At 42.0% G+C, this 112598-nt stretch overlaps 1 protein-coding gene across 4 annotated transcripts; it reads right to left on the bottom strand.

Annotated features, from left to right (window-relative positions):
* Positions 1-16078: 16078 nt before the first annotated feature.
* Positions 16079-85439, bottom strand: ROBO4 (roundabout guidance receptor 4). 4 transcript variants are annotated; one of them, XM_058194588.1, is made up of 19 exons: positions 85175-85439; positions 80568-80891; positions 66933-67090; positions 64491-64611; positions 64174-64312; positions 62915-63042; positions 61809-61939; positions 60522-60741; positions 59714-59838; positions 57976-58147; positions 56123-56317; positions 55689-55731; positions 54636-54775; positions 53270-53605; positions 51666-51779; positions 42699-42837; positions 29907-30146; positions 21581-21987; positions 16079-16687 (listed from the first exon to the last, which is right to left on the bottom strand). In XM_058194588.1, exons 1-19 carry the CDS (start codon positions 85239-85241, stop codon positions 16374-16376), a joined length of 3513 nt encoding a protein of 1170 aa, XP_058050571.1. In that variant the 5' UTR covers positions 85242-85439; the 3' UTR covers positions 16079-16373. The 4 variants fall into 4 exon arrangements, with proteins under 4 accessions (XP_058050571.1, XP_058050568.1, XP_058050569.1 ...); XM_058194585.1 differs by lacking the exon at positions 66933-67090 and adding an exon at positions 66253-66410; XM_058194586.1 differs by lacking the exon at positions 66933-67090 and adding an exon at positions 66253-66410 and having other exon boundaries at positions 53270-53602.
* Positions 85440-112598: the final 27159 nt, after the last annotated feature.

Below are 112598 nucleotides of genomic sequence, written 5' to 3'. Positions count from 1 at the left end.
TTTGATGAGAGAGAGGGGGGGATGGAATTCTGAAAACTTGGTAGGCAAATCTACAGAAAACTAAAACTTTACTCTTCATTATTCATCATATAATTAGTTAGATATTTAGAATGGGTTTGACATTTTTGACAAATGTTGTTTCCTGGTATTAAAGGTATTGTGTCAAGATGTAAACTATTCCAAGTAAAGCTGCCTTTTGTACTTGACGGTCAATGTTGATGGTGGTCAATACTGATGATGGCCAAGGTCAATGGCATTGCTCCAGATATTTTCGAATCGCACCCAAAGCACCTGTCGCTATTGGAATTATCTTTGATTTCTTTTGCCACAGTCATTCTATTTTTATTTGCTGGTCTTTGAATCTCAACACAGCATCCATTTTCTGCATTCAGATTCAAAAGAGGTTTGGCCTCCTGGCCTCCCGTGTCCCTGATATCAGGAATTTTCTTCCCCAGGCACCCTATAGCGTTGATTTTTAAAAACAGCAACCAGCACCATTTTTAAGCATGAAATTCCACCCTGACTTGTGTCCAATAATCCGTTTTTGCATTCTGGTTGAAAAAAAGTTTGGCCTCCCGGCTTCCTGTATCCCTGATCCCGGCACCAAAATTTTCTTGCACATGTGGACAAGGTCCATAAACAGAAACCAGCACCATTTTAAAGCATTAAGTTCCACTCTGAATCTTGTCCTGGCATCTGTCCTTGTGTTCACAATTCAGTGGTGGGATTCAAAATTTTTTACTGCCGGTTCTGTGGTTGTGGCTTGGGGGGGGGCGTGGCTTGGTGGGCATGGCAGGGGAAGGATACTGTAAAATCTCCCTTCCCTCCCCACTCCAGAGGAAGGTTACTGCCAAATCCCCATTTTCTACTGATCAGCTGGGACTCGGGAGGCAGAGAATAGATGGGGGCCAGTCAGAGGTGCTACCGGTTTTCTAGAACTGGTCAGAACCTGCTGAATACCACCTCTGGTTCACATGAAAAAGTTCTGCTACTCCCATCTCAAACCCTGGCATCAGGAATTTTCTTCTCGGGGCATCCAGTATGGCCAATTTTTAAAAACAGCAACCAGCACCATTTTTAAGTATGAAATTCCTCCTGGCCACCTACAGTTGTGACTCGTCCTCCCTCCTCTCCTCAGCCGGGCCCCTCCCGTCTCCAACCGGGCCTGTTATCAGACTCCGAGTCTGATAATGAAGATGAACGGCCTGTCATGCCTCCAGCCCCCGGCCCTGGCCCCATGCCCGGAGACAATTCCAGGAGTGAAAGGAGTAGCCCAATAAATCTCATTCATACAGTGTGTGTTTCTTTGGCTCAGCCATCAGAGCAGGAAGCCAGCCAGGTATTGGAATTGCTCAGGCCTACTCCTTCTGACCCCTCCCTTTCCCAGACAGCAGATCCAGCTGAAGACAATTCAAAGTGGGAGGATCCTCGCTTCCGGAGATCTGAGAGGCAATGCCAGCAGAAGGAAGGGAGGGGCAGGCCTGGATAAATGCTGAGTCATGGAGCCACACCCCACAGCCTATATAAAGGACCTGCTTTTGGCATTCCAACCTTGAGTCAAGCAAAGTCTTATAGAGTTTGCTGATATCGGACCCTATCGCTGAAGTCACAACTTGGACTCCTGCCTGCCCTGATAAACCTTAAAGGGACTTGGCAAGCTGCAAAGGCTTCGTTGCCATGTTTGTCACGGACTTCCTTGACTCGTTCGTCAGAGTGGGGGGTGGGACACAACACTTACATCCCTGACCCCAGCATCTTCCATTCTGCTGTCTCCAGGCACTAACATATCTATTATCTAGACTTTTGTCTTATCAACAATTGTTCAGTCTGGGGTGTTATCTGGAAGCACTTTAATTTCTTCATTTTCTATTACTTTGTCTATTTTTGTGATCCCATCAGTTCTTGCTTGCAGCCAAATGGATATTTCTTGCAGCTCTTCCAATATAACGTTTACTATTTTTTTCATGTTCTGGTTTGTGGTCAATCTGTGACATCTATTATTATTTTTATTAGACATTGTGCAGTGATTTGAGCCCATGGAATATATTACAAGCAATAGCAATAGCACTTAGACTTACGCCCTTCTCCGAAGACTCAGGGCGGCTTACACTATGTCAAGCAATAGTCTTCATCCATTTGTATACTATATACAAAGTCAACTTATTGCCCCCCAACAATCTGGGTCCTCATTTTACCTACCTTATAAAGGATGGAAGGCTGAGTCAACCTTGGGCCTGGTGGGACTTGAACCTGCAATATTGCAAGCAGTTGCTGTTAATAATAGGCTGCATTAATCCAAAATGCTTTAACTTTTTTACAAGTCCACCATATATGGTAATAAGTAGCATCTTCACAATCACATCTCCAACATTTAGCAAGATCTAATATGTGTTTCTTGTAAACAGGTAATGTCATTTTTAAATTGTTTCAAATAATGAAATACTTTCCTTCTCTTCTGCGGTGAATTCAGGCCATTAACATTCCAAGATAATAGTTTAATTGCCATTATCGGCCGAAGGAAACTTTTGGAACACCAACCGCAGATCACATTTTACTTTAGGCCTTGCTCCTCCCACTGTTTCCGTTGTAGTAGTTGCCAGTTGTTGTTGTGCCTTCATCTCTTGTTCCTTGCGTTTAGCAGCAGCTCTTGTCAGCCTTTGTTCTTTTGAATCTAAACCCGTCGTAGGTATTTCCAACACTTGTAATAAATCTTCTTCCATCACAATCTGTTCTTGTACCTGCTTCACTTCTCTTTCCTTCACTTCAGCCTCCCTTCTTCTAGCTTCCAATGGGGGAAGACTTCCAACTTTTAATACCTCAACATAAAATTCTCTTGCTTTTCCAACTGTATTGAAACGATGTACTTTCCCTGCATAATATACTATTATACCAGTTGGAATATCCCATCTATATTCAATCTGATGTTTTTTAAGTTCATTCACCAGGGAGGCAAAATCCTTCCTAGCCCTTAACATTTTGGTGGAATTTCCTTTAATATCAAAATATCTTGACCAGCAATCTGAATCTTCTCCCCTTATATGAAGCTTGCAAAATCTGATTTCTCACTATTCTGTTTGTAAAATAAATAACAACATCCCTTGGCAACTTTTTTGCCTTGCTATCCAAGAATTCACGATATATTTTATCAATTTGATAAGCCACATCTGCTGGACGAGCTGCTAATATCTCAGCAAATACTTCAGAAAAAATTTCCCTTAAATTCTCTTCCTTATTTTCTTTCAAACCTCGAATTCTAAGAGCAAATTCCATATTTCTATATTGTATCAAAACTATTTCATCCTCTGTTTTTCCATTTTACTTTGAAATTCATCCATTTTATTTTCTAATTTTAAATTATGTTGCTTAATTTCTTCAACCTCCTCTTCCAATAAAATCACATTCGTTGCCAAACTTCGTACTGCCATTACAAATCCTTCTTTAACTTCTTTATTTCCCACTTGAATTTCTGATATCTGCTCTTTCATTTCAGACATCTCATCAGTTATTACTTTAAATTTTTCTTCTATAAAGCCTTTTAAGTTCTCTTGTAACGCCTCTAAATTCAATGTTCTAGTCTCTGCTGTATGAGCTGGAGAGGCACCAGCTGATAAAGTTCCAGAGCTCTTTGTTACAGTAGACTTTAATTGTTTGGCTGCCATCTTCTATAAAATTATTTATTTATTTATTTCCAACTTAATATTCACTTTAAATCTTCTTAACCTCTAAGAAACACAGTCTTTTAAAGCAGTATTTAAAAATCTCCCCTAGATTCTATCAGCAGGCAGCAAAGAGTTAAAGAGTAAAAGCAGCAAGTAACATGCAAATTACCAACTGCAGACGGCAAGCTGAAAATATCGCTTTCGCTTTCCACTCGTTAACTTGTTAACAATTCACCTCCATTTTTTTACTGTTTTCAAGCTTGTTACAAAGTAACGGGGAATCGGCTTGGCTACTTGCATAAAGTTCTCCCACTTTCGTTCTGTCCGGTATAATCCTTTATTGTCCAAAATAAATCTCGGCGTTTGGTCGTGGTGATTGGTTCCGCCAAAGCAGAAGAATCCTCGGATCTGGAGCACTTCGGGTTACTGGAGGAACTTAACCCTTCAAACCCCTTTTTCTCAGGGCTTTAGGGAAATTCAACCTCTGCCCTCAGCTCACCACCTTCTCCTTCTCCCGAAGAGGGGGTTTTCCGAACCGCTGGACAGCAGATTTAAGCTGTCCTAGCGATTCCACATAATCCAGAGGTTGGTGATCGTAAAGATCACCGCTATCACCTACGGTGCCAAACCGGAAGTCCGGTTTGGATTAAAGTATGGTGGATCATGCAGAATATTTTGAAAAAGAAGATTAAGTTTACTCCGCAGTTCTTTCTACTAGGAATAATTATGGACTATACAGCTATAGAGACTAAATTGATTTTGAACTTAATAACAGTCGCAAGACTTTTGATTGCTCAGTATTGGAAGAAAGAAGAATTACCTACAATCGAAGAATGGACACTCAAAGTATCAAATCTGGCAGAGATGACAAAAATCTCCGCTTATTTGAAAGACTATACACTAGAAAAATATATTTTAGAATGGAAAATGTGGATTGATTATATTTAAAATAAGTATCAGATAAAAAAAAAAAATATCGAATAGCATATGAGTAAATTTAGGAAATATTTTGTATTAGATATATTTTTGAAGGAGAGGGGAATTGAGAGTGTGACTAAGTGTGGTGTGACTAGAGATTATAATTTAGGAATTATTTTGGATTATGATTGTTAGTTTTGATACCCTGCATTTTGTTCTGGGAAGTCGGGTGGGGTGGGGGGTAACGGGAGGGAATTGGGGGGTTTGGTAGAGATGGAGTGATGGTTAATGTACAGGGATTATTGAAGAAATATAATTAATGTAGGTCGGGTCTGCATAGTTACCATTTTAGAACGGTAAGGAGGGAGAAAAGAGAGTAGGAGGTAGGAAAGAGGAGAAGAGGAAGGAAGAGGGATAGTAGAGGAGAAGGAAGGTGTAGGGTGGAGGGAGGAGCGGATGTAGATAAGAGAAGGAGAGGAAGGTTTGGAAAGTAAAAGAAGGTAGAAGAGGGAAGAGTGTTAAAAGGGTGGTGGTGACATCCTGTGTGGACCTCGTGAGTGTGGGTCTGGTGTCATTCCTCGTGTTAGGGACACGTTTGTCAATAAGGGCAGGTTTCCAAATGGCTGGTAGGCGGAGGTATCATCTCGTTTGTTCATGCTGTGTGGGCGTTTTCTATCTCGATGGCTTCTCTGATTATTCTGTTGTTAAAGTGTTCAGTTTTGGCGATAGTTCTGGTCTTTTAAAGTCAATATCGTGTCCTGTGACTTTAAAGTGTTGGACCAGGGAAGAAGTTGGTTCCTCTTTTTGAATGAGTTCTTGTGTTCTTCAATGCGCACTTATTCTTCTGTTGGTTTGTCCAATGTATGTGGTGGGGCAGGCGGTGCATGGGATTTCATATACTCCTTGATTTTCTAACTCAATTTTGTCTTTGGGGTTTCTTAGGATGGTGGATATTTTTGGTTTGTGCAGAATGCTGTCTTGATGTTATGTTTGTGGAGGATCTTGCTGATTCTGTCTGTGGTGCCTTTTATATATGGGAGGAGGGCTGTGCCATTTCTTGTTCTCTGTCTTGGGTTTTAGTGGGGGTTCTTTTGGATTAGTTTGGTAATCTTATTTCTCTGGAATCCATTGGATGTTAGTACGTTAGTGAGAGTGTCTAGTTCGGTTTTAGGTGTTGTTCATCAGCTAAGCATTTTGTTCTAGAGATGAGTGTCTTGGCTACGGAGTTGATCTGTGCTGGGTGGTGGTGTGAGAGTGCATGCAGATAGCGGTTTGTGTGTGTTTTCTTCTGGTAGATGGTGTGTCCTAGGGAGCCATTGGGTTTCTGTAGACTAAGACATCTAGGAAGGAAGTTGGTTATTAACTTCTGTTTCCATGGTGAACTGTATTTTGGGGTGTAGGCTATTGAGGTGTGTGAGGAAGTTGTCAAGTTTTTCTTTCCGTGTGGCCAGATTATGAAGGTGTCGCCTACATATCTGAGCCAGAGTTTGGGTTTGTGATCAGATTTTTCTAGTGCTTGGGTTTCAAAGTGTTCCATGTAGAGGTTGGCAATGACAGGTGAGAGGGTGATCCCATGGGTGCTCCTTCTATTTGTTTGTATTTTTGTCCGTTATAGATGAAGTATGTGTTGGATAGGCAGTGGTTGGTCAGATCTAGGATGTGCTTGGGGGTTATATTTGTTTTGGATAGCTGTCAAGGCTTCTTTGATTGGCACTTGGGTGAAGAGGATATGACATCAAAGCTCACGAGTAGGTCGCTGGGCTGTAAGTTTTGTTTCTTTATGATCTCTATGAACTGGAATGAGTTTTTACGTGTGAGGTGATGGATTCTGCATAGGGCTGTAGTTGTTTGGCGAGAAATTTGGCTAGGTTTTGTAGAGGTGAGCCTATGGAGCTGACTATGGGTCTGAGTGGGGTTCCTTCTTTGTGTATCTTGGGAGGCCATAGAGCTTAGGGCATCTGGATGATTTCTCTCTGGGAATGATTCTTTGTTGGATTTCTTCGCTGATGGGGAGGCTTTTATTTTGGATCTAGTGGTTTTTCTAGGTAGGTGGTGGGGTCTGTTTTAGGGCTTGTATGCAGGGTCTTGGTGTAGGTTGGTTAATTTGGTTTGGTAGTCAGATGTGTTCATAACCACCGTGGCGTTGCCCTTGTCTGCTGGTAGGATTATTATGCTGGTATCTTTTTTCAGGTTAAGTAGTGCTATCTGTTCCTCTTTGGGTAAGTTGCTTTTGGGTGGCTTGCTGCTGCAGAGGATGTTGGAGATCTTGAGTCTGATTTTGTTAGCGTCATCGGGGTTGATTTTGGTCAGGCTGGTTTCAACTCCGCATATAATGGTTTCAGTGGGGATGTATTTGGGAGTGAGTGCAAAGTTGAATCCTTTGGAAAGGACATCGGTTTCAGCTTTGGTGAGGATCCTATCTGAGATGTTATGCACTGTTTGTTTCATGTGTTGCTGTGAGGGTGGAGGGTTTGTTTTCTGGCGTTCTTGTAGTCTTCGGAGTTTGTTGGTGTGCGTGTCTGTCTTGAGGGTGGTCTGTGTTTCGCCTCCAGACGGCAAGTTGTTTGGATTTGTCCCAAAGTGCAGGGTGCATCTTGTTGCTGAGTTTGAGGTGAAGTGTGAGGAGATCTTTGTTGATTTGATCTAGGAGGAATCTTTTTGTGTGAAGTTCATTTCTGATTAAGGCCAATTCTGTTCTTTTTAGGATGCGTTTGGTGGCTGCAGAGTTAGAGTGGAATTTCAATTGGAAGCATTTGGGGATTAAATTTTGATCGCGGCAGTTTCGTAGGAATGCGAGGTCACATAAAATGGAAGCTCTTTGGACTTCTAGTTTTTCATAGGTCCTGGTCAGATGGTGGATTTCCTCCCCGTAGAGGTGAAATATTTGTTTTCTGAGGTTTTCACGGGTATATAGGTCTTTGGTTGTTCGGGTTTTCTCCCGTGTAAAATTGGAAGTGTCTTGGCGACGTTTCGACGAAGTCTCATTCGTCATCTTCAGGCTTCAGCTTCGTGCTTCTGGGAGCAATGTGTGATCGCAGCTGTTTCTTCCTTTTAACTGCTAGTGGGGATTTGAACTGATTGGGTGGGAGCTTGGCTGTGCTCTGATTGGATGGGGGGGGTTTTGTGCTCTGATTGGCTGGGGGTGTGCAGCTCACCAGCTCAAATCCCCCTGCAACACAGACTAAACTGAGCACAAACAAGCCCCCACTAACACAGGACACTATATACTGTATACACTATACACTATATATACTGCTTCACAGTGCTTTACAGCCCTCTCTAGCGGAGTTTATAGAGTCAGCATATTGCTCCCAACAATCTGGGTCCTCATTTTACCGACCTTGGAAGGATGGATGGCTGAGTCAACCTTGAGCCGGTAAGAATCGAACTGCTAAATTGCTGGCAAATGGCAGTCAGCAGATGTATCCTGCAATACTGCAGTCTAACCACTGCGCCACCACAGTAGTTACATGAATTCAAATAACGCCTTTCTCAGTAAGAGCCCATGTTATTTGGATGGTATGGTGGCTCAAAATGGTTAAGATGCTGGGTTTGTTGGTTGGTAAGCCAACAACCCAGGTTCGAGCACCACGTGACAGGGTGAGCTTCCAGCCTCACCCTGGCTCCTGCCAACCTATCAGTTTGAAAGAATACGAGTAGATAAACTTTGGTGGGAAGTTAACAGTGCTCCATGACATTGTGCTGGCCACCTAACCACGGCAATATCTTCTGACAGTGCTAGCTCAATGGCCTTGAAACAGAGATGAGCACCACTGCCTAGAGTCAGCAGTGACCAGCAGAATAAAATCCACAGGGACTCCTTTACCTTTTTTAACTTTTACTATATTATTTATGAGACCATCTTCTTTAGGTTGACTGCACCTGACTTGTCCATTCTGCTTGGGAAGAGATGCTTCCGTTTCCTTCAGGTTAGGCAGTGAAAGGAACCAATACCCATAAGCCCCGTTTCTCGGTTAATATCCACATTAGTTCACTCCTACTTTAGCCTTCTTAAGGTTAAAGCATGGCATTTCTGACAGACTTGAACATTTTCCTTCCCATCCAAATGGCAGAGGACAGGAAGCAAATTTTACTGATGTTTTGTGAGATTGATGTCATTTATTACTTCTATCATTTGATTTGTGGACCATCTAAAGAGTAATTGTGGCAGTGCAGAAAATACTGGAAATAAACAAGCAATGAACTCTAATTTCCATGCTTTAGCAATCTGCTCCCTGATAATAATGTATGTGTGTGTGTGTGTGTGTAATACTTGTGTAGCTTAACTTACACACAGATCTTCTGTTTTATGGAATGATGTCATTTTTAACTTATAGTGGTGGCTGACTCCTGAGAATGGAGTTATCATGTTTTCTACAAGTATTTTTTTAATAATATTATTCCAACTAGAGCTTTAGCCTGAGTAGTTTGGTAGTATCATGATGAATAAAATGGATGAATGCACAAACCTTCGGAAAGCCAATGAGATGCTGCAGGAGAGGACTGAATGCTAAGCAAATCGTGCTGTCACTCCCAAAGATAAAATACATTCACCAAACTTTATGCCCTGTTTTGCCAGTGCTCTGCTGACGTTCCGAAATACCAATTCTAATTAGTTCATCTTAAGAAGCAAAAGCTCATAAAATTATTGCCACAGCCATAAAATTATCCATCCTTTTAAAACTATCCACAGGCACTTAACTCTCTGACCCCATCTGGCTCACTGCGTGCAGCGGGGCTGACTGGAATACCAAACTCCCGAGGCCAACTTTCACTCTGACTTAACTTCAAGCCTGGGGAAAGATGAAGGAACAAAGATATGAAGGAACAAAGTTGAAGGAACAAAGAAAGGCGGTATAGAAATTTAATAAACTAAACTAAACTAAACTAAACTAAAGATGTGAAGTTCATCTCAAGATGCTACGAGTGACAAACCAGGGCAAAAACAGTGAACACACTACCACTGCCATTGTTAAGGTTTAAGGTAAAGGTTCCCCTCACACATAAGTGCTAGTCATTCCTGACTCTAGGGGGCAGTGCTCATCTCCGTTTCAAAGCCGAAGAGCCAGCGCCATCCGAAGACATCTCCATGGTCATGTGGCCGGAATGACTCAATGCCAAAGACACACGGAATGCTGTTACCTTCCTACCAAAGTGGCCCCTATTTTTCTATTTTCATTTTTTATGTGCTTTCGAACTGCTAGGTTGGCAGAAGCTGGGACAAGTAACGGGAGCTCACCCCGTTACGTGGAACTAGGGATTTGAACCATTGAACTGCCGACCTTTTGATTGACAAGCTCAGCGTCTTAGCCACTAAGCCACCACATCCCTTATTTGTTAAGGTTAATAAAAATTAATATGAGAAAAACTATTTACTGTGAATAAATGATATTTACTGTGATTATGGCACTATTCAAGCAATATTTTAGGCAAAGAAGATGTTGAGACTCTAGAAAGGGTGCAGAGAAGAGCAACCAAAATGATTAGGTGACTGGAGGCTAAAAACATACGATGAACAGTTGCAGGAACTGGGCATGGCTAGTCTAGTGAAGAGAAGAACCAGGGGAGACATGATAGCAGTCTTCGAATATTTGAGGGGCTGCCACAGAGAGGAAGGGGTCAAGCTATTTTCCAAGGCATCTGAAGGCAGACAAGGAATAATGGATGGAAGCTGATCAAGGAGAGATTCAATCTAGAAATAAGGAGAAATTTTCTGACAGTGAGAACAATCAACCAATGGAACAGCTTGCCTTCGGAAGTTGTGCGAGTTTCATCACTGGAGGCTTTCAAGGGAAGACTGGACTGCTATTTATCAGAAGTGATGCAGGGTCTCCTGCTTGGGTGAGGGGTTGGATTAGATGTCCTACAGGGTCCCTTCCAACTCTGTTAATCTTGCAACTATCTATCTTTTACTGCAAGGGTCCCTACCTCCTGGGCCATGGACTGGTACTGATCTATAGCCTGTTAGGGACTGGGCTGCACAGCTAGAGGTAAGCAGCAGGCAAGCGAGCATAGGTGTGCAAGTTATCTAGGTTGAGCGCACGCCTCCTGCACTCCCCCAAATGGAAAAATTGTCTTCTACTAAACTGGAGCCTGGTTCCAAAAAAGTTGGGGGCCGCCATTTAACAGTCTCCCCTAGGATCAACATGCCCACAGAATGACTAACCGCTCAAAAATATCCCTGCCATCAATGTGGCCCGGGATCAGGATAAAACTATCTAAACTTATGATTTTATTAAAGTTTTTAAACTTTTAAAACTTAAATTAATAATTTCCCCCTTTTAATTCCTACATTTCTGAGACAAGATGTGAAAAACTCTGCTCCTCAAACCAAATCAGTGCTCCTCCAGTCACTAATTTCTCTGTTAAACCAATCAAATGCTCCAGAAATCTTCAGGTAGGGGGAAAATTGAATAATCTGGAGCGGGAAAGAGCTGACCAAAATCCTGAACAGGCTAACTACATAGGGCAATTCTGCAACTGTCAACAATATTTGCCGGTTTAGCTCACGCTGGTAAAGCCTGTTATTAAGAACACAGTAGCCTGCAATTACTGCAGGTTCGAGCCCGGCCCAAGGTTGACTCAGCCTTCCATCCTTTATAAGGTAGGTAAAATGAGGACCCAGATTGTTGGGGGGGCAATAAGTTGACTTTGTAAAAAATATACAAAATAGAATGAGACTATTGCCTTATACACTGTAAGCCGCCCTGAGTCTTCGGCGAAGGGCGGGGTATAAATGTAAACAAAAAAAACAAAAAAAAATTATCTTTATATCTCAACTTCCAATACCATGAATTGAAACTAGCAGGCTAAGAACTATGACATGTATTTTACAGTGTATCTGGAGGTAATCAACTGACAAAATGAATTCTAGCTTTAAAGTGAATTTAAAATGCAGATGGCAGGATTGGGCAGAGCTAAATGAGATCTCTTGGAGAACACAGTTCAACCAAGCTATGGCTCAAATGTTGGCAAACCTAGGCCTCTGCCAGCAAAAGATAAGGAGACATGTGAGAGAATGGCCTATAGGCACTCTAGTCTCATCATAGCTTCCTGCAGGGTAAATGTTCCTGTGAGGATGTGTCATCATTCCAGCTAATCACAAACATGCAAACCAGATGTGATGTGGGCTGATTATATCTTCTGTTCACCCTATAAATAATAATATACTAGAAGTGTTGGGAGGAGGCTAGTGAAAAGGTTGCAAAACACTCCATTACCATGCAAGGCCTTTGATGTGGAGTCAGTGAGCACCATACATGGAAGAGGTTGACCCAAAATGTATACTTCAATATTTGAAATTATCAGAGTGGGGAATATTTAACACCCAGAACTGGAAAACTAGTTTATTAAAAATAGCCAAATCATCATTTCTCCCATGTCAATTTTGATTTCCTAGAGTCTAAACCAGTAGTGAGTTTCAAATCCTGGCGCTACCGGTTCACTATCGGCGATGCACAGCACTTCTGCGCATGCGCAGAACATTTTTGATGACATCTGGGCAGGTGGGCGGAGCCTCCCACTGCCGCCGCTACCTGTTCGCCCAAACCGGGGTGAACCGGGAGCAACCCACCACTGGTCTAGACCAGGGGACTCCAACCTTGGCAACTTTAAGCCTGGCGGACTTCAACTCCCAGAATCCCCCAGCCAGCAAAGCTGGGGAATTCTGGGAGTTGAAGTCCGCCAGGCTTAAAGTTGCCAAGGTTGGAGACCCCTGGTCTAGACCATTGGCTTCAATGGAGAAGAATGGAACACTGACCTAAGGTATAGCAAGAAGCAGAGGCTCAAATCAGCCTTCTCCTCTTAGAGGTCTCTGAAGTTGGCATAAACAGTGTAAGGGAATAAGCTCAATAACTGAGAAGAAAGGAGGACACTTGTCAAGCCATGTCTAGGTTGACGAAACTTAATAGACCAGCAAGAGAATGCATTTACAGGACTATGATTCCAATAAGGAAAGTCAAGGGTGCCAACGTAACATCTTCAATGAACATCTTTCCCACCATCAGTCATGCCCTCTTATTACCGCTCTCCCTCTTTTGTGGTGCGAAGTCAATGTGTCCACAGCCACTTCCTCTTTTCCTTTAAAATAGTAAAGGTTTCTGACCCAGGGTCCAGAGGACTAACCAAAGCAGACTGGATAACACTGATCATCCAGTCTTTGCAATTGATAGAGTTGGACACTTGGATCCTGGAAATCATTATCAACAACAACAACAACCAAGTATCTCCTTAAAATGTACGATATTCTGAATAGCGCAGTTTTTTGCAGTTCCGCTGGTGTTATTGCAGGAAACTGCAATTTCTTGATGTATTTTGTAAAATTCTTGGACATGGTACCAAGATAACAATGGGTATCATTCAGTGATGAAATCTTGCCCATTTGCCACGGGTTCGCTACCCGCACATGCTCAGTGTGTGCCAAATGTGCGCTGCATGCGAGTGTTTTTTAAAACGCACTGCGCATGTGCGCACGGATTTGCAGTGCATGCCAAATGCACACTGCGTGTGCGCATCTACAATAATCACCAAATGTGTGGTGTGTGTGGAAAAAGGAGGCTTGGGAAGGTAAGTAGAACAGTGAGGGTGGGAAACAGCTGGGCTGCACAATTTAGATTCACTAGAAAGCAGGATTTCTAAATTTTTTGCAGATTTTAAATTGCACAACACAGATGATCATAAGAAATACTGGTTCAAACCAGCTGGTAGCTTTTTTTTTTACTAATGGTTTGCCTGAACAGGTGCAAAACACTGGTATAACTGTTACATGTTTCATCCATAATTGCGTAGTTTCAATGGCCATGTATGAAACATGTAACAGTGATACCCAATGTCATCGGGGTACTTGGTACCATGTCCAAGAATTTTACAAAATACATCAATAAATTGCAGCTTCCTGCAAGAACACCAGCAGAACTGCAAAAAACTGTGCTACTCAGAATTTCGTACTTCTTAAGAAGATACTTAGTTGATACCTAGGATGCTGGGAGCAACCCATATCAACCATCAGCACCAGTCAATGATATTTTTGATATATGTTTAAATGTTCAGTTGACTGAGTTTCATGTTTAATTAATAAAAGAGATAATAACAAGAACTTTCACTATTAATGGATTTGGAGATGGGACGGGACAAATCTGAAAAGCTAGAAAACTTTTTTATTATTATTATTCTAGCTCCCTGATATACCAATGGAAGAAAGAGTCCTATAACAATCCAAATAATGGATCTCGGAACTTGGCTGAAATGCAGACAAAATCTATTTATCTCCAGTAGGGTTATTATAGATTGATCTGGCATCTGTTGATCAATAGGATCTACTGCTTCGAAATGCATCATTTCTCAGCTAAGCAAGAATAAAACTACATAACCTTGAACATTGAAATTGTTCAGATCAAGGGAGGTGACAATCCTTTTGATTGTCATAAAAAGGGCCAATCTTTAAAAGTTGACAGCATTTTAATTGGTCGATGCTCTTCTGCTCTCGGTAACGCTATAGCTTTTCCAGCAGCAGCAGCAGCAGCATGTCAGGAATAGATGGATCAGACCTTTGAATCATTCTACCTGGGACATCAGAAGATGCATGTTCAAAATTTACAACAGAGCTAATGAAAAGAGTGGTTGCTTTAGTATAGAAATGGGAACATACACTTTTCAATTTCTGTATTTTTTTTTTTTACTGGTGGTATCCAACATACAGGTCAAGACCAAAATCCAGGATTCACACAAAAATAATTTGGGCAAAAAGAAAGTATTGACATCATTATTACCAAATCTTAGAGAGTTGTACTCTCAATACATTTGGAGAGGATTCAAAATCCTGGTTTATAATAATTGGAAGCAGGTCACCAAAGCTTCAATAGGACTCTTCCTCAATTCTACACGAACACCTGAACTCTGGATCATTGACACACAGAGTATATGCTTTATCACTGAGCTACCACCCTTCTTATGCTGATAATAGTATTATTAGAAATGTTCTTTACTAATAACCCAGTCATTTCATTGCATGAACAAACAAGGTTGTCTAATGCCTCCTTTGTGAGAGATATTGGGCCTCACAAAGTTGCTTCTGAAATCATGTCTACATTCAAAACAAGATTGAATTACAAAATTCATCACCATGAGCTGCAGTGATGGCCATTGCCAAGTTCATTTCATTGAAGGGCTACCAAAAGTTATTGGACTTAATTGATGCTTACTAACTCAAAAGAAGCAGATCTTAAACACCATCTATTGGGGATGTAGAAGTGAGCAATTTTCCTCTTGTTGATGCTTGCTAAGCTCTTGAATTGATCTGGCTGGCCAATGTGGGACCCAAAATGTTGGACCAAATGGTCTTTGGCTCTATCCAGGCGGGCTCTTCAGTGCCTATGGATGAGTCATTTGCGCTGGTCTATAAAGCATCCTTCAACTCTATTTTACGGAATGCTAGAATGCAGCTGAAAAGCAGCCATCCTTCTTCTGCCAAATGAAGCTCTGATCCAAAGTGAGTATGGCAGAGAGCAAAGGCCGGGCTAGATATTTCCATCAGACAAGGCATTCAACTAATTGAATCTCTCTTGCCTGCTCACTGAGGCGCAAAGGTGTGGGAGGTTGAAAGGCCCCCATCAGTCAGTCGCAGCATTGGAAATCAATAGGTCTTTCCTCCCTCCTCCCCCTCCGTTCATTATAAACTTGAAGCAGCCTAGGGCTGCTGGTTCGGGATGACATTCATTGAGTCTTTGGTTATTTGGACTCACAGAGACTCACACAAGCAGAAGGGACAGGAAAAGTGAAGTTCCCTCCTTCAAAATCAGATGACTTTGAGCAAAACTACCCAAAACAAAACAAAAACAAAACAAAACCCCTGGGAATAACAATGAATAAAACATTGTTCAGAGTAACCTATTTCAGTGGGTCCCAAGTGCAACATGGCAGAAATGGGTCAGGTAAGATGAACCTGTTGCACCTGACCAACCAAGCTCACGTGCCTTTTGCAACAGACGAAAAGTGGCGGGTGGGGGGAGGTTGACAGGTACAGCAGCTTGCTAAGTCACAGCTTGGCATGAGTTTGAAACTTCAACAGCCATCATCCTTTTATCTAAAAAGGTTTTCAAAAGCTTCAAAACCTTCCATGTCCCACTGACCACTTGCAGAACATTTGCTAGGTGCCCCATCCTATAAATATAGTAGCAATAAAGTAAAAAAAAAATGCAATTTCTGCTATTTGTTATCTAGACCTTAGGTTAGAGACCTAAGCACACCCTACTTTTTCTGGATTTAGAATCTCCTTTTCCTGGGCCTTGAGCTCCAACTGACCAGAAATCTTGGCCTTAAAGTAATATTTGCCTGGTCAATCTGACTGATATTTCCCTATCTGCATTCTGACCTGGACACCATGTCTTTAGCCCCAGTCAGAATGCAAAAGAAAACATGTACCATTTTAAAGTCCTGGTCCAAATCCAAGTGACTTCAGCTCCAAATCAGAGTTGCTTTCTGACCAGTTTCTCAATTTTGAGAGCAGAAGGACACAACTTACACTTTTCCACACCAAGAAATGCTACCTGAGCCTATTGGATTTGCCCAGGGAAGATGGGTGAAAATTGAGTCTGGTTTCTTCTAAAAATCAAATCAAAAATAGGATGGAAGGAACATAAGCATTTTCCTTTTCTAAAAAGATGAGAGTAGGCGAGTTGTCCATGTCTACAGATGATTGGCAGGGACCACGGATTTCCTGAATTAGACTCCTAGCACTGAAAAAGAATTCAAAATTCATCAAATTCCAAACACCAAACTCCAACCAAAGCAGAACAGCTACTACTTTAGCATTCCTGGTAGGTGGCCCTCCACCTTGGAGCAACAACACTTGTCCTTTGTTCCCTGTTGGATAGAAGTAGGGACCAGCTGGGCTTCTTCTGGTGCAGCTATCCTGCCTTTCCCTGGCTTAACAGCAGCCTCCCAGTCCTCAGCTGGTTGCATATAGTTGGCTTCCATCTCCTCCACCCAATCAGTGCTCCATTCCCACACAGGAAGGGGCTGCGATCCAAGCCTCCGTTGCACTTCTTCTGAGCTCTTCATGAGAGCCTGAGGATGCAGGAGGCCATCCAGAGGAGATACAGGAGGCAAAAAATCTGCAGGGGAGAAGAGAACAGGCATATGTTCACCAGCTTTGCACCAGAAGATAAGAAGTGGAGCTTCCAAGAACCCCCAACGTATTGTCAGAACTGTGATGTCATGCCATGTCATTTGGATTAGGACTGAGAGAGCCAAATCCTCTCTCCGCCATGAAGCTTATGGATTGATTGAGAACATGCTGCTATCTCTCAGCTCAGGCAGCTTCCCTGGGTTATTGGAAGTGCAAAATTAGTATGTCCACCACCTTGAGCTTCTGGAGGACATAAAAGCAACAAATAACTATAATGGCCCATTATAGCTCAGGCGAAGCTTCAACTGTCTGCATAAGTGCGCCCAGGGGAAACACATGGTCTGTACAGAAATGGGCACTATTTTGTTTAGCCTCCAACAATCCAGGACTTCAAATCCCAACATTCCCAGGCAGAGATGCTTTAGAACCCTCTAACTAATTTACAAGGTTGACTAGGCTTCTTGGAATAATTCCTGGAATGGCTAAATATATGTAATATTTTGGGTGACCAGGAATAGTTCCTCTGTTTCTAAGAAGCGTTTCATGCAGAACATAAATTTATGCCGGCAAAAAGGCAGAAGAGAAAAAAACAACAACCACAACTGCAAAGTACCTTGAGTATCTGTAATGGATTCCAAATGGCTATATGTGTGCATTTCACGGAAATGATCAACAAGGTAAAATTCAAGTCACAATTAATTTATAGCTAGCAAATTACAGACGCCCGAGGCTTTCAGTTCATGTTTCCATTCCACTGATGGCTGCAGCTGAACGCGAATTGGATGCCATCATGTATTATTATTATTTTTTCATTTTCCTTTGTTTGCGCTGTGTGTAAATATGTGAACCAATCTTATTTTTAATATATAGATGGGAATATAATGGTGCACTTTTCTGCTATTTGCAGTTACAGTTCTTGGCCCAGTAGGGAAAAAAAGCATGCACATTTGTGTTTTCAGGAAAAGGTGATTTTCGAGAAAGTTAACTTAATATTTGCCCAGTTATTTCTCGAGTTACATATGGAGGCAACAAGGCAACAAGAGACTAAAACGGAACCCCTGCAATTGTAATGAATTGAGGCATAGAGTGATCTAATGCAGCCATTTCAGGCGATCCAGTCCATATAAAGCGGTCCTGGATAAAGAAGAGACATTCAAAGGCTGAAACCCCTCATTTCCCCCCTGGAAATTTCAAGATGCTCTAATCCTAAATCCCTTTGTGTTTTGCACTGCAGGGACAGGAACACAAAATACAGGAATCTGGTTGTGAGGTAGAGGGCTGTAAGGATCAAGAAGCTTACGTCTGGGTGACAAAGAGGGATCTGGCTGAGTAACTGACAGAGCTTGGGAAAGCTTCAAAGGAATCAATTAAAGAAGGTGGAAATCTTGCCTTTGCCTTTGAGGGAAGGAGCAGAGGAGCAGCCATCTGGCTGTTTTGTTCCAAGACTGCATAGTTGTGTTGGGAAGCCCTTTTTTTTGCTCCTTCTGCTTCTCCTTCTCTTGAATTTGCCCCCACAATTTTTATTTTATTTTATTTTATTTTGCTTCCTTGCTTGTGCCATCAATTTTGGCATGTTCAGCTCTCTCAAAATGTGTAGAAGGAAAAGAAAAAAAAAAACAACCACAACTGCAAAGTACCTTGAGTATCTGTAATGGATTCCAAATGGCTATATGTGTGCATTTCACGGAAATGATCAACAAGGTAAAATTCAAGTCACAATTAATTTATAGCTAGCAAATTACAGACGCCCGAGGCTTTCAGTTCATGTTTCCATTCCACTGATGGCTGCAGCTGAACGCAAATTGGATGCCATCATGTTTTTTTTTTTTTCCATTTTCCTTTGTTTGCGCTGTGTGTAAATATGTTGAACCAATCTATTGTTAATATATAGATGGGAAGATAATGGTGCACTTTTCTGCAATTTGCAGTTACAGTTCTTGGCCCAGTAGGGAAAAAAAGCATGCACGTTTGTGTTTTCAGGAAAAGGTGATTTTCGGGAAAGTTAACTTAATATTTGCCCAGTTATTTCTCGAGTTACATATGGAGGCAACAAGGCAACAAGAGACTAAAACGGAACCCCTGCAATTGTAATGGATTGAGGCATAGAGTGATCTAATGCAGCCATTTCAGGCGATCCAGTCCATATAAAGCGGTCCTGGATAAAGAAGAGACATTCAAAGGCTGAAACCCCTCATTTCCCCCCTGGAAATTTCAAGATGCTCTAATCCTAAATCCCTTTGTGTTTTGCACTGCAGGGACAGGAACACAAAATACAGGAATCTGGTTGTGAGGTAGAGGGCTGTAAGGATCAAGAAGCTTACGTCTGGGTGACAAAGAGGGATCTGGCTGAGTAACTGACAGAGCTTGGGAAAGCTTCAAAGGAATCAATTAAAGAAGGTGGAAATCTTGCCTTTGCCTTTGAGGGAAGGAGCAGAGGAGCAGCCATCTGGCTGTTTTGTTCCAAGACTGCATAGTTGTGTTGGGAAGCCCTTTTTTTTGCTCCTTCTGCTTCTCCTTCTCTTGAATTTGCCCCCACAATTTTTATTTTATTTTATTTTATTTTGCTTCCTTGCTTGTGCCATCAATTTTGGCATGTTCAGCTCTCTCAAAATGTGTAGAAGGAAAAGAAAAAAAACAACAACCCCAAAGCAAAATCCTTATTCTAACATGAACAGGGAATTACTGCAGTGATAAATCAAGTTCTGCTTTCCTGGCTGCCTACATTATTATCAGGAACAGAGATTGAATGGAAGGGCTCAAACCTGAACAGAAGATACCATATAAATCAAATATTCTGGTTTTTTTTCTAGAGCAGACACATACACACCCAAAACCCCACTCTGGCTGAATTTCACTGCCCCAGAGACAGCGAAATTCAGGAAGTCAAGGGAGCATGCTGATTCTGCTCCTACACTTGTAGGGTTTTTCAACTCTGAGCCTCTGTGGCTCAGACTGCTAATGCAGTCTGTTATTAACAGCAGCTGCCTGCAATTACTGCAGGTTCTAGTCCCACCAGGCCCAAGGTTGACTCAGCCTTCCATCCTTTATAAGGTAGGTAAAATGAGGACCCAGATTGTTGGGGGCAATAAGTTGACTTTGTATATAAATATACAAATAGAATGAAGACTATTGCTAACATAGTGTAAGCCGCCCTGAGTCTTCGGAGAAGGGCGGGATATAAATGCAAATTAAAAAAAAAACTGACTGGGGGCGGGGGGAGAAAGGCCCTGGTTTCACCTGCCAACAACTTGGCCACCAAGTTAACTAACAATGAATGATGTTGCAACAACTGGTAAGGATGTCGATGTTATTGAACTGAAGTGAACTAAAGTGCATTGGAATGTTTTACTTCTCCACAAGTTGCAAATCTTCAGCTTTTATAGCACAAGAGAAATCATTTGCCTTGCTATATCTGTTCATAATCCAGCCTCAATGATTCATGCTGGGCAGTAAGACAGAAAACTTGTTTTCTACTGGGTTCCTTTATCCTAATATTGTTGTGCCTGACAGATAATGTTTCCTCAGAGTTTCAGGCAGGAGATTTTTCTCAGATCCTCTGGATGCAAAGTAAGTGCCCTCCTATCAAGCTTTTCTCCGATTCTTCATTCTGCTCTTGTTTTCTAGTACTTTTAACTTCTTTTTTTTGGGGGGGGGGGATAAATGAATGCCATGCAGAAAACTTCTGAAAATGTTTTCTACTGGTTCTCATCCATTAGATGAAAGTGAGCTTGCTTTTGACATTTCTTTCAAAGGAAAAGAAAATGTCAGTGAATTTCTTATGACTAGAATTGGTTATTCTCACATTTAGCAATGAAATGGACTAGAAATGAAACGTTCTGTTTTTCAATGGTCAATTTACCACCCTGGTTTTCCATACCTTCATTTTAAAAAATGGAGAAAAAACCATTATCATTAATGATCTCTTCCTAGAGGTTTTTTTTTTTTTTGCAGATTTTTTCCTTTGTTTTAGATATAGGGAAGCTCAGAGAGTTGGAGGATGGGTAATAGCAAACCACCCTAAAGAAGCATCCTCCCCCATCTTCAACAATAATGTCATTTTAAGAATATCACCAAGAGAAATAGAAAAGTAATTCTTAAACCTACTGGGATTAAAATCTCAGGCACACAATTAGTACAGTGTAAAATTAAAAGCTAAATTAGCCCGGGTTCGAATCCCAGAAGGGTATGGCTAGCTGATGAGAACTAAATAGCTTGAAACAGATCTATACCAGGGGTGAAATGTAAAATTTGCTACTACCGGTTCTGTGGGCGTGGCTTGGTGGGTGGGGTTAATGTGACTGGGTGGGCATGGCCAACTTTTTTTTTTTACTTTTAAAAGCTTTTTTTTTACAGCCTCTTTGGCCAAAGAGCTTGTAGAAAAAATGCTTTGAAAGGGTTCTGATGATCCCAGCTGAGTTGCCTGATCGCCAGAACCCTTTAAAAGCTTTTTTTTTTACAGTCTCTTCGGCTGAAGTGCTTGTAGAAAAAATGTTTTGAAAGGGTTCTGACAATCCCAGCTGAGCCACGCGATCATCAGAGGCTTTTTTTTTTCTTTTAAAAGCATTTTTTCGGCCGAAGAAAAAATGCTTTTAAAAGTAAAAAAAACCTCTGATGATCGCACAGCTCAGCTGGGCATGCAGGGGGGAAAGGGGGGAGCAGGGATTTTTGCTACCGGTTCTCCGAACCACCTGCCCTGATAGACCGGAACTGGAACTGTGCTAGAATCCCAGATGACCAAGGAGGCCTTCTCCATAGACTCACTGTCTTTGCAACAAAGGAAAAATATATTTCTCTTGTCCTATAATGACCCACAGGTAACATCCAAACATAGTTTGGGGCTCCATCCAATGTGATGAATGGAAGGGCCACGTGCCATTACCTGTCAAAGGCCTGTCAACTTCCTTCTTTGTCAGCCCAAAGCAGAAACTGTCCACTGCCACTGCCAGGGCTTGAGCAAAGTTGGCATCCAACAAGAAGGAACCATCTGAAGAGCTGACCAGGCTGCAGCGAGTGCTGGTGCCATTGTCCTCTGAAACAGATCCCCAGCCATTCACCAAGGAGCCTCCTAGGGAGGCCTCGTCTTCACTCAGGCTGGATGATGGAGTTTGGCAGGAACTGCGGAAGAATTTGGTGGAGGAACAGGGACCTTCCACCATGTTGGGATCCTCATCTTCATCCAACACATCGTTTTCCAGCAGCTCAATGGCCAGAGGACCACAGATATAGCCATAGCTATGGGATGGAAAGCGGATGTGGGAAGTGGTTGAGTCACTGTCATCTGGCTCCCTTGAAAGAGAAAGAGGACCATGCTGGTGTTAGAACCTGAATAATAATGATAATAGAAGCAACAGCAGCAATAGCAATAGCACTTAGACTTATATACTGCTTCACAGTTTTACAGCCCTTTCTAAGTGGTTTACAGAGTCAGCCTATTGCCCCCAACAATCTGGGTCCTCATTTTACTGACCTCAGAAGAATGGAAGGCTGAATCAACCTTGAACTGGTCAGGAACAAACTCCTGGCAGTGAGCGGTAAGTTAGCCTGCAATACTGCATTCCAACCACTGTGCTACCATGGCAGCTGCAACAACTGCTGCAGCAAACAAACAAAACAAAACCCCAAAATAATTGGAGAGCCTCTTGAACACCATCAGTGACATTGACAAAATCATCATCAGTCAATTACAAATGACAGCTTTACTTAGAACAGCTTACATCCTGCTGCAATACCTTTGAACACCAATATCAAACAGCAACATTTCCCTATTGTGGCTCCTCGGGGAGGACTCGACAGGTAGATAAAAATGCCAAATCCAGTCTAAACATCTGGTTGACTGTGCGACCAACTGTAATAGCAACAGCTATAACAGCTGCAGTAGCGAATGAACAAAATTAGGACAAAGAGTTCAGCATCCGATGAGCAAAGGCACTAAATGTGTTTTGGCATTGATGACAGTTTCTAAAAATGGCAAATGGATGGTGATTGGGCCTGCAGCGAATGGTGAGAGGGGAATTGCTAATTTTCATCCTTGGAACAACCTGAGCTCAAGCATCAATCATTCAGCTTTTAATCCAGTCATAAACCAGCAAATAAAACAAAAAAAAATGCAATTAATTAGGGTCAAAAGAAAAAAAAACACGCACTGTATTGTAATATCATTGCATCAAGATATAACATAATATCATGACATGACATGACATAACATAACATAACATAGCATAACATAATATGACATGACATGACATGACAACATAACATGACATAAAACAAAATAAATAAAAATGCATCTTGTGAATGCATCAGAAAAACAAAAGTTTCCCTCTATTCAGTCAGAACTGAAGAAGCTTCTTGGATGAGAAGCGAAACGTTTTCAAGGAAAAACCAAGAAAGCACCTTTGGGACAACCATGACCTGGATGATTGAGACTCTCCATAGACATTTTCAAAGGAGGGAGCCAAATCAGAGGACAGATTTCACCCTGGAAATATTATAGTAGTGTCCATCCATGGTGGTCATCCCCAGAGAAAGAGGAGTTCTCTATTGTTCCTCTTTCTTGCAGCTTTTCCAACACCAATTCTGATGCTGTCAATCAAAAGGATATCTCTCTCTCTCTCTCTCTCTCTCTCTCTCTCTCTCTCTCTCTCTCACACACACACACACACACACACACACACACACACACACACACACACAACCAGTTTCAGAAAGGGTAAGGGGTGTAGTAGTGAAGGGAAGCAGATGGAGCTATCTCTTCCTTCCCACTTCATTGCTGGAGGTCTTCCGTCAGTGGTGAATAAGGAACACATATCACTCCATGTGATGAGTTGTTTGGATTCATTCTGTCATAACTCCAGGGATTAAACAGCAGAAAATAAAAGAAAATCAGCTGTGTGTCTGTCTCCCATCAAACTGCCCAGTCACTTTCTCCCATGCAAACCCAGATGAACTGAATGGATGAGAGATGTGTGCGTGTGTTGCTTATCTACAAAAATGGAATGAAACAGGCAACAGCATATTACAGTGCTGACAAACAGCCTTAAGGGTTACCTGCTATCTCTATTCCTATTATTTATTCTATCCATACCAAGACTTTCCACCAACATACACTGCTTAAAACTCATGCCATTAAAAAACTATTTTCCTGTCAAAACACTTCATGGATAAAATCTTTTTTTTCCCCTTAAAAACTGTACCCTTTTTGCTATGGATCCTGGGAGCAAACCCTCCCGAGTAATGCTGTCCTTAAAAGCCTTATTGGAAAAATAATAAATAGCAATAGCACTTAGACTTATATACTGCTTCACAGTGCTTTATAGCCCTCCCTAAGCGGTTTACAGAGTCAGCATATTTCCCCCGACAATTTGGGTCCTCATTTAACCCACCTTGGAAGGAAAGAAGGCTGAGTCAACCTTCAGCCTGGTGACATTCGAACTGCCAAATTGCAGGCATCTGGCAGTCAGCAGAAATAGCTGCAGTACTGCACTCTAACCACTGTGCTACCATGGCTCATAATGGTTTTTATTATATCGTCTGCTTAACTACCTTCATTTTTTTGTTGGTTTCTTTAGTCAATACTGGCCAAAAAATAACTGGTAGGCTGAGAAGAAATTGAACCTTTCTACTAAGCATGCATGACCTCATAAGCCAGTGTTTCTTAACTAGAAAATATGTGGACTTCAACTCCCAGAATTCCCCAGCCAGCTGACTGGGGATTTCTGGGAATTGAAGTCCATGTATCTTCTAACTGACAAGATTGGAAAACACTCTCTTAAGCAAATGCAAATAGTCCCGCGGTAGAGACTGGCCACAGACCTCAATAGAAATAACATTGCTGTTTTCTGAAGAAAGGAGAAATGTAGGTGAAACTGCTGGCTCAGCTACAGAGACCCAGAAAGGAAAACCAATATTATAGAGGGCTGTTTTGGCTAGCAACTGTGTGAGTCTTCACGTCTGGATTCCTCATCAGCTCAATTAAAATACAAGGTCACTGAAGATGTTAAATTAACAAGATGGATGCCACTTAAACAAGGACATGTTGTTCTTCATTTCTTTATTTAGAAAATGTACGGGATGCCCTTCTTAAATAAATAACTCTGGGAGGCTGGCCATCAAGACAGAAGAAGAAAAACCGGTATGATAAAACACTATAGAACAAAACAAAAATGCAATTAAAAGGATGAGCAACAACAAAGGCCTCGCATAACTAATTAAAAAGATAAGAACATACATATTGTGTTCCACTAACATTCTGACCCTAATTCCTGGGATAGTCCATAGTTGAATACTTCTCAATATTTCTCACATTGGAAGCAGTTGTCATAGGGGCCCCAAAGCCCCAGCTTTGTCCGGGGCCCATAATGCTGTTAAGATGGCCCTGACGCCAGATCTAACAAAAATCCCTCAAAATCCAAGTTAAAAGTTTCAAACATTGTTGGATGTTTCAGTTATCCAGGGTGGCATTTGCATGGCAACCAAATCCACTCCTCCCCCTGCCTTACCAATCTATATGTATAAAGCACAATATATGTATGAATAACCATCTGCTGTTTTGTTTTTTTTTACCACTCCATAACCACAGCTCAGATCTAAGGGATGAGAAACATTTTGCCACCAGCCCTGAATGCCGCGGCCTCCAGATCAAACACTGCATTCAACCCACATCCTGCCCAAAAGTTTTCAGAAATAGCAGTCTAGCATTAAAAGAAAGTGTGGCAAATGCTCCAGAAAGCCCACCTCCAAGGTGAGAAGAACCGCAAGGGCTTCTAAGACTGAGCCTATCCTTGTGAACACAAAGGGGCAAACAAGACGGTGCAGACCAGTGGTGAAATCCTACCGGTTTGCACCGGTTCGGGTGACCCGGTAGTGATAAAAGCTACCAGTTGGTCTGAACCTGTATTTCTGATGATCAGCTGTGCCATGCGATTTATATTTGCTAGAAAGCAGAAAATCCTGCTTTCTAGCAAATCTGTTCCCCGACACAGCTGTTCCCCGACCTCGCTGTTTCACTTACCTTATTAAGTGTTCTTTTTCTCCGTGAAGCACACATTTTGCATGCACTGTGCATGTGCACACACACAGCATGCGTTTGACACACACTATACATGCGTGTGCATGCAGCATGCATTTGGCGCACATCGCGCATGCGCGGGCAGTGAACTGGTGGCAAACCATGGAGGATTTCACCAGTGCTGCAGACTTGTTTAATTTGCATGTGTTGTGTCTCAGTGCTTGGCCATGCGGAATTCTTCAAGACTTTGGGGTGAGAGACCAAGCCACAGTTTTTTGCAACTCATTCAAAAAAATGTTTGGAATAAGAAGAATGTGTTAAAATAAAATATTAGCTTTCTTATCCAGCAGTTGTATTTTGGAGACTCTAGATTGTAATGTAGTACGGTAATTTAATGTAAAAAGAGCTCTGAGCATGGTTGATCAAGTACCCCTCTTTTTCGTGGGTGCTCTGGAACTTCTATTCCAAATGGATTGCACACATCCAGCGTAGAAAGAACTCTTAGCACAAGAACTCTAACCAACTCTGGCTTCATAATTACTTGGATTTCAGAACTGTGTTCTTCTAAATCCAATTCTGCCTACTTACATGGATGCTTTTGGATGGTGGTATCTGCTGCACTGTGTACATTCATAAGCAGGCAGATGAGTCCAAAAGATTATCTCTGAAGTTTCCATCATCCATGACAAATTCATTAAAGCAGCCCATTTCTTACAACTGTGTAGAAGGAATGTAAAACTGTATGGCAGTATTTCTTAACCATGTCAACTTGAAGAGGTGTGGACTTCAAGTCCCAGAATTCCCTAGCCAGCATGCTTTGGCTGGGGAATTCTGGGAGTTGAAGTCCATACCTCTTAACACTGCCAAGATTGAAAAAGACTGTTCTATGGATACAATAACTAATGGTAAGTCTTCTAGTAACTGTAATTCTATTAACTAAAATGTGTGTTTTGCAATAAAGCTAAGTTAGGCATCTGCATAGCTTTTCAATGCTTAGGCTACAAATACTTTTGTCTCTCACACAGAAATCATTTAGTTTCTCCCTGCCGAAGGCAGAGTTTTACATTTGTCAAAACTAAAATAACCCTGCCACTTCAGTCACAAAGGAAGTATATACGAATACATTTTTCCATGCCTCAAGAGGAGATGTGGCTTGGAATTGGAAGGCGATGTCAATGGCACCCAGAACCAGCGGAAGATTCGTTGAGTTGGCTGCCGGTTAGCCCGACTAGGCTTTTAAAAGAGCTGTAATTATCTCAGTGGAGTCACTGTGCTTCCCATAAAATCTGCTACTTCGCGTCCCAGCCCCAGTTACCAAAGTGTAAGGAGTCAGCCATATGGGGACAAGCTGTCCTCAAACCACCAAAGCAGTAGTTATGGGACATTTGTTTTAGCAGTTGGCAGGCTGAAGCTGGAGCTATACGTGCAGCTTCCTTAAGTCCAGGTCTTTGTATCTCTGTGGAGTGTCTACACGACAAAACCCCAAAAGTGGTTTTTGAAAAGGCAATTGGACTTTGTTTTTGCTTGAAAACATTTCACTTCTCATCCAAGAAGCTTCTTCCGTTCTGATCGAATAGTGGAGAATGGAAGGATTTATATTCCTTGCAGTCCTCTGGTCATTAGCACTCTTTCCGAGAGTCCTTGAAGGTTTACTTGTGCCCTCAGGGGCACCTGAATAGTGCAAATGGGCGTGGAACCTTCTTGGAACTGCTGAAAGGACCGTGTTGTAGACACTCATATTTATAGCCATGATCTGGATGACTGAGAATCTCCATAGACATACAAGGCAGAGAGAAAGAGGCATAGAATCAGACTGAGATGTGGCCAATATTCATAAATAATCCTGAAGCCACAAGGCCAGATGCATCAGTGACTACCTCTGCACTCCTTCATTATGAATATTGAAATGGGAGCGAAAGTGTTTTCTGCTATACAGCTCCATTCTTTTTTACCATAACTAGTCCAAGGAAACCTCCTTAATTTGGACATGGGCAATGTATATATACTAAGGGTTAGTGCACCTACTGTAGATCTTGAGTCAGTTCATGCTCATTCCTAGGATGACTCTGGACTATTAATTTCTCTTTCAGTTTATTTGTATTTTGCAAGATTGCTGCATGAACGTTATGCTGAGCTGGATTACTGATTACAGAGTTGGAAGGGGCCTTATAGGTCATCTAGTCCAACCCCCCCGCCCAAGCAGTCCTACACCATTTCTGACAGATGGCAGTCCAGTCTCTTCTTGAAAGCTTCCAGTGCTGAGGCTCCCAAAACTTCAATGGAAGGCAAGCTGTTCCACTGGTTGATTGTTCTCACTGTCCAAGATCCAAGATCCTCTCACAATTACTGCTGTTAAGCCTGCTTTCACTCAGTCTATATGTGTCGTGTCCCACTCCTCCGCTGACGGCCGGGTCAGGGAAATCCGAATCAGGCGTGCCTCTGCAGCTCTGCCAAAGTCCTAGCAAAGTCCTCAAGGCAGGCAGGAGACCAGAAAGTGACTTCAGCAAGATATGTTCGACTTTGCCTGACTCAGAGACTGCCAGAAAGCAGATCCTTTATATAGGCCATGGGGTGTGGCTCCATGACTCAGCACTTATCCAGGCCTGCCCCTCCCTTCCTTCTGACGCCGCCACCTATCAATCCTTCTGAAGCGAGGGTCACTCCAATCGGCAGCTGTTGGTAATAGACCTTCCTCAGACTCACATGCTGTGGAGGAGGGGGAGGGGTCTAGTTGCTCCGTTTGCCTGGGCATGGAGCCAGAGCTGGGGGCTGGAGATACTTGCTCTTCTTCAGCCTGTCTGGGCATGGAGCCAGGGTTGGGGCCGGGAGATGCCCCCTCCTCAGCCTGTCTGGGCATGGAGCCAGGACTGGGGCCGGGAGGCATACTAGGACATTCTTCAGCGTTCGGAAGCAGATAAGCAGACCCCGGCTGTGGTGGTGAGATCGGACGAGACACAACAATATGTGTACTTTTGGTTGACAGCATATCATTGATGTAGGCCAGGGGTGGGTTCTATATACCTGTACTACCGGTTCGCAACAGGACCACATGCGCGGTCTCAGAGTGGACCTGATCTCAGAGTGGACCTGACCTGATGTACATAGATGAGAGATCAACAAGAAATCTCAGTGTTGTAGCCTAGAATTTGCCCATAAAACCACCAGGCTAGTTCTCACATGGTCAAAAGTAAACAACATGATAACCAAATCTGGTAGCTATCTGGCTATTCACAAAAGAAAGAATAGATGAAATCTGACTGTCCTAAAGTTGGTTTTAATCATGAGCAGGAGAAATGTTCATCATAGCTTCTTCATTTTTCTACAATAAATCCTTTTATTTCTTCCCATCCAGCTTGCCAGGGAGAGCTTGACTCAACTGCAACTTTGTGTTGGGAATTTTAAAGAATAACCAAGTTTCAGTTTTAACATTCTCATTGTTTCCAATGCATGCTCTCCATTTTTTCTGACTATAAATACACATATTGGATGGAATCTGCATGTAGGCATGTAACTGGGAATTAAAAATAACCTTAAAATGTATAGCATGCAAAAAAAGAGAACATATTGGACAAAATAATACATTAAAATAAATTTGCCATATGCCATCTTATGTGCACTGGTTTAAAAATGAAGCTCTTAAAGCAAAAATAGAATGATTCAAAGTTAGGATTAGATGAAGAGGACATGAAGGGAATACTAAATCTGAAAGATGCGTTAAACTCTATGTTCCTCAACGTAATAAGGGATATATCCAAGGGGCAAACTGTTCAGGGTGGAGGACAATTTACCATGGCCAACTCGCCGTAGCCAACTCAGTGTGGCCAACTTGCCATGGCCAACTCACTGCAGCCACGTCATTGTGGTACAAGTCACCATGGCCAACTCAACATAGGATAGCTGGCCACAGGACAAGGACAGGACACTAATATCAAAGAAATGGTGGAATAGAATAATTAAAGGATACACAAGGAGGGTCAAAATAAAGTGTAAATGAGAAAAATTAAAATATTTTTTAAATTATTTTAAATATTTAAATTGAATTGTTGAATTGGCCAGCCACAAATTGTCCTGATGTGAGTTGGCCATGGAGAGTTGGCCACACTGAGTTGGCTGCACCAAGTTGCCCCATTCTGGGCTATTTATGCCTGTCCTCACGTAAACTCTTCTTAATGAACTTTGATGTTTGGTAGATGTTTACCTTTGACAGTCAGTTTCTGTGCTGAGTTCTAGGTATTCTGCCACCTCTTCTGGGGTGAGAACTGTCTCCTGGTCATCGCTGAGAGATACAGGGACTGAAGCTGCAGAAAGCTGGTTATAAGGCAAGGTGGGGAAGGACTGGTTTTCATCCAGAGACTCTTTGACTGTCTTCAGAGAATCCTTATCCAGCTGCTGGTTCATGAAGTCCTCTGGGGGATCTAGATAGCATGTACAGGAGCACCTGAGAAACAAGCAACAAGTACAGATAGTAAATGACTAGCAAATAATCTCCCTCTTTCAAAAAAGAGGGACAAAAGACAAAAGAACAACTCAAAATATGAGAAAAGAGGCCATTTCCCTATGCTTTTAGCTAATTTTGTTTTGAGGAGTGTACCAGTAGTGGATTCCTCTTATGTTTGCTACCGATTCACAAGCAGGAGCGCTCGCATGCGGCCTTCTACACATGCACAGAGCATCCGTCATGACGTCTGGACAGGTGGGTTTGCCCCTGAACTGGGGCAAACCAGTAGAAACCCACCACTGGAGTGTACATACATGTTTTGGTGCATGTGAGTGGGAATCATAGGATTTGTGGTCTTGATTACAAAACTGGAGAGTACTACAGAAGGCTGATCTAGCATCTTAGAGTTCAGACTCCTTCAAGTCCTCTCACTTATGAGCATCTGAGTCTTTGGGGGAAACGAAAAGGGTATTGCTGGCTTTGATTTTCTAATCACAATCCTCTGGTTTCAGTACCTAAAAAAACCTTTGAAGATCAATTCCCTTCCTCAGCAATTGCTATTTGGTGGCCAGAACTGGAATGTCAGCTGCAGATTGTTAAGCACTCTCACAAAATGGCTACCAAGTGGGGAGTTGGTACACATGAGCTCTGGTGGCACAGTGGTTAAAGTGCAGTATTGCAGGTAAACTCTGCTCATAGCCTGGAGTTTGATCCCGCTGGGACTCAAGGTTACTCAGAAGGATGCTTCTGAGGTCATTAAAATGTGGATCCAGATTATTGGAGGCAATATGCAAATAGTGCTTTGACATTATAAACCACCCAGAGAGTGCTATAAAGCTCTATAGAGCAGTTATATAAGCCTTAATGCTATTGCTATGGTGAATATGGCCTATTAGGAAAGACCCATGTACCATATATGCCTGTTGCCCCATAAACCCTTATTACTGAACTTTGAACGTTGTACCAGGAGGTAGACTGGTTAGGATGTGCCTAATGCTTCTTTCCAGAAAGAAAAATCTTCCTGCCTCACTACATAACTTAATCTTCTCTTTTTTGTTAGACAAGTAGAGAGATTTGCAGATAAATCCCTGGGTAGACTATCATTTCCACCATGTTTGCTTTCTCTACATCCAGCAAGGGGACCAAAAACATTTTTGGAAATGAGGGCAATGTTTCAGGCTAGAGGTAAGGAACCTGGAAGGCCCAAGAGAGATGCTGCTGGCACCCAAGAGTTCCATTTGCCTCTCCTGATTCCCTGCCATCAGAACCTAGAAATGTGTGTGTGGGGGGAATTCCACTCCTTTTCTCCTCCTAAGGGGCAGCACGAGGGCTCAGTGGTTAAGATGCTGGTTTTGTCAGCTGGAAAGTCAACTGACCAGGTTTGAGACCTGAGCACCACATGACCAGAGGTGGTATTCAGCTGGTTTGCACCTGTTCGCACAAACCGTTGGCAGAAATTTGGCCAAGGTTGCCAAACTGGTAGCGATGACCAGCTGGCCATGCTCCCAAACCAGTCCCCTGGTCACCTCTCGCTGACCCCACTTGCCATGTTCATTGCCACCATGTTCTTTGTTCATGCACATCCCATTGCATTGCAAGTCCAATGGGGCGTGCATGTGCAAAGAACATGGTGGTAATGGCAGCAGCTTTTTCCATAACCTCTGGTACTTTTTGGTGGCCTGTGGCCAGCCGCCACAGCCACAAAGCAGCTCTCAAAGGGGCAGCAGCTGGGAGGCTTCTTTGCCAGCCACTTTCCAGCAGTGGTGGCTGGCTGGGGGCCTCCAAAAACTCCGGTCAGCTTGCCTTCTGGACTCTGGACCAACTGCCATGGAAGATAAGCAGCCCGAACAAAGAGGATGTGGTGGTGGAAGAAGTGGGGCTAGGGCCAGGGCCGCTAAAGGAGGGGAAATGGGGGTGACTGGTAAAGGGAGGGCGGGGGTACATATGTGGAAATTCCAAACTTTGTCCTACCTTTTCCTGTGGGCATGGCTAGGTGGGGGGGTCTTATGACTGAGTGGGCATGGGCATGAGTGATGTCAAGTTGGACACGCCCACTTAGTCACATGTCTCCACCACCTAGCCACACCCATTGAACCAGTAGCGAAAAATTTTGAAACCCACCACTGCACATGATGGGATGAGCTCCTGTTACTTGCCCCAGATTCTGCCAACCTAGAAGTTCAAAAGCATACAAATGTGAGTAGATAAATAGGTACCACTTTGATGGGAAGGTAACAGAGCTCCGTGATGTCATGCTGGCCACATGACTGCCGAAATGTCTTTGGACAGTGCTGGCTCAATGGCCATGAAACAGAGATGAGCTCTGCCCCCTAGAGTCAGCAATGACTAGTGGAGTAAAATGCCCAGGGACTCCTTTATCTTTTCTCCTCCCCAGCAGATCAAGCTAGGTAGCAAGCTTCTGATAGTGAACCCAGCCTACCATTCTCACCTCCTTGGCCCAATTACATGTTTCTAACAGATTTCCTGAACTGAAGAGCTCCCTTTTACAAGTCTCCAGAAGCTGCGAGTGATTTCAGAACCGGAAGCATGCCCATTTCCATGTCAGGAGCTGCACCATCACTTGCGAAGCTGTCCCTCAGCCCTTCTCTGTATCTCTCCCTATCCCCAAAGAGCAGGCAAAGTTAGCAACAACCATTGCCCCTTGCGTGTCAGTATATTGTGCCTGTCACCTTACACAAACCTGAAACAAGCACCTTAAACATAGCATACTTGTGTGAACTTCAGTTCAGTGTCCGATAAAAGCTTCCAAGGTGTTGCTCCTGTTATGCTCAAAGAACTGAAAATGATACTGATTCATGTATGTGTTTCATTTATATTGTTAGGAATAGATCTCAGAAGAATAGAATAGAATAGAATAGAATAGAATAGAATAGAATAGAATAGAATAGAATAGAATAGAATAGAATAGAATAGAATAGAATAGAATAGAATAGAATAGAATAGAATAGAATAGAATAGATCTTGGAGATCTTTTAGTCTAGCCAGTAAACCCTATACTATTTCAAATGGTTGTCCAATCTTTCTTAAAAACTTCCAATGTTGGAGCATTCACAACTTCTGGAGGCAAGTTGTTCCACTGATTAATTGCTCTATTTGTCAGAAAATTTCTCCTTAGTTCTAGGTTGGTTCTCACCTTGATTAGTTTTAAAGTCAACATCTTGCTAGCTCCCATAATAATGGGCAGAGAAAGTGAAGATCATTCAGGCAGCATAGACACTACCAGGCTGCTGATATTATCTAGAAGTCATGCACTTGTTCTAACAAAACAAAACAAACACACCACTTAGTTGAGCAAGCACGCTAGACAGAACAACACCCACTCAAATTTCAGCTACAGCTGCCAAGTTACATTCCAAGGGACATCACACAGATATCCACTCAACAAGACAATTCTTGGAGGAAATTAAAATGAGTCTGCTTTATCCTTAAGACATCTCTCTCTGCTCAAGCCCATCCCTGGATATCTGTTGCTTGTCTTGAGTTTAGAAACATTATATGGATGCTTCTATTGGATTTTATGTAATGGCTTAACATGCCTTATATTTTTACTTGGTACATCAGAAAGGATTTATTCTAACCATAAGTGACTTAGAAAGATTTTTAAATCAATAAATAAAATTAAATAACTGCATTTCCTCTCTGCTAAAATGAACGCTGCAGTGTCAGAAGACCAAAGGGAGATAGGGCAGAGTCACTAAGAGGCAGCCGTATGTTCCCTTCTAAACATCTTCTAGACAGTTTTAGAGAGAGAAGCAATCAAAATGGGGGGTGATACGTCTGTCCATGTACCATTTCTTTATATTAGAAGCTTAGTTTTTAGGTTCTTCTATCCAATGTTACCCAAATTCCTAAGATTATGTGTTAGTGAGTAGAAAAAAAGTAAAAAAAAAAAGAAAGAAAATCCCATCATTCAATCTATCTTATAACAGAATAACAGAGTTGGAAGGTCTTTTAGTGACCTTTAGTGAGGTCTTTTAGTCCATCCACCTTAATAATATCTATTAGGGTAGAAAGTCATAACTTTAGTTTGGCAAGATTCTGCCATTAGAAGGAGACTAATAAAAGATTGAAGGTGATAGGATTTCACTGTTGTCTTCGGGTTTGGGCCTGATGACTTTATTTTAAAGTTATGTTAACAGAATTTTGCAAGTCTGAAAGTACAAATCTTCTACTGTCTCCTTTAAATACTGATAAACAAAGGAGGAGGGCCCCTTCTGAACCTCCCATTCCACCCACCAGGCAGCTGCTGTGGGTTTATATGCCTATGTGTTGCAGTAATAGTACAGTAGATGAAGCTTCCTATGAATTGAGCTGGACTCTTGGTAATTATATGAATATGTCTAAGTGATGAAAATAAATTATGTAGAGGTTCAGGTCCATTTCTCCATCTGTTTATCCGCACAATAACTTGCATGATTAATTAGAGTGGGCCCAAATCTTGCAGGGGGAGAAAAATTGAGTTCAAGAACGAATGAACGAAGCTATCCACCCCAACGAAGCTATCGAAGTACTGTCCCGGTGTCTGGAAGTCGTACGGGTCTGGATGGGGAGAAACAGGCTCAAGCTCAATCCCTCCAAGACGGAGTGGCTGTGGATGCCGGCACCCCAGTACAGTCAGCTGCAGCCGCGGCTGACTGTTGGGGACGAATCACTGGCCCCGATGGAAAGGGTGCGCAACTTGGGCGTTCTCCTGGATGGGCGGCTGTCTTTTGAAGATCACCTGACGGCCGTCTCCAGGAGAGCTTTCTATCAGGTCCGGCTGATTTGCCAGTTGCGCCCCTTCCTTGACCAGGATGCCCTATGCACGGTCACTCATGCTCTTGTTACCTCTCGCTTAGATTTGTTGTGTCTCGTCCGATCTCACCACAGCCGGGGCCTTCTTATCTGCTTCCGAACACGGAGGAATGTCCTAGTATGCCTAGTATGTAGACAGCATTCGGCACCCGGTACGGACACTACGAGTACACGGTCATGCTGTTCGGGCTGACCAACGCCCCCGCCGTCTTCCAACATTTTATGAACGATGTGTTCCGGGACATGTTGGATCGGTTCGTGGTGATCTACCTGAACGACATCCTGGTCTACTCCCGGTCCAGGGAAAGTCACCTCCAGCACCTCCGCCTGGTCCTGCAGCACCTGCGGGAGCACCAGCTCTACGCCAATCTGGAGAAGTGCTTTTTCCTCCAGACATCCATCGAGTTCCTCGGGCACATCCCCTCACCCGAGGGGATCGCCATGGACCCGCGCAAGGTGGAGGCCTTGAGCAGCTGGAAAGCCCCGCGTTGGGTGAAGGATGTCCAGCGGCTGCTGGGCTTCGCCAATTACTATCGGACCTTCATCCCAGGCTTCGCCACGCTGATGGCTCCGCTCACCCAGCTCCTCCAGAAGAAGGTCCCGTTCCGGTGGGGTCCCCCATAGGAGGAAGCCTTCACGGCTCTCAAAAAGGCTTTCGTCACAGAGCCCATCCTGCGACATCCTGACCCGCACCGGCCTTTCGTGGTGAAGACGGACGCCTCCAACGTCGCCCTTGGAGTGGTGCTGCTACAGGCTCCGGCGGATGGCGGCACTCTTTTTCCCTGTGCGTACTACTCGTGGAAGCTCAACCCTTCCGAGCGCAACTATACTATCTGGGAAAAGGAGTTGCTGGCTATCAAGGCCGCGTTTGAGGCATGGCGGCACCACCTAGAGGGGGCCTGGCATCAGGTGGAGGTCCGAACGGACCATCGGAACCTCGAACATCTCACCACGGCTCGGAAGTTGAACCAGCGGCAGATCCGGTGGTCGCTGTTCTTTGCCCGGTTCAACTTCCGCGTCACCTATATCCCCAGCGGCCACAACCGGAGGGCGGACGCCCTGTCCCGTAAGCCGGAGTACCTGAGCACCCAAGACCCTCTTCCTCCACGGACAGTACTGCCGGCGGAAGCCTTGGCCGCCGCCCGGGAACTGGTGGACTTACGGGCCCGGGTGCGAGAGGCGCAGCGCCAAGATGCCTGGTCTCAGCAGCGGCGAGCGGAGGCGGGCCCCACGTCTCCGTTGACATTGGAAGACGACGTACTCAAGTTCCAGGGGCGGTTGGATGTGCTCACGGGACCGCTCCGGTCCCTCGTCCTGGCCCAGTGCCACGACAACCCTGCCGCGGGCCATTTCGGGTTTTTCAAGACTCTCAACCTGGTGACACGGACCTTGTGGTGGCCCCGGGTGCGGCATGACGTCCATGCCTACGTGAAGTCCTGCGTGCCGTGCCAGCAAGCCAAGGCCGCCACGGGGGCCCCTCCCGGTCTCCTCCAGCCCTTGCCGACTCCTGACAGACCCTGGGGGGCGATTTCCATGGACTTCCTGACGGACCTGCCGCCGTCCTCGGGGTTCACCACGGTGCTGGTGGTGGTGGACATTCTCACCAAGATGGCACACTTCATCCCGTGCCGCGGGCTGCCCACCGCCATCAAGACGGTCCGTCTCTTCTTGCAGCACATCTTCCGCCTCCACGGTCTGCCGGACAGGGTGGTGTCGGACCGTGGGGCGCAGTTCACGCCTCGCTTTTGGAAGAGCCTGATGGCCGCATTGGAGGTGCAGGTGTGCCTGTCGTCGGCGCACCATCCGGAGACCAACGGCGGGACGGATAAGGTCATCGGCGTCCTGGAGCAATACCTCCGGTGCTTCATGAACCAACAGCAGGACAACTGGGCCGATTACCTGTCCCTGGCGAAGTTCGCCTTCAACAACTCTCAACACACCTCCACCCAGACCACCCCATTCCTGGCCAACTTGGGGTACCATCCGCAGCTCTTCCCTCTGGTGCACCCGGACTCCCCGGTTCCCGAGACACAGACCTTTCTCTCCGAGTTGCACGCGGTCCAGCAGATGGTGCGTCGGCAGCTGAATCAGGCGAAGGAGGACTACAAGCGGGTCGCCGATCGTTCCCGACGGGCAACACCCCCACTGGTGGTCGGAGACCGCATGTGGCTCTCCACAAAGCATCTCCCGGCCGACCAGCTGGCGAAGAAACTGGACCACCGGTTCATTAGTCCATTCCCCGTCGAGGCGGTCATCAATCCGGTGGCCTACTGGCTGAACCTGCCGCGTTCCATGCAGATCCATCCCGTCTTCCACCGGTCCTTGCTGGTCCCTAAGGCCCCGCCGTCTCCCCTCCGGCGCCCGGCGTTGTCGACAAGGACGGGGCGGAGGAGTACGAGGTGCACAGCATACACGACTCCCGCTGGCTGAAGGGGCGCTTCCAATACCTGGTTGTGTGGCAAGGATACGGGACCGAGTTCACCTGGGTCGACGCCTCCGACATCCATGCCCCGGACCTGGTGCGGGCCTTCCACGAGCAGAACCCGGCCCGACCGCATCCCGATCGTCAGCCCCAGGGGAAGGGCCCTGCGGTGAGGGATAGTGTTGTGTCTCGTCTGATCTCACCACAGCCGGGGCCTTCTTATCTGCTTCCGAACACGGAGGAATGTCCTAGTATGCCTCCTGGCCCCAGCCCTGGCTCCATGCCCAGACAGGCTGAAGAGGAGGAAGTATCTCCAGCCCCCAGCTCTGGCTCCATGCCCAGGCAAACGGAGCAACTAGACCCCTCCCCCTCCTCCACAGCATGTGAGTCTGAGGAAGGTCTATTACCAACAGCTGCCGATTGGAGTGACCCTCGCTTCAGAAGGATTGATAGGTGGCGGCGTCAGAAGGAAGGGAGGGGCAGGCCTGGATAAGTGCTGAGTCATGGAGCCACACCCCATGGCCTATATAAAGGATCTGCTTTCTGGCATTCTCTGAGTCAGGCAAAGTCTAAACATATCTTGCTGAAGTCACTTTCTGGTCTCCTGCCTGCCCTGATGACTTTGCTAGGACTTTGGCAGAGCTGCAGAGGCACGCCTGATTCGGATTTCCCTGACCCGGCCATCAGCGGAGGAGTGGGACACAACAGGATTACTGCAATGCTCTCTACATGGGGCTCCCCTTGAAGAGCACCCGGAGGCTCCAGTTGGTCCAGAATGCAGCTGCGCGGGTTATAGAGGGAGCCGCTCGTGGCTCCCATGAGACACCACTCCTGCACAGGCTGCACTGGCTACCTGTGGTCTTTCGGTGCGCTTCAAGGTGCTGGTTACTACCTTTAAAGCGCTCCATGGCATAGGGCCGGGCTATTTACGGCACCGCCTGCTGCCACCCACTGCCTCCCACTGACCCGTGCGTTCTCACAGAGAGGGACTCCTTGGGGTGCCATCCGCCAGGCAATGTCGGCTGGCGACCACCAGGGAAAGGGCTTTCTCTGTGGGGGCTCTCACCCTCTGGAATGAACTTCCCCCAGGACTCTGCCAACTTCCTGACCTTCGAACCTTTCGCCGCGAGCTTAAGACATATCTATTTATTTGTGCAGGACTGGCGTAGGATTTTAGTTTTTAAATTGGGGTTTTACTGTTTTAATGATATTTTAATTTGGGCCAATTTAATAAGTTTTTTAAATATGATTTTATCTTGTATTTATTCTTGTTCTATTTTATCTGGCTGTAAACCGCCCTGAGTCCTTCGGGAGAAGGGCGGTATAAAAATCCAATTAAAGAAAGAAAGAAAGAAAGAAGGAAGGAAAGAAAGAAAGAAAGAAAGAAAGAAAGAAAGAAAGAAAGAAAGAAAGAAAGAAAGAAAGAAAGAAAGAAAGAAAGAGGAAATGGAGATGATGAAGGCGGAGGGGGAGGGGGAGGAGGAGAAGGAAGGAAGGAAGGAAGGAAGGAAGGAAGGAAGGAAGGAAGGAAGGAAGGAAGGAAGGAAGAAAGAAAGAAAGAAAGAAAGAAAGAAAGAAAGAAAGAAAGAAAGAAAGAAAGAAAGAAATGGCCATCACAGAATTTACACATTTAAGACAGATGTAAGACATGTAAGACAAGATGTAGAATCTTGTAAACTTACTCTGTTTAACCTATCTAATCCTAATCAGAAGTAGACATTGAGATTCATCCATGAGCTCAGAGTTTAGCTCCATGCTCAAGCAGCCCTTTGGGCAAACAAACATATTTTGCCTGCTGAACAAAAGGAGCAAATGTTTTGTGTGAAATGCGATCAGCTCCTTTTCCTCTTATTTGAGTGTATCTGTAATCTTGGGATCATCTGAAGTGGGTGGACATGCCAACCTTTTCTTCTCCAGGACCAGAAAGAAAAGTTTGGGACATGCACAGGAGCCTGTTGTCAAAGAAAGGAGAAACCCCCGGGGAAATGTACTTCAGCCACTCCTGTTACACAAACTCTAGTCTCCTTTGCAACCAAATGAATTTTCAATAGAGCAGTCAATTATTGTGTAATTGCCCATAAATTCAGAATGACACCAAAATTATTTCATGCAAGATCCAAGGACAACGTTTTTCTCTACATAAATGTGGGATTCAAAGGGGCAGCAAAAAAGGATGGAGTCAGCTGATATTTCACTAATGGATTGATTTACTTGCCTGGAATGATAATTGCCCATTTACTTAAATAGCCGGGCACTTGTACAGAGGCCTGCCCCGTTCAATGAGAAATGCTCCCTTCTAGCCAGGCACAGAATCATCCCATGATTTGTAGCTTTTTAAGTGCAAAATAGGGAGACAGGATAGTTGGGATTCATTTCCCAGCCACATTTGTTCCTGCCACCCTGATGATCCATCATAAGGGGGCCTCTGAATAATATGCAAAGTATGTAGATTTCCCTACTTGGTGCTAGAGGAAGGAGCAGGCAATTTATTCTACTATCTGGCACAACCAGAAGATGAGTCAGCATAGGATGAACTCTGAGTTTTCTGCAAGGTGGCTCTCTATCAAAAGTTAGAGGAGAAGCGGAAGAAATCCTGTTCTGCAGGGGGTTGCAAGTATGCCACCATCTTGTTAATTATCATATGGGCTTTCTTCAAGTATCATGAGCCAAAACAATTGAAGATTGGGTCATCAGTTGTTAGCCTAACTGACTGGGAGGGAAAGTATTTTTAAAATGATGTCTTCTTAAGGTAAAGGTAAACTTTCCCCTTGCACATATGTGCTAATCGTTCCCAACTCTAAGGGGCAGTGCTCATCTCCATTTCAAAGCCGAAGAGCCAGCGCTGTCCAAAGACATCTCTGTGGTCATGTGGCTGGCATGACCCAACACCAGAGGCACACGGAACCCTGTTACTTTCCCACCAAAGGTGGTCCCTATTTTTCTACTTGCAATTTTACCTAATTTCGAACTGCTAGGTTGGCAGCAGCTGGGACAAGTAACAGGAGCTCACCCCATTACGCGGCACTAGGGATTCAAACTGCTGAACTGCCAACCTTTCAATCGACAAGCTCAGCATCTTAGCCATTAAGCCACTGTGTCCCCTTGATGTCTTTTTAGTGCCTTTAACAGAGTTATTAACAAAATAATAGAGTTGGAGTTCTTCTAGTCGGGTCTAGGACTTTTCGGCTCCAACCCTTGGCCACGCCTGTTTCTCTGCCAGGGTTCTGCCTTCACGCATTCACCTCTAGCTTTTCTGCTTGGCTGGCATCCCCCTAGTGTTCGCCCTGGCCACTGGGCCCTGGGCCTTCTGTCCCACGCACTTCAGCGCGGCCATTCAATGACACAGTGTTCATTTTGGGTTTTTGGCCGCCGGGGTCAATTAGCCACCAGCCAATCAGCTAGTTGCCAATGCTGGCAGCTAGAAGCCACGGTGCAATCAATCACAGGGGTGAGGGGGTTGGGGGGAGGTGCTGCAGCCAAATGGCTTGTTAGGAGAAGGAAGGGAGGGGGGAAGTTCTATGTTCTTGATTGTCCCTTCCTGAAAGTGTTATTAACGAAATAACAGAGTTGGAGTTCTTCTAATCCATCCCCCTCCTCAGAGCTTGGTTGTTTGCATGTAGATATTTCATTATCAAACTAGGGAACATCATCAGTGTGGGGTTTGCTCCCTGTATGTACAGTAGCTTGCATTGCCAATGTAGGTGGGGATGTGGGTTTCTCCTTGGTTAGCTCCTCCTCCTTACCAAGGAGAAAACCACTCCCTCAACAACACTGGCAGGGCAAGCCACTGTATATGCAAGGGGTTAACTCAGGGGTGAAATCTAAAAATTTTCCCTACTGGTTCTGTGGGCGTGGCTTAATTGGTGGGCGTGGCTTGGTGGTCAGATGACCGGGTGGGTGTGGCCAATAATAATAAATAAAAATAATAAACAAAGTATGCAAAACAATAAGAGGTACCAAAAACCAACTTTCACACTTTACACACACACAACACAACACAACTGACTCACACACAATGTAAAAGCAGCTGCACTTCACCCAAAATGGCCCCTGCAACAAGCAGGAAACTCACATAGCCACAAAAAGCTCAAAAACCAACTTTCACATTTTACACACACACACACCACAACTGACTCACGCTCACACACACACACACACACACACACACAAAATGCCACATACAGCTTTGTGAGATTTTGTGTGTTTGTGTAGTTAGAGTGAAACACTACAGAAACACACCAAATCTCAGAAAGCTGCACAAATATTTTATTTTATTATTTTATTTTATTTATATTTTTTAGATCAGGGGTCTCCAACCGTAGTAACTTTAAGGTTTGTGGACTTCAGTTCCCAGAGTTCCTCAGCCAGCAAAGTAGGCAGATTCAGTTGCTGACTGCGGAGATGGATTTCAGGCAGGCAGATTCAGTTGCTAGCTGATCCAACTGGAGTAAAGCATGGCTTTCCCAGCTGGAAAGGAGCAGTTAATTAGGTAAGTGCCTTATCACAGCCCAGAACCTCTTAAAAGGAGGTTTTCTATAAGCTCTTTGGCTGAAGAGCTTGTAGAAAACATGGTTTTTAAGGTTCTGGTGATGAGGAACTCAGCTGGGATCGCCAGAGGAGCCTTTTAAAACTTTTTTTTACAACCTCTTCGGCTGAAGAGGTTGTTTAAAAAAAAACTTTTAAAGGGTTCTGACGACCTCAGGTGAGCCGCGGGATCCTCAAAAGCTTTTTTTTTTACTTTTAAAGGTATGTTTTCGGCTGAAGAAAAACTGCTTTTAAAAGTGGAAAAAAAAAACCTCTGATGATGGCATGGCTCAGCAGGGGCAGGGGGCGGGGGCAGGGATTTTTGCTACCAGTTCTCCGAACCACCCACCGCCATCGCTACCAGATCGGGCTAGCCGGTCTGAACCGGGAGTATTTCATCCGTGAGCTAACCCCAAACACACTAGCACTGATGATGTTTCCTAGTCTGATAATGAAACATCTGCAAGCAAACCATCAACTTCAGAGACCACCAAATATTCCATAATTTAATCCTGATCTACATATATTCATTTCTATTGATATCTTAATTGCATTCAAGGTGGTTTTTTTAATATTAATGTTGGTACTTGGTTTAAAAATGCAATCAATATTTAGGATCCTGTCTCAAAGTATTTATTCATTGCTATGAGTTCTACACTGCTTCAGTCTCAAATAATCCACCATCTCTGAGGTTTACATCCTATTAATCTTATGTACCAGGTAGAAGGAGGGTTGCAGAAAGAGGCTCTGAGATTAAGATAAACAACCAAAATATTCAGATCCCATCTTACTCTCGCTTGGTGCTGGAATCTTGGAGAGCTTGAAAACCGGGTGGAATAGGAGGAGGTGGTGGCAGTGAAGGGCCGTTTTGTGAACTGCACAATGAGAACTTCGAGGAGCTGTAAGTTTTTAGCACCTTTTTCGTCCTCCCTAAAAAGGAACATAAAGAGAAAGAAAAGGTCAACAAATGGCAACTTTTCCACCATCCTCCCTTCAACTGGCTCAAACAATTAGCTCCCTTGCTGATATCCAAATCAAAATAAATCCTTCCATTTTAGTCCCTTTAAATTATTATTATTACTATTATATCTATGCATAATGCAAAATGATCAAAATCATTGAGCAGCGGCAAAATGGCTTAAAAGAGTTTTGAAAAGGAGTAACAATGCAGGACCAAATACAAAAACAACAGATTGGGAAATACACAAACATGCACACAAAATCATTGGATAAGCACATGAATTGGTTTGCTTCCTTCCCATCTCCAGCAAACGAGAGATGAGCCAACTTGCAGAAAACTGCAAGCATCTTTCCCCTGAAAATCTCATTAAATAGCCATCCAAAGCCTCTCTGGGAGGGTGGATCCAATCCAGATTAGCATACACTTTATGAGTCCATCAAAGAAAGGAGAGGAGAGGTCCAAATAAATACCAACTGTTGTGTCTTCAGCCCCCGATTTGGGCCTCCTGGCAGAGAGTGACTCAGAGAGTGAGGGGGAAGAGCCGACAGGGCTTCCCTCTGCAGGACCTTCCTCTCTGGCTCTGCTCCAGGTCCCAGAGGCAGGCCAGGTGGAAGAGATGATGAGACCTCTTTCTCCTGCACCTTTCCCCTCCCAGGAAATGCCTCAAGAATCAGCTGTTGACAATCAGTCCTGGTTAAATCCCAGGCATCGCAGAAAGGAGAGGCGGGAACAACAAAAGAAGGGGTGGGGCAGGCCTAGAGAGTGCTGAGTCATGGAGCCACACCCCACAGGGTATAAAAGCAGGAGGAGCTGCTCTATAGCTTCTTGTGACGGACAAAAACTGACTCTTGGAAACTTTGGCTGCAATATTTTGAGACTAAGACTTTGGCTTCTGTTTATTTCTGAACTGCAATTATGCTGGTCTGAGGAGATAAGAGAACTTGGCAGACAATCGCAGGTTCATTGCCAGAACTGATATCTGTTGTCGGAGTAAATTGCTGGCAGATATAGTCAGCTCGCGTGTCTGCTTGGTTGTGGGTGGTGGGGACAGAAAACCAACTAGTCTTGGACAAACTGATTGTCCCCATTTCTGCAGTAATGGGGAAAAGATTAAAGCCATAACACTTTACAGCATTTATCACAAACTGGTTTCTACAATTAGGTGTCTTCTGTAGATCACAGTTCTAGAGAAGATGCCCACAGAGGCTCAAGAAATAGAGTCTGTAACAGGCTATAACCTATCTGTCAAAGCTTGCTTGTTTGCTAAGGCAGATACAGTACCTTCCTCATTTTTTTTTAAGCCAGAGGACTCTCCCCTCAGACCAGACCTGTCAGAAATCAGGTCTGTGCATTATGTGCTCAGCTCTGGACTTCAGCAAGTAACTGGTGCCAAACGAGTTTTAAATCGAAGGAAGCATAAAGGAAAGAATGTGAGTCGTGCCTTGGGAAGATTTTCTTTGCTTGTGCCATTTAGGATGAAATCACACATGCATTTTTAAACTGCTTTAATTAGCACTCCTACACGTCAATTAAGGTGTGTTGCCACCATTTCCAAGTTCTGTTATCCCTGTTTTAGAAGGCACCAGGAGGAGATATTCCCTTGGCTATTCTACACCAGATGCTGACCCCAGATGCTTCATTACCTGCCCAGCCCACGTGCAACACCCTGATGCAGTCCCCTGAGTAAGTCTCAGATTGCTGCTGTCTTCTCTGCCTATCTTTCTATTGGTCACTTAAACAGACAAGGTCTTGGGAAAGCCCTGTCAGTTTTGCTGGACAAGAAAAAAGCAGATTAACAATAGAAGTCTGCACCAATGACAATGTCTGACTATGTTCTCCATCCATGTCTGGAGAGTTTGGAGCATACTTTAAGAATTGGAGACCCTCTAGGCCAGTGGTCACCAACTGGTGGTCCATGGACCACTGGTGGTCCACGAGAAAATTTTGATGGTCCGCAGAAAAATTATTTGCATTTTTTTATATTGCACTAAATACTACTTATCTTTTTAAAAAATTCATATTAGTGGTCCGCAGGATTTAAAATTATGAATTTAGTGGTCCCTGAGGTCTGAAAGGTTGGTGATCCCTGCTCTAGGCTCAACACTTGTTCACACAGTTAGCTGTCCTCCAAAAATTCAGACTGGAGCTTTTTCAATAGTTCCTAAAGAAGCAGACTGAATTTGGGACTTCTCTTGGGTTCTCTAGCAGTGATTTGCCCCAGGCAATATTTTTTGCCCCATGCAAAAAAAAAAGAAAAAGAAAAAAGGAGCAATAACAACAACAACACAACCTGGACAACTGGAATCATAAAGAACAAAAATTAAACAGATCAAAATGAAAGAGAAATTTACTCATGGAGTAAATAAACTAAACAGTACAGGGAGGTTGAAATGACGCTGGAAACTGATCTTCTGCCATTATGATGGCAACAGATGCTTTTGAGAGTGAGATGGGTAGTTTCCAGATTTAATAAAGAAATATATAACATGTTCTCCCTTTGAAAAATGTCAGGGATTTCAAATGATGAAAGTCATAGCAGCTAGGCTACTAGCAAGAGCAAGATATGGAAGATATGGGATCCTGCATGGCACAATGAAAGATTTCCACAACTTTATCAGTTCTTCCAAAGCATTATTCAATCCAGTATTAAACTTTGAAGTCTAAACGACTCGATAGCCAACTGTCTAAGGGATTGCCTCTCTTATTATGAACCTGACTGGCCATTTAGATATGCAGAGGTCTCTCCGATGGTGTCCTCCTGGTCACAAGCTAATTTGTATCATCTGCAGAAGATAATGAGAAGAAGATCTTCTCCAGTGGCCTTCCCAAACGATGGATTCTATCCTCTTGTCCTCTTGAGTGTTCTTTCCCAAGAAAAAATAGTCTTATAGACCTTCTAAGAAAATACATTCGTGAATACATGCCTGGGACATTTTCTTAGCTTGCTTCTCAGCAGAAGGAAATAAAATTTAAAATATGTTAAATGGCGTATGTGAAGCCAATCTTTCAGGAGAGCAACTTGTAGTAAAATAGTGATTTGGTTCATTCTGCTGCTTCTGGCTGAGCTTTTGATCTGGCACCAGATTACTCAAAGAAGCAATTTCCTCTTTTGCTGGCTGCCCTTGGAACTCATCAACAGAGACCTTTTTAATCTGCTCATTGCAGTAAAAGAGTGGCTCACCCTTTTTGTAATGGCTCTAAGCAGTGGTGGGAGTCAAGGAATTTAACAACCGGTTCTCTGCTCTAATGAATTCTTCCAAAAACCAGTTTGCCAAACTGCTCAGAAAGTTAACAACCGGTTCTCCCGAAGTGGTGCGAACTGGCTGAATCCCACCACTGGCTCTAAGGTGCATCTGGGGTGGGTTCACCAACTTTGTTTTAGCTTTTCAACACAATTCTGCAGATTCTATAATTCTTCTTGATTTATGAACCACTCATTTTATGACATAATTATCCTGATGGACTCTTTGGATATTACCCTTAAATGCATTTCAAACATAAATTGGATTTGTCATTGTCTTCTTCATGGACGGATGGACAGAGGGTTGGATGAATGGACAAACAGATATATACACTTTCCAGTCTGTGGCTAAGAGAGAGTGACTAGCCCAAAGTCACCCAGCCAAAGGTGGGACAAGAACTGGGTCTCTCCGCTCCCACTCCAGTATCTTAACCATTAAACCACATTGCCTGCAATCTGAAATAGTAAATTTCAAGGAAAGCTCTATTGATTGATTGTCCTGGAAATATAAACTGGCCATTCATCAGGGCATTTGAGTGCTCTAAGAGCACGCAAAATACAAACCAGCATCACAACCATTTGTAAAGCCCTTTTGTGAGTCACACTGTTAAATCTTTTCTCCCAGAAGGACCAACTTGGCCAGGTTGGCTATTCATTGCAGCCACTACTTCATGAATAACTGAGAAGGATCTATGGACACAGGATGCTTGGGAAAAGTGTGGTGGAGGCCTTGTACATAGATTACAAGGAAAATCCTCATCAGCAGTAATGCTGGTGCCTCATTAAGCATTTGAAAGGGCTTCCGAGTGGCCTCTTGGTTGGAGAGTCAGCTTGTCGGCTCAAGGCTCATCTGGCAGTGAGAATCCCATAATAAAGTAATAGCAGCAAAGCACAGAAGTACACAAGGAGTTGCATATATTTAGCATCAGAGCAGACTATATAAACACACTGTTCAAACAGTATCTAATAGTCTTACCTTCAGTTTTAGAGCTCTTCAAAGCTGAACTATTGAGAATCAGGCCAGTATTTAAACAACAGAGTTCAACAAACATTAAAGTGGGAGAGACCTTGATTCTTTGCAAGCATACAGGCTTTGCATTTAGATCTATTCAACAATTACATGGAATGTTTCTTTCCTGATCTTTTTATTTTGCCATAGATAGAAAAGGAAATCCTTCCTTCCTTCCTTCCTTCCTTCCTTCCTTCCTTCCTTCCTTCCTTCCTTCCCATCTGGAGAACTGATTCTCATGGATGACCTCCAAAACATTGGCACTTATTTATGAACTTCTTGAGGGATATAGGTAGATGTCATATACAATTAACTACCTATTATTCTTCAGTCATCTTGACTTTGTACAATTCCATTCGATGAGCATTATTCTTGGAGACTTTTTCCAATCTGCCAACAGAAGGCAGAAAGGGAGGCAATAGGTGGATCAGATGGATGGATGGATGGAAGGAAGGAAGGAAGGAAGGAAGGAAGGAAGGAAGGAAGGAAGGAAGGAAATAAGTCCTTGATCATCTTGCAACAATAAAAGAAGCACAGAAACAATCTGAGAATGAGGTTAAAAAAAATAAAAACTGCTTTCATATTGTCTTGCATATGCTGTCAAAGACTCAGAGGAAAAACAAGTTGCCTGTGGCAGTCCAGAATTAGCCATTAAGTAAAATAAACATAAGCTTATGGCACTAGGAAGGAAGGCACCACAGAGATTAGCTCTCCTCTCCTTATTTTTTTTCCCACTGCCAAGCTCAACTTTTCAGCATTTATTGAGGGATGATAAATCACAATAGAAAAAGCAGCTTCTCTGCAGGCAAAATCATATGGTGATATGGTAATAAAGCACCCAGGGTACCAGAATAAATAAAAGCATTTGATGAGCCTGAGTTTAAAATGATTTCTCCCTCCTTCCCCCACACCTCCAAAAGAAGAATTAAAGAGTGGGGGGATCCTATCATCTCTTTCTATTGAAATATTTCCAACTGAATCTAAGATGACCCTCCTATTTAAAAAAGAATTTGGGGAAAATCTGAGGTTTCACTGGATATCCAGTGATACTCTGCTGCTCTCTACTGGAATAGAGAGAGAGATGGAATCAGTTTAGACATGAACCCAGTAAGAAGAACAAGAAATGAGATGGCATTATTTTAAAAGTCTACCCAACCAATCCCACCACCATATCTTTACCTGGACTAGTCAACAGCTTTGCATATTTTCAGAATTTTAAATCAGATTGCAAAGCATTAAAACCAGGGATGACAGTAGGAAAAATAGAATATGACTTTTCTAATATGCCAAATATAACTTTTCTTTCAATTTTTTATTTTTCCCCACGTAAATTCGTCACATCTGTGAAAGTTTTTTAAACTTTGTTTTAAAATAGCCGTTTATTTTTTATGTCCTGCCTTTATTATTTTTTAAAATAAACAATTTAAGATGTAGAATATAACACTCTCTCTTTCTCCTTTCCCCACAACAATATGCCTATGAGGTGAGTTGGCCTGAGAGAGTGACCCAGCCAGCCTTCTTTTGGCTAAGACAAGACTAGAACTCATAGTCTCCTGGTGATTGGGTCAGAATCACCCAGCTGGCTTTCATGCCTAAGGCAGACTAGAACTCACAGTCTCCTGGTAATTGGCCCATGATTGTCCAGTTGGCTTTCATGGCTAAGGTGGAACTAGAACTCATGTTTTCCCAGTTTTTAGCCTGATGTCTTAATCACTAGACCAAGCTATCATGGATATATGCATATTATTACTCCATAATCATGCACACACATACATTACACATCCCAAATTTCTAGAAAAAAAACATCATTCAATGTTGTTAAAACTAACATCAGTTACTGGGTAACTTAGAAATAAAGTTAATTGCTGTAACATATAGATCGTGGTACATCATCTTGCAATATCAAGGGATTTTTTTTAAAAAACCCTCTTCTTTTAAGCTGGAAAACCGCACTGCCAGATTTGGGGAAAATATTTGGAAAGACAATTGGGCTTCAGTTTTCATTTTGGTTCTTTAACTAAAACTAGGTTAGTGGCTCTGTTGCACCAGTCAGAAATGGGGCTCATTGCACTGGCCTTCTTTTTGAGTAGCTTCTCTCTGACAAGATGTAAAACGTAGTCTTTCCACCAGTAACCATCTTGCATCTGGAATACAAATTTCCTTCCATTTTTTTCAATATAAATATTGAAGACAATATTAAGGGCATGTCAAACTTTCTCTTCGAGCAGATTGGTTTCTAAAATACTAACTGCTTCTCCTCTCTCCTATTTATTTATTTTATTTATTTATTTATTTTGTCACAACATCATATAAAAAGATTATATAGTATATAAACATATATATGAGTAAATATTAAGAGGTATAAGCATATATATATAGATTGCTCCCAGAAGCACGAAGCTGAAGCCTGAAGATGACGAATGAGACTTCGTCGAAACGTCGCCAAGACACTTCCAATTTTACGCGGGAGAAAACCCGAATAACCAAAGACCTACATATATATGCTTATATAAAGACCTACATATATATATATAAGCATAGGTATAAGCATATATATATAGATATATATGCTATATATAAAGACCTACATATATATGCATATATACATACATATATATATATGCTATATATAAAGACCTACAAAAAAAAAAAAAAAAAAAAAAGGAAGAAACAGCTGCGATCACACATTGCTCCCAGAAGCACGAAGCTGAAGCCTGAAGATGACGAATGAGACTTTGTCGAAACGTCGCCAAGACACTTCCAATTTTACACGGGAGAAAACCAACAACTAAAGACATATATATATATATATATATATATATATATATATATATATATATATATATATATATATATATATATATATATATATGAAGAAGAAAAGACAAACAATAGGACAGGAACGGTAGGTACGTTTGTGCGCTTATGCACGCCCCTTATGGTCCTCTTAGGAATGGGGTGAGGTCAATAGTAGAAAGTTTTTGGTTAAAGCTTTTAGGGTTATGGGAAGAGACCACAGAGTCAGGTAAAGTATTCCAAGCACTGATGATTCTGTTACAGAAATCATATTTTCTGCAATCTAGATTAAAGCTGTTAACATTAAGTTTAAATTTATTGGTTGCTCTAGTATTATTGTAATTAAAGCTGAAGTAGTCTTTAACAGGAAGGACATTACAATAGATGATTTTATGAGTTAAACTTAGGTCTTGTCGAAGGCGACGGAGTTCTAAGTTTTCTAAGCCTAGGATTTCAAGTCTGGTGGGATAAGGTATTTTGTTGTTTTCAGAGGAATGGAGAACTCTTCTTGTAAAATATTTCTGGACTCGTTCAATTGTATTGATGTCCTATTTGTCTCCACAGCCAGGCTTGTGATATTAAAAAGGATACCATTCTTTCAGCAGATGGAAAGAGGGAAATAGGGGACAGAAAGGGGATAAGTAATTGCCTGTGAACACAAAGATGACAATCTCGGCATGGCCAGCCAAGATTACATCTGCTGGGATCTAAGTGTTTAAAGAGATCTCACCTGGAAGAACTAAGTGCCTTTTATACCTGATCATAGTGCCAAAGCCTACTGTAACAACATCGCCAAAAAGGCATTGTAAACCTAATCTTGCGTAGCTTCTTCTCCAGTAAGATTACACTACTAACTAAAGCATACAAAACATTTGCTAGACCAATTCTCGAATACAGCTCATCTGTCTGGAACCCACATAGCATATTGGACATTAATACAAATGAGCACATGCAGAAATATTTCACAAGAAGAGTCCTCCACTCCTCTGATCACAACAAAATACCTTATGCCACCAGACTTGAAATCCTGGGTTTAGAAAAATTAGAACTATGCTGCCTTCGGTATGACCTGAGCATAGCTCATAAAATCATCTGCTACAATGTCCTACCTGTCAATGACTACTTCAGCTTCAACCACAACAATATACGAGCACACAATAGATACAAACTCAATGTAAACCGCTCCAAACTCAATTGCAGAAAATACGACTTCAGCAACAGAGTGGTCAATGCCTGGAATGCTCTCCCTGGCTCTGGTGTTACATCCTCAAACCCCCACAGCTTCATCCTTCAACTGTCTACTGTTGACCGCACCCCATTCCTAAGAGGTCTGTAAGGGGCGTGCATAAGAGCACCAGCGTGCCTACCGTCCCTGTCCTAATGTTCCCTTTAGTTGTATTCATTTTATATATTCAATTCATGCTTATACTTAAATATCTTATTTAATATGTATTTGACAAAATAAATGAATAAATAAATAAAATAAATCATGCCCCTAAGCAGCAGAGGACAATCGCATGAGCCAAGGACCACATTAAATGCATTGTTCTCAGTCCCCATCATATTCATGTTACTTCTTCCCATAAATCATGCTTGAAGAGGACTCTGCCTAGCCTTCTATCCCACTGAGATCAGTTCAGATAAGTCATAACTATGTCTTAGAAATCCGATGATGGATTCCAGTCTAACAAAATGTCTACAACTGATTGGGTCTTTGCCCCAAATTGGGAGGCAAAACTTTCTTCTCCTACCATGGACTCTTTGATGCTTTCCAGAACTGACAACACTCCTTGGGCTACTATGGTTGCTCCAATCTGCTGAGAATCCAGATGGGGTCATGGGTGTGCTGTGCACCTGTTGTAGCTCTGAAAGAGAAAGAGATTTTTATGATAGTATGTGCCTGTCAGATCAATCTGAATTCATGCTGTTACAATGATCAACCATTGGTCAAGCTAGGATGATCCAGATACTGAAGTTATTACTTGTCCAGAAAGATACTCCAAGTCATAAATCTGATGGATCAGATGAAGCCAATGCCCATGAAAGATTTGGGGTCCACACCAGGTGACAATCAGCACTTTCCAATAAGAGGAGCAAGAGCTACTTCAGTCAAATTGCATATGGTCCACAATGAGGTGAAAAAGCCTTCAATGAAATGTAATAGATGGGTAGCCTAGCCAGCTCTTACCAACACATTCCTTCCAAATGTCAGATGGCATGCATTTCAAGATCCCACCAAAGGACTATGCATCACTCTGAGCATAAGAAGTGAGAAATCATATCTATACAACCATGTAAGTAAATGCATGTTTCTGAGTAGGTATTTACACTTATGAGTCCTAGAGGTACACAAATCTTACTTCCCTCGATTCATAAAACCACAGCTGGTGGCTAAAGGCTCTGACATGGTAAAGGTGACTATGAAGGCCAAAGCTGTAACAGGCTCTCCAGATAGGGATGCTCTTTGAGCTGCCAAGTTAATTTCCAAGTAACTCAGCCCTTGCTATGTCCTTAACCGAGTGGATGCGTCGCTCTGCATCGCTCCTGGCAATTAGCAGCTGCAGCAAGCAAATGAGGCTTTCTATTACATTCCACAAAAGCCATGGCATTAAATCTGTAACTGAACTTTGCAGATAATTCAATTAAGTCCCCTTGCAAAGAGGATGGGGGGAAGAGATGCTACAACCAAGGAGAACTTAGTTTTTTCCATTTCCTGGCTACCTGCAGGAATTCTCTTGACATTTAGATCGATGCCCTTATTCATTTTCATGATCTTGTGGGTGAAGGCAACAATCAGTGAAGGCACCCCTGACTTTTTGAGATGGACAAGACTTCTCGCAGACACAGAACTGGTTCAAGAAGTGAAAGGACAGGATGCAGGTAATAAGGACTTAATAAGGACTCCATTTCCACAATGGAGGGGTGTATGGTGTATGGGTATCCCTCCCACAAAGATCTGCATTGGCACTAAAGCTTTTTCCCTTGTTTGGAACTGGGCAACTCAAATAATTAAGTTGCAGATGATATTAACTTATTTGGGGCAGTAAAAGATAAGAGAAAGAGTGCAGAGAGCTCCCAAAGGGATTGAAAATAGCTGATTAGTACAATGTAATGCAAAGTCATGCACATTTGAGAGACAAAAAACTCAATTTCAGATGCATACTAATGGAATCTAAGATGACAACAGTTTTTTCATTTGTGGAATTTGTATATTGCTTCCATCATTATAGTTTATAGAGGTAGTGATGGACATCAATTTTGGTTTCTTTCAAGGAAGCTTTTGACAAAGATTTATCAATAGTCAGAGACCGTTTTAGATACGGGTCAGTTATTTGGGGAATGGGCTTTGCCTTACCCTTTTTGTCATATTTGGCCCAAGATCCTCTCATGGTACGATTTGGGGAGAGGGAACCAGCTGCCTTCCATGGCCCTTGTTGTGTTCTTCCTTGGCCACTAGCACGATCAGTCCTCAGGTTCTGGCTGCCATGAGACATGAGCTCACTAGCTTGTGTTAATTCCATTCTTTGTAGGTTAGGATTGGAAAGATATGGCAAAGAACTGTAGAAGGTCTTGAGATCTTTTGCTGGAAGGTTCATGTGGAAAGCTCCATACGGGCTACTATTGCTGCTATCAGGCACCAAAGGAACAGTCTGGATTCGTGACCCTTGACTCTGCTTATCAAAGGACACTGCTGTGGGGATGAAGACACAAAAGGCAAAAAGAGATGCATGTGACTTTCTGACTTTACAGTCAAATCCCTACAGTAGTGAATGACTAATTGGCAAGATTGGTAAGGCCCAATTCATACTGTACAAGGCATATACAAAAGGAGAAGAGGGGCAAAGAACACAGGGCAGGCCCAGAAGAAGATGGAGAGACAACATGAAAGAAACACTAAAACAACTTCAATTAACAATTATTGAGGCGGCCAGAAAAACAAGAACCAGAACTTTGTATCTCCCTTTATACCAGGAGGAGGAGGAGGACGACGAGGAAGAGGAAGAGGAAGAGGAAGAGGAAGGAGAAGGAGAAGGAGAAGGAGAAGGAGAAGGAGAAGGAGAAGGAGAAGGAGAAGGAGACGGAGGAGGAGACGGAGACGGAGACGGAGAAGGAGGAGAAGGAGAAGGAGAAGGAGACGGAGGAGGAGGAGGAGGAGGAGGAGGAGGACATTAAAATATATTTGCTTCATGTAAATACTGTTTACTTTCTTGAAAACCATATATCAATTTATTTATTTTTATAGGAAGGTGCTGCTGCAATAGGAGTCACAGAATGTGCATGCCCCACCGCTTCCATCTCCTTTTTGGAGAAAGGATCTCCTTCCTCCACTTTGAGGGATTATGCAAGAAAAAACAGAGGGAAATACTTTTCCTTTACCTGGACAGCATCTAGCCCATAGGGGTAGCATGCTGGAAAGAAGCCCAGAGGTTCTGCAAGGTTTAGCTCCCCAGCCCTGATCTAGAGTCAGTGTCAACAGAACATCTTTTGCCTGGGGTGTTGTACAGAAGAATTACCTAAGTAACATAAAAGGTAATTGCCTTGCACACTAAATCTATTAGTGGCTTTATGTTGCTTTTCTTGAATTTTGTATACACGTTCTTTGATTTTATCTGGATCATCATAAACTACCCCACAAGGTTAATTAAAAGATAGTGCAATGTAATAAAGATAGAAACAAGACTTTCAACTTGGCCATGAATGAAGAAGAAGAAAATGAATACTAGATTTGTGGAATTCTTGGCTGTCTTTGGATTCCATCCACAGAAGTTGGCTACTGAGGCTGCTGCTGGTACTGTAATTCTTGGAGCCAGATGTGGATTTCCATGTATTTGAAAGCCAAGGAGAATCACTGGAGTCTACCCTGTAGAAAACACATATGACTTCATGTACATGGTTCAGGATGATCGCTTTGAGAGTTATTTCTTGCCCAGCCAAAGGAAAACAACCTAACATCAGATCATCCTGTTACCAAAATAAGAGACAGATGTAAACCAGGCTTCCTATCCCAAAGAGACAACTGTCCAGCAGGTTGAATAGCAGGGAGAAGAAACATACACAAAAATTCAACAATAGTTTTATTGTAATCAGGACAGGCATTGATAAACATTTTTTCTTTCCTTTTCATCCTCTTGTCAAACTTTTCCCTGGCAGGCTAGATTAAAAAAAAAACAGATAAACAAATGCACAATAATCCAGAAACTTCTAAAAATAGTTTTACTACAGAAAAGCTAAGAAACCATTAGGACAGAATTCCAGCAATTACTGTTTATCAGTAGTTGCTGGAATTCTATCATAATGACTTCTTAGCTTTTCTTCAGTAAAATTACTTTAGTAAAACTACTTTCTAGAAGTTTTTGAATTCTTGTGCATTGGTTTAACTGTTTCTTATTTGGCCTGCCAGAGAAAAACTTGACAAGAGGATGAGTCACGAAATGAAATACCGTATCTTCATCAGTAGTTTGGCCATAAATGTCTGCAATATTTCTTTATTTATGCCCAGGAGACTGCGAAATTATAAAAGTGCATGACATCTGTTTTAACTCTCAGGTTACATTGGTTAATGGCAAAGGTTTTCTAGTTATATTATTTGGGTGAATTCTCATAATTTTATACTGACTTCACTTTACAAAAACAGAAACAAAACAGGGTCAGCCATAACTCATTCCAGCCCTCCCTCTTAATAGCATCATACATTCTTTGACATTTAACCCCAGGAATAAATATTCAGAAAGAAACAAGCATCCTGAATCCTTACAATTCCAGCTATCTCTCACCTATGTTTGATGATGGTGTCGTCACTTGCATTCCGATACAGTCCTGAAAGGAAGAAAGTGTAGAGTAAGAAGCTGTGGCTCCCTGTTCCTATTAAGAGTCTGTTTACAATGTGTGTGTCATGGCTGACAACAGCACTCTCTGCTATTCTGAATAAACCCTCTTTTTCAGGAATAAGCAATTTTTTTTTTATCTGCAGGCCAACCATACATTTCCTCCAGTGGCACCATTTAGAGGTAATTAAATTATTCAAGGAATTTGAGAAAACAACAGGCGTTGGGGCCTTTAAGCCTTTCTTTGTGCTTCCCACCGCAGATAATCCTCCATCACTTTTAAGTGGCATTTTTCCCTTCTATGGTTCCAAAGACATCTATGGTAATGCTAAATCTTTGACTGACCTTTGTGAGCCCTGACTGTGTAAGGCAGCCTCCCTTACCTTCTCCAAGGGCGTACCGTCTGCCACCACCAAACTGCCGGGCTTGTTGCTGGCAGACATAAACCGCCAGCACCATCAACATGATCCAGAGTGCCGAACCTATGCTGGCAATGAAGACAGGCTGACGCACTACTTCCAGCATGTAGTTAGCTGACAGAAAGTCTGGGCTCTTTGCCATCTTCTCCACCATGGGGTCTGGAATGAAATAAGTTCAGGTGACGGAATGGTGTGACACTGAATGCACATCCTGAAGAAAGTGTAGGCTTCCCAAATGCCATCACTCTGCTAAACAAATAATTCCCTCAACACTGTCAAACTATTACTAACTCTGCACTACTATTAATCTTCTCATCGTTCCCATTACCCAGCTCCTCCCACTTATGACTGTATGACTGTAACTTTGTTGCTTGTATCCTTACAATTTATATTGATATTGTTTCCTGATTGTTTAATTGTAGCCTATGACTATCATTAAGTGTTGTATCTTAGAATTCTTGATGAATGTATCTTTTCTTTTATGTACACTGAGAGCATATGCACCAAGACAAATTCCTTTTGTGTCCAATCATACTTGGCCAATAAAAATTCTATTCTATTCTACTCTACTCTACTCTACTCTACTCTATTCTACTCTACTCTACTCTACTCTATTCTATTCTATAACCCTCAACATCCATGCACGAAGACTCCAGTTGAAAGCAGTTGACATGGATGGAGGAATGCTATTGACACTGAAGAACTAATGGCGGTGTATGGATTAGAGGAGCTTAATATCAGTTTTTGTAAAAAAATAAAATAAAACATTTTCACAAGTTCAGAGAAATAAAAATCCTCACCTAAAGCACAAGATACATGTAAGCACATATAAGTCCTCTACTTACAACCAAAATTGGGACCAGACTTTCCATTGGTAAACAAAGCAGTTGTTAAGTGAGTCATGCCCAATTTTACAACATTTTTGCTATGATTTTTAAGCGAATCACTGCAGTTGTTAAGTGAATCATGCAGTTATCACATAAATCTGGCTTCCTCCTTTGACTTTGCTTGTCAAAAGCTGGTGGGAAGGTTGCAATGGAAATCGCAGATCCTACTGTCAACTCGGAAGCAAACCTGGCTGGGGCCATTTTTGCTGCTTCAGGGTTGCCACCGGATGGGAGGGGGAGGGTAATAGTTAGCTGGGGCTTTGTAGTCAAAATAAAAAGTGTTCCTGTGGGAACCAAGGTCATACCAACAGGTGGCTGGGAGAGGAGGAGTAAAGTAACCAAGCAACTGGCCAGCACCTTGATTGGACCATGTGACTGATGACTTGGGGAAAGGGGAAAAACTTTCTCTTTTAATTAGATGAAAACCACAGGAACTTTTAGAATCAGTTTTCACCAGTTGTGCCAATATAATATGTCCAATAAAATTGTTCTTTGAGGAATCTACCTGCCTCGGAGTTCTGCTTTCTATGGGTACATAACTTGGAACACTGGCACCTGAGATGCTGCAACCATCATAAATAAATGTCAGTTGCCAAGTGCCTGAAATTTGACAGCGTGACCAGGTGGATGCTGAGATGGTTGCGTAAGTATGAGGACAGGTTGTAAGTCACTTTTTCATGGCTGTAACTTTGCACAGTTGCTGAATGAATGGTTGTAAGTCAAGGGCTACCTGTAGCTGGCACATGTCATATTAACTTCACATCTGCCATTGTACTAAGATATTAAAATGTAGCCTCTGCAACGCAAAGGATGCCCTCAAAGGGTGCCCCACTATAAGGACACTACTGTAAAATAAGAAAAGTGCAAAGAGACAATTTCCAAAATACAGTTATCTACGTCTCAAGGAATGATAAAATAACCACTTCTGACCTGCAGTGCCACATACAGGCTTGCTAGCTACTCCAACACCTGCTCCATTGATTGCGGCTACCTTCACACAGTATTTATGCCCACTTGGGAGTCCTATTGCTTCCAGACTATATGTGTCTCCATCTACTGTCCTGTTAAATCCTGAATGAGTTTCATTGCCAAGGAACCAGACCTGGGGGGAAAAAAGTAAGAGACAAAAGTAGCTCTCCCGGATCACATAAAGCAAGTTATTGTCTGCAGAACTGAAGGACGATGGTCCTTAAATCTCTGGGAGGCCAAAAGTTGCTGAAACAAAGTGTCCAGCAGCTCCATTCAGCCTTATAAATAGTGAGGAAATTGTTGTAGCTCACTTGTTTTTGGAGTACCGTCAGATCCTTCCTGCTTAGCAAATAGAAGCCAAGCTAAAATAACAAGCAAATTTAACACTTGAAAGGGAATGATATTATCAGAATGGGACAACTTGCCACAGCCAACTGACCATGGGACAACTCACCATAGGACAATTTAACTATTCGATTTAATGATTTAAAATAAATAAAAAATATTTTAATTTTTGTCATTCATGTTTAATGATTCTATTTCACCATTTCTTTGATAACAGTGTAACTCTTGTCCTGCAGTGAATTGTCCCACAGTGAGTTGGCTGTGGCCAGTTGCCCCATGATGAGTTGTCCATGGCAAGTTGGCTGTGGTGAGTTGTTCATGGTGAATTGCCGTAATCCATATGGTCTGCTTTACATGTATAACTACACAGAGCAAAGCAAAAAAGAAACAAACCAACACAATCAGTCTTGCTTTCCTTCCTATAAAGACATTCATGGTCAAGATTCCAGACCCTCCACTCCTTAACAACTTTTGCATCATCCATCTCTGAGGTTGCTTCCATTCTTCCAACATTTCTTCAGTAAAAGGTAAATGTAAAGGTTCCCCTCGTACTATGTGCTAGTCCTTTCTGACTCTAGGGGGCGGTGCTCATCTCAGTTTCAAAGCCGAAAAGCCAGCACTGTCCAAAGACGTCTCCGTGGTCATGTGGCCGGCATGACTCAACGTCAAAGGCATATGCCAATACCTTCCCACTAAAGGTGATCCTGTTGTGATCCAGACCCGAGCAGGTAGCAACAAACGCAGTCCTTAGTAAAAATACACTTTAGTCAAACAGCTGGGAATTACTGTAATTCATTCCCAGCGCCGGGTAACTCAAAATGAAACCAAGGCTTCACAAACAATCAATCTTTGGTTATCTCAAACCTGGTTCAATCCGCATAACTGCCAATGTCTTTTCTGATAAACGTCCAGAGCAGAGAACAGAGCAAAGAGCGCAGCTGCAACATTGCTTTCCGGCAAACTGAGACACCGGTGCTGGTCTCCTTTTAAACCTTATGGGAAGGGCCAATCATCTCTTGGTCCTACTCCTGAGGTGACCTCTCTGCTTGAGCTGCTCCTGCCTTCTGGCAGCTCACCTCATGCGGGCATTAGGAACAGGCTCATCGCAGTCCGATTCCGCCGACAGCTCCCCAGGCTGCTGACGGATCACAACAGATCCCTATTTTTCTACTTGCATTTTTTACATGCTTTTGAACTGCTAGGTTGGCAGAAGCTGGGACAAGTAATGGGAGCTCACTCATCCCTAGCACTAGGGATTCAAACTGCTAAACTGCCAACCTTTCAATGAACAAGCTCAGCATCTTAGCCACTGAACCACCACCTCTCCTCAGTAGCCAATAACTAAACACCATACCTGATAAGCCTTAATGATGCCATTGTGGGTATCTGGTGGAGGGGGCTCCCACTGAAGGATCACGGTGCTATTATTCCCACCTCTGGACACGGTGATACTGATGATTTGTGGAGCAGCACTTGGCACTGAGGAAAAGAGACAGCACTGGTTGGAAAGGGTATGGAGATTCTCAATCATCCAGGTCATGGTTGTCCCGAAGGTGCTTTTCCAAAATGCAGCTGGACTTTCTTGCTTGTTTTTTTTTCCCCTTGAATCCATTTCGCTTCTCATCTAAGAAGCATCTTGAATGAGAAGTGAAACATTTTCAAGGAAAAACAGAAACAAGTAAGTCCCATTGCCTTTTGGGGGGGGGAAACCCTTTGGAACACTAGTTGAAACTATTTAGCAGAAGGAAGACCACCCACCCCTTAAGCTTTTTGGGAACACAGGACCCATCCATCCATTATTTCATGTCTATTGTGACACTCCTTGTCTCTTCACCCAGTGCTTCTCCAATAGATCCAGAGGGAAAGGTGAAGAAATTTCAGATCATTTTTCCCTATAAGAATAATAAACTCCTACTCACCCACCCACCCCAAAACAATCTATCTCTTCTACATCCCACTTAAAGCTTCCTGAAGAAAAACACAACAAAATAAAAGCAGGAGAAAAGAAAATGAGAAGAAAAAGAAAGCGGGTGGACCCACAGCTTTGAAGCGTGGGCTCTGATTTCTTTCCAAACTTTAGTACAGTTTTTAAACTAAAAAGGTTTCCCTGCAAGCTATTAAATTAACAATATCGGTCAAAACATGGTGATAGGTTTTTGCACCTTCCTCTGGGATGTACAGTTGCCTCACGTTGCTGTCTGTGCCATGGATCTTCCCCAAATACGGTCGCACCTTGAATTCATACTTGTAACCTCTTTCAAGTCCAGGAATAATAGTCTGCTGGTCTCTTGGGACGTCCCATTCAGCCCAGTGTACTTTTGTGGGCAGCAGAGAATGATAGAATACCTTGTAAGCTTCTATGGGCTGGGAAGTTGGAGTGACCTTCAAGCAATACAGTAATTGGAAATGTGCTTTAGTGTATTCCTTCTGGATAAAAAGAACATTTGTTTAATGCTCTAAGCCACTTAGAGTCACCATGTCCAGGGAGGGAGGGAGGGAAGGGGAGGGGGAAGGGGAGGGGAAGGGAAGGGAAGGGAAGGGAGCTTGTACAGGCAAAGCAAGAAATGAAAGCAAAATGGGAGCTAACCCTAGTTTTGAATTATGAAACATTTGGAATGTTAGCCCAAAGTTCTGAATTTCAAATTTGATTTGGGGCCAATACTGTTGACGCAGAACCTGGCTGGAAAAAAAATGCAATAAGTGAAATGGAATGATTCAAAACCCTTTGAAATAAAAAGTGGAGATGAAGAACATTTTAAAAAAAGAAAGTAAAATGGAGAATATAAAGTGAATTATTGCAAGGAAGAGCTATGAGGATTTGCACAATTAGGATTACAATTATTATTGCAGTTTTGAATCTAACTGGTCTCTGAAGTGGATGAATAATATATTTGTTTGGGGAGACTCCTATCTTGCCAAGCTGAATTTCAATCTTTTTGAAACTTGATTCCTGTGGATCCAAGACCATCTCTCAATCTCTCTCCCTCCCCCTCTCTTTTGCATCCTGACTTTTAGATCTTGCTTTAAAATTATTTGTTTATTATATTTCCCTGCTTTGGGCTACATCACTCTTCTTAGGAACTATTGCTCAGCTTCTCATTTCTAACCCTCTGACCACACCTGGTTCCTGCCGTTACTTTGTTGTTTACAAATGAACCCAGCAACCTAAAAAAGTTGGATTCCATTTTATTTATAGAAACAGGTATGTTAATTAAAGTCATTTTAGATCAGGGGTCTCCAACCTTGGCAACTTTAAGTCTGGAGGACTTCAACTCCCAGAATCCCCCAACCAGCAAAGCTGGCTGGGGAATTCTGGAAGTTGAAGTCCACCAGGCTTAAAGTTGCCAAGGTTGGAGATCCCTGTTTTAGATCATAACTCCTCGTCATCGGAATATCTAGATTTTGATCTATATTACTTCTCATATCACCCTTTGGTATTTCTAACTCACCTTCCAATGCAGATGGGCAGCTGGAGCAGAGGGGACAATAGACACATTTACTAGGCAAATTCTGACATCCATCAGTTCCTTTGTAACATCTTTTGGCCTGTTCCATTCCTTCTGCCTGGTATCTAGTGGATCTAAAGGCCAGAAAAGAAACCCAAAATATATATGTGTGAACCTCAACTTTAAAGTACTTGAAAGACATCCCAAAGTGGTTTTTCAAAAGGCAACTGGACCTTCTTTGTTTTTTTCCTTGAAGAAAAAAAAAACAATTCTGAGAATTATTGAAAGAGTACTAACAACCAGATGACTACAAGGAATATAAATCCTTCCATTCTCCACCATTCAGTCAAAACTGAAGAAGCTTCTTGGATGAGAAGCGAAACGTCTTCAAGAAAAAAACAAAGAAAGTCCAGTTGCCTTTTGAAAAATCACCTTTGGGACAACCATAACTTGGATGACTGAGAATCTCTATAGATACCTAATGGAGAATGATACCAATGGTTTCCTTGTGTTTGGATGTGACCTGGCCTTATTTCAGTGGTCAGGAGTCAGCCTAGGCCAGGGGTCTGCAAACTTGGCTCTTTTAAGACTTGTGGACTTCAATTTCCATAGTTCCTCAGCCAGCTTTCCTGGCGGAGGAACTCTGGGAGTTGAAGTCCACAAGTCTTAAAAGAGCCAAGTTTGCAGACCCCTGGCCTAGAACAACACGAAGCCTTTAATCTAATTTCATATGGTCCATTACCTAGTTTTAAAAACCTCAAACCCCCCTCATCCTACCCCTGACTCTTATAAAAGCTCTTTGTCCTCTTCTTCCCCAATGCTTTTTATGCAGCTTTTAACAGATCACCCTTAAATAATCTATATATCCCTGCTCTAGAGGAATTAATTGGGGAGTTAAGTCATCATTTAGTGGTTCATCTGGGGAAAAAAACAATGTTAGCTTTTTTATCATAGCTGAAAAATAACCTTCTTGTGGGATAGGGGGTTGTTATTCTAAGAACAAAACAGTGGATTTTGGTAAGTGCTCGTGAAGAATAACTCTGGCATTTAGTCAACAAAAGGACTTCTTTTTTCTTTCTCTTGATGGACTTATAGAGAAAGCTGCTCACCTTCCACAGTTAAAGTTGCCTTGGCAAAGATGGTCCCTCCATGGCTGTAAGCAGCACAGATATATTTCCCAGCATCACACATTGTAAGATGGCGAATTTGAAGGACATTTTCTTGGTCTACTTCATACCTGTGAGGAAAGGTCCAGAATTCTCAGCTGGCCACAGTGACCTTATTTACACAACAAAAAATAAGCCAGAATTGGTTTTTCTCTCCTTCCTAGGAATACTTTCAGAAACACAATAATACATTCTGTGATAGTCCCCCATTCCCAGGAATACTTTAAAAAAAAATTACCATTGAATGGCAATATTATTTGGTCCACCATGAATCTGCCATCTATCAAACTTCACTGGACATCTCCTCAGATATATTAATACATGATGTAGAATTTAGCGATAGCATTTAGGCTAATATATCACCCCATGGAACTTAACAGCACTCTTTGGGTGGTTTACAATGTAGAAGCATTATTTCCATATTGCCCACAACAATCTGGGTCCACATTTTATTGACCTCAAAAGGATGGAAGGCTGAGTCAACCTTGAACCAATCAGGATCGAACTCCAGACTGTGGGCAAAGTTAGCCTTTAACCACTGCCCACCAGGGCTTTAAAGATATAAAGTGGGGGTGGGAACCCTCCAATTCTTTATTCATGCTTGCATAAATTGATGAAGATTTCTATCAAGGAGATCGGTTTCTTTAGAAGATATCTGAAGAGCCATACTACACCCTACTGCTTGCATTTAGTTTAAAACGTCCCTGGACGCTCTTATGTTGGCTGCTGTGAATTTTGGTTTGTTCGTTTGTTTGTTCTTTATTGTAATAGCCATTTTGTCTGATCTTCTTAAGCATTTCTGATCTTCTTACGAAGAAATAGCAGGGACACATGAAATGAAAATGACAATAATACTCAGCACTCTTCTCTCCAGTGAAGTTTGTTTGAGGATGTATCGCACCTCCCAATTCATCTTTCAGAATTTTTGGGAGAATGAAATGGCAAAGGAAAAATCCCTAAACTTCTTGAGGGGTGATGATAATTTGCAGTAAGGAACTAAATGGGACCAGTCCTGCCTGAGACCACCTTTTACCCCGTGAATTTATTGGACAAAGTTAGATACCCCAAGGGCAAAGCCTGAGAAATAAATCCAGCCGTGCTGGTAGATTCTGAAGAATGATTATAGAACCATTGTCTCACCTGGAACTCTAAAGATGAATAGAATTGGAACTTATTTTCAGAATCTAGAAAGTTATACTTGCCTCCCTGCAGGGAGCTCTCCATCTTCTTTATACCACTGCACAACAAGTTTTGGGTCTCCACGGATTCCACAAATGAACTGAACACTACTGCCAATACTGGCCACAACATCACTGGGTCTCCGAATGAATGTTGGCCTCTCTACAATGGAAGAAGCAAAATGTTCCCTCAATCCCAATTTGGCAGGCTGATAGCTACCGATCTTAATAAGTGCCATCTTAAGGAGAAGCTCGTGCATTTTTCTGAATTATCTTAAATAATGGCCCTTCAAATGCAAAACAAAACCTAGATGAACTCTAATGGTTGTGGACTTTCTTACCAAAGACAGTGACCACGGCTGCTCTGCTCACTTGCTCTCCTACTTGATTGACAGCCAGACAGGTGTATGCTCCTGCATCACTCTTCTGAGCATGGGCTACCAGAAGTTTTTCTTTCGAGAACTGCAGAAATACAGGGGGCGGGGGAGGGGCAGGAGAATTTGGAATATCAGAGGAGATAATGACCTTACCGGACAGTTGAAGAAAAGAATCTCCTGGGTTTTTTATGTCTTGGAAAAGGAAAGTTTATTCTTCAAACAGGGTTTAGCAATCTTTATTTTCACAATTAGAAGAAAGCAATTTATAAGTTAAGGATGCACAATCTCCAAAGTTACCTCAGGAGCCTCTCTCAAAATTGCCTTTGACAGGGGTGTCAAACTCGCAGCATCAGATTGTTGTCACATGACGTATTGCGACTTTTCCCCCCTTTGCTAAAATGGGGGTGGGCGTGGCCAGCATGTGAGGCATCCAGCCCATGGGCTGCAAGTTTGACACCTTTGTCTTAACATGTTGTGTGAAACAGGCTATTGCCTTAAACCATCATTATGGTTGTGAGGGTATTGTTTATTACGTTAAAAAAGCCATGGGAGTTTATTAACCTGTGTTTATAGTACTTATAGATGGTGGTAATGCAGATGGTAGTAATGCAGCCACTAAAATACCATTGATTTCTATACATTTACTGTAATTGAGACTGTTAGTCATTACCAATTTGTCCCACTGATTTCAGGAGGTCAGAACAATTAATTAATTAATTGTTAGAACAATGTCGGTCAAACAATGTCGGCTGGCGACCCCCAGGGGGAGGGCCTTCTCGGTGGGGGCTCCTGCCCTCTGGAATGGGCTGCCTCCGGGGCTTCATCAACTCCCCGACCTCCGGACCTTTCACCGCGAGCTGAAGACGCTTTTGTTCCATTGCGCAGGGCTAGCTTAAATGCAGTTTTTAAATGGGGCTTTTATTCTTATTTTAGTTTTTTAGGCCATAAATTGAATCAGTTTTTTATATTGTTTTTAATCTTGTATTATATGTAATTTTATCGGCTGTGAACCGCCCTGAGTCCTTCGGGAGAAGGGCGGTATACAAATCGAATTAATTAATTAATCAGTGGAATGACTTGCCTCCAGAAGTTATAGATGCTCCGACACTGGACGTTTTTAAGAAGAAATTGGGCAAGCATTTATCTGAAATGGTACAGGGATTCCTGCTTGAGCAGGGGGTTGGACTAGTTAATCTCCAAGATCCCTTCCAACTATGTATTCTGTTACTTAAACTACTTAAATCTAAATGCTGACTACAATAAGAGGTAGAGTAGAGCAACAAAGATGATTAGGGAACTGGAGGCTAAAACATATGAAGAACCATTGCAGGAGCTGGCTATGTCTAGTTTAATGAAAAGAAGGACTAGGGGAGACATGATAGCAGTCTTCCAATATCTCAGGGGCTGCCACAAAGAAGAGGGAGTCAAGTTATTCTCCAAGGCACCTGAAGGCAGGACAAGAAGCAATGGGTGGAAACTAATCAAGGAGAGAAGCAACTTAGAACTAAGGAGAAATTTCCTGACAGTTAGAACAATTAATCAGTGGAACGACTTGCCTCCAGAAGTTGTAAATGCTCCAACACTGGAAGTTTTTAAGATGTTGGATAACCATTTGTCTGAAGTGGAGTAGGGTTTCCTGCCTAAGCAGGGAGTTGGACTAGAAGACCTCCAAGGTCCCTTCCAACTCTGTTATTCTAAATTCTAAAGGTAGGTACTATTTGGCTACCTCATAATGGCCATTTTCTGCACTTATGGGCACTCCATTCTTCTTCCATGAGATGGTAGGCTCAGGATGTCCCAGTGGAGGCACACACTCCAACAACCACGATTCCCCAACTGTTACCTTCAAGTCACTAGGATGAAGTCGGAATTCCTCTTCTAGGACTACAAAGAAACAAAAGCATTCAAAAATAATCTTTGATAGTTGGGTTTCATCCTCTCACCCCATTTTTAGTTCATTCTCAGTAACTTGTAGAAAAATAATAATTTTGACATCAGTGGCCAAGTTACTGGAATAAGGAAATAGCCTTCCAAGACTTTTTGATGCCAGAATTGTTTCTTATCAGTAGGCAACAATCTTATAGGCAATGAGAGCATCTAGTGAGCTTCATTTTTTTTAACTTTGAAAAAAAAATGGCAAAAATATAACAACATCATCAACTATCCCAAGATTAGTTGGTACCCAAAACTGACTCCACAGCACAGCACCATCCTGATTTAATTCTAAGGAGATCCAGTTCCTACCTGTCTCTTGATAATAGATCTTGAAGTTTTAAGATGTTGGATAGCCATTTGTCTGAAGTGGTGTAGGGTTTCCTGCCTAAGCAGGGGGTTGGACTAGAAGACCTCCAAGGTCCCTTCCAACTCTGTTATTCTAAATTTTAAAGGTAGGTACTATTTGGCTACCTCATAATGGCCATTTTCTGCACTTATGGGCACTCCATTCTTCTTCCATGAGATGGTAGGCTCAGGATGTCCCAGTGGAGGCACACACTCCAACAACCACGATTCCCCAACTGTCACCTTCAAGTCACTAGGATGAAGTCGGAATTCCTCTTCTAGGACTACAAAGAAACAAAAGCATTCAAAAATAATCTTTGATAGTTGGATTTCATCCTCTCACCCCATTTTTAGTTCATTCTCAGTAACTTGTAGAAAAATAATAATTTTGACATCAGTGGCCAAGTTACTGGAATAAGGAAATAGCCTTCCAAGACTATTTGATGCCAGAATTGTTTCTTATCAGTAGGCAACAATCTTATAGGCAACGAGAGCATCTAGTGAGCTTCATTTTTTTAACTTTGAAAAAAAAATGGCAAAAATATAACAACATCATCAACTATCCCAAGATTAGTTGGTACCCAAAACTGACTCCACAGCACAGCACCATCCTGATTTAATTCTAAGGAGATCCAGTTCCTACCTGTCTCTTGATAATAGATCTTGAAGTTTTTAAACATTTGACAGATGTGTGGTATATATTTATATATAATAATTAATCAGGGTTTGTACTAACATTTCTTATTGAGTAAGGTCCAATGAATTATGTTAACCCAGACATTTTGGAAAACCATAATTCATGGCTTGAAATTGTGTACACTAGGCTGTTGTGGATTGCTTAGCAAACCATGGCTTTGCTAATTTTAGAATAGAATAGAATAGAATAGAATAGAATAGAATAGAATAGAATAGAATAGAATAGAATAGAATAGAATAGAATAGAATAGAATAGAATAGAATAGAATAGAATTTTTATTGGCCAAGTGTGTTTGGACACACAAGGAATTTGTCTTGGTGCATATGCTCTCAGTGTACATAAAAGAAAAGAAAAGATACGCTCATCAAGGTACAACATTTACAACCCAATTGATGGTCAATATATCAATATAAATCATAAGGATTGCCAGCAACAAAGTTACAGTCATACAGTCATAAGTGGAAAGAGATTGATGATGGGAACGATGAGAAGATTAATAGTAGTGCAGATTTAGTAAATAGTCTGACAGTGTTGAGGGAATTATTTGTTTAGCAGAGTGATGGCGTTCGGGAAAAAACTGTTCTTGTGTCTAGTTGCTCTGGTGTGCAGTGCTCTATAGCGTCGTTTTGAGGGTAGGAGTTGAAACAGTTTATGTCCTGGATGTGAGGGATCAGTAAATATTTTCACGGCCCTCTTCTTGATTCGTGCAGTATACAGGTCCTCAATGGAAGGCAGGTTGGTAGTATTATTTTTTCTGCATTTCTAATTATCCTCTGAAGTCTGTGTCTTTTTTGTTGGGTTGCAGAACTGAACCAGACAGTTATAGAGGTGCAAATGACAGACTCAATAATTCCTCTGTTGAACTGAATCAGCAGCTCCATGGGCAGTTTGAGCTTACTGAGTTGGCGCAGAAAGAACAGTCTTTGTTGTCCTTTTTTTTATATATATATATTGAAAGAGTTTTTAAAAAAACAAAGACATTTTTCCCCCTTTTTTCCCCCCTCCCTCCCAAAAAACCCCCTTCAAAAACCCCTTCAAAACCCCTTCAAAACTTGATCTGAACCAAGTCTTGAGGATATATTGAAAGTACAATTAAAACTTTCTGAAGATAGGCAAAAAGAGATGATGGAGAATTTTAATGCAAAAATAAGAGAAGATATTCTCATGGCAGTTCAAGGATTGAGTAAAAAAATTGAGGGATTGAAAGAGGAAATGCAACAGATCTCTCAGTCAAATAAGCATTTAGAAGACAAAATGAAAGGTGTTCAGAAAAAAGTGGATCAAAATGAAGATCAGGTTGTGATATTACAATATAAACTTATGGAAGGAGCTCTTAGAATCCGTGGTATGCAAGAACAGCAAGGAGAAGACTTAAGAAAAATTATATCAGAAGCATTGGCTGAATTTATTGAAGTGGAACCCCAAGAGGTAGCTTACCAAATTGATAAAATATATAGAGTTAATTCCTGGATTGCAAGACAGAGAAAGCTTCCTCGGGACATTGTGGTTTATTTTGTGAAAAGGACTATGAGAAATCAGATTCTGCAAGTTTCATATCAGACAACTTTAAAAATTGGAGAACAGGAGTTGAAGGTGTTGAAAGAGATTCCTTCAAAGATGTTAAGAGATAGGAAGGAATTTGCTTTTTTTACACAAGAACTTAAAAAACATCAGATTCAATTCAGATGGGAGGTGCCAGTTGGACTGACAGTATTCTATCAAGGAAGGAGATATAGAATTGACACTGTTTTAAAGGCAAAGGATTTTCTTTCTACAGTTTTGAAAGTCGAAATAGAAGTGATAGAAAAACTTCAAGAGATTCAAGAAGGCGTGGTGATCCAAGAGCCTTCATTGCTGCCAGTATTAGAGGAACCACAAGAGCAAAGGGTGACAAGAGGAGCTCTTAAGCGTAAAGAAGAGCAACAGTCTCAAAGTAAAAGCCAGGATCCCAGTATGGAAGCTGTGGGAGGAGCTAGACGGAAGATACCGGAGGAGGAGCTTCCGTTGTCTGCTTCAAAGCTTCAGGAGGCCAGTAATGGCAAATAGAATTTTGTCATGGAATGTTAATGGCTTGAATTCAGCTCAGAAAAGAAGGAAAATATTTCACTACTTGAAACAATTTAAAAATGATGTGATTTGTTTGCAAGAGACACATATAAAATTATCAGACCAAAAATATTTAATTAATTCAAAATTGGGTAACCATTTTGTTGCATCAGCTTTGGAAAAGAAGCATGGAATTGTTGTATATATCAGGAAGGATATACCAGCTAAGTTAATTGAGGCAGATATTCAAGGAAGATTTATTGCTATTGAACTGGTGATAGATGCAAAAAAGACTTTGCTGATAGGTATTTATGCACCTAATCAGCAACAAGAAAAGTTTTATAAAATGTTACATGAGAGGTTGACCCTCTGGGATTATAGTTCGTTTATTTTATTAGGAGACTGGAATGGAGTAATTGATACAAGAAGGGATAAGAGAACCTCCCCCAAGAAGATACCTATACATGCAAAATTACCAAAATCCTTTTTTGAAATGATGGAAGACTTTGAGTTTAGAGATATATGGAGGTTACGGAATCCAGATGAGAGAGATTTTACTTTTTTTTCTGATAGGCATCAATCTTTCTCACGTATTGATTTTATTTTAATTTCTAATGACTTGCTTTCTAGGGTGAAGAAAATGAAGATATTTCCGAGGTGTTTAACTGACCATAGCCCAGTATGGATGGAATTATTACAAGGGAAAAAAGGTGGTAGAACATGGAAGTTGAATGAAAATCTGTTTAGATATGAGGATAATGTAAATCATTGTAAGAAACAGTTAAAGAATTTTTTGATTTTAATATGTACAAAGGGACACCTATAGGAACTGTGTGGGAGGCGAGCAAAGCGTTTATTAGAGGGATATTGATTTATTTGGATAATAGGCAAAGGAATAATAAACAAAGGCAGCGTAGGTACTTGGAAGAAGAAATTCAAAGGAAGCAACAGTTATTAATTCAAAACCCACAAGATCACAAACTTAAAGAGGCTATAAAATATTACAGAGTCAATTTAATATGTTAATGGCAGACCAGGTGGCAACGAATATACAATATGCTAAACATAATACCTTTTGTAATGCAAATAAACCTGGGAGATGGTTGGCATATAACTTAAGGAAAAACAGAAAGCACGTGTCATACAAAAATAGAATATAAAGGTAAAGAGATATATCAACAGGATAAAATTAAAAGGCATTCTCAGAATTTTATACTGCACTATATGCAAAAGACAAAATATTGAATAGGGACATTTATGATTATTTGAAAGATTATAAGGTTAATATTCTAACATTAGAACAGAGGAGGAGCTGAATCGGCCGATAGCTACTGGAGAAATAGTGGAGGCAATTAAACAATTAAAATGGGAAAACCCTGGTACAGATGGTCTTACAGCAACTTATTATAAAAAATACAGGATGAAATATTAGGCCCACTTAAAGAATTATTTAATCAGATACAATTAGGGTGGAATACCCCGTCATGGAAAACATCTTTTATTTCACTGATACCAAAAGAGGAGCAAGATTGCTCTAAACCCGGTAACTACAGGCCGATTTCACTTTTAAATAATGATTATAAGATTTTGTAAAATAATAGCAAATAGATTAATGTTAGTTTTACAACAAAGAATTCATACTGATCAATCTGGTTTTATAAAAGGGAGGCAGATGAGGAATAATGTTAGACAGATTATTAATATATTGGAATATTTGGAAAAGAAGAATACTTCAGCAGCACTTATTTTTTTGGATGCAGAGAAAGCCTTTGATCGATTGCATTGGGATTTTTTATTTAAATTAATAGAGAAAATGCAATTTGGAGATTGTTTTGTTAGAATAATCAAAGCGATTTATGGAGAGCAAACAGCACAGATTATAATAAATGGTAGTTTGACAGAAGTTATTAAGATTGCGAAAGGAACGAGACAGGGATGTCCCTTATCACCATTATTGTTTGTTTTGACTCTGGAACCATTATTAGATAAAATACGAGAATTAACGAAAATAGAGGAATTAAGATTAGACAATATGAGTACAAAGTTAGAGCTTTTGCAGATGATGTAGTGGTTACTTTAACAAATCCTATAAATTCAAGTAGATTTTTGTTGGAAGTAATTGATAAATATGGAAAGGTATCAGGATTTAAAATAAATCAGAATAAAACAAAAGTGACAATTAAAAATATGTCTATACAACAGAAACAAAAACTAGAGGAAATGACAGGATTTGAGGTGGTAAAAAAGGTTAGATACTTAGGGGTTTATATTAGCTCATCGAACAAGAAACTTTATAAGAATAATTATGACTTGCTATGGCAAAAAGTTCAGAATGATATGAGTGTCTGGAAAAAATTGCAGTTATCGCTATTGGGAAGGATTGCGGCTATTAAAATGAATGTGTTACCTAGATTTTTGTTTCTGTTCCAGATGATACCAATAATTAAAAAGGATAAAAATTTGGAAGATTGGCAGATTGGGATTAATAAATTTATATGGCAGGGTAAAAAGGCGAGGGTTAAAATGAAAATAATACAGGACTCACGGGAAAGAGGTGGCTTAAAAATGCCTAATTTTAAACTATATTATGAAGCAGTAGCCCTTTCAGTAATAAGTGACTGGTTTAAGTTAACGGAGGAAAGAATTTTGAATATAGAAGGTTATGACTTGTTTTATTTTATTTATTTATTTATTTTATTCAATTTCTATACCGCCCTTCTCCCGAAGGACTCAGGGCGGTGTACAGCCAAGTAAAAAATCACAATATCAATATTAAAAGAAATTAAAACAAGCATATTATAAAATGGCCAAATTTAAAACGAATTAAAATATTAAAATATAAATAACCCAATAAAATTTTAACCCAATAAAATTTTAAGCCAGTCCCGCTTGAATAAATAAGTGCCAGCTCACGGCGAAGGTCCCAAGATCAGGTACTTGACGTAAACCAGGGGAAGCTCATTCAGAGAGTTCCCAGAGAAGGCCCATTCCTGGGGCCGCCAGCCGACATTGTTTGGCGGACGGCACCCTGAGAAGGCCCTCTGTGAGAGCGCAGGTCGGTGGAGGCAAACGGTAACAGCAGGCGGTCCCGTAAGTACCCGGGTCCTAAGCCATGGAGCGCTTTAAAGATGGTGACCAAAATCTTAAAGCGCACCCGGAAGACCACAGGAAGCCAGTGCAGACTTGTTATATGGATGGCATGCGTATTTATGAAAAAAAAGTGGATAGGGCTTTTAAGAATCATGTGTTGAGAAGTGCTCTTTTGCGGGTCTGGAAAAAATATTCTTATAAATTAGATTACAAGAGTCCTATATGGGCGAGCCCCAGACATGCAATAGAGAATATAAATATAGAACAGAAACAGGAAATGATTACTTATAAAGAACTTTTGTATGCTGAAGGAGGTAGATTGCAATTAAAATCATTACAGGTATTAAATGAAGAAGGGAGGAATTATACTTGGTTTCAATATGGGCAAATAAGTGCTAGATGGAAAGAAGATCAAAAAATTGGTATAATGCAAAGGGAGGAAAATTTAATAAAGCAAATTAGAAATCAGACCCAGGAGCATATAAAGAGATTGTATAATGTGTTGCTTGAAATAGATTCGGAAAAGGATTTGGTAAAGGACTGTATGATAAAATGGGCACAGAATATTCAGGAACCAATAATGTTGGAAACATGGGAGAAAATCTGGGTTAGAAATGTTAAGTTTACACAAGCACAGAATTTAAGGGAAAATTTTTATAAGATGTTTTATAGATGGCACTTAGATCCCAAAAAATTATTACGTATGTATCCTAATATCCAAGCGAAATGTTGGAGGTGTGATTGTGATGACGCTACATATTTTCATATTTGTTGGACTTGCAAGAAAATTAAGGTCTTTTGGATAAGAATTTGGTGGATTATTCAAAATGTACTGAAGAAGAAGATAAAGTTCCTGCCACAATTTTTCCTTTTGGGAATTATAATGGATTGTACAGGGATTGAGACTAAACTGATTCTGAATTTAATAACAGCAGCAAGACTGTTGATTGGACAATACTGGAAGAAAGAAGAGGTACCTGCAATAGAAGAATGGATACTGAAAGTCATTAATTTGGCTGAGATGGCTAAAATCTCAGCTTTTTTAAAAGACAATACGTAGGAAAGATATTTAATTGAATGGAAAAAATGGATTGATTATCTACAAAATAGATATCAGATTAAGAAATATCAGATTGCCTTTGAATAATTAGAAAGTTATTTTATGTAATGGGGAGGGGGTTGGGAGATGAAAAGCTTTGGATGTGGTTAATTGGATTAGAAGGGAAAATTTTATTCTATGTTTGGTTTATGTATAACAATACCTTGTGATTGACCCGGGAAGCCGGGGGGGGGGGGGTGGAAGGGAGGGGGGAAGGGGGTTTTTTGTTGTCCTTTTTTGATGATGTTTTTGATGTTAGCTGTCCATTTTAGATCTTGCGATATGATAGAACCTAGAAATGTAAAAGTTTCTACTGTTGATACTGTGTTGTCTAGTATTGTGAGAGGTGGAAGTATGGAAGGGTTTCTCCTAAAGTCTACCATCATTTCTATGGTTTTGAGTGTGTTCAGTTCCAGATTGTTTTGGTTGCACCACAAGGCTAGTCATTCGACCTCTCGCCTATATGCGGATTCGTCATTGTCTCGAATGAGACCAATCACTGTTGTGTTAGATGCCATCAATTGACTTTGTCCTTAACATTGGGGGTGAACCTTTCTGGAGAGATAAATTCCTTTCAATGAACCCTTTAAAAAGACTGAAGGCCATCCCCACAACATCCTGTAGCAATGAAACAAGAGCTGGAGTAGCTGTTGATAAGGAAATGCTTTAGCTGGTTTGTCTCCCTTAAAGATAATAATTGCCTTGACAGCCTGAACTGGGAAGGCAATCTGAAAGCAAAACCCTGCAGAGAGGAAAAACAGGGAATTCTTTATCCTTTGCCATTCAGCCTTTTTTAATGTTGCCTGTTTCCTGCATTTGTTCCCTGTGGAGGATGTGAATCTTTTGTGATACAATCAAAACTCCAGGAGATGAGTCAAATGCTTACATGCAGGGTTCCTACCTTAGGATATTATTCTTCCTAGATATTTTTAGATCGCTCTGGCAGGAAGTTTCTAAAATCATGTTAATTAAAAAGTTAAATGCGAGCAAGTATACCGAAAATTAAAACAGGACTGTCCAGCATGATCTTTATGTTCAAGAATGCCTTTGGCCTTCACATAGATCTCATAGGTATTTTTAAAAAGTAACTGACTGCTTCAGTCTATGTTTTGTTTGGAAGAGCACTTAGAAAAAGAGAGAAAAATGGCTTTCTAGAGGAGTGGTCCCCAGTCTTTCCAGCTTTGCAGACCGGCAATTGGGGGAGGGGGAAAGGAAATGGTCCCATGCAAGCAGCAGGCATGCTCACTCGCCTATCGCTTGTGCGGCCTGAATGGTACCAAACTTCAGTCCAGGGCAGGGGTCTCCAACCTTGGCAACTTTAAGCCAACTTTAAGCTAAGCTGGCTAGGGAATTCTGGAAGTTGGAGACCCCTGGTCTAGGGGTTGGGGATCCCTGTTCTAGAGAACATTCTGGAAAGCTGAAGGATCTTAGGAACAGCTCTTCAACTTGTCAAGCATAAGTCTTTGCAATGCTCAGCTACTGATTACTCTAACATAGGAGTGTCAAACTCAATTTCATTGAGGTTGCATCAGGGTTGTGTTTGACCTCGGAGGCCCGGGCGGGGAGAGGGCATGGCTGGGGTGGGCATGGCCAGCTCGACTTTACTCATCCAAGCTCCATTCTCCTGGAGCTCTCTGCCAGTGAAAATGGAGCCCTGGGAGGCCGTGCACTGGCAGAGGGTTCCAGGAAGCCATTGCAGTTGGAAACGGAGCCTGAGTGGGCTGCGTGCAGCCTCCCTGAGCTCCATTTTCACTGGCAGAAGGTTGCAGGAGACCATCACAGCTAAAAATGGTGCCCAGGAGGTCCGTGCATGGCCCTCATGAGCTCCGTTGTTGCTGGCAGAGGCACCGTGGCCCAGTCCTTCATTGTTTCCAGGGCAGGCCCACGGCCAGATCTAAGCACTCCACGGGCTGGATCTGGCCCGCGGGCCTTGAGTTTTACACCCCTACTCTAACACATTATTTCTCAGTCTTGGCAACTTTAAGATATGTGAGTTTCAATTCCCAGATTTCCCCAGCTGGCTTGGAGTTTGCTGGCTAGGGTTTAGGGTTCTGGGTATGGAAGTCCACACATCTTAAGATTGTCAATGTTGAGAGACATTTAGGGGCACAGTTGTAAACTTCTAGGAACAAAGGAAAAGCTCTGCATCTGAGTAACCATTGCACAAAAAAGTTAGCATTCCAAAATTTGTCAAAGATTTGACTAGGGGTCTCCAAACTTGGCAACTTTAAGACCCATGGACTTCAACTCCCAGAATTACCCAGCCAGCATGATTTAACCAAATAAAATGTTTGATACAGCTAAAAAGTGGCACTTAAAAAAAAAAAGTCTGGATACATGAAACAGTGTTCTCATATCTGCTCTCTGAAATGTTCCAGGTTAGGATCCTCCCATCCCAGTTTTCACACATTTGTAGCCAATTTGCTCAGAGGGAGATTCACACTTCTAGCAAAATGCCAAAACAACATCTACTTCCCTGCTGATTTTGTTTGGAAGGGATGCATCGAGAAGGAAGCTGGAAAAAAAGGAAAATGAGACCTTTGCTGGCTCCTGGAGCACCTGTTTGGCCTCTTTTCCTGGCTTGGGCTGACAGCCAGCCAGAGCCGGCAGTTCTCTGCAAGAAATGTACTGAAAAGGCAGCCTCTTCTGGCACACTTGACTGAGCCTGGCTAGCGGAAGCATCTCCCAAGCCATCGTTACTTGTATGAATATTTATAGCTGACAAACACCACCGTGAGCCTTCCTGACGGACCACGGGAGCTGAAGGGAATCTGATCAGTAATGGAGTGTTAATTGGAGAGATTCCAGGCCTGCTTATTAAAGAAGAATTCTAATTGCATTAATAATTTGAGCTGCACAACTCTACAGGGGATGCCAAGGTGGAGAAAATGTGGACTGAGGGTAGCAGACATGGGCTATGTGGCATCCAGCCTGTATCGCAAATATGGTTGTGTGTCAGTTGCAAGGAAGCAAAAATGTAGCTTAGCGCACAGAGACCCACAAACATATACACACAAAAACACAAACACAGAGGGAGGGCAGAGAGAGAGAGAGAGAGAATACCTTGTGTTCCAATTATTCTTTTAATTGTTATTTTCTGTCAACTGATTTATTATTTTTCATACATTGCTTACTCTCTCCCCGAGGCCTCTGTGTTATTTATTTATTTCTACAAAAATTGCTACCTCATTTTCTTCATTGCAATCCACAACCTGGCTTATAAAACATAAAGCAGATTAAAAAAAAAAAAAGTGGCACATAAACAAAGTAGCTGAATTTTGTTAGCTACATTTTAAAAAATCTAAAAAAGCGACCTTCCCAAATAAAGACGTGGAGAGAGGAAACTGATTCCACCGAAGAACCAAATTCAACGTTCATTTCATTTTAAATAGGGTGGGAAGTCCTCTCTCACTTGGAGCAGAGAGTTCCACATACAGGGCCTGGACACCAAAAGCATCTTCCTGTGGATTAAGAATGACCCGGAAGGAAAATGCAAATGAGATACAAAAATGAACAAAGTAATCATATTTTAATTAGCCAGCTCCCAAGTTCTTTAGGAATAGCTTTAATGACTTGTCTTAAGGCTATGAAGACAACATGTTCCACAAGCACAGAACCCTCCTGGCTGCAGATTGGCAGGGCTTAATTGAGAACAGAAAGATGTATAATTTGAGGGTGTTGCTTTTTAATGGTTTGATTAACTTTCTCGCGGTGGGTTAGTGGCTAAGACACTGAGCTTGTCGATCAAAAAATCAGCAGTTCAGCGGTTCGAATCCCTAGTGCTGCGTAACGAGGTGAGCTCCCGTGACTTGTCCCAGCTTCTGCCAACCTAGCAGTTCAAAATGCAAGTAGAAAAATAGGGACCACCTTTGGTGGGAAGGTAACAGCATTCCGTGTGCCTTTGGCATTGAGTCATGCCGGCCACATGACCACAGAGATGTCTTCGGACAGCGTAATTTTTTGGATCTCAAAAACCCTGAAAGTTAGGCAAAAAACAGCCAAGCAAACCTGTGAACAGAGAGGGTGAAAAACTGATGCTGGATTCATCTCTTAGGACAGGATTCTGCCTTGGGGTGAACTGAGATTGAAGGTGACAACTTGAAAAGAACATAAGAGAATTTCCAGTCCCTAAAATACTTGGATGCATACAATATACTTGTTTGTTTGTTTATTGAATATTTATGCTGCCCATCTCACCATCCAAATCCATTATCCTAACTAATATTGATTAGGTAGCTAGATGAACAGATTTGTCAGCCAGATTGCTCCACATCTTACATATCATGTTGCAGAGTTTAGCCACACTTAAAAAGATAAGAGTCATTTGAATCTGACAGTAAGAGGTTTAAACAGAACAGATCAGACTCACCGGGATATTTCATTAAGTGTGGAATTAGCAACTCACAGCAATCATCGGCATAAAATGGACAGCACAGTAAGGCACGTGTGATGGTTTGGATGGCTCCTTCACCATATGGGCAGACCCAGGATTTGAGTGAAATCCCTTTGAATCCCTTTCCGTCACTGATAGAAGCATGTCAAACTGTGCTAGGCTTATGGCCTGGCTTAGTTTAGGAACGGTGATTTGATTTAAGTATCCAGCAGGACAATAAGAAGGGTGATGGCTACTTTAAAAAAATTCTTTGGGGAAGGACATGAAGTCTGCTTGATTGCCGGTATCCTTGAGTTGCTGCTTAGTTGCCTCTATTGTATATTCTTGCCCCAGCAGGTATGCTTGAATGAAGGAAATGCCTTATATTTCTTACGTTAACAAATTGGTCAGTGTAATGGAATGCATGGGTGACCTTGAGGAAAAGGAAGAAGAGATGCTGCCTAGGAAAACATCAGACAGAAGAGACAGGAGCCCCCAGTGGCTAAATGGTCAGAGAAGGAAACTTAATAGTTATTTACAGACCCCTCACATCCTGGACATAAACTGTTTCAACTTCTACCTTCAAAACGACGCTACAGAGCACTGCACACCAGAACAACTAGACACAAGAACAGTTTTTCCCCGAAGGCCATCACTCTGCTAAACAAATAATTCCCTCAACTCTGTCAAACTATTTACTAAATCTGCACTACTATTAATCTTCTAATCGTTCCCATCGCCCATCTCCTTCCACTTATGACTGTAACTTTGTTGCTTATATCCTTATGATTTATACTGTAATCAATTGTTTCCTGATTGCTTATTTGTGCCCTATGACTATCATTAAGTGTTGTAAGTGTTGTACCTTGATGAAGGTATCTTTTCTTTTATGTACACTAAGAGCATATGCGCCAAGACAAATTCCTTGTGTGTCCAATCACACTTGGCCAATAAAAAATTCTATTCTATTCTATTCTAATTCATCCTAATGGAGCAAGCAATTAAAAGTGGAGGTTGGGAAGCCTGAACTTTCAGACTTGTAAGTTTGATATTGGCCTTCTCAGGTAAACCAGATAGGAAACATGACTAGGTGAGCTAAATCGACTTTACTGTGTTAATAGAATATTGCAAGTTCGAAAGTACAAACTTCCCTCTCTCCACTTTTAACTGCTTGCCATGTGCACTTTCCTATGCTGCCTCTTATTGGACCATTTCCTTTGTCACGTGTCCCAAGGTCTTTCCCACATATCATTACAGGATAACTGAAGGAGGGGATTAATGAAGGATTAATTAAGGAGTTTTTAGGATGTTCTGCATTTTATCACCCCAACTTGCTGTCTTTGCTGACCTCTTGAGAGGCATAGTGAAGGGAAGGTAACCATTACGTAATTAGGGTGGGTCTTTCCTAAGTTTCTTTCTCTGACCATTAAGGCACAGGGGATTCCTGCTGCTCTTGTCTGGTGGTTCCTTCTTCCCTTTCTTCAAGGGCACTCATGCATTCCATTCAGGGGTGAAATATAAAATTTGTTACTACCGGTTCTATGGGCATGGCTTGGGGGGGTTGGTAATGTGACTGGGTGGGCATGGCCAACTTTTTTTTTTTTTAACTTTTAAAAGCATTTTTTCTACCACCTCTTCGGCCGAAGAGGTTGTAGAAAAAATGTTTTTAAAGGGTTCTGACTATTTCAGCAGAGTTGCCTGATCACCAGAACCCTTTAAAAGCATTTTTTTTACAGCCTCTTCCGGCGAAGAGGTTCTAGTAAAAATACTTTGAAAAGGATCTGACAATCCCAGTTGAGCAGCGCGATCATCAGAAGCTTTTTTTTTTAACTTTTAAAAGCATTTTTTCTACCACCTCTTTGGCCGAAGAGGTGGTAGAAAAAATGTTTTTAAAGGGTTCTGACTATCTCAGCAGAGTTGCCTGATCACCAGAACCCTTTAAAAGCATTTTTTTTTACAGCCTCTTCGGCCGAAGAGCTTCTAGAAAAAATGCTTTGAAAAGGATCTGACAATCCCAGCTGAGCAGCGCGATCATCAGAAGCTTTTTTTTTTTTACTTTTAAAAGCATTTTTTCGGTTGAAGAAAAAATGCTTTTAAAAGTAAAAAAAACCTCTGATGATCGCGTGGCTCAGCTAGGCATGAGGACTGAAGGGCGGAAGGGGGGGGGCATGGATTTTTGCTACCGGTTCTCCAAACCACCTGCCCCGAATCGGGAGCATTTCACCCCTGATTCCATGACAGGGAGAGGAACCTGAAATAAATGGCCAACCACTGCAGTTAATAAATAGCAGTCTTTTTGCCCTGGCTACAGCAATACAGAAAGGACAGTAGTATCTCTTCATATTGAATAGGCTCAAAGAAAGAAACTCAGCACAAAGTGCTGGGATGTGGTATAAACAAAGCTTCTTCCTGAATGTTACTACTACTGCAAATACTCCAGGAACTTCAGTGCCTTACCTTCTAAGTAGAGTGATGCATTTTTACTCATGGCTTTACCCAGAAGATTCCTGGCCAGGCAATGGTATACACCCTCATCTGATTTTCCTTTCTCCTGGCTGAGTCGGAGGAAGAAGAGGGACCCATCTGGCAGGAGGGTAGGCTGGGAAGTAGCATCACCTTTGCTGGGTTTCACATACTTTCCGTTGCGATACCATTCAATGGTGGGAGTTGGATTTCCATCAGCACGACAGTTCAGGGTGGCTGGTTGGTCCTTACCTACCACAAGGTTGGAGGGGTGATCAAGAATCTGTGGGGCAAATTCCATGGAGCGAGACCTTGAACCTGGAAGAATGAGAAAGGAGAGGGGAAGCAGAAACATACTGATTATTTTTTCCCCCAGCAAATCTCTTCCCTTCACCTTCCTCTGCTTTTTGCTGTCGATGACTTTACAATTGCTAGAGTTCCATTGTGATGGCAGCCTCTGTTCCTCTGTTAGTCTAAATGGGAAAAGCTGGGGTGCATTTTTGTTCCTTACTAATTTTCCATTCTTCCTCCTTTATTATGGTGATAAGATTATGGTGGTGAACAAAGAACATATTAAGGTAAGAAGAGCAGAAGGGACCATAAAGGGACAGGCCACAGGAGCTGCCTTCCGAGCAGCTGTGCTGCGAAGGGAGGCAGAAAAGTTTGGCTTCTCTCTGCCACAGTATTCAATGTGGCTGCTTCTCTCCTCCTTCCTGGCCTCATACACACAGAGCAAACATGAGAAGGAGGTGAGAAGCAGCCAGATTGAACGTTAGAAGACTTGGCCGAACTTTTCTGTCAGTTCTGTGGGCGTGGCTTGGTGGGCATGACTTGGTGGAGTGGTGCCACCCCACCTTTCCGTGAGTGATGTTGAGTTGACCACGCCCACTCAGTCACATGACCCCACCACCACCAAGCCAAGCCTACCAAGCCACGCCCACAGAATCAGTAGTGGAAAAATTTGAATCCTACCACTGGGTGGAGGACAGGAGATAGGACCTCTCTAAAGAATTTATGGACTCGTGTATTTCCATAACTTATGAATTATGGTGTAGCCAGACTGCTGCCTGTCTAACTTGATTCTCAGAATTATTATGAAGTTAGATTTAGGAGATAAAGAGGCTGAACCTAAAGGAGGGGTCAAGCACATCTTGAGTCTCGAGTCCCTTTGTGCCCACAAGAGATCTAAGTCCAGCCCATTGTTGATTCTTATCTATCACCAAGTTGCTTTGACCATTAGTAGTTCAGATTCTTGTAGAGAGCTTTAGAATACAATAAACTTGTATTCCTCTGACCCTCTCTGGCTCCTGATTTCTTACGCTTGACATTAAACATTAGAAGATCATGGATGCACCCTTGAATAAAATGGAGAAAAGTGGAGTACACTTATAAGAAAGCTAAAGATGGAGTCCTGAGATAACAACTGTGTTTTTAGTGTTCCAAAGGATATTATTAAACAACAACCATTCAAAAAAAAAAGAAAAAAGAAATACACATCTTCAGCCTTCCAGCCTCAGGATTTAACAAGAGCTGGTAAAACCTTCCTCTATCTTCCAACACTTTATATGTACAATGATATTCCATGACTATGAATTCTCTGAGAACCTAACCCATTGTTGTCGCCCACGGTCATTCTTCTGGAACTTCCTCTGCAACGCTTCCTGACATTGTCACCTTGGAGGAGACTGAGAGTCATGGACCACCAGCCACAATGAAAAGTCTCTTGGGTCTTTCAAATACAATAGGCTCTCACTGTTCCTCTAGTCCAGGTGCAGCTAATTTTCCCAATCATGACTTCAAAAAAATTGTCCTTAAGTTTATCACAGTGCTTAAAATGACCTCCTTATTTTTATTTTTTTTTATAAAAATGCCATCTTTTAAAAGGATGTATTTGCTTTTCTTTCTTGCCAATAGTATGGTGAGAAGGAAAGAGCAGTTCAGTTTGCCAAAAGTATAGGACAAAGCCATATGTCTCGCTGTGTATATGTGCATGTATGTCTGTAAATTTTGCTCAGGTCCTAGGCCACAGCACACACATGCTGACAGACACGGGGACCCCAAAAAGTATTAATCTAAATACTTCTACCTACTTCTTGTAAAGATAAATAACTTTTTACATCAATGCAGTACCTGGGCCTTGAACAGAAGCATGGGAATAAGGTGCCCAAGACAAATTCTGAATTCTTGAGTTATAGAATCACCTTGATCTAAGGCAGGAGTGTCAAACTCAAGGCCTGGGGGCCACATCCGGCCCAAGGGGTGCTTAGATCTGGTCTGTGGAGCCACCCTGGAAACAGCAAAGGACCGGCCCACAGTGCCTCTGCCAGCGAAAACAGAGCTGAGGAGCTCTGTTTTCGCTGGCAGAGGGTTGCAGGAAGCCGTCACAGCCGAAAACGGAGCTTGGGAGCCTGCTTTTGCTGGCAGAGTACTCGGGCCACTACAGGCACCCCAACATGAGTGATGTCTAGCTGCCCATACCCACCCTGGCCACACCCATCCCAGCCCCCCAAAGTCAAGCACAACCCTGATGTGGCCATCAATGAAATCAAGTTTGACACCACTGATCTAAGGAATATAGAAAGACTTCTTTATCAGACTCCAAAGCTTAGCATCAGCCTTGTGAGGTAATCCAGACAAGAAGCACATCCCCCTCTAACTTTATTGTAATTTTACATTAACAGAATCTTGCAAGTCTGGAAGTACATCTCTTTTTTCCCCCCTTACTTTTACAGTCCAAGAAAATAGGGAGGGTCCCTTCTGAGATGTTTGCCACAACCACATTCCTTCTGAAGACTCACCTGCCTCTTGTCTGCCTCTTGTCTAGTCTGCAGCTCTTCCTTCTGTCTCCCAAAATCATGCCCACATACCATTACAAATAGGAGAAGAGCAAATGAGCTGTTGTTTTCATAAATTCAAAATAAATCAAACTGGGGAAAGAATATAGAGGTAAATGTGCTGGCCAATTCAATAAAGTTTGCTGCCTGAGATAAAAAAAACTAGGTGGGGCCCTATCTCTAGTCCAGGGGTCTCCAACCTTGGCAACTTTAAGACTTGTGGACTTCAACTCCCAGAATCCTTTGCTGGCTGAGGGATTCTGGAGTTGAAGTCCACAAGTCTTAAAATTGTCAAGGTTGGAGACCCCTGCGTCTAGTCCATGAACAAATCCAACTAGAAACAAGCAATGAATCAGGATCCTCATCCCACCTAACCTAGTAGGCAGTTTTAGATAAAGGATACGAAAATAATATGCACAGAACATGCTGTCTTTTAATTTAAAAAAATCCAGAGAAATAGACAAAGCCAATCATAATTTTCCCACTAGTACAAATATAGAACTTCTATCTGTCAAATGATCAAGCTGGTAACGTGAAATAATGTGAAATGTGCAGATAAGATAACTTATCTCTGTTATCTCTATAAGATAACATAGTTTTGGTTTGGTGTCTTATATGAAGACACCAAACTGGAATACACCAAACTGGACTGGACTGGAGGCTAAAACATGAAGAATGACTGCTAGGGGTGTGTCTAGCTTAATAAAAAGGCCTAGGAGTGATATGATAGTATTGTTCCAGTATTTGAGGGGCTGCTAGAAAGAAGGGGGGATCGTCCTATTTTCCAAAGCACCTAAAGGCAGGATAAGAAACAATGGATGGAAACTAATCAAGGAGAGGTCCAATCTAGAACTAAAGTGGAATTTCCTGATAGTTACAACATCAGTTTTTTAGTATTTATTATCAGTATTAACAGTTAATAATCAGTGGAACAACTTGCCTCCAGAAGTTGTGGGTGCTCTATCATTGGAGGTTTTTAAAGAAGAGATTGGACAATGACTTGTCTGAAATGGTATTGGGTTTCCTGTCTGAGCAGAGGGTTGGACTAGAGGACCTCCAAGGTCCCTTCAAACTCTGTTATTCTGTATTCTAATCTATAAACCATAGTCCAAGAATTTGTGTAATAAGTGAACTCAGCTAATACAAAATAATGGTTCTAAAACCATGTGTTAAGCAAACCACCATTTTGCAACCAATGATCCTCTTCCATGCAACCATACTGCAAGCATTCTTTTCGCTGGTTTTAGAACTGCTGAAGTCTAAGCTAACTTGCCTTATGAAGTATTGGATTTTTCTGATGCTCAAGGTATTACAAACTTGTTTTTCGTGGTAGGAAAGAAACAGCAGATGGCAAGGAGCTGCCATCTCTGCTTCCTGCTGAGCTCCGGATTATGGACTGCAAGAGCCCAGATGTCACAAATATATAATGCCCCAAATACAGAAAATTTAAATGCAAAGCACCCAACATAGCACAAAACAATTTATTTGGAATTGAAATTATTCTATTTCATACCTATAACAGCATAGAAACTCTTTGAAACCTAAAGCACCTGTAACACACTGTGCTGGAATATCCATTACATCAAGGGAGAACTAACCTCATGGCGAAGTTATTAGGATGCGAGGAATATGTAAATTTAAGAGCTGTTGAGAGTTACTCTTCTATCCAAACTCCCCAAATTCCTGAAACATATTGACTCAGAAACAAGGATAGAGATGATTCTTTCTGTAAATCCATGAGATTCTACCCATGAAATCGTTACTCACCTTCCATTAACAGAAACGATGCCCAAATCCAGAGCCTGGAGGGCTCAATGTGTTTTCGTCTTGACATGGTTGCCTAGTTGTTGTGCAGCTGTCACCCGAAGAGAGTCACTGGATGAGACCCTGCTCACTGCCGCTCCATTGTACCCCCAGAACTTTTAGGTTGTTTAGTCCCACACACATCACACGCACACAAAGTTCCACCCACTACAAACAGTTCTCCTCAACTCCTGACGTCCTCCCAATTAATGAGTCCATGTCCATATATTTTTCCTTTCCTGGCCACAGGATACAGGAAGGGGTGGTACTGGGTGTGAATTTCAGCCGCAGCTATCTTCCAGCTTCAGGTTGAAAGCACAGCTGCCTAAAAAATCACACTTTTGCACAAAAATGAGTCTACGCACAAGCATTCTAGTTTCTTCCTGCTTCACAGTGGGACCCTGTCCTATTTTTAAACAGGGGGAAAAAATACTTTTCTTCAAGCAGATTGTTTTACTCTGGTATCTTCCCCTTCCCATTTCCCTTTCTTCAATTATTTCTACTTCAACCCTGTTTTGTACATATAGGCCAAACAATACTGTGAAAATACAAATGGTTTTGTAGCACAATGGGTTCTAATCATCAAGCTAAGCATTTTGCCAATGTAAAAACCCAAACTATAATTTCATACCCTCCTCCCCAAAATCTGGATTCTTCTTGTTTTACTAAAAGTGTAGTAGGCATTTACAGTAGACATATGATGAGACTAAGGCAGTGGCTGGTGGCACTCAGAAACAGCACAGGGTCCAGGATTTGATTATACAGCACTCACTTATCTCTAAATTGTAGTGCGTCCTACGTTTCAAAATGTTAATATGTATTTACTTTTTATACAGTAGTTGGATATACACAATACAAGGTACAATTACATGATAATGTCAGCTGCCTGAAAGCTTTGCTGGTTCTGAAATTCCCTTCTCATGAGCCGATAAGATGTTCATCAAGATATAATCATACTCTTTAAGAACTGTATGAAAATATGAGGCTGTTAGCATTTTGTGCACCGCCTTTAATTCCAGAACAACATTTTTCTTTGCAAGACATAGATCCCCTAGGATCATAAAGTCAAAATGTGATCCACAATGGTGTATTCAAAGTTCCATTTTTCTTTAGTGCGCCATACATAGCAATAGCAATAGCATTTATATACCATTTCACTGTGCTTTATAGCCCTCTCTAAGCAGTTTACAGGGTTAGCATATTGCCCCCAACAATCTGGGTTCTCATTTTATTGACCTCAGAATGATGGAAGGCTGAGTCAACCTTGAGCCAGTGAGAATCGAACTGCTGGCAGTCAGCAGAATTAGCCTGCAATACTACATTCATACAACAAGAGGGCGATGTGATGGCTCATGGTTAAAACAATGAGCTTGTCAACCAAAAAACTGACAGCCCAGGTTTGAGACCCAAGTGTCACATGACAGGATGAGCACCGTTACTCACCCCAGCTCCTGCCAACCTAGCAGTTCAAAAGCATACAAATGCAAATAGATAAACTGGTACCACTTTGGTGGGAAAGTTCCTGCATTCTCTATTTTCCTGCTGACCAGATGATGACAAAAACATCCCTCAGACAACGCAGGCTCCCTCAGCTGAGAATCAGAGATGAGCACACAATCTCTTGAGTTGGTCATGACTAGACAGAGAAAACCTTTAAACCTTTACATGTAACAAGAATCAGCCTGTCTAGTGATTAAGGCATCAGGACAGAAACCAGGAGACTGTGAGTTCTAGTCCTGCCTTAGGCATGGAAGTTAGTTGGGTAACTTTAGTCCAGTCACACTCTCTCAGCCCAACTTACCTCACAGGATTGTTGTTGTGAGGAAAATAGGCGGAGAAAGGATTATTATGTATGTTCACTGCCTTAGGTTACTTATAAAAATAGTAAAGGTAGGATTAAAAAAAAATTAACTCTAAAGAAACACACATGGGGGGGGGGACAGGCAGAGCATAAAATGCATCATTTTGTTTGCCATATTAACTTTTTTGATCATATCCTGTAAATATCTCTGGATTGCACCAGGTCCACAGAGATTTTAAACACATTGGTTTCTTTGTTTTGTTTTTAGTTCCCCACTAAGTTTTAATACAATGCCTTAGAAAAAGCCAGAGTTTGCCAGGAATGTAGAGCTGAATAATAGTCGGATGCAGCAAAGGAGGCAGGAAGTGTATTTGAAACAAACAAACACACACACACAGAGACACACACATACACAGAGAGAGAGAGAGAGAGAGAGAGATGCTTAAGAAATAAGAGATTAACCCCCCCAAAACTCAGACATTTGCAGCATTATGGATAAAGACTTAAAATAAGCATCCATGGGGCTTCTTATATCAGGTGAACGGCTGATAGACACTGAATTGCAAGAACTGGTAATTTACTAAGTGTACAAAAAAAAATTAATTTCAATTTATAGAACAGTCATATACCAGCTGCCCAAACAATACACATTCCGAAGGATTACAAACTAATTAAAAGTACACATGATATGAAAAAAAAATAGTTTGTATAGAAGGCTCATGTTTGGAAAACCTAAACAGTGGCATCTACTGTAGAAATAGCAATAATACAAAATGTGGCTACCGACAAACATGACCTGAATGACTGGGAATCTCCATAGGCATTTAGCTGTGCACTTTGGGATGAACACCCTTCAAATGGTGAAGGAGTATGAATGGATTTCTGGAAAAAATGCAGATTTCAAGACCATTTGCGCTTCAGTTTGAGATGCAGACAATACACAAGACATTTGGACTTCAGATCTTTAAAGTTCTGATTGGACCAACTCAAGGAATCTTGGATTTTATAAGAACAAGTCTTATAAAACATAGGACTAATTACTTTGGCTTCATAGCTGTTTATAGTAGCAGGCATGTAATTACTGCCTTTACTATCTACAAAGTACAGAACTGCAATGTTGGTCCTATGGGTCTGTTCAATGACAGCTTTTGATAGTTCCCTCCAGACAAAGAGGGTTGAAAAGTAATTTACAGAAGTTGCTAATGGCTAATATGTCAGTGAAGAACTTCAGACTTGGGTCCAACTCCAAGCCCTGATTCATTAGGACACCTACTATAGCTAAGGCCGAATTAGCCAATATTTATAGGGCTGCTGGAGCTTAATAATGGTAAGCATCTATGGGAATTAGCTCTTGAGCTGAAAGAATCTTATAAATCCCATTGCTAAGGATGGGTCCTATTAGATAATTAGTGTTAAGCTAGCTCAGATATTCAAATATAAGAATTCCTAAGCCTCTGACTCATCTGGCGTGGCAAGATTGATCTCTCTTGAGGTTTGAGTTGAATACATCTATGAACTGTGTATTAAATCTTATTTGAGTTACCTTCAAGTTATGTTCCAAATTGGCCCCCAGTGTCTCTCCCTGAAATCCATAATGTATGTCTTCAGCAGAAGGAAGGGGAATGGGTGGGACTTGATCTCAGATAAACTTTTAAAGCTGAATCCTGATTGGTTGCTGCATGATGATGGCTGTTCACCGCCCTGAGTCCTTCGGGAGAAGGGCGGTATACAAATTAAAATATTATTATTATTATTATTATTATTATTATTATTATTATTATTATTATTATTATTATTATTATTATCACTCCATATTTCTTGGTCAATAGCAGTTTCCAAACAGGTTTATCATTATAACAAAACATTCCTAAGGACATCAACCTTGCTATAGAAAATCTCACCAATCTTATCCTATCCTATAAATGACAATTCAAAAGAAAATTCTCTGTTCAGCTGAAAGAATGTAGATTTTTTTTGTTTTTTGCAGTACTAAGTCCTACCATTTAGCATTGCAATGTTGGTGTGGAGAAGTGAACTGGGGAATCCTAAGATCCATCAATAGAAGTCTTCCTTAGATCTTTGGCTGGAGAATTTCCATTTGCAATTGCATACTTTTAATAAAGAATGCATATTTCTAATATAAAGATGCACAGTATAAGACTATTAGCAATCATTCACAAAACTAATATTTTTTTAAAAGACGAAGAGACGGAGTCATGTTCTATCAAAAATTGGATTCTCTTGTAACTGTAAGAATGGGGAACAGTTTTTGCCAAATTCCCATATAATCCTGACAGCCACCCCCCAGAGTATCCATCCCAACATTCAGAGAAGATTTGAAAAAGAGAAGTTGCCAAAAATTGTCATCTGTAAATTGTCATCTACTTGAGGCTATAGGTTACTTTTGTTCGTATGGTTTTGCACCATACAGATGTTCTGCTATTTAACTACAGGTTGTAGAGTTTAAATCTTGACTCTCTAATATGCATAGTGTATGTTTTGCCAGTGAGCTATTGACCCTCAGAAGAATAAATCAAAAGAATAATTTCCAGGCACAAATTGCCTCCATAACAGTAAAAGAAATGATGCATTCAGACAGATGTTTGGGGAAATGCCAAACAGCGCCAGCTTCACCACCCCTGGATTCCAAAGTAGTACATTAACTGGAAAACAACACAATTATCAAAACTAGACAATTCACCTATTCAACCTTGAATAATAGTGTAAAAGCAACCTGACTGAAATACAGCATGAGATTTAAATGCAAAAATTCTAATTAGCTATGTATTGGGCTACATGGTGCCCAACATCAAGTCTGAATTATGATTCGCACAAACTGTTTCAACTGACCATCTTGGCTGGAGATGAAATCTTGAACAACTGGAAAGCATCACTAATCTCCTGAACTGAGTATTAGACTCTTATTAGCAAAGAATGGTTGAATAATTCAAACAGGAAATGAAGTCAGTTGCATCTTTAAATGAATAAAAAAACAGCTATGCTTCCATAGCGATGAAGCAGAAACATTGAAAATGAGACTCCTGGATTACAGTTTTTGGAACTTTTTATTTTTCTGACAAGGGTGGTTCCTTCTGGAACAGACCTCAATTCTACTGCAGCTAGGTATCTGTCTCATACTATTAATATAAGAATATATAAAGTGGATCAGGTTGAATATTTATCAATATTAATTCAACCTTATTCCTAGAAGTGCCAAATGAAGCCTACAAGTTTTATCAGTGATGTCCACTTTTTGACAGTCTCTTTAATCCTTGTTTAACATTATTTAGTCATGTTTGTTTATCTATGTATGAATTTATAACCTTATAAATTATCAGTTATAAATATATCTCAACAAATGAACCAGCAAATGAACAAATGAACCAGCAAACATGTGGAAAACTCTTAAAAATATCACTGGTTACAGCAAACCTCTTTCCCATGCTGAAAGAAATCAACAACTGGCAGATGACCTGAACGTATTTTACTAATGCCACCTATCTCCACAACCCCCATCTCAAACACACCAACAACAGCCAAGCCTCCTACAACTGACCCCATCCCATTGGGCCCACCACAGGGGTGAAATTCAGCAGGTTCTGACAGATTCTGAAGAACCGGTAGCGGAAATTTTGAGTAGTTCGGAGAACCAGCAAATACCATCTTTGGCTGGCCCCAGAGTGGGGTGGGAATGGAGATTTTGCAGTATCCTTCCCCTGGAGTGGGGTGGGAATGGAGATTTTGCAGTATCCTTCCCCCAGAGTGGGGTGGAAATGGAGATTTTGCAGTATCCTTCCCCTGCCACACCCACCAAGCCATGCCCACCAAGTCAAACCACACCTACCAAGCCATGCCCACAGAACCCATAGTAAAAAAAATTGAATTTCCATCACCTCTGGTGATTACAGTAAATACAGGAAAGCCAGGAAAAGCACCAGGTCCAGACAAGATAACTCCTTCTTGCTTAAAAGCTTATACTGACCAACTGGCCCCCTTCTTCACCCGCATCTTTAATAAATCACTAGAGACGTGCTATGTTCCTTCTTGCTTAAAATGCTCTGCTATCATGCCTGTCCCGAAGAAAGCCTCCATCGAGGAACTAAATGACTTCAGACCAGTTGCTCTAACATCTGTAGTGATGAAAACCTTTGAAAGGCTAGTGCTGGCCCACCTGAAAACCATCACAGATCCACTGTTAGACCCCTTGCAATTTGTCTAGCGAGCAAATAGATTGACAGATGATGCCATTAATATGTCTCTGCACCAGTGGTGGGTTGCTACCAGTTCACCCCGGATTGGATGAACCGGTAGCGCTCCATCCACCCACCCAGACGTCTCTGCGCATGCGCAGAAGCTTCTGCACATGTGCAGAAGCGTTGCATGTGTGAGTGCGCCCACGCCCATGAGCGAACCGGTAGCAGCCAAAATTGAAATCCACTACTGCTCTGCACTACATCGTACAACATCCTGAATCTCCAAAGACCTACGCAAGGGTCCTCTTTGTAGACTTCAGCTCAGCATTTCAATACCATCATTCCAGATACTCTTCAAACTAAATTAAATCAGCTAGCTGTACCTGACCACACTTGTAAATGGATTATAAGCTTCCTAACAGACAGGAAGCAGCAGGTGAAGCTAGGCAAAATCACATCAGATACCTGTATAATTACACAGGAGCCCCCCAGGGCTGTGTGCTCTCTCCACTTCTCTTTATACACCAATGACTGCATCTCAAAAGATCCCTCTGTTAAAGTACTGAAGTTTACAGATGATACAACAGGGATTGGTCTCATTCGAGACAACTACGAATCTGCATACAGATGGGAGGTTGAACAACTAGCCTTATGGTGCAACCGGAACAATGTTGAACTAAACACACTCAAAAAGAGTAGAAACAGTGGTATATTTTAGAAGAAACCCTCCGCACTATTACCTCTTACAATACTAGACAACACAGTATCAACAGTAGAGACCTTCACGTTTCTAGGTTCTATCATATCTCAAGACTTAAAATGGACACCTAACATCAAAACGTCATCAAAAAACATCATCAAAAAAGCACAACAAAGAATGTTCTTTCTGCGCCAACTCAAAAAGCTCAAACTGCCCAAGGAGATGCTGATTCAGTTCTACAGAGGAATTATTGAGTCTGTCATCTGCACCTCTATAACTGTCTGACTCTGCAACCAAACAAGACAGACCCAGACTTCAGAGGATAATTAGAATTGCAGAAAAAACAATGGCTACCAACCTGCCTTCCACTGAGGACCTGTATACTGCAAGAGTCAAAAAGAGGGCTGTGAAAATATCTACAGACCCCTCACATGGCTATAACCATGTTGTTTGTGTCTTTATGACTTATATTGTTTTATCTGTTTCCTAGTATAATTTGATTGCTTATTAGTAACTTCTATCACTAAGTGTTGTATCTTATGATTCTTGATGAATGTTTTTTTCTTTTATGTACAGTGAGTGCAAAGACAAATTCCTTGTGTGTCCAATCACACTTGGCCAATAAAGAATTCTATTATTAAAGAGCATAAAAAGAGACAGAAGAATATTTCAAGGTGCCCACCAAGAATTAATCTCTAAGAAGTTAAGCAGGTACACAGGTGACTCATTCAAAGTGATATTTATTGGATTTATATTTATGCTTCTGCAATGATTTCAAAATGCAGCTGTTATGGAAATCTGTTTCCTCTTTTTGCTCTGTGTGAATGACCATCATATCCAGAAGATTTTATATCCTCTAACAGCATGGAACTTCTTTGCTCAAGAACTAGAAGTTACACATCGATTATCTGTTTCTCTAAGTCAATCTGCCAAATATATGAAGAAACAGGTTGATTAGGTGATATAACAGTTATTGACATATGGTTTGTTGGAGGCTGCAGTGTCCACAGGAAGCCATGAGATGGCACTTTGAGGTCAGCCCATAAAGCATTGCAACACTGGGGAAACAAATCTCCAGGATGATGCCCTGCCTCCATGAAATAGCTCAACTACCACTGATGCTTCTGTAAGGTTGTGAAATCTACAGGCAGTGGACGAAAATATTTGTCTACTTGTTTTGTGTGTGTTTCATTGACTCCTGGGAAGGATGATATCTAGTATTTCAGTCTAGGCACAGAAAATGCAGCTTTTCAGAACCAGTTCCTGAAAATCAATAAACCCACTCAAGAAGATGGACTGGTTCATTCTATGGCATTGTCAACGAACATGCTTTGCGTTGTAACAAAATCTCAAGAAAAGGACCATCATGGGTTGTAAATTGAATAAACCTAAAATTCTCCAACAAGTCAACCCAATTTCAGAATACATCCAAGCGAACCTCAGAAAAGCTCCCCTGAATTCAGAGAGCCAACTTAATGAAGGAGTTAGTATGCTGGACCAAAAAGACTCAAGTTTAAGTCCATGCTTAACACACAGGATGAATTTGGGATGATCATTTGTGAAAGGATAAAATGAGAGGTGACCTCGGAAGTGTCTTCTTGAGCTTCTTACAGATAGTGCCAGATGTAATGTAAGAAAGAAACCATGTAATTAAACTATATCGACTGACTTTATTTTCTGTAGGTCTGTTGATTTCCCTAGAAACTTAAAACTGGGTCCTTCATATTTATTCCAAGGTAGGATTATATGAAGAATGCACTCAACCCAAAGAACAGAAAATTACTATTTATTTATCAAGAGAATAAAACGGTTATGGGGTCAGCAAGAATATCCAAAGAAAACAAAGCATTACAAAATAAAATCTGTCTCTTCATTAATTTTCAGAGTACAGATGGGGCTGCAGATCTTTTCCTTTTAAATCATTCCTATCCTCTTACTACCTTTCTGTCCATTATGTTAAAAGAATGTTATAAATTGAACATTGTTTCCATGGCTGCTTTGTTGAAAATCATGTGTTAATTCTTCCTTCCTTTCTTTAAACGCACTGAGTCTGTGGCTGAACAGCATTACTCACACCCAACCTTTCAAGCAAGAAGGTTAAAGTTAAACAATAGTTAAGGCAATTCTAAGTTTTCTACAAAAACCCCCAAAAAAGTCATTTTCAGGCAATTGATCAAAGCCCCTTTTGATATCTATGAGCTGAGACCCGGCACCAGTAATTGTATTTGTTAGGTGTTAAGAGGATTTCTATGGCTCTTTTCTTCCAGTTGGCCTATATTGCAGCAGGCTAGCCATCCCTTCACTGAGACTGTCTCCTTCATGCAAGTTCAGACCTTCGTCCCACAGGAGAAATTGTGGTTGAACTCCTAATTTTTTTTTTCTAAATCCACCTATTCTTCACATGTCCTGTCTTCTCAGCTTCATCTTTAGTCTGTGCCCCAAAGTCTTACAAACCTCACAAATAATGCAGAAAGGTGCCTAAGATATGTAAGCAATAGGAAGGGTATCCTGAAACCATCCTTTCCTCATCTGGGCTCCATGTGCATTTTCTTTACTGAGAAGTTATTTTTCTGCTTTTCATTGCTAGACTTTGATTCAGCCTTAGCTACCAAGCAAAGTCCGTTCATGCTATTTAATTCTGCAAGTTGCCACCCTGACCATCCCTCTCCATGGTCCTTCCATATCTCTCATCTCCAATGTCTTTGTTCCTAGTAAGCACAAGCTTCACACAGGTCACTGAAGTAGCTTCAGCTTTGCCATCCCCAACACCAAGATCCATCTCTTGGGATGCTTCAGGTTGTTGGACTCTCCCCATCCCCACCCTGAGCAGGCTGAAGTGGGTGTGGGTCTGAAAGCCAAGGAGGAAGGCAGCCCAGGACTCTTGGGATCCCATTTGGTTTAGGAGGTTGTTGGTGGATCTCTTACCTCTTAGCCTGTGTCTAGGAGGAGAGCTCTGTGGAAGCTGCCAGTTCTGCTTCCTTGGTCCCCGCAAGACCTTCTTGGTGTGCCCTGGCAGGCAGGTGCAGTGACACTGACACACCTGAGCCCCCCAAATCCAGGGCAAGGACATAAAACTCAGCAGGAGCATCCCAGGCAGCATCCTGTGGAGGAGAAAGGCAACAAGGGAGAGATGGCTCCAGGGGGGGAAGAGCCCAACAATTTCTCAGTAGTAGCATTCAAAGAATCTCTTGTTGGACAGCCCCAGGGGCAGGTGATTCCCTCCTCCTTCTCTCCTTCGGCCAGAACAATGCTCCCTTCTGCTTAGCTCAAGTCCTCTGTTTGGGGAAATTATTTGGAATTTGTTATTAAGCATGTTTTCCAACAGCTTTTGTGTCTCCCCCCCTTCTTTTTTAACTTGGCAAACAATGGGGGAGAAAAGCATATAGGCACCATGCTGTGAGCAGACTGCCTCTCTGCACCATCTGTGACATCAGAAAGCAGGGAGGGGGCATCCCCACCAGGTTTTTCTCTTTGGGGGTCTTTCTCTCCCCCCACCCCGGCCGGCCGGCCCTTCCCACAATATTGTGAAGAACTAAATTAAATGATCACGGAAGAAAAGAGAAACATTCTTTGTGGGTTCTCTCTGGATGGCCAGACATTTCTCATCTCAGGACCCCCTTCCCAACCTTTCCCCCCCCCTCTCCTCCCCCAATAAACTTTGTGGGGGTTTTTAAAAAACTGTTCCGTGAAAAATGCCCTCTCTTTCTTCCTCTCCTCTCTTTGGGAACAGGCAAGGAAAAAGTTGATTTCAAGCCATCTCAGCAAGAGGAGATTGACTGCATAAAAGGAGGCTCACCACTTTGGGAGAGGGAGGGGGGAGAGAAAGAACTGTTTTCAAACAAAATTGACCATCTCTTGATAGATTTAACCGCCTGTCGGCAAACCCTTTGTCAATCCGGTGGGGAAACAGGGTGCCCCGAAGGGGGCCTGGAACATTTTCATTTATCCACAAAGGCACACAGTGTTTGGGATGATTATAATTACATTTATTGCACGATTGCCAATTATTTCATCATTTCAGAATAGGAAACCGCTCTGCATCCATTATTATTGACATGGCTGTTACTGTACCTAGTTTTCTCCATGGCCGCCTTCCTTTCCTCTTACGACCTGCTTTTCGAGATTTTTTTTTTATTGATTCAAAACAGATTTAACCAACTTAATTGGCCTAAAGAAATTTGCTGCCATTTAACTCCAATGCACGAGCCGTTTATCATTCTTACTCTTTCCAAGCTGTGTTGCTCACTCCCATGTCTCCCTGCCCACCCACTTTAGCAACTTTCAATTAGCAGGAATTTCTCACCCACATCTACCTCCCCCCATTAAACTCACCCTTCTGGGCTGCCTAATTATGTTTTTAACCACAAGCTGACTTAACTGCCCTTCCTAGTGAACAAGTTATGGTCATTCCCTCTTCCTTGCTTGGGTTCAGCATTACCTGTTGGGAAATAAGAATTTAAGGAGAATCGTGCAATTGATTTTGGCTGATATTACAAAGTTAAATAGTTTCAGATACAGTTCTTATTAGGATGGAAGACCATCAAAGAATAACATTCTTTCATGATTCATGATTTGGAGTTTTATTTATTTACAATATTTATCACCTGCTCCAATTCCAGAGAACCCTGAAATATTTAAAGAAGTCAATAGCAAATCATTTTTCATAGACAAGAAAGCTACATGCCCATCCCTGGAGTCACCCAAAGTCATGTTGGACTCAAGAAAACTTTCTTTTCAGCACTAGACTTGACCAAAAGTCTACCTCAGCTTGCATCCTTATTACCATAAAGTCCAAGCAGAATTTTTTTTAATAAAGTTCATCAGTGACCCCTAGCTTAATAGACCAAAGGCCAAGGTTGAATCCCTTAAAACCTGCTCTAAGCATAATGGTTGAACTATCAAATGTTGGTTGATTGGTTAATGGGAATTTAGAAAGTATTACTTCACATACCATGGAGCATGAATGGAAAATTCTGCTATGTTTGAGAGCTCTTCTCCATCTTGGCTTTTGACCTACAGTTCTATCTTGAAAACAGTGTTTTTTATGAATAACCCTAAAAGAAATTTGCTGCCATTTAACTCCAATGCACGAGCCGTTTATCATTCTTACTCTTTCCAAGCTGTGTTGCTCACTCCCATGTCTCCTGCCCACCCACTTTAGCAACTTTCAATTAGCAGGAATTTCTCACCCACATCTACCTCCCCCCATTAAACTCACCCTTCTGGGCTGCCTAATTATGTTTTTAACCACAAGCTGACTTAACTGCCCTTCCTAGTGAACAAGTTATGGTCATTCCCTCTTCCTTGCTTGGGTTCAGCATTACCTGTTGGGAAATAAGAATTTAAGGAGAATCGTGCAATTGATTTTGGCTGATATTACAAAGTTAAATAGTTTCAGATACAGTTCTTATTAGGATGGAAGACCATCAAAGAATAACATTCTTTCATGATTCATGATTTGGAGTTTTATTTATTTACAATATTTATCACCTGCTCCAATTCCAGAGAACCCTGAAATATTTAAAGAAGTCAATAGCAAATCATTTTTCATAGACAAGAAAGCTACATGCCCATCCCTGGAGTCACCCAAAGTCATGTTGGACTCAAGAAAACTTTCTTTTCAGCACTAGACTTGACCAAAAGTCTACCTCAGCTTGCATCCTTATTACCATAAAGTCCAAGCAGAATTTTTTTTAATAAAGTTCATCAGTGACCCCTAGCTTAATAGACCAAAGGCCAAGGTTGAATCCCTTAAAACCTGCTCTAAGCATAATGATTGAACTATCAAATGTTGGTTGATTGGTTAATGGGAATTTAGAAAGTATTACTTCACATACCATGGAGCATGAATGGAAAATTCTGTTATGTTTGAGAGCTCTTCTCCATCTTGGCTTTTGACCTACAGTTCTATCTTGAAAACAGTGTTTTTTATGAATAACCCTAAAAAGAAATGTAGTCTGATGAGAAAGGTGAAGTAGCAAGACATACTTTTTTTATTTATTTATTTATTTATTTATTTATTTATTTACAATATTTATCACCTGCTCCAATTCCAGAGAACCCTGAAATATTTAAAGAAGTCAATAGCAAATCATTTTTCATAGACAAGAAAGCTACATGCCCATCCCTGGAGTCACCCAAAGTCATGTTGGACTCAAGAAAACCTTCTTTTCAGCACTAGACTTGACCAAAAGTCTACCTCAGCTTGCATCCTTATTACCATAAAGTCCAAGCAGAATTTTTTTTAATAAAGTTCATCAGTGACCCCTAGCTTAATAGACCAAAGGCCAAGGTTGAATCCCTTAAAACCTGCTCTAAGCATAATGGTTGAACTATCAAATGTTGGTTGATTGGTTAATGGGAATTTAGAAAGTATTACTTCACATACCATGGAGCATGAATGGAAAATTCTGCTATGTTTGAGAGCTCTTCTCCATCTTGGCTTTTGACCTACAGTTCTATCTTGAAAACAGTGTTTTTTATGAATAACCCTAAAAAGAAATGTAGTCTGATGAGAAAGGTGAAGTAGCAAGACATACTTTTTTATTTATTTATTTATTTATTGTTTATATTTATATACCGCCCTATCTCCCAAAGGACTCAGGGCGGTTTACAGGCATTTAAAAAACAAAAAATACAATAAATACAATTCTAAAAACAATTTAAAAACTTATTCAAAAGCCTTAATTAAAAATATAAAATTAAAACCCAAGATAAAACCACAAACTAAAATCTAACTCAGTCCTGCAGTTAAATAGATATGTTTTAAGCTCGCGGAAGGTCCAAGGTCCGAAGCTGACGAAGTCCTGGGGCAGTTCATTCCAGAGGTGGGAGCCCCCACAGAGAAGGCCCTTCCTGGGCGCCGCCAGACAACATTGCCTCGCTGACGGCACCCTGAGGAGTCCCTCTGTGAGAGCGCACGGGTCGGTGAGAGGTATTCGGTAGCAGCAGGCGGTCCCGTAGATAACCCGGCCCTATGCCATGGGCGCTTTAAAGGTGGTCACCAAAACCTTGAAGCGCACCGGAAGGCCACAGGCAGCCAGTGCAGTCTGCGCAGGATGGGTGTTATCACGGAGCCACGAGGGCTCCATCTATCACCCGCGCAGCCGCATTCTGGACTAACTGCAGCCTCGGATGCCCTTCAAGGGGAGCCCCATGTAGAGAGCATTGCAGTAATCCAGGCGAGGCGTCACGAGTGCGTGGGTGACCGTGCATAGGGCATCCCGGTCCAGAAAGGCGCAACTGGCGTACCAGGCGAACCTGGTAGAACGCTCTCCTGGAGCGGCCGACAAATGATCTTCTAGAGACAGCCGTTCATCCAGGAGGACGCCTAAGTTGCGAACCCTCTCCATCGGGGCCACTGACTCGCCACCGATGGTCAGCCGGATTTAGCTGACTGTACCGGGATGCCGCATCCACAGCCACTCTGTCTTGGAGGATTGAGCTTGAGCCTGTTTCTCCCCATCCAGACCCGTCGGCCTCCAGACACGGGACAGCACTTGATAACCGTTGGGGTGGTCCGGTGTGAAAAGTACAGCTGGGTGTCATCCGCATACAGCTGGTACTTCACACGAAACCACTGATGATCTCACCCAGCGGCTTCATGTAGATGTTAAACAGAAGGCGAGGATCGACCCCGCGGCACCCCACAAGTGAGGCGCCTCGGGGCCGACCTCTGCCCCTGTCAACACCGACTGCGACGGTCGGAGAGATAGGAGGAGAACCACCGATAAACGGTGCCTCCCACTCCCAATCCCTCCAACCGGCGCAGCAGGATACCATGGTCGATGGTATCGAAAGCCGCTGAGAGGTCTAATAGGACCAGGGCAGAGGAACAACCCCTATCCCTGGCCCTCCAGAGATCATCCACCAACGCGACCAATACGAGCAATTCAGTTTTCTGCAAGTCTACCAATGTCCAAAGGGATTGCTGGTCTCTGCTCCTCGCAAACCCATGGTTTGTTCTTAAGGCCTGATCCTAGTCTATTAATCTGAAATCAGTTATCACTTCTTAGTTTCACTTCTGATTTTTACGGTGGTTTCTTGCAAGCCTCAATAGTTGTTCATATTGTAAGATGATTTCTACCAGGCATAAGACATGTTTCTGAACAGTTTTGTTCACTATGAATCAGAGCCAAAGAAAGAGGACGCAAAGGTAGCCATTCTAGCATTGTGATTATTTCTTTTGAGGTCCCATGCACACTGTGTTAAAGGCTTGCTGTCTCCCACCCTGTCCCCCAAAACCTAACAGATGTGGGAACTAGGACTGTAGCCGTGGACATGAAATGACCTCTTCCTTTTATATCACATCTCCTAGTCCAGCTGGCTTGTGTCTAGTAGAAAGATCAACATAAAGGTCAAAATTCGTCAGCTTCAGGTCATGGCCGGAGGGGGGCGGGCTGCCAGGATGCAGCAAGGCTGGCATTTTAAAGAGGCATCAATGAACCCTAGTAAAGATTAAGTGGTTAGTCCTTGTTTTGCTTAGGGTCATGTTAGGGTCAGTCTAATGATTGCAAAGGCAATGCTGGGAGAGAAGAGAGTCTTTGGAAGTTAGATCTGATGTTGTTCAGGGTCTTCCCAGATCACTTTTGCTGGAATGCAAATCTTTCATGATCACCAAGAAATTATAGGTAGGTAGATAGCAAAGTGACAGGACCCCTGGCCTTCTTATGGACCTTCTGCCCCCTTGCTTGAATTGTTGTTTGTCTTTGTCCTTTATAATAGCCCACCAGTCTCTTTATTTGAGGCTAAAAAAGCATTGATCAGTTTTAACCCAGTCCATCTCTTATTTGCATTAATAAGGTAGCATTCTGGACTTTCTTTTCTTAGTCATCGCTTTCCACAATAGACAGAGCTTTTTTTTATTTTCTGTAGGTTTCCCAGAAAGATTCTTCTCCCACCAGAATCTGCATTTTAAAAGGCGCCATTTTTAAAGCGCTATCACTGTAGGCACTTTCTGAATGCAACTCTTTGAGAAACAGTCATTACTTCTGAATAGGTATTTTGTGTTTGAGGGTGTGTATGTTTCTGTAAAGAAATCGCCTTGATTTGAATTGTTGTCTGGGAAAAGGTGGGTATTAGCAGGTTTTCTTCACTGCTTTTGACAGCGCAGCAAAAGGAGACTTTGTTTTCAAAATCTCTTTGATAATAATCTGCATCTACCTGCCCTTAATATCCCTCCTAGGAGCAGTTTAGGAGAATAATACATCGTATTTCTTGAATCATTGGGAAAATTTAGGTAAGATGTTGTTATCAGGGCTCACATTTACTGGACAGAATTAGCCTTAATTTAACTCCATCTTGGCTGTTCTATCATAGTGCAATGTTTTGACCAAAGGATGCAGCCATGCTGGAAAAAATAAACAAGTATTAGTGACATGTATTTTTATATTTTATAGCAATAAATATAGGGTTATTCATATTTAACAGAATTAAGATAGTTGAACTATTTATATCTGTACAGGAGAAATTAACAAACCCATTTTGCTTGTAAATATATAAAGATGCATTACCCAAAAAACAATTTATTCAGTTTTTAATTATTTTAATATTTAAAAAACATAAGCTACTTAGTGTATAAGGTTTCATCAGTAGCTTTATAACCAAATAGGGCCTCTGTGGCTCAGACTGGAAAGACAGTCTGTTATTAACAGCAGCTGCTTGCAATTACTGCAGGTTCAAGCCCCACCAGGCCCAAGGTTGACTCAGCCTTCCATCCTTTATAAGGTAGGTAAAATGAGGACCCAGATTGTTGGGGGGCAATAAGTTGACTTTGTATATAAATATACAAATGGATGAAGACTATTGCTTGACATAGTGTAAGCCGCCCTGAGTCTTCGGAGAAGGGCGGGATATAAATGCAAATAAAAAAAAAATAGATGGAAACATGAGCAAAAGCCAGAAATATAAGGGCTGTTAGCTAATAGCTGGCATTAGACTGTGGACGGAAGGATAAGGGGCAGTGAGGGGTAAATGACATCATGACAATGGCACAGCTTACATACTGGAGCCAGTTGGTCTAGTAGTTAAGGCACAAGGCTAGAAATTGAGAGACAGTGAATTCTAGTCTCACCTTAAGCATAATAGCTGACTGGGTGACTTTGGACCAATCACCAAGAGCTTGAGAATTCTAGTCCCACATTAGGCACAACAACTAACTTGTTGCTCTCTTATCAGTCCAATTAACCCCCAGGAGTTGTTGTTGTAGGTAAAATAGGAGGAAGAAGGGGTGCTAGGTATGTCCGCCATCTTCAATTATTTATAAAACTAAAGTATGGGAAAATAAATAAATAAACAAATAAACAAACACTTGGAAGTACAGACAGTCCCCAGGTTAAAAATGAATTCTGCTTCTAATTCTGTCTTTAATCCAGCTTTGTATGTACCACAGAACTCATCCTTATAGACAGGCTGTTTGTTACTAAAAATGGCGGATGGTGTTCTTCTTCCGTAAACCAATGACCTGCTGAAGCCATGCAATGCTTTCAAGAACGGTTGTAAACCAGTGATGAAATCTGAACCGGTTTAGTACCTGTTCTCTGGCTGCGCATGCGCACGCTGCGCTACACGCACATACGCAGTGCACACCACACATCAAATGCAAAGTGTGTGCGCACGCAGTGCATGCCAAAAGGAGGTATGGGGTGAGTAGAACAGCGCGTGGGGGGGGTTGAACAGCTGTGGCGCGCATTTTTTTTTTACTTTTAAAAGTATTTTTTTACAACCTATTTGCCCAATAGGTTGTAAAAAATGCTTTTAAAAGTAAAAAAAAGGCTCTGACAATCGCGGGGCTCAGCTGTGATCGTCTGAGCAGTTTTCATTTTTTATAACCTATTCACCTGAATAGGTTGTAAAAAATGCTTTTAAAAGTGAAAAAAGAGGCTCTGACGATCAGGCAGCTCAGCTGGGATCATCAGAGCCTTTTTTTTAACCTTTTAAAAGCATTTTTTAATAATCTATTCAGCGAAATAGGTTATAAAAAATGCTTTTAAAAGTTAAAAAAGGCTCTGATGATCGCGTGGCTCAGCTGTGATTGTCAGAGCCTCTTTTTTTTACCTTTTAAAAGCATTTTTTAAAAGAAGCCGCAAGCGGGGAAGCAGGCGACCGGGCATTGGGTGGGGAGGGCCCAGGGATTTTTGCTACTGGATCTCTGAACCAACCGCTACCATCACTAACAGATCGGCTGATCCGGTCCAAACCAGGAGCATTTCACCCCTGTTGTAAACAGGTTGCATATTAAAAATGTGTGATTTCAACTGTTCATAAAAACATTGCGTGGCTCCAGCAGTTTGTTGGTTTGAGGAAAAAGAATGATGTCTGCCATTTTTAGTAATAGGTAATACGAGGTATTTCTCATAAGTAGGAGTTATCCATAAGTCAGACCAGCAGACAGCCTGTTGCACCATTTGACTGATGTCACAACACATGTTTTCATTTAACTCACATTGTAGGTTGTAATAGATGCCCCTGCAATAAGAATTCTGCTTCTGAAGCAGAAGTGCTGAAATGGCGCATGGCTCATGTTCATTGAAACTGAGCTTTTGAAAAAGTTTGCTGTCTATTATATACCTGCCTTAGTAGGTGTTAGCACCTGCTGAACTTGACTAACCTAGATTTAGGAATGGAACTCATTCTTAACTTGGAGACTGCCTGTACTTCCAAGTGTTTGCTTGTCTATTATGCCTAAAGTGGGACTAGAACTCTTATTATCCTGGTGTTTGGCTCAAGGTCAGTCAGCAGGCTTTCATGGCTAAGGCAGGATTAGAACTCACAATTCTTTGGTGATTGGCCCAAAATCACCCAGCCAGCTTTTATGCCTGAAATGGGACTAGAACTCACTGTGTCTCAATTTCTAGCCTCGTGCCTTAACCACTAGATCCACTGGCTCCAGTATCAGACCAGATTACATTAACAGAGTTGGACAGGATCTTGTAGGTCATCTAGTCCAACCCCTGCCCAAGCAGGAGACCCTACACCATTTCTGACAAATGGCAATCCAATCTCTTCTTGAAAGCCTCCAGCCTCTTCTTGAAAGCCTCCAGACCAAGTTAATACTTTCATGGAAGAATTAACTGGGAATTCCTCTGCTGGCTAAGGTTATGGTTGGGAAATTAAAAATTGTTTTGGAGGAAGGGAATGAATTTTGTGTCACACTACCAAAAAAAAATGCATGGATATAGAAATTAAAGAATGGACCATAACTGGTTCAGTGCTCTCTCTGCTTGGGTGAGCCTTGGATCTGGATGGGCTGCAGATTCTGTTGCAAATCACCAAGGTCTTGCATTCCTAGCTACGACAACTTGTCTAGTGACAAAGATGGGGACATACATGAATGGCTCACATGCTCCTCAGTTCCCCTCCTCAGGCTTTTGAATTATTTCTTCCTCATGCTGGGCAAGGAGAAAACCCACAGTCGTAGCCTCTTCCCATCTTTGAGATCCAGCTATGTGGGGGCGCTTTGTTCCCCAACAGAAGGACAGGAGAAATAATACTGATTGCATGTTAATAACAGAGCAGTCAGTTAGGAAGCTGGCTTCAAATGTGCTACTAAATCAGAGAAGAAAGTTATATTAAGGTTAAGGTCTTGTTAAATGGTTCAGCATCCATTTTGCTGGAACACTCTGTCATGTACGAGAACCACTCTGTCATGTACGAGAAACTTAATTTTGGGGGTATGTATTATGTAATGTGTTTCAAGATAGTGTTTTCATTTTGATTTTGGGTGTTAGATAGACTTGTTGTTACAGAAATGACTAGTATATATATTATGTAAAACTAAAAAGATTAGGTTTTATGTTAATACTTTTCTCCCTTCCCTCTATCCTCCATTATTTCCCCACTATTTTCATTTTCTTTGTATTTCATTTTATTTTAATAGTTTGATAAGGTAATAGAATATATGTAAAAAGCATTTTCACTGTACTGGTAATGTTATTAACTATTGCCTGAGCAAAAAATTGTTTGAAAAACTTGAAAAGTGTGGTTCCTTTGCAGGGCCTTATTTAATAACGCACAATGCAGCTATTTTGTGTAAAAAAAAAAAAAAAAGTCCAGTCACGCCTCACACCCTCCCCCCAAAGGATTTACAGTCTTTGTGTGAGTGTTGCCACTTTTGCATGCTATTAATCAAAGCATTTACATTTCTTTGGCCTCTAGCTGAATAGTAAGCAGTCTTGGTTTGCTTGCTTGCTTTATTTATTTGTTAGCCTGGTCCCTCCCTACTAACCTTTTTATAGTTTCACTTAATACATTTCCTTTCGGTGAGCCATCTCTGAAGTTGCTATTTCTTTATAGGGTAGTGTTCGAGTTTCGTTTGGGGTTGTTTGTTGTTGTTGTTGTTAGCATTTCTGAATGGTTTAGAATAGAATAAAGAATGGAACAGAACAGAACAGAACAGAAAGCCGCTTTTGTCAACAAGTTATTTATTTATTTATTTTGTGTTACTTGTGGTCTTCTTCCCTCAAAGAGTGACCCTGGGTGTGATGTGCAGTAGCATATACCCAGCAGAAATATACAGTACAGAAATATACAAAGTGTATTAGACTAGCTAAACATAGTATAGTCTGGCATTAAATTCGAACAAGCTGTATTTACTTGTCACATTAAACCACAAACTACCGTAGTTAGTTCCATTTTAGCTCCCATGTTTCCCAAGCCAGGCCTGTATGGTTAGCTGATGGTTCTGTGTAGGCTTCCACAAATGGCTGGACCAAGGAACGCATGGTTGACTTATCCATTAGAAAAAGGTGTCGCGTGAATGCAGCCCCTTTGGAAGGGACTGTATGAGGCCTGAAGTGCCCTTCACCAGATCTCCTCCCCACCCATTTGTTGGTGTATAAAAGATTATAATTCATCCAGAAGTGGCCCCAGTGAGGATCGAGAAAGGAACTTCTGCAACAAACGAGGGCAACCATTGAAAGTCCACGGAGCTTCATCTTGGCACAGGGCCATGGCAACTCTCTTTTTCACCTGTGAACCCCAGCCCAGTGGGGGCTGCCCAGGCACACTCCTGCCTAGTAGGCAGGTAGTCCCGGCATAACCGCAACCAGCGTGGGCCTTTTTTTCTGCCCAAATGACCTTTACATTGGCCCGTAATCATCCCCACAGGAGGACAGGCCTCTTTCAAGACGTCCTGAGGCGATGCCTTCTCCTCACGCCCATCTCCAGCAAGGAAGCCATTGTCAGGCCTGGTTTGCATTCGGGGAGGCTTTGACAGCAACAAAGTGGGAAGTGGAGCACATCAGGGCTGGTTTTTAAAAAAAAATAAAAATAAATCTGAGAGAGAGAAAAAGAGAGAGGGAGGGAGGGAGGGAGGGAGAGAGGGTGCTCTACCTCGCAGCCTACCTCCTACCTCTTCCCTGCAGGTGAGCGGTGTTGATGGACAGGTCTTTCTCTAAGTCTGATGGTCCCCTTTGCTCTACCCCATCTCTTGGCAGCCTGCGCATCATCCCCGTAGCAACCACCTTTCCCCTATAAGCCGCCCCCGCCCCCCAGTCTGCCCCCTCCTGCCCCAGTCCCTTGCATCTCCAGCTCCCTCGCATCCCTTTGGCTGCCAGCTCCCCCCTCCCATGAAAAGAAAGATAGAGTCCAAAGTTGTTTCCCCAAGTTAGTTAAATCAGCAAGTACAACTCATTTGTAGGGTTGGCCCCATGAAAGGGGAGGACGTCAAAGAAAAAAGAGCAGGCGGGCGGGGGAGGTGAGGGGGTGTTATTGTTGGGTTGCAGGGAGGATGGAGAAGAAGGGGGGAGAGAGAAGAGGAGTAGGAAGGAAATAAAGAAGCAAGAATCGGAGCTGGATTCTGCTTGACTGCTGCTCAATGGAAATGGCCCAGGCTGTAAGAGGAGGGGGCTTCTCTTTATCCCACATTCCCAGCTGGTCTTAGACAAAAGGGGAGCTGCTCAGAACCCCCCTTCTAATACCAATGCAGCCCGGCTTTGTTCCAGCTATTTTCCCACTCAGGGAAAAGTGATCTGGGAGGGGGGGAGAGAGAGAGAGAGAGAGAGAGAGAGAGAGAGGAGTGGCGGTGGGTTGCTTTTCAGCACGTTTTCATGGAAAAACAGAAAGGGCATTAGAAACAGCCCCTAGCTTAGGGACTGGGTCCTTTAGGAAGGGGGATGAAGAAGGGGCTGACCTTATCCTGCATTCTGGAACAGTTTTCGAGCCTCTTCTTAATGGGATGATCAAAAGCTCTGCGCAGTCCCTTCCTTTGCTGTGGCTTCTCAACAGTTGAGCCAGTGTAAAGGAAAATAGCTGGGATCTCTTTGATGTCCCTTTCTAGGCTGGTGCCAGGTCTGAGCCAAGCTTCCAATAAACATCCAGCTCATTGTTGACCTGGCTTGAATTGGTGGCAATGGACTCTGTAGTGTTGGTGGTGGAGGAGGAGGATTTCAATTGCCCAAGAAAATGGTATTGATGTTGAATCTGATCTGACTCCTGATACTTCCTTGTATTTAACTGCCATGGTTTGCTTTCCTCTCTGACCATTTGCCCATCGTTCCAATCATGACTGAATCTGTACCTGCATGATATAGTTATTTCCCCTTCTGATGACAACGTGTGCTTTGCCTAACAGTTTGCTGAATAAGACTCAATGGTAACAGTATAGGTCCGTGATGGCGAACCTGTGGCACCGTAGCCATATCAGTGGGCATGCCAGCTCAGCTCCAGCGCGCATGCACACACCAGCCAGCTGATATCCGGGCCTTCTGGGCCCACCAGAAGTAGGGAAACAAGCTTTTTTCTGCCTCCGGGAGGGCCTGTGGTGGATGGGGAAGGCCCGTTTTTCTTTCTCACCTGGCTCCAGATCCTCTCTATGCATCTAGGGAGGGCAAAAATAGCCTTCGCCAGGCCCTCTGGAGGCCCAAAACGGCCCGTTTCCCAACTTTCGGTTGGACAGGAAGTGATACTTTTTGCTGTCCCCAGCTTCCAGAGACTCCTAGAGAGGCTAAAATAGTGCTGACAAAGCTATATTGAGGTTTATTTGGGCTTAGTCTCTTCGGAAAAGCCAATCCTTGTGATTGGTAGGCCATCCAGAAGCCCTCAGGATCACATGCCAAAAGTTAGTAGTCAACTGGCAATATTGATGACTGTGTCCATTTTATAGTGTAAGGTAAGGATGTCAAACTCAAGGCCTACAGGCCGAATCCAGCCTGCGAGGTGCTTAGATCTGGCTTGTAGGGCTGCCCTGGAAACAGCGAAGGACCGGCCCGCAGTGCCTCTGCCAGTGAAAAAGGAGCTTGGGAGGCTGCGACGGGCTCCTTCAACCCTCGACGTCACTCGTGTCAGGGGCACCTGTGGTGGCCCGAGCGCTCTGCCAGTGAAAACGGAGCTTGGGAAGCTGCGATGGCTTCCTGCAATCCTCTGCCAGTGAAAATGGAGCTCAGCCCTCCCGGCCAACCCTTCGCTGCAGAGGGTTGCAGGAGCCCGTCGCAGCCTCCCAAGCTCTGTTTTCACTGGCAGAGCGCTCAGGCCACCACAGGTGCCCCTGACACGAGTGATGTTGATCTGGCCACGCCCACCCTGGCCACGCCCATCCAGCCCCCAAGGTCAACCACAACCCTGATGCTGCCCTCAATGAAATCGAGTTTGACACTCCCAGTGTAAGGTGGGGTGAAATGCTCCCGGATCGGACGAGATCGCGCGATCCGGTAGCGATGGCGGCTGCTGGTTCAGAGGACCGGTAGCAAAAATCCCTGGCCCTGCCCCCACTGCCTCTGCTGTGCCGCACCATCTGCAGAGGTTTGTTTTTTTTACTTTTAAAAGCCGGTTTTGCTTCAGCCGAAACAGGTCTTTAAAAGTAAAAAACAGCAGAATCTTACTTGTACTCTTACTTGTAGAAAACATGTTTTCTACAAGTAAGAGTAGAGATTGTAAGGCACTTATCTGATTACTGATGAACGCATGGCCACAGCCCGAAAGCAGTTTCAGTTTTTGCCAGACAGAATCAGTTGCTCAGCTAATCTATTTCCTCGGTGATCAACTGGCTGGCTTTGCTGGCTGAAGAACTCTGGGATTTGAAGTCCACAATAAAATAAAATATTTGAGCAGCTTTCTGAGATTTGGTGTGTTTCTGTAGTGTTTCACTCTAACTACACAAACACACAAAATATCAGAAAGCTGTATGTGGCATATTGTGTGTGTGTGTGTGTGTGTGTGAGTTGTGTGTGTGTAAAGTGTGAAAGTTAGTTTTTGAGCTTTTTGTGGCTATGTGAAGTGTGAAGTGCAGCTGTTTTTACATTGTGTGTGACTCAGTTGTGTTGCGTTGTGTGTGTGTAAAGTGTGAAAGTTGGTTTTTGGTACCTCTTATTGTTTTTTTATACTTTGTTTATTATTTTTATTATTTATTTATTTTATTATTTATTATTATTTTATATTTATTATTTATTATTATTTATAGCCATCTGACCACCAAGCCACGCCCACCAATTAAGCCACGCCCACAGAACTGGTAGGGAAAATTTTTAGATTTCACCCTGGTGTAAGGCATAAGTAGATGTCTTCAAGAATTCCCTCCAACACCCACAAAATGGGGGTGGGGTGGAGGGAATGGAGATTTTGCCCTTGACCAGTCTGATTGCATTGTTGTGGTTTGCAAGCCCTCAGAATCAGATCGATTAAATGAATCATTGGTAAATGATGTCGTACAAGCAGAGCTTCTTGAACGAAAGGTTCTCAGTGATGGCCTTCTTAGCTGCAGAATTCCCACACCAGAAACTTTTTGACACCCCCTCCTCTTTTATTAATTTTAATATTCTTCTTCTGTGCTGCAATCGGGTCATTACTTTTTTTAAAAAAATGCTGGTTTTTTTTTTCATTTTTCTGTTTAGCTCTTCTCTCAAATGCTTGCTTGTATTTCGTTTTACCCTGGGTAAATTTGCCATTTTGAAGCCTGTTTTTTTTTTTTTAAAGAACTTGAAGAGCTGTGCCTAGTGGGAAAGGAATGCATTTTAGAAATAAATAAATAAATCAACCCGACAAGCCTTCCTCGCCCTCCCCTTCGCCATTCCTCCATCCCTCCCTCTCTCTCTCTCTCTCTCTCTCTAAATCTGGAACTAATAGGATCGACTCTGTTTCATTAATTCCCTTTCATGTGTTCTGAGGGGATTTCCACCACACGTAACACATCTTACCCCACATTTATCATGGATTAAGAAATGCAGTGAGCTAATGTGAACCGCGGATGCACTCTTCAAGCCAGACACAGGACAGAAGGCACTTGAGTCTGCCTGGGGGCTGGGGGGTTGTAGGAAAAGATTAAATAGCACACACCCCTCTGCCTCCTTGTCCTCCTCCTCCTTCCATATACCCATATTCTTTTCCCTCATGGAAGGACAGTTTTTGCATCGCATCCTCCTCCTCTTCCTCCTCCTCCTCCACCTCCTCCTATACCCATATTCTTTTCCCTCATGCAAGGTCAGCCTTTTCATTGGTTTTAAAATCCCCTTGTTGCCCCTTCTCTATGCAGCCAACAGGAAATTCTAATGAGTTGAAGAGCGGTGAAGTGTTGGAATTATAGCTAAACATGAGGGAAGGGAAGAACTGGGCAATGATACCTATCCCAAATGATATCTATCCCAAATGACTTCCCTTATAGGATTGAACCGAAAGGATTCTTCTCTAAGAATCTTATTCTGGGCCAAGGACAGTGGTGGGTTTCAAAATTTTTTACTACCGGTTCTGTGGGTGTGGCTTGGTGGGCGTGGCATGGCTTGGTGGGCGTGGCAGGGGAAGGATACTGTAAAATCTCCGTTCCCACCCCACTCCAGGGAAAGATTACTGCAAAATCCCCATTTCTTCCCAATCAGCTGGGACTTGGGAAGCAGAGAATAGATGGGGGCGGGGCCAGTCACAATTTTTACTACCAGTTCTCTGAACTACTCAAAATTTCCACTACCGGTTCTCCAGAACTGGTCAGAACCTGCTGAAACCCACCTCTGGCCAAGGATGAATAACATCCTTTATAAGGTAGGTAAAATGAGGAGCCAGATTGTTGGGGGCAATAAGTTGACTTTGTATATAATATACAAATGGATGAAGACTATTGCTTAACATAGTGTAAGCCGCCCTGAGTCTTCGGAGAAGGGCGGGATATAAATTCTAATTATAATAATAATAATAATAATAATAATAATAATAATAATAATAATAATAATAATAACAACAACAACAACAACAACAACAACAACAACAACAACAACAACAACATCCCTGGATCAGATGCCTTCTAACCACCAGCGGGTGGTACAAAAAGATACTTGAATTCCTTTATATGAAAAATGACTTATGACCATAATTGGAACCAGAATTTCCATTGCTAAGGAAGGTGATTTTTAAGTAAGTCATGCCCAATTTTATTATCTTTTTGCCTTTTTGCCATGGTTATTAAGTGAATCGGGCAATTACTAAGTGAATCGGGTTTCCCCCATTGACTTTGCTTGTTGGAAGCTGGCTGGGAAGTTCTCAAATGGCGATCAGATGACTCCAGGATGCTGCAACTGTCAGAAAGGGCCTCTGGTGGCTCAGCAGACTAAGTCTGTCTGTTATTAACACAGCTGCTTGCAATTACTGCAAGTTCAAGTCCCACCAGGCCCAAGGTTGACTCAGCCTTCCATCCTTTATAAGGTAGGTAAAATGAGGACCCAGATTGTTGGGGGCAATAAAAGTTGACTTTGTATATAATATACAAATGGATGAAGACTATTGCTTAACACAGTGTAAGCCGCCCTGAGTCTTCGGAGAAGGGCGGGATATAAATGCAAATTTTAAAAAAAAAGAAAAAAGAAAAAAAAGAAATCCATGCCAGTTACGAAGCGCTCAAATTTTAATCACATGACCGTGAGGATGCTGCCCTGGTTGTAAATGCGAGGACCAGTCATAAGTCATTTTTCTCAGTGCCATTTTAATGGCAGATGTAAGTCAAGAACTATATGTATTCAAAATTAAATTTTGTGGATATAATTATGAAATGTCATACTTAAGGCCAATCAAAATAAAAACACCTATTAGCACATCCAGAGCTGCATTCTGTGTTTCTCTCTCTCTCTCTCTCCCCCACCCCCGCATACCTATATATTTACATACAATGCCATCAACAGGTCTACTTTCTATACACATGTTGTATAGGTTTGTGCTGCATACCATCCACCTTTTAAATCCTATCACTATTCCTTTCACATTCTAAATTAGATGGGAAAAGTCTGCAAAAATCACATCCAGCATTTTTCTCCTAAATGATTTGAGACTTAATGCTAACATGGGAACTGAAATTTAATTCAACAATTCTGGAGGGCTTTAGGTTGAGGAAGACTGGCTTAGTTTAAGTATAATCCACTTGTGGCCATTTGTGGCAGAGCAATAGCAACAGCAATGGCACTTAGATTTACAAAGTGGGCATATTGCCCCCAACAATCTGGGCCCTCATTTTACCAATCTCAGAAGGATGGAAAGCTGATGGAAGGCTTGAGCCAGTGGGAATTGAACTACCAAACTGCTAGCAGTCAGCTGAATTAGCCTGCAGTACTGCATTCTAACTATTGCACCACCACAGCTCTTACAAGTAGAATATAGAGCAAGAGATACCTCTATGTTCTACTGTTGTCAAACTATCTGTTCTAATGCAGTTTAGCCCAGTTTGATTATAGAGTCAAAATCTGAATTACAGTGTAGAGAAGTATGCTAAACACTGCTGATCACAGA

Source organism: Ahaetulla prasina, chromosome 9, assembly GCF_028640845.1.
Source record: "Ahaetulla prasina isolate Xishuangbanna chromosome 9, ASM2864084v1, whole genome shotgun sequence".
In the NCBI taxonomy this organism is placed as follows: Eukaryota; Metazoa; Chordata; class Lepidosauria; order Squamata; family Colubridae; genus Ahaetulla; species Ahaetulla prasina.
Note: the sequence above shows the minus strand (reverse complement) of the source record. Positions and strands in the feature narration are given on the sequence as shown.

What these genes read in the sequence shown, in the direction of transcription:
- ROBO4 (XM_058194588.1), bottom strand. Translation starts at nt 85,241, where the DNA reads ATGTCAAGACGAAAACACATTGAGCCCTCCAGGCTCTGGATTTGGGCA. An exon ending in AAAGCATCAAAGAGTCCATG is followed by an intron (nt 42,838 to 51,665) that starts GTAGGAGAAGAA and finishes GTTCCTTTTTAG; the next exon opens with GGAGGACGAAAAAGGTGCTA. An exon ending in ACAGAAACTGACTGTCAAAG is followed by an intron (nt 21,988 to 29,906) that starts GTAAACATCTAC and finishes TTCTCTTTCAAG; the next exon opens with GGAGCCAGATGACAGTGACT.